Source organism: Cyprinodon tularosa, unplaced genomic scaffold, assembly GCF_016077235.1.
Source record: "Cyprinodon tularosa strain WSP-4 unplaced genomic scaffold, ASM1607723v1 ctg246, whole genome shotgun sequence".
NCBI lineage: Eukaryota > Metazoa > Chordata > Actinopteri > Cyprinodontiformes > Cyprinodontidae > Cyprinodon > Cyprinodon tularosa.
Genome location: NW_024038913.1, coordinates 1,992,324 through 2,136,502, shown reverse-complemented (window position 1 = coordinate 2,136,502; position 144,179 = coordinate 1,992,324). Strand labels below are relative to the sequence as shown.

At 35.9% G+C, this 144,179-nt stretch overlaps 1 protein-coding gene across 1 annotated transcript; it reads right to left on the bottom strand.

The window, feature by feature from the left end:
* Positions 1–39,424: 39,424 nt before the first annotated feature.
* Positions 39,425–143,494, bottom strand: hs3st4 (heparan sulfate (glucosamine) 3-O-sulfotransferase 4). Its single transcript, XM_038287798.1, has 2 exons — positions 142,044–143,494; positions 39,425–41,814 (listed from the first exon to the last, which is right to left on the bottom strand). Exons 1-2 carry the CDS (start codon positions 142,637–142,639, stop codon positions 41,160–41,162), a joined length of 1,251 nt encoding a protein of 416 aa, XP_038143726.1. The 5' UTR covers positions 142,640–143,494; the 3' UTR covers positions 39,425–41,159.
* Between the last annotated feature and the right edge of the window lie 685 nt (positions 143,495–144,179).

Sequence of the window (144,179 nt, the reverse complement as noted above, 5' to 3'; positions counted from 1 at the left end):
AAATAACTGAGGTAAAGTCCAAACTTACTTTCCTACATGGTGTGTTAAGGATGTAAAAACTGTAGCCCAACTTGCTGTTTTAAAGTCTGAACTTAACTGATATAGCTGTTTACACCTACACACTTGCTTGTCCTTGTAGATGGACATATATCCAGACAGCCCCTGAACAGGTAGAGGATGTTCTGTCTAACACCAGAATCATAATTATTTCCTCTGTCAAGGAGGTTACGTTTTTGGGAGAGTTTGTGTGTTTGTCTGTCTGTTTGTGTATGCGATAAATTGAAAAGTTATAGACAGATTTAATGCAATTTTTATCAGAGGAGTCCCTGATGCTAATGAATAATCCATACAATTTCGGTGATGATCCAGATCATAATCTGGATACAGGATTTTTTTAAAAAGATTCTCTAACATTGTGAGACAGGGATATTTGGCGGTTTAGTTTCCCACTAAACCAGAGGGTTGCAGCAGTGACCATTGACAGCCTCAGCATCGGACTCAGAAAGCCTGGACGTATTTTACTGAAGACAAAAAAAAAAACACAAGAAAAGGGAATGTTGGTTTGTTAACAGGATGAATTGAAAACTTATGAACAGATTTTATGGAACTATTTTTTTTTAACAAAAGTGCACCTAATGCCACGGAACAATTTATTAAAATCTAGTTATAATCCAGATCATTTTTGAGTTTTAGCTTCAGGCGTGCATGCCCAAATTGGGGCAAAATTTGCGGCTTGCCGGATGTTTGTGCTCTCCAGGCCCTTTTCTAGTTAATGTTCTGATTCGATCGAACCGGAAATCCTTCAATATTTCAAAATTAACAATATATTACGGAAGCGTATTGCATTCACCAAAGGAAAAAAAAAAAATCTGACAGCTTATCTCATAATTACGAGATACTGATGTCGTAATTATGAGATCTTTTCTCATAATTACGAGATAAGATCTAATAATTACAAGATAAAATCTCATAGTGACGAGATAAAACAATGAATGTGTTGTTGGATTTAATATGATTTTATTTCCTTTTAGGAAAGTTGGCAAGAATTAATAGGATATAAAGCTAACACCATAAGTGAAAACTACCCAAACTTAATTAGCTGGTGGAGAATAAACACCAATACCAGTGAAGTAGAACCTATTTATGATTTAAGGAATACCTATCATGTAATGTGAGAAGTTCCCAAGCTGGAAAGAATATTTCTTATTGTATTGACTTGCTTGTTTCTTTTTGGCATAGCAGATAATAGAACTTGTACTTCTTAACACAACTAAAGTTATTTTTATGGTTAAAAAGGAGGTACTGTTGTATATGTGCTTTGCATCACACCCTCCTGTGGACTTTGAGTGTTTTATTTTTTAATTATCTTAGCACGAATATCCTGAATGTGTAAACAGTTCTTAGAAGGAAGGGTTGGTGGAAATTCCCTGCTTGCACTGTTTTTGCTGAAAATGACTATAAAGTCTCAAGAAAACAATTATCATGATTTTTGTTTTTATGCAGACGTCCATTCCTTTGCCAAAACTAAATAAAAATAGTTGATTAATATATCTTATCAACTAATGGTCAGTGCTTCCTAGAAACTGAGGCTCTTTGGAAGCTACAAAATATATGCTCAATTCCTTTGGAGTTTGAGCTAAAAATGCATATAGCACTTCGTCTGGTGTTCACCAAACCAAGAGGATAAATGCAGAGGTCAAATTCATGTGTGTCGGTTTGCAAAGAAAGCGCTGTTTAATAAAGAATTCCCCTCAGAAAAGTTTGTTCTCATTTTAAACCAAATTTCATGACAGCAGTTTAGAGAATTTAATGGGTTGTGTTGCACTTCATTTAGCATACTGTATAGAGCCTATTATGATTTCCTATTTACAGCTGTGACCTCCGTAACTAAGACAGTGACAAGGTGAGCAGCAAGGTGACAGTGTTCCAAATTTATTCAGGTTTCAGAGCACAGAGCAGAGTCCCTGCAATGTAATTCGTCACCCTCAAAGTAAATCTATTTTTTTCAAATCATCGATAAAAGAGGGTTTCTGGAGAATTTTATTCCTACATGTTTTTTGTCTACTTTCGCATATTAATATTCAGGAGCCCTCTTTTTATTTGACACAATCATTGAAAATACAATCACTAGCAACAGCTTTAGCTTCATCTTTAGATTAGGATTCACATCAGTTTTACTAGATTCCCTTGCCTGATTACAAACAAATCCTGACAAGCAGTGCATCATAATTGTAGTTATGTACTCAGAGTGGATTTGGTGTTCCAGCCTCTGGAGAGCAGACTTTAAGCTTTCTATCAACACAAACTATAAACTATGTTGCCATGATTTTTAATTTAATGCAAAATTGAGGTAGTGTAAAAAAGTAGGTCAGTAGAAGCATGGGGAATTTTGAGTATATAACCTTACATCAGCATAACGGTACAATACTTTAAAATACAATCAAGGCATGTTGTTAGAACAAAGATCTTAGGCTTCATGGTGGGTCCCTGGTGTCAATGATGCACTGCAGCAAGAAGGGGTTTCAATCTGAGCACTGAATTTTCATCTTCTCTCATGCATGCTTGGGTTCCCTCTGGGTACTCTGGCCTAAAACATAACTATTAGGTTTATTGACGTCTTTCAACTTACCTTATGCTATGTTCACACTGGACGTACTTTGGTCAGATGAACATCAAGAACTTCTTTGACACTCGTGAAGCACTTCCAGTAAAGTGTGTCCAGATGCGTCTAATGTCTCTGCTGCGCCTGTGTTCAATGTGAGTGGCTTTGCTATATTTGCTGTGATAAGCTGGTAAAAAGTAGTTTTAATATATTTTCGTTGTCCAGTCACTTCATCAAGATTACAATCCTCTCTTAAAATTTTTTTTTGCTGTGGGAGCCAATTCAGATTCCCCCATACCAGCAGTCCACTGTCACTGGCACCAGAATAATAAAAGTGAACATATTTGCCAGCAAGTTTCAAATTTTTAAGCTAATCTAGGTATTAAAAAATTGTTGCAGAGGAGTGATCATAATGATCTGCATCAGTAGTGCTGTGTCTGTCTCTCTCCCAGCTCCCAGATTAGCTTGTCAGATTGGTTAATACTCAGAAGCTCATGAGGCGCTGCTCTAGCTGCTCAGGTTCATCAAGATGCGCTGCTCCTGCTGCTCTAGATGCAAAGCAAAACCTTTTGATACGCTTTGATGCATGTCAACCATTGACTTTGCATGTAAAATGGCTGCTTCTGCTGCTTAAATCGTGTTAGGTGTGAACGTAACATTAGGCATATGGGCATACAGTAACTGTGTGTCTCATGTGTTCCCCCTTGCTGGACTGGAATACCCAGGACATACTCAGTAAATGTTGCAGTGTCTCAAAGTGTTACTTTAACACTCAAAATGTTACTTTAACACTGCAACATTTACTGTGTACCTCCCTCTCATCAAAAACTCTGCCAAGGATTGGCACTGGCTCCTCTGGAACCCAGTATCGAACGAGCTGGTAAAGAAAAAAAAAAAAAAAAAAAAAAAAAAAAAAAATATATATATATATATATATATATATAAAGAAATAAAACCAAATATTTAAATACTAACTTTCTTTAATTCTATTAATGTTAACTATACAATGAAATGTATGGTACTGATATAAAGAGCATCTAATAAAGATGGGAAGCAAATTAGAGTGTCTTTAACTACAGATAATTTAATCTGAGGAAAAATCATCCCTGCACACAGAGAATGTGCAAGCTCTATCACAGAAAAAACCCTGGCAAAGATTGAATTTGGAGAGCTTCTTGATCTGTGAAAGTGCAACCAATACACCACTGAGCAGCCAACACACAGAATTCATAAACATTAAACATTTCCGACATCCGAAGACAAGGTTAGAATGAGCTCCAGAGAAACACTTACTATATAGGCTGCAGAAGGTTACATTGTAGAACTAAGAGGAATGGAGATTAAACTGTGTTTATGGACTTTTTGGACGGATATTTGATCTTTAAATCATTTCAAGACAACAGCGAACCAGAAGCAGCAGGTAAACATTTTCTGGTGGATATATACAGTTACACTATGATGCTGTAGATCTGTGGTCTATTTAAATATTAATGGGGGAAAAAGCCATAAAAAAATCTCAAAGGGTTAAGCACAGATGTTTCACCACACAATGAATGGGAATTTTGGGAATAGTAATAATACATAAAAAAATATGTCATAGATCCCAGAAAACAGGCATAATTTTTTAAGTTTTGTATTTATTTACATTAATGATTTATAATTTTTTCAGATTACCTCAAGCTTTTGTCAGTACAACATATTAATCATATTTACATTTCATGTTATCTTTCTTCTCCTTAAACAACAAAAGAACAAACAAAAACAACTACAAAAAAAAAACAAAGGTAATCTGTAAGCTGTGTTTGTCTTGCCATATTTTGTAGAAAAAATAAATTTCTTGCCAAAGAATGAGATTAATTAGTTTAACTCAGTTAAGTGGTTGCTCAGTGGAGCACTGTGTAGCACTGCTGCCTTGCAGCAAGAAAGTTCCGGGTTCCATTCCCGGCCCGGGGTCTTGCTGCATGGAGTTTGAATGTTCTCGCTGAGCATGTGTGGACTCTCTCCGGGTACTCCGGCTTCCTCCCACAGTCCAAAAACATCAGGTTAGGTTAATTGGCTCAAAGCTACAGTCTGTAACTTTTAGCGACATCTAGCGGTCAGACTGCAGCAACATGAACATCTCCCCCCCACCGCTTCTCCCCCCCAACAGTACGGCGAGCGTTACGGGACAAAATGTCTTCCACGACGTCCGCATCACCTTCCTTCTCAAGTGATGAGGTTTGTTTACATAGATAATTTTACAGATAGTATTTCATTAGTCTGTGCAGGGTATAGATTTCATGTAGACTTAAGATAATAAATATACCCGTTATTTTTTCTACATCGTTGTGACGTTTTGGCGATCTCGCAATCGCTAGTTTGTTGGCTCTGCGCTGCCGTAGCGCAAAGATGTCTGCCTCCATGGCTGCGAGACCCGCTCCTATGTAATTATAAATAACGAATTCTAAGGCAACGCAAATATTAAGGTTAAGAGGCTGAGCTCGTAGATGATGATAAATAACATAGTTATGTATAATATATTACATTTCTGACTGTATATCCCTGTAATTATTACACACTGTAGCTTTAACCCAACCTAATTTAGATTTCAATAAGCTCATTTTGGTTTCCTTCTGTGAAAGACATTCTTTCTCATAATTAGGTGTGGCTCAACAAATTCATACCACTTTAGCCATATCATTTTACCTAGTACCAGCAATTCCCCAACAAACTGCACAAACTTTGCTAAGAGCACCAAGTACTAAGGAAAGCACCCAACAAATTAATGTTAACATGTAAATGTACAATAATTATTCATCTATTTAAAAGCATTTATCTTTTTTCAAAAGTGTGATTAACACATATTTCCTTATATTTTGGTCCTCATTTGCGCTGCAGTTTGAACTTTATTTTGTGTTTTCCTTTAGCTGTTTTCATTATTTCTTATAAAGTCAGGAGACAGCTTCCAACTCCTGTCCACCTCTGCTTAGTGAGAGGAAGTGAAACAAACAACAACAAAAAAAAAACATTTAGAGTTAGAGAAAATAAATTAAAAAAACAAAAAAAAAACAGAGAAGCATGATTACCCATTTTGTTATCCACTACCAAAGCAACACATATCTTCTTAAAATGAGTTGAAAAATAAACGAATGCAAAAGGAACAAAGACATGATGAATTATCCCATGTTCAGCCTTCACAAAGGAAAAGGCTGAGAAGAGGAAGCACTAATTATTATAACATATTATCGGTCATTTATAAGGGGAGACTTGTTGTAATGTGGGACTGAATTATTGTTTTTAACATGTTTTCTCAAACAAATCATGCTCAAGCCACTTAACAATCTAAATAATAGAAGTGATCTATAGAATAAATCAATATTTTAGTCATGTGATAAGCTGGTTTTCAACGAAACACTAAATAAAAAATGTATGTAATAGAGTAAGGTGTAATACAATTAAAGGGTAGAAAAAAGGCCAAATTCAGTAAAAAAAAAAATTCTAAATGTGTATCTGTATGTATTACTACATGAAACAGTATTCACCTATTTTAATAAACTGGATGTTGTCCCTTAAAACAATACTAAACAGAACTTTTAGTCATTCCTGAACAGAATCGTTTTTTTGGTATTATCTGCCTCTGCAAAGTAACATTGAATAAATAACATTAAGAAAAATAAGTGGTGAAAATAACATCCTAGTTCCACTGTAGAGAATTCCAATAGAGCCTTGACACCCAGCCCATGAAGCAGCACTCTGTTTGTTCTTGTAGCTCGCGCTCATGCTTGAAAAGTTTTTCTTTTTTTACTTTCCTTTTTACCTTATGTGGAGTTGCAGTTGGTGTCTGACTTGAGCTGGGTGCCGGTCGCTTCTGAGTACCCACAAACCTTATCTTGAATATGATTTGTTTGCTAAGTTGGACCCATTTAACATGGACGCACCTGACATACATCCGCAGAGCAGCGCAGGAACTTCTGACCCGGAGTACTCTTTGATCATCATTTAGAATACCCCGTCCGAATCCGAGGAGGGATATTTCTAAGATAGTATACACAAAGAAGGAAACATGTTTAAGCATTAAACAGAATTTATTCCGGTCATGGTTAAGAAAATCATTGATAATAGCACACACTGCAGAGGAATATCTCACCTTCTATTTTAGGCCTTTTTACATCTTGACCATTCAACTGAGGAACCAGCAAAATGGCAGAGAGCCTCTGCATACTTTTCAGTTTATCCCAAAGGTCAGCCAGGAGGTGACTCCCCCAAAGCCCCCAGTCAGCATCCAGCACTTCTTATATAGCGTAAAAGCATTACCATATAAGGTGAATCTGTAGACTATTTAATAGTACTTATATGTTAACATAAGAATGTCCATTTGGCTGACTTACACAGAAAGGGAACAGATACAGAAATGAACATAACTTTTAAAATAAGAAATTCATCTTCAACAATACATTCAGGGAAAAAAGGGTACAGCTTGCATCAGTGCTGAACTGCTGAGGTGTCAGCAGACTGACACCTCAGTAGTTCAGTAGGCCATAAAATAAAAAGGCTATTTAAAAGATATTTTTCAGTAAAAACTGTCAAATTCTCTCCTCAATGTTTACATTTTTCAGGTTACAGAAAAGAAACTGATAATGTTTACTTGATGTGTTGTCAAGCTAAACCTTTCGTTTGTGCTTAGTGGGTTTAGATGACTGTTGTGAGACTGTTTTGTTACTGATTGACTGAAAGAGCTGCATGGGCTGATATATTGCTAATTACTCTGGGAATAACTGTTAGTTTTTATACACATGATAAATGTTAGTGTTTAAATTACAACTACTGCTGTGAATTCAACAAGAATTTATAGGTATTTTTACCTTTGTTGCATGAGTCCTTATAGTAACTAAGGAGAATCTTTTATCTTTTTTTTGCTATCTATTTTCCAACTATTTAGATTTTACTTACAGACAAGAGATGAGAAATTCAGTTTTCCAGAAATTAACCTTATTCTTCTAATCAATATCCTTAAAAGAATTATTTATCCTGGAAAGAACCACATAGAAGATGAGCAACAAATAGAGTTTTATTGAAATGAGAAATATAGCTTTTGGCACTCAGGCCCAGGTGGAAGATGTAAGCATAGAGAATTATGATGCTATGACTGAGCAGATGAATTAGAATATAATTATATATATATACAGTACTTTCCTCCCTAGATGCCTGACACTGGTGGAAGAATGGAGGACGAAGGAAAAGTGGAGCCAGATGAAAGCGAGGATGATGGTGGAGGTGAGATGGAGGAGGGTTGCAGCTTGATGGAGGAGAAACGCCATTGGTGGAAAAGTTCCTCTTTTAACCCTTTAAAGCCCGATCCAAGAATAAAACAAAACAGAAAATTATTTTTTTTTGTTTGAAGTCCTTATTTGGCCTTTTAACAAAATATGTAAAAAGAAAAAAAAGAAATAAATTAATAATTTTTTACTATGCGATAAGTCAAGATTATTTTTTGTGTAGTCCTCTGCCCTCTGTTATCAGGTATATCTAATTGTGTACAATAGGATTTTGAGCAAAGTTTTTACCATTAGATTGTGCAAAAGGTGTCAGACGCAAAACATTTAAGAAACGGTATGTATCAAATATGATACATTTGGCATTACAGGGTTAAAAAAGAGTCCAAGATGATGAATGGCCAAGGCAGAGGATATGGAGGGCTTATTGGCTTGCAGCAGAGCATCAGAGGATGATTGAATGAGAGGTTAGGCTGATCTAAAACTTCCAATCTGAATTTTCATTTAAACTTCAGTTCATGAATAAAATGGCCTTTATTTATTTATTAAATCCCAAGGAAATTACACATTAATCAGTTTTGTGAACAAAATGACTAGAGAAGGAATAAAGATTTGCAACTGTTATGTGGTGTAATCTGTCCTCAGCCAAACTTATCAAGATATCTCCATAGGATGCTGGATGGAAAAACAGGGCTTGTATAGCCCAGAGGGAAATTTACAAAGCATTCAAGTTAATGTTGTATTGCCTATTGTGAACTTGTGAAGCAAAAACATCTTCCTGCTCTCAATATCGATTTGCATGTGCCATGTTAATGTGTCAGGAAATGCCAATTTATCGCTTAATAAAACAAAGTATGTCACTGTCCAGCAGACTTTCTATTCAGGTTTACTTTAAAAAGGAAATGCTGTAGAGACACATTCTGACGCCACCAAAGGCTCTTCTCCATGGTCGCATTGATTATGGTTTGTATACAGATTTTCAAATTTCTTATTGAAAAAATGGGAAGAGAATAAATGGGATTGTGCATAACCTGCACAGACTTTCTGTCTATGTCTTACCTCTGATGTTTCCCTTGGATATCTGCAGTGGCTGAAAAAATGAGTCAATTCATTTTGTGTGGGTCAATATCGAGACAATTTTAGCAAGTGATGTATTCTTTCTGGTGTTACTGAGCATTCCTCAATTGTCGCTGCTCTCCCAGCTCAATAACTTTGAACGATTGTCCTGGACAAGGTCAGTCCTCAGTCACTGTGTCCCACTAGTTTCCGGGTGATCATAAGAAAGCCACAGGCAGCTTAGAAAATATACTTTTGGTGTATCACAGGAAAGGAACTTGAATCAAACAAAAACTTCTCAAAGAAATATATTTTAAACATTTTAAACATATTTTAAGGTAGTTCATGTGAAAGTTATAGCAGCATAAACCTCTAATTATAATGCTCAGATACAGTTCTTTTTGTTCCCCGAAGCTCTGTTTGTTTGACCTAACAGGGAGTTGTTTGCAGAGCTCCTAAAATGGTATGAGATTCTGCTCAGACAAACAAAAGACTCAGTTATTTATTTACTGTTCATACTGCAGCCTGTTCTTATAAACATTCTTTTCTGGGAAAAAAAAAAAAAAAAAAGGATGCTGACAAATTGTCAGTAACTCAAACCAGAAAAGATTTAAGTTACTAATTAGCAAGGCCATACTTACAAAAGACTGGCTATTTAATGGAACCGCTGCTGTTCAGTCTTATAGGTTACCCCTACCAAAGGTAACAAGGCTAAAGAGTAATCTAAAGAAAGCTTAGCGGTCTCAGCCTGGGCTGTTGCATGTACACTGCTATGTCAGGATAATATCCTCTGACAGAAAACAATAGTTGAAAAGTTTATCCCTTAATGTAATTTGATGTTGAAAATAAATTCCTTGTTATTTGTGCATCAAGTCATCAGCTTGCTATCAAGTCTGACAATTTTAATCGCTTTCTACATAACATCCCCAACTATGTGACCCTTCACTCCAACCAACCATCCATTATATAACTAATTTATTCCACAGATGCAACTGTTCACTCATTGATTCATTGTTTAACAATATTGAAATTGGAGCAATAGCAGGAACATTGCAAAAAACAAAAACAAAAGGGAAACAAGGAATAGGGAAAAAAAAGACCAGTTGAGCTCAAAATAACAAACATATTTTGCACCTGAAGAAATGTAGGCTGTATACAAAAAATATCTATCATTAACAAGAATTACAAAATTGAATGCTGCCTACTGTTTTTTTGTTTTTTTTCCCTTTAAAATAACCATATGTGTCATTAAACCTTAAGTCTAATGTTATAACCTAAGATATTTTTGGTAGTCCTATATTTAATGGAGTAAAACATTTAACTCAACAACAAAATAGATTACAAGTTCGGGAACAGTTTTAAACTGATAGGGCAGCAATTACCAGATATAAAATATATTGAAGGGCCAATTCTTATTTAAGTTTTGGTAAATTCTAAACATAGATAAAAAATATGACATTGTGTTTTAGGAATCGGAAACCTCATGACATCTCAGTTCTGAGATCAACTACATTGATTTTGATGAATTTATTTTTCATCAGATGTTTTTAAAAGAGAAATTAGGAACACTGAAGCTGAGGAGATTTATATTTAATGAAGACCATACAATTTAAACAGAAAGGGAGAGGGAGAGTAATACAGACACAGGATTATAAGACCCTTGTGTGCTTAGTTTCTTTACATTTAACAGTAACCTTAGAAGAAACTCACTATGATAAACTTTTTTAATAAACACATTATACCATTTCTGATTTAACAAACTGTTTTTTTCCTCTAGCCTTTAAAACTAGGCAGTTAACAAATAACAAAGGCTGAGCCTGTTTTTACAACTCACAGGTGTTCAAAATGTTACACAAATATTTCTAGGCAGAGAATTGGTTAAACATGCCTTTTATTGTTGGTAAAATTTGATTACTCTAAATTGATCCCACTATCATTTAAGCTTTTAACATTTCTCAATTTGCATAACCCCTGGTGTTTCAATAAAAAAAATAATTAAAAAAAACAACATCCTACTATGACTTTCATTAATTTCTCAAATGAAGGGGAATAAGAGATTTAGAACAATCTCATTTAATAAAAGGGACTGCTATTTTTTAATTCCATTGCTCTGTTTCTCAAAAAATCCTCTAATATGCTGCAAATATCAAAAGGAATATCAAGTTAAAAAAGAAACTTAAAAAAAACTAAAAATGTAAAGTGGCCTCATGAAATGGAATTGCAAGTCAGATGGGACTCCGATCTTCACTAAAAGGCATAAAAATGGGATTCCCAGACGGCAGATAAGAGAAGAAGAAGACACGGTATGTTTTCCTCTATAAATGTTTTAACACAGGCTTAATCTATTGTAATTATACAAAAAAACTTTTTTTTATTGCCAGCGGTGCTATAGTGACATACTATGTCTGTTTTTTTTTTTTTTTACATTGAGATACTACTTTGAAAACTGCAAGCAGCTTAGCAAGAAATTACTTATTTTAACTTTCATACATTAGTATTTAAATGTTTGATATAATCAGAAGTATGCTATAGCTAAACCATGAACATTTATTCTAAACCTTGATAAGAAAAATTTGACTCCATTTTGCCACCCACTACCACCACCAGCTTCACCTCACACACACACACAAACACACACACACATTGATTCAAGTAATTTGCATATTAAAGATCATTGAAGCAAAGTAGAATAGAAATACAGGGTACAGCATAAAAGAATAGCAAGAATATGAGCAATTATGAATCCATTATCGGTGAGATTTTTTGAAAACCCCAACAGCGAAACACAAAACAATCCTGTCAGTCTGCTCTGATATGAACAAACATCAATTATCTACTGTATTTTGTGGAGTAAGTAAATGCAAACCATCAACTACTCAGACTGAAAAGAATTTTTTTTCATTGACAGGAATTAAATCAATGTGAGCTTCAAACATGAATTGCACACTACGCCTCCAGTCCAAAGCAAAACACTCAGGTTCTCAGCAGTGGCTTTTTGTGACTGGTCTGGAGTAGTTACTGTACTAGTGGGTAATGATGGAGCCTTTTACTCTATTAGACAAATCCATGAAGCACTGGTTGCATGCAGGGTTTTTCTTCTCCAAAACATATGTATTTCGCAAAATGTGCTAAGCTGATCTCAAATATAACTTAAAACAGCAGCTGCATGCCCTGTTTTGAAAAATGTATAAACAGAAATTCAATTTACTTTAATTTAATCCAAAAAGGAATTTTAATGTTGTTGTAACTTATCTTTTTTCAATGAGTTGTTGTACATGGTAATAGCTGTAGGCAGGAAGGCTCTTCTATTACGGTTTGTCTTGCACCAGATCTAAAATTCTTTCACTGGAAACACTCTCTTAGTGTTTTACAGTCTTTTGAAGAGGATGCAGTCCATTGTTTTCTTCATTAAATGAAGAATTTTTCTTTGTGAAATAACCTCCAGTATCAACGCTCAAAACAGGGAACCCAGTATTCACACAGACAGTATGATACGTAAATAAATGTTTATTTAAAAACAACATATTTTCAGTGAACAGCAAGGACGTCTAAGGCAGGAAGGAAACACAGGTTAGTGACCATGTACATCTGGCAAAGAAGGATTAAGAGCGAGTGAGTCACTAACCTGGTCCTATAGGATTCTAACAGATGTGCTGTCAGCAAGACACAGCGAATGCTGCCCAGAGATTCCTAGACGTTGTAGCCCTGAAGATGGTATTGTGGAGTTTCACAGGAGTCCAAGCCAGGAGATCAGAGATACGAAGAGGTACAGAAGGGAAACCCTGGACGGTGTCAGGAAGCAGTTCTAGGTTCGGACAGAACCCAGCAGGAGTCCGAAGACAGGACAGGCAAACAGATCAGAAAGGGAACAGCTAGGCTCAGAGCTCCCAAGGCAGAGCAAGTCAGGATAGGCCAATCAGAAAACACAAAAAACTGCTAAAAGACTCTCAACTAGAGCTTGAATAATGTAGCACTAATGACAAGTGTTTAATAGAGATCAGAGCAGGTGACACAGATAAGCGGTAATGAGAAACTGTGCAGAGCTAGACAGGTGAATGGAAAGAACAATCAAGCCAGTCATCTGTGCCAAGATCATAACATCCAGAGGTTCCAAAGGATTTCTAAGAACTTGCATTACTGGCCGCAATCCTTCCTAATTAAAAATCCCCTCTTAAAACTCTTTGTCTTGGCCTAAAGAACAATCAGAGAAGTTTAAAATTGCTTAGTTTGTTTATAGTTATTTTTACATACTTTTTCTTTCGATTTATCTTTGTTATATAGACTATTATTTTAGTATAGTGCTGTTTTATTTATTTTTGGTTTTAATTTAAATATTGGTTTATAGTTTAAAGAGGCCTTACGGGGTTTTCTAATGATATGGCCAAAACGCATAACTACAGAACTCTTCTGTTTGTTCTTGTAGTTCAAGCTCGTACTTGACAAGATTTATATCTTTTCCTTTTTTTTTTTTGTTTTTTTTTTTTTTTTCTACAGTGTCCTGTCTGGCAATGTGGCAATAAGAATAATTGTCTTGATACCAAAAAAGGATTTTGCTTTCACAGGTGGAGCAGTATGGCCTTCACCATAGTGTTCCGCTTGATTAATGCATATAAATAGCTTTAGTATGAACATGCAGGGAATATTACAGATTATATGGACACTGCAATGCAAGTAGAACAGGAAAGGAAAAATAGGAAAAAGGAGAAAAGATGAAAGAAAGAAGAGATGAATGGGAGACAATGATAAAAACGTCTTCAGTCTGCTTCATTACAGGCAAGGAGAGATGTAAAATTATTATACTATAACCAACGGTTATAGTATAAGAGATACAATAAAGTAGCACCTTGATACTATCGCTGAAGTATAAGTAGTAATGTTTAATCTGACATGTATACAGTGGTAGCTGAAGATAAGAATATGGGCTTTCTGTATGAATGTGAATCTCTAAGTACAGTACCTGGAGCCAAGCACCTGTAGTTGTTTGTGAGAATGCAATGGGGTCCACATTTAGCAGAGTCTTGAGATGTTCTTGGAAAAGGGGGCAGTTCAGACCCGAACCTGATAAAAAAAAAAAACCACAGTCTTAATCATGCCTTCTCACCCTTGTGCCCCCACTCGCAACATACAGATTAAAAAAGAAAAAAAAAACACATTCACATTTTTTACTTTACCCAGAGTTGCCGTTGGTGTCTGAGTTGTGTTGGATGCAGGTTGCCTCTGACAGTATCCACAAAATCCATCTTGAATAGAACACTTTGATTGCTTGCTATGTGGGACCCAATTCACATGGACACGTTTGACGTCACATTTCGCAAGCTTCCAACCCAAAGTAAATTCAGTAAACTAGGCTACAGGCTTATAATGCCTCAGCACTGAACTACTGAGGTGTCACTCTGCTCATTGAACAATTTTTGTTAGTCATAAGGGGTCAAACTGAAATGCAAAATCAGTAAAAGCTTACATGATGTCTCTTTTATTTGACTGCTGTTTTTAACGTTGTGTACAGCTCCTTTGTCCTGTAGCTGTTCAAAATTCTCTATAAATAAAGCTACTATTGTATTGTTTGGTTTTAGGGTAAGGGTACAGTATATTCTGCTGAAATAGAAATAAATGCTGAAATACAAAGTTTCTATTTACAGCTGAACATTGTCCAGAACAATGCAAAAAAAAAATAAAGGTGGGATGGTAAAAGGCTAAAAAGGCTGTCTTCACAGACAGGTGCCCAGATGCATTTACTGAAATGCAAACTTTTTAATATTTTAGAAAAGAACCCTTCCCATAGGTGCTTTTTATGGGATAAATTAGTTTATAGAGCTGAGAAGCTGCAATTTCAGGCACGGTACAAACTGTTTTTTCCCCAACATTGACAGTGAAATGCAGGTGAATTCATTATCCTGTAATTACCCTGCTGTTCGTCTTCTGCTATGTTATTCATTACATGCCTTCTCCACACACTGTTGTGACAGGAAAGGTAAATGAACAAGTGCCACAGATAGGATCAACTACACAAACGCTGTGCTCTCATCATTAATACTGTGCTATAGCCAGAGTATAACCTTTTCACAAGGCCATTGCTAAGTCACCACTCTTACAAGCGTACATTAAAACCTTGAGAGTTTCATGTTGAAAGCAGATGAAAGTTTGTTGAGTGTAAAAACTTATTTCTAAAATCTGTTGTTTGCAAATGCTAAAAAGATTAGATTCTAGTCCATCAGCATGGGCACAGGTGGCACTCAATTCTTGGAAATTTTTCATCTTGGTACAGGAAAGTAGCAACAGCTGGAATGTGTTATGTTTCTGTAAATGGTGCCTAGTAGCTTGATGGTGAACAAGATGCTTGTCGACTGATAATGTTTCAGGCGCTTGAAAGCAGGCCAGCTCAGAGGGATTTGGTTGGATGTAGGCAAGTGACAGCACAGTGAATCACTCTGTAGGGATCAGTGCACAGAGGAGAAGCTCACCTGAAGGCAAGCAAAGCTGGGACTTGAACACCAGCTGATCTACTGGTGATTCCAGCAGTGAACAAAAGATGCAGCACCACAGCAACCTTCTGTCTAAAGTGGATACAGAAGACTCTGCTGGAAAATGCAAGAAATGTTATGACTCTGACATATGCTCTAGGCAAGAGTAGCAGTCGATGGTCTACTTTAAATTATTTATATTTATATTCTATAAACTAGAATATTGTTAAAAACTGACTTTTTTACAAATAACATACAACATACTACATATATAAATGACATACAATTTAGAGTGAAATAGAAAATAGATAATTTAAGCACCAACAGCCACATTGGAATCTTTATTTTTGATACTGTAATTATATTTATTTTCCACTTACAGTTAAATATTACAAAACATTATGTATTAGAATATTACAGAATATCAACAAAAAATATTTTTTATAAAGAGGTATGGGCTTTTTGAAAATTGTGTTTATAAACCTAATTAAATGTTACATTCAAAAGCAACCGTTCAATTGAATTTCACACATATCCTCTCAAGACACTCGTTTTCCTCTTAAATAAAAGATCCATAATTACCCAACTTGATCAACTGAGACTATCGGTTTCTACTAGCAACTTAGTTAGGGCCCTGTCATACCCTGTAGATTTATACAGGGTTTGCCTGACGTCCCGGAATCTCCTAAAAGTTGTGTCGGGCGTATACATAGAGTATGTCCAGCGGCAGCCTAACTTATGCTTAACGCACAGCAGCATAATGCCCATGAAATGATGCACAAGCCAGTGTCCTGAGGGGGGCAGCAATGCGCCCAGAGGCGCCTGGCCTGCATAAAAGAGATGTCTTTGATCGCTGGTATTAACCCAGCTGCTGTTTACCGCCCCCCCAAAAAAGAATAAAGAAAAAGAAAAAGAAGAAAAGAAGGTTTGCAGTTACAGCAGATTCAGCGTCATGTCTGCTAGGAAGATTGTTGGTGGTGGGTGTAAACGCAGGGAGGATCCATCACCCTCACCTTCTCGCTCACCTTATGATGCGGATGCAGTCTGGACCTCCTGTGAACCTACTTTTACACCAAAACCCTGCCAGTATGACATTATACAATAACTGTAAGTTAGAAACACGTTCAGTGGAACACGTTAAATATGTTGATATACAGTACATTGTAGATAAGTTCTTGATAAGTTACGTATAACTAATACACATGTTGCTAATAAGTTTTGGACAAGCTGGACACCAACACACATGAGTAACTTACACTTAACGTATGTCAACGATCAGATTACATACTTGTAATTTATGCCCCACGTATGGCATATGCTGGCATGCTTAAAATTTTCCAACATGCTCGCCGTATGTGGACATGTGCCAGCGTGTTTCAGCGTGCTCATAACTTATACAAAACTGACCCATAACTTATCCAATGTATGCCAGTGTTATTGCCAGATTTTCCGTATGTCAGGCCTATGTTATTCTAAATTATCAAGGTGTGACTGGGGGATGAGGGGTTGCTGCACAGTTGTCATCATGAAAACCTGCCTCCATTCATCTATCATGGATGCAGCCACCGAGCTAGCAGTCCACAAGCTAACCCAGAAACAGGACAACAAATTGTGGAGAAGTCCAGGGGGAGGACTGCAGGTATATATTAACAACATCTGGTGCATTGGCACTAAGAGCAGCCAATTTTCTCCATGAGCAGCCACTTTACTCCAAACCTTAAGAACATGATGTGAAATGCAGGCTGATTAATTTGCTAGTTTAATTCCATCTTTATTACAGCTGTTTACGTCCACCAATGCACATGCTGACCAACTTCAGACTGTTACAAAAAGTCGTCAACAGACAGTGGAACCTGCATCCTGAAGCTATCTACATTGTGGCGCGGGAATTTAAATCAAATTTATTTTGCAATAGAGCGAGGACATTATGCAAATATACTGTATATATTGTTGTTCTTAAAAGGCATTATTTTCTGTTCATCTATTTCCACATTGTCTGCGTCTCCTTGGTTCCCATTAATCGCCCTATGGTATGAACTGCACCAGAGTGGCAGTTATAGCACTGAACAGAGTGCCAAGTATGTGGTTCCAGAATTTGGCTGCTGTTTTACTTACTGAAAAAACTTTTACTTCGTTTCATGTAAGTTCCAGAGAACTATTTCTCAGCTTGGCAGATGGGGCCATAAGTGATGTTTTGCCTAAAAAAATTCACCCAGCTTGGAATTACCTTTTTGTGGTTCAGCGTGTTGCATATCTTGGTGATTTCCCCCTGTTTATTACTGCACATCCTAAAATGGACTCAATTGGAAAAACAAAGCTGTAAAAGAAAGCTGCTGTTTGCTGGGCATTAAGTACAGTAGAGTTGTCAAGGAAGAAGGAAGATAAACCCTTCAGGAACAGAAAAAAACAAAGAAAAGCATTTAATTTCCCTACAGAGACAACAATATAGTGACACTATAGTGATACTGACACTAAATTGTTTAATACTGCTGAATATTAAATAAAATTCTGGGGCTTTATCTTTTTGCTAGCTGCCTGGTTCAAGCATACTCGTAATTTTGTGTATTAAAAGTTGACTGCAAAGGAGAAAGTTGTGAGGACTGCCACAAGATTTAACCAACCAATCATAAGCATTCAGTTAAATCCTGCTAAGAAACCAAAAAAAATAATGAGAATACATTTTTCTATGTAGATAAGCCATCACTAGCTTTATTTCCATTACAGATGTAATTAAGTAGATATTCTGCTAATTTCGAAAATACTTATTTTCTCAGTTGAGGTATATCCATTAAAGGTATAGTGGAAGATGTCCTTTTTCTGGGTTGGACATCAAAATAAGTGGTCCTCCTAAATGTCAATCATTCTGGTGATATGTTTATGTAAAGCTGTTCTACATGCTCATCCCCATTTTCTCTTACCTATGGTGAGTTTGGCATAATGGAAAAATAGCTTTTGGAAAGTAAGCTTGTATGAACGATGCAAACTGCAACTTTTAAACAGAGTGTGCACAATGAGGAAAGGGCTTGTGCATGCTCTCGCACACGTTTACTAGGCGTTCCCTCTTGGAAGCAGGTGAAGGGTTGTGCATTTGCATTTTTTTTTAAAGTGGGGAGGCTGGTTCTTTTCAAAAAATTGTGAAAATCCTACCTTTAAATAAGAAATAGAACTAAAATTGAGTGTCAATATGTTTGATTAATCGATAATGAATAAAAACAACATGAAAGCGGCTATTGTAAACAAAAGAGATATATCAGTATTTTAGCCACAACTCAAGTGTTTGTATTCATGAACTAAATATAAAAAAAACACTCAGTCATGGATTAATCCAAATACTCAGTCTACTTCTACTCTTCTTCCTCATCTTTTTACAAGGCAGAATGGGTCCAGTTGCAAATAACGTGACCGGTGTCATGCAAAAGAAGTGGTTGCATTGCACTTTTGCGAAATATATTTTCAGAATATCGATTTGACTGAAAAACCACCTCAACGTAGTGTTTACAAAAGAAATGCTAAACTACAGCACCACAGTTTCCTCTTCAAAAAATTATTTTTTTATTTGAGGTGTATTAGCCATATTCTATCCATCCATTTTTCATCACACTTATCCCAAGCAGGGTCGCGAGGGGTGCTGGTGCCTATCTCCAGCTTTATACGGGTGACAGAGGGGGAACACCCTGGACAGGTCACCGGATCATCACAGGGCAACACAGAGGCAAACAAGACAAACAACCATTCACGCACACACTGACAACTGAGGAGAATTTAGAGAAGCCACTTAACCTAACAATCATGTTTTTGGAGTGTGTGAGGAAGCCTGAGTACCAAGGGAGAACCCACGCATGCATAGGGAAAACATTTAAACTCCATGCAGAAAGACCCCGGGTAGGGAACGAACCTGGAACCTTCTTGCTGTAAAGTAGCAGTGCTATCCACTGCACCACAGAGCAGCCCATGTGTAAGTCATATTATTTTTGTAATTATAGTTAATATAATTTCATGGTTGACAGAAACACAGCCACTGTAAACAAAGTGCTTTCTCCTGTCTGGTGGTGTTTCACATTAAAGGCTTCCAACTTAATAATAATTAAACTGCACTAAAAGTACCGATTTTATGCAGTCTAATAGAGTTTAATGGATCAAGGGTTTAACAGATACATCTACATTTAAAGTTTTGTGTAATCATGAATTTTTTAACAAAGCTTTGAAAACATAGAAAACAAATTTTCAAATTAACTAGATAAGATCTCCATAGATCTCCATAAAATCCAATGACATATTGGCAGACATTTAGGGAAGACATTATGGGCATAACACGTCAGGGCATACTGCAAGGGGTTGTGGTGAAAATGCATTATTAATGCACTGCAACATTCATTTTGCCACTGCATATACAGAATAGTATAGCATATATCCAGGAGATAGTAAAGGATAAAACAAAACAAATTCGGGGCATACTGATTTTAATTGCTTTTTATGCAGCTGATAAAGACATTCTTATTTCGTTACCTAACAACTGAGAGATGTTTTTTGCTTCTATGGCTTTTCCTTGAAGAAAGAGCCACTACTCTTCAGATTTTCCACTACAACTATTTTCTTTGCTTCTCATCAATCATTTTACTATATCATATTTTCACACAGTTTCCCTTATGCAGAGGTCTCTTGTGATCATCCTCTCTGTTGTATTGGTTGAAGTAACTTTGATAGGTTTGACATGAATATATCATAGCTCAAGCAAACTGATGATTTCACTTCCCTTTTCTTTGAAGAAAACATTTGAGATTATATTATATTTTATTGCATTATATTTTTCTGCCCTCATCTAAAATTTGCTGTCCTTCTTTAAACTGCTATAGGTTAATATTGAAGACATTTTCTGTAATTTTCTAAATTTTCTAATGACAAAAACTCTACAACTTAATCTGAAAAATAAAGCTTGTCCAAGAGCCTGCACTGAGTATTTGGTTGGTGGTTTAATGAATAGAAAAAAAGGTACTGCATATCTAGCTTTTCAATGCATTTTTATAAGGTACTGCTGAGAATTTAATATCTTAGTTGGGTGAGATGGAGATCTTTGCAAAACATAATGGAAAATAGAAAAGAAATAAATCACATAACATCCAATTAAATGGTTTGCCTAGTTTGTCATCTCTCTGCGTGTCTCATGATAACATTCAAAATTGATTCTGCTGCAGGCGATTCAGAGCTGGCCAAAGTACTGCTCACCTGTACATTTTTCCTTGAACCAGAATTCCCACTTGGGGCTTGGTTCTGGCCCTGATCTTGTGCCTTGGTCTAGCAGAGTTTTTGCAACATAGCAACATTTATATTTCATCAGCTGAATATGAATTATGCACAATAAGCAGTGAGAAGGAATTTAATGATGCCTCGCTGGTACAGTCTGCCTCGACAAACGAAGAGTGATTCCTCCTGTCTTAGCTGCGGGGATGGAGGTGCTGATTTGAACAAATCTTTGACCTCATCCTTCTTGTTGCTTTAGGTTTGCAGTCAATGCATAGGTTCAGAGAATGAGATGAGAAAGAGCGTACCATACCCTGTCAGAATATTGATCTTCTTCTGACACCTAATGTAATGATTCTTTGTCAGTAAAGAAATGACTGGTCAAGCTGAATTTGGGTCGCATCACCAGCGACTTTTAATTAAGACTTCTTTGCCATCTCCTTTTGACCTTGTCATTTATGGCTCACTGCAGCTACAGAGCTGATCTTTTTTTCCTCGGAAGCAGGCAACACTTCTTCCACTGAAAGTAAATGATGTGTTATGCTGACACAATGTAACCTCAATTTGTTATAGGGATATAACAGATAAAAAAATCTGCCTTGAAATATAACATTTTGTAATATCAATCTAAATATTTTTGCTTGCACTCAATGCTCTTTGTGAAGCTTATTTATTAGTTTTATAAACAACAGATTGACTTTTTGGGCATGCTGCAAAAACACATTCAACTCCAGAAAAAAAATACTTTAAAGCCACAGTGTGTATTTATAAGCGCCAGAAAAGAGTGAAGGATAACGTGAAGAATAAAATAATTAAGACCATGTAAAAATAATGTCAAAAATGTTTTACTCCTTCAGTCTTAGTATATTTTGCACAATTAAGTAAAAAAACAACAGCATGCTAATCACTTATTAAACCAAAACATATATAGGTAAAGTAACAATATGTCAAGCTGTGCTTATGTTCTCACCCTTTAACTTTTGACCTGTTAAATAACCCTTTAACAAACACATTTAGCAAAACTTGAACATATGATAACAACAGGAAACTGACGATTTAAAATTTTTGGGGGGTAAAATAAAACAGGGAAATTTCAATTCAATTCAATTCAGTTTATTTATATAGCACCAAATTCACAACACAAGTCATCTCAAGGCACTTTACAGTTCAACCAGATCATACAGTCAAATTGATACAAAGTTTTCTGTCTAAGGAAAACCAGTTGATATACAATCCCTCACACTAAGCATGCTTGTAGCGACAGTGGAGAGGAAAAACTCCCTTTTAACAGGAAGAAACCTCCAGCAGAACCAGGCTCAGTGTGAGCGGCCATCTGCCGAGGCCGACTGGGGTTCAAGGAGACGGAAGCAGAGACACAAAAAGCAGCTGTAAAAGGCGGCCCCGTCCAGGAAACACACAGCCAGGCAGACGAGCTCCGAGCCAGCTCCCATTCCAGAGGACGAAAAGAGCACATCCACTCAGTCACGGTCAGAGAAACAGGACTACACTGGAAAACAGGCCGATCTCCAACATCTATAAACAAGGGTGTTGATGGAAGCAGCACAGCTGATGTTTCTTTCCAGGATGACGTCACGGCCAAACAGGAACAGACGAGGCAAAGCTACTCTGAGGAAAAGCAGAGAGAGCAGAAGGTTAGAGATTGAACTAACAGATTCTGCAGAATACAGTAGGAGAACAGAGAGAGAATGAAGCAGAATGATGAAATGGGGGTCCCTATGTCCTCCAAAAGTCTAAGCCTATAGCAGCATAACTATAGAGATAGCTCAGGATAACCTGAGCCACTCTAACTATAAGCTTTATCAAAAAGGAAAGTTTTAAGCCTAGCCTTAAAAGTAGACAGGGTGTCTGCCTCACGGACTAAAACTGGTAGTTGGTTCCACAGGAGAGGAGCCTGATAACTAAAAGATCTGCCTCCCATTCTACTTTTAGAAATTCTAGGAACCACTAGTAAACCTGCAGATTGAGAGCGAAGTGCTCTGTTAGGAACATAAGGAACAATCAGATCTCTGATATAAGATGGAGCTTGGCCATTTAAGGCTTTATATGTGAGAAGGAGGATTTTAAATTCTATTCTTGATTTAACAGGAAGCCAATGAAGAGAAGCCAGGATAGGCGAGATTTCAAGGATTTCAAGGATTTAAAGTTTTTTTTTCATGTATATTTCTCTTTTTTCTCTTGTTATATGTTAATATGGTAAATAATTTTCTGTATATTTTCAACTAAAACAAAAAAAATCTATTATCTGGTCTAAAAAGAGTAAAGCTGATCTAAAAGCTTGAATAATATATTTAGTTGATGGTCTAATTAAAAGGAAAATGAGTACCGCACATTAATCAATTTGATTTATTTTCTAAGGTACCACTAACTATTAAATATCATAGTTGGGGGGTGACTGATATCTTCTAAGTTTTGCAGACATTCTCTGTCTACAATCCTTGTCAATTTCTTCTCAAATTTAGCTGCAGGTTTAGTTTACTTGGTACAATAACAATTTTCCTACATCTAAAAAAATAACTCCAACATTTTCTGATACATGAGAACTGACAACTGTTTTCCTGAGAACTGAGGATGTTCTCAAATGCACACTGTATGTGAGAGAAACAGCTCTGTAAAAACTCTGACCAATCCATGCCATTCAGTCTTAATGTGAAAAAACAAAACAAAGCAACAACAATCAGATCCCTTCATGTCTCATAGTGCCCACGCCTATGAAGGTAATTGTAAAACATAAGTTTTTGTGCATTGTTACTTTGAACTTGAGGTTGCAGAGCTGTTCTGGCCCCTCCCTTAACAAAGCTTGATCTGATTGTAAAGCATGTTAAGTCCAAATTAACTTGTGTAATTTTGCCTTTTAGTTCTTTCCCAGAAGGCTGTAGTTCTAATTTGTGTCAGTGTCATACATGTGTGTGGCCGCCATGTTATGATGTCCGTAAGGGTAAAGACTGTCTGCATGGGGAAGAGATAGAAGGATTGAGCAGGAGGAAGAAGCTACAATTTGAGGTATTCAGATTCAGTCTCTGATTTGAAAATGTTTTGCTAAAATAATTGAAGGAGTTATACATTTAGATATGTCCTTTATACCAGCATAAACTTAGTATTTTTGAAATTTATACTTCAAGCACTACATTTTCAGTGTCATCTTTAACAATGGAAAGAACAAACCTTATAAACCTTTGTCATCCTTGTGAGATTTTTATTAACCTTATAGTGTTTTAATTATTCCTGTTGTGAAGGGGAATCTCCCTGTTTATAGTATTTGGAGGTGGTACGAGCAGTTAATACATGCAGAGATGCTAGCATGAGATCCTCTCTACAGTGTTTGAGCAGTTGCTGTAGCTCAATATGAACTGTGATGACAAAAATATGCAAGACCATACTGTGCTTGTGTGCAGAATTCATGGGGTTTGACTCTAAGCCAAATCAAACACTTTAAAATTAGAAGCTCCAGCCTGGGAGCCAGTGTTAAAATAGGAAGGTAAAGTGGTGTGTGTTGTTTTGGAGAGGTGTGCTTTCCTATCCTCTGGAGCCTCCTGCATACCACAAATTCAGTTTAAAACTATGACTCAAAGAAGTATAATAAACACATAATGCTTAAGCTTTTCTCTGTGGTTACTTTTTTAGTGCCTGCACACAATAAGTGCTGTTTTACCCCAACCTTAGGGAGTCATGGACATTAAGTTATTTTGTTTTTCTTCAAAATATGAAAAGAAAGGTTAGTAAAACAAACCACATTTAAAGGTGGAATAGTGAGGAGTTTTAAGGAGATGTAATGGCTTTCAAAATGTTTTAGAGTCAGCATGGCCCCAGGCTTCCGTTGGACTCAAGTCACAATGCAATAAATGCTTTTGGACACTCAGTCATAGTGGTGAGCTACATTCAGGCCTCTACAGACTGAATTACAGCCAAAAGTAACTCACTAAAACAATAATTTACAACCACATAGTGACATATTTTTGGCCAGTCACAAACACTTTTCTTAATCTGAACACTTCATTATGTTAAAGAATAGCAGATTGGTTATGTCATGTTTCAGCAACAATTATTTGGCTGTGTTTTAGTTTTTGCCGGCTATGGATAACTTAATTTGAATTAGTCACATATATAATTCTCGTATTTTGCATTTACATTAACAGTACTCCCAATCTCTCTGTGATTTCAACAGCCAACTGTTTTCAATTAAATGATAAGATTTTTTTTATATTCAAATTAGTGGCAGACGTAACAGTCTTCAGAAAAGGGAGTTATGCTTTAATTTAACTTTCTCCTTCCGAAAATATTTCTTTTTAAATCTTTGTCGGTGACTTTACCTTTGCAAGGCTTTGTGTCTATTTGTTACTCTCAGGAAGAACACTAATCAATAGTTTGCAGAATCTCACTGCATCTGTGGGAATCCACTTCTTTTTCCTTGATTATCAAAACAGCCTTTGTATGCGTGGTCTCTGATGTGAAATTCACAAATTGGTCTTTCCTGCAAATGGGAAATGGTCTTATTTGTTACATATATTAACATTCATGGTGGTTGTTTGAGAGAATGGACAGCGGGCCAAGAATACCTGCTTGCTGTTCTATAATCCCAAGAATGCTCATTATAATAAATCTCCTTAAACCTTATTCCCAACTGAACCAAGAAACATATACATAATGCAGTCCTTTCCTACAGCAACATAACATTGTAAATCACAAGTAAGGTTTCTACTATCTAAAGCAATATATTCTATGGAAAAAAAAAATTTTTGGAGGTGGAGGGGAGCAGATCTAACTAATCTGACTAATGAGAAATGAGTATTTTAGGTTTTTGGGCTTGAACCATTTTCTTTTCCTTCAGTATTGGTTTGCAATGTTTTGCTCAGGAGTTGGATTGCTTCAGGCTAAATCCTGACATGACTTTGACTCCTGCATCATTTATGCATTGTCAGCATTGGCATGCAGTGGTTGCAACAGATTCAGTAGCAGTGAACAAACTTATTGAAATGATGCCTCTCACACTAAATGATTAAATCCCACCTACTGTTTGATTTATGTTAGTTTGGGGAAGACAATGAAATAAAAAAACTGGATTAAATTTGAAGAATTCAGCCTCCTCTTTACATTTAAAAAACTAAGAAATATGTTAAGACCATTAAAGGCAGTAACAACTTACTTTTTAAAAAAAATTTTTAGGCAAAGGACCAGAACATAGTGAAGTGAATTAAACAACATTACTAAATTTCTAAATTATAGAAGATGTAACAAGCCCTGAGGTGGAGGAATAAATTTCATCTTAGATCAAAACTGTAGCCATCTGCTCTGAGGAATGCTTCATTTTAGACTCTGCTCCACTCAGTACCTCATATCACGATTCAGGTCTTATTTGCATTCAAACCCAGGATGCTTTCCTCCACCTTAAGATTTATGGCTGCCACTTATGGGGTCAAGTGTACTCCTTCAAACTTTATCTCCGGGCTGAGAGAAGTACGGCTGGTGCAGAGGTGTGTCATTGTGAGACAATTAGCAGGGAAACCACATTGATGGAGAATGCAAACTCCTGCCATAACCAAATATAACAATAAGCCATCAAACATGAAATGAAAGAGCTGTCTTTTTCCAAATGGTTTAGAACAGTTTGATTTAAGACAAGGCAAACCATATTGACACATTTTTCATTTATATTTTATGGGCCATCCATCTGTGACTGTCTTACTTTTTATGCCGTTTTGAACCCAACAATTGCAGCTCCATGTGCCTATTATTGTTACTTTTTTTTCATGTTATTTTTCTCCTTTACTTTTCAGAAACATAGATATAAAGTTACCTTTTCCTCTTCACAAAGAACTTTCAGCATTTTCTACATGGTTTCAACAGTAACAGAGAAACTATTACTCCCATTTTATCCTCTCTGCCTGTGCGTTTTTAAAGCTCCCTTTAAAACTCTTTTATCTGTTTTTTAGTCTTAAAATAGTCTTCCCCAATAAGCTACTGTAACTTAACTCCCCTTCTTGGTCACTTGGATCAAAGGACCAGCTTCTGATAGATGTTTTAATGACACAACAGAAGCTGAGGGGAGATAGTTACTTTGGTTTTTGAAAAAAAAAAATAGAAAAAAATTTCTTTACAGTCATTCCATTTTTCAACCTGCTTTTAAAACCCACATCTCCTAATTGGCATGAGTTGTTAATATTGTTTCCTTGCTGCTGCTTTTTCTTGGACTTCATGTCTGTTTTATTAATTTAACGTATGTATTTTAATTGTTTTGTTCATTTATTTCAGTCTTTCTTTTTGTCCAGCAGTTTTTGAAGTGCTTTATCAATAAAGTTCTTGTGGCTAGTTTCGAATTTTTTTTTTAGAATAGAATAAAATTGAAATGCCATTAAACTGCCAACTAAAATGCAAGTGCCATTAATTGTCGAAAGTACAAGGCAACGAAATTCACTCTCTGCATTTAAAGCTACAGTGTGTAATTTTCAGCGACATCTAACGTCCAGACTGCAGACTGCAGCAACATGAACGTCTCCCCCCCACCGCTTCTCCCCCCCAACAGTACGGCGAGCGTTACGGGACAAAATGTCTTCCACGACGTCCGCATCACCTACCTTCTCAAGTGATGAGGTTTGTTTACATAGATAATTTTACAGATAGTATTTCATTAGTCTGTGTAGGGTATAGATTTCATGTAGACTTTAGATAATAAATATACCCGTTATTTTTTCTACGTCGTTGTGACGTTTTGGTGAGCTGCTTTGCATGGTGATATAAACAGACGAAGTAATTGTAGTCATTAGTTTAACAGCGAGATTGTGTTCGCTGGAAGAATATATATTCCCCGTTTACAGAGTCCAAGTCTTGTTTGTGGCACGGGGGTTACAAGGCGAGGAAGAGGGAGAGGGCGAGGGCAGAGAGGCCGGGGTGGGCGTGCAGCTAGGGCCAGGCGAGGGAGGGGTGCCAGCGGGGTGACTAGAGAAGAGGTGGAAAGGCTTGAAGATCTCCAAAGGAGCCGGAGAGAAGTAATCGAGGTATATATCCAGAAAATTATTTTACAGAAAATTACTGAATCATTACCTGTGAAACGTCAGGGACGTTGCTGAATAAGTATACTGGAGAGTAACAGCATCATCACGCAGCATGTTATTGTTTTAGACAGGTCTGAGCATCCTGTACTCCAAAAACTGCAGTGATATTAGACAATTGTGTGTGTAGGATTAATTACCTGTCCAAGAGAAAACTGGCAACTTGAGCGTCACTTTGAAAACCTTTTTCCTCCATCAGTGACTTCCATCGTGTAAATGCCGTGCCAATGTTGATCCGTGTTTTTTGTCGTTTCTTGTCACGCTTGCGTTTATTCTCGTCGTGTTTCCGCTTCTTAGATGACGGGGGTTCGGTGTCCGCCGCTTTTCGTTGTGATACAGAGTAGGCATGATCCTCCATTCGTCTGATGTTTGGCCACACAGTGCCAAACAGTTTGCAAAGTCACTCACGCCTGCCGCCTTGTTCACCTTTCTTGTTACTGAGGCGCAGTATACCTGCTTCTTCTTCTTCTTTGGTTTCAGGCAGACTAAACGCTTCTCAGGCATAGTACTGCTATCTACTGTTCAGTACCGTCTCAGTTAATCTCTCTCAACTTGCCGTAGTTATTTTCGAGCGTAATGGGAGATCTCGCAATCGCTAGTTTGTTGCCTCTGCGCTTGCCGTAGCGCAAAGATGTCAGCCTCCATGGCTGCGAGACCCGCTCCTATGTAATTATAAATAACGAATTCTAAGGCAACGCAAATATTATGGTTAATAGGCTGAGCTCATAGGTGATGATAAATAACATAGTTATGTATAATATATTAAATTTCTGACTTTATATCCCTGTAATTATTACACACTGTAGCTTTAACCCATTCCTTTGGGTATCAAAGTGGGCTGCCATTGTGTGGTGCCTGGGGAGCAGTGTGGGAGTTAAGGGCCTTGCTCGGGGAGCCAGAGTGTCAGTCTGTGGGAGTGGGGCTTGAACTCAGAACCTCTGGGATCCGAGCGCAATGCCCTAACCACTAGGTTGTCACACTTTAATTTACCATAATGCAACAGTCTTAATAGTTTTATCATCAGCCCCAAGATCATTACATTTTTTTATAAATTTATCCTAACTTTAAGTTTAAAATATGAAGTTAGTAAGCCTATTCCAATGCAACAGAAAAAAAAAAGGTGGCACTGTCATGATCGCAGTCCCTGTAGCTGATCTGATTACTCACTTTGGGGAGCTCGGGATCTGTCCTTTCTTTGCGAAGCCCACAGGGTTTTGGCTCGGGGTGAGGGAGAGGCCAGTTTTTAGTCCTGTAAGCCTGGCTCCTTGGTGGAGACCAGTTTAAAGTTCTGCAGTATTCCCAGTACCATGTCTTGTCTAAAACCCACTGCTCTCACCAAGCGATAAAAAAAAAAAAAAGAAAAAAAAAAAAGAAAATGAACAAACATTCAGTTCGGGTTTTTTTATAAAATATGTGAACCAGGAAATTGTCTATATACCAAGCTGAAAGATTGTTGTTCTCTACTTCAGAAACACTTTAGATTTTAAAATGGAAAAATGTTCTATCTTTTTTTTTATTTTTTTTTATTTAAAAAATTCAATGTATAACATGAATGCATAAAAACCTAATTTTATTTCAGTGTGAAATTCCGTTTAAAGTAACAGATTATACTCATAAAGGTCTCCAGACCATTACTGGTTGATGATTTTCTTTATTCCGTCCCCTCTGATTTTTAAATGGTTACCCCTGCTTTACTTTATGTAGATCAGAGCTTGTAAGAAACTGATAAGTCTTCCATGGGTTTCTATTTCTCGTGATATCCTGCAAAACTTTTTTGACAAGACCTAAAAAAAAGGTGTACAAAACATGGTTTCCCCCATGTCGTGCTCAAATCTAGTTTAAGTACTGCAAAATCTGCGATATGAGCTGAAAGGCCATAATTTAAGAATTTTACTACCCCCCAACTGTATACTTTCTACACTTATGAAACTGATGATAATTTTTAACAATTGCTAAATACCAGAATATTTTCAATAGAAATCTGATCCCTGTTTGAAAACTGAAAATGGTGTGTCAGTTGTTTTTTTTTTTAAATACAATAAAAAAAAATCTGATAAATGATCTAAATTAATTCAGCAATTTTTATCCAGACACAAAGTCTACCTTTTTCATACTTTTCATTCCACAATTCCAGAAAGCCAGTTAAGAGAGTTGAAGACAACAGCACATGTGAGACAATTCAGGGAGAGAATTTGTAAATGATCTCTTTCTCTAATACTCTAAGAGAAGACTAAGTGCTACACTTTTTGAAAAAAAAAAATGGAGCTGTGCAAAGCACAATTGTTTCTTAAATTAAATTAATTTTTTACCTCTGAAGAAAAGGTTTATATTTCACAGAAATATGAGATTACAGTACTACAAGGACATTGACTTTTTATCGTTCGCTACTCTTCTTTAATAAAGACTTACAAATATTGTGGCCTCCAATGTATTCTAATTTGAAGTAAGACTTGGAGCATACAGTCTTTTATCTCCTTTGCACAATAAAACGTTTTATTCAAAAATGTGCAATCAACGCAGGTCAATCAAAAATCTTAAGTCTGTTTAAACAAAAATAAATTTGAAGCATTAAAAAGTTGAAAGCAGATTAATCACCCAATCAACAGAGCAGAACTCATCTTCAGTCAAATGTATAATGGCACATTATCACTACCAGCCTTATTAATCAATATGTCAAAGTAAATCTAAGTTGATGGTCAGATTTTAGGAGTATGCTCTGCTGCTTTACAACTGCTGGCCCAGGTGGCTTTGTTTTGGGCTATGGTTTATCTAACCATACACTGATTGGAAGCATAATTTTCTAGTGATACATAGAAAAATGTTGGATAAATGTATTAAAAAAGTGGCCTTCAGAAAAAGCCTCTCCATATACTTAATTAGTGACCTGCTTTGTTTTCCTGACAAGTGTGGCTACAGTTTGTAACATTTATGCATGACTGCGAAGCATCCAAGTGTAGCAAAGGGAAATGTTTACAACCCAACTCACAGATAGTAGCCTTGATTTTTTTGTAGTCTTTGTGCATGACTGACATAATACAGGAATGAGGACTAACTAATAGAAAATGATATAAACATTAGACTTACTAAAAATAAGTCCATTAATTCAGTTCGTAACTAAAAAAAGTTTCCCACCTTTTCTTATCTTATCAAGAATCAGTAATAAAGGCATACACACTAATACTCTTTTTTTCAAATTGTGCAAACTTGAGAAAAATCAAAATTGTCTTTGTAATATAGTAATAGGTGAAAAATGTAGGCTACAATTTACTCTAAAACTGTTGGACATGAAGAGATTACCTGTGCCGGTAGTGGCTCAAGAGGTAGGGGTTACTTCTGGAATCTTTGGGTTGCTGGTCCAATTCCCTTTCCATCTAGGATGTTGTGTCCTTGGGCAAACCACTTCACCCGCCTCACCTGCTGTTGATGGTCAGACCGCCCAGTGGTCCAGAGTCTATGAGAGCCTCTCTGTTAGTCTTCCCTAGAGAAGCTGGGCTACAATGCAGTTTACCCACCATCAGTGTTTAAATATTTTCTATAGCTCTAACATATGAAAAAAAACTGTAATGAATGAAGACTCATGAACATATACAATTAGGATGCTTAGACTTATACCGAAACGGAGCAGGAAATGATTCTTCTTCTGACAACAGCAATACTATTAAAAATTATCGTCTTAAGGTTAAAGGCATTCACTTCTAATGTAACAAGTTGCTGTAGTTTAAAACAAATCTTCCTTATCCATGCATAATTTTACATACATTCCTTTTTTTTTGACATTTTTCTTGAGGATAGAAAAGGCAAAGTTTAAATGCAATGAGTTATTGCATACTGCTTTTAATGCAGCGCCCCACCTATTAAAAATTGACGATGCATGATTAGGCTTTGAATACGTTGACCAGGTGGTGCAAGATAAATCCCCAACTACAGAGCTATGAATATTCAGAGCATAATAATTGTCCTGAAAATACACGCATGGCTGGAGGAAGCGGCACAAATGATTTCCCTCATCATTTCTGGGCCAGAACTTGGCTGTGTAAGATGAGTGATGAGCAACTGGGGTGGTTGAAGCATACTACGATCAATAAATCAATCATCTTAGTGTTAGAAGTCAGCTGGACATCAAGAAGGACCTCTTCTGTTGGGATCCTAATAACTGTTTTGTTTATGCAGCTCCAATCACAGCACACCACACCTCTCCCACAGAGAATTAATGATCGCCGGCTAAAGGTTAATATCCACTCAGCTGAAAATGAATCAACAGTGAATTAATGAGATCATTACCTGCATGGATTGATAACAAAATTAGTTGTGTTTCAAAGCAGGACTGTCTGGGATGTGAATATATTGATTAGAGAAATAATGAATCTGTTGGTAGAGCCCTTGACCAGATGGCCTGTGCTCTGCAAGCCATGCTGATGGAGGTCAAAGCCAAAGAAAGACCTGATTGGACTGACATGAAAAATGTGTTCATACACAAATGTTGGCCTCAAACAGATCTCAACAACTGTGTTTTTTATCATTTAGATTTCAAAACCTAGATCACTAAGAATGGGTTAGTAGTTTAGCATTTTCAGCTTTTAGCTGCATTTGTTAATCCCTTAGGATTACATATCTCTGATATTACTACCCAACACTGCTCATAACTAGCAACAATTAGGTCAAACCCTACAGAGCAATACCTTAATTATTAATATGAATCATTTTTACATATTATTGCTTGGTGGCATTTGATGTTTGTGGTGCAAAGTTTAAATTTCAGTTGCTTTTGCTGCTTTTTGTTCGTCCAACAGCTGTTTCTGTTTTATCTTTTTAAATAACAGTTTGTAAATTTAACAGTTTCATTGAGCCATGGTTGATGTTGTGACTGGAGAATAGACAAAGAATCATTTTAAGAACAAGTAATTACGGACACACCACCACGGCCATTTATGAGCATGTTTGTCTGCTTTGTTGTTAGAAATGCACTGAGATACCTCTTTTTTGTAATTTACATTTTGTTTTTTGTCTATCATATGTCTGCATAATATATTGCAAATGTATCCTTCCTGAAATATCATGTGCAAAGGAACATTTTGAGTGCCATATTTATTGACTTATTTTTTCTGAGTGTTTTACATTTGGATGCACCCAGTATTTAGACAGTCTCAAGGTAGCATATGCTCACACTTGACACTAATAGGTCAAAAATGGTTGAAAGCACAGATGAGAAGGAAAGGAGAAAAAAAACCTCTTACCATCAAGGCTATACCACCCAGTCATATTCCCTTTGCAATATTTGCTTATATCTTGTAGCCTTCATTTACCATAAATACACCTATTTTTTACAACTACCCGCGTTTTTCACCATTTATCAAAGTGAATATAATTAGTCTTGAATAAATAATCCATTTGACAACTATTAAAACAATTCTTATTTTCTCAAAAGGATAAGTGAAAAAAAAAATGTCATAATTTTTTCAGCATTTGATAAGATGGTTTGAAATGTTCCTTGTTTACTTTGTTTTCCTCTCTACCATTAGAGACCAGCAAAACTAATTTCAATTGTCTCTGAAGAGGGCTCACTAATATCAGAGTGAAAATTAAAAGTTAGTCATTTAACTAATATTGTGCCCACCAAAATGTGCTGCTGGAGATATTGGAGTAATTAGAACCGGGTCACCAATGTGGTGCCTGCGGGCACCAAGGGGCCCTCAAGGAACACATGAGGTGCCCTCTGTGTCTTCTGAAAATATAAAAAATCTCCAATAAGCTGTTTGAAGTTTTATTTTATTCTTTTGCTTTTTTTTCAACCAGACTTGCATTTATCTAAAATAAAATTATACGTTAAAATAAACATTAAAAATATATTTATCATGCATGACGTATAGGTGAACACCATCTTCTCCAGTGCATAGGTCAGTTTTGGTAGTTCCTTCTATGATTCAGTACCCATGAATTAACACTAAGCCTTAAATAGGGTTTTTTGACCCCTGATTTAGATCTATCTCTTTTCTTTAACTTTTGAATTAAACATATCTTCAGAAATTTTTCAAGATGATTAAATGTTGAACAAGAACACTGTAACTGGGAAATGGCCTCAATTATTCCAAGTGGTCATATTATGCATTTAATTTGAAAAAAATATATTTTATGGTCTGCATGGTGACCAAGAAGGTCATGGGTTCAATTCCTTGCCATGGACTCTGTGTACATGCGTGGATCCCCTCTGGTTACTCCGGCTTCCCCCCATAGTCCAAAAACATTAATATTAGGCTAAAGGGCTCTATGCAAAACTCGACTACTTTGTAAATTTAAGGCAGCTCTTTTGTTTCCTGTCTTTCATTACTGAATGAACTGATTAATCCAGGTTTGCCTGGCCATGGTTACCGAGGTCAGGCACACCTGGATTAATCAATTCGTCCAATAAAAAAAGCTCTTTTATATGCTTCTGGAATTGGTCTCTAAACTCTTGGAACTTTATTTTATTTCCTGCAAACTGTGATGAGATGCTAAGTTTTTATTCTATATCTGCTTCGGTGTTGTGGTAAAGATAGGATATGCAAACTTAATAGTTTGGAAAGCACATGTATTAGCAATAGTTTTTTTTTTATAGAAAATGTTCTGATAAAGATATATGTAGAATTGGTTTACACTGTTTAAAAAAATTCAAGATATTAGATAAATTAAATGATGCGCTGCCCACGCCAGAACATTATTATATATCTATTTTCCATATCTTTTTTATTTATCTATCCATGCACCTTCTATCACTTGCTCATCAGGGACACAGGGAGGCTGGTGCCTATCGCTAGCAGTCTCTGAGGGAAAGGTGGGGTACACCCTGGACATCTTGCCAGTCTTAGATGTATTGCATCTATTCTAAATATCTTTTTCTCACTTATTTAACATTGTAGTTTGGAAGCTGATGCAATATTGTTACAGTTTACTATGTGATACATTAAACCAAACCACAAAAAAAAAAAAAAAAACACTCCAAAACCCAAAACTCTGTTTCAAGGATAAAATGACTTGTTTGAAATGTGCCAGAATGTGGCAAGGTACTTATTTTCAGAAGAAATCTTGTTTCATAAGTGGTCAGACTTAGTTTCCTCTCTATACACTTTAGTCTGTGTAAAGGATTAAATAAAGAATTTCAAACATAAGAAATGTTAGGACTCTAGCTTTTCCCTTGTTTTGGCCCGGAGCCGGCAAACCTCTCCCAGAGGGCCAGTGTCCTCAAAGGTTTTGACCCACCCACTGATCCTTCTGGATGGTTAATGTGCCACAACTTGTGCCAAGCAGATACAGACCAGGTGTGGCTTGTTAACTGTCAGGGAGGATCAAACACCTGTAGGACACTGGCTCCCGATGGATAAGAACTGAGTGCCTGTAGCTGCAAAAATATTTCAGCACTAAAGTGTTTTTTTTTTTGTATTTATTCTCACTCAAAAAATGCTCAAGTAAAAGATAAATTCAAAAATATACACTTTTTATAATCCTTATCGTCATCATGAATCCTATTATTACCTCATAACAAAACCAGTGTTAGCATTCAACAACACCCAGTCTTCAAAATACCATTGAGGCTCTCTACAAATCTCCTGAATTATTTTTTTTTATATATATATAATTTTTGACAAAATTAGTTTTGAGGTGCACTTTTGCTTAAAAACATAATAAGACTCATTTTGTGACAAACTATCTATGTGTATATATATATATATATATATATATATATATATATATATATATATATATATATATATATAAAACAATTGTGCACTTACCTTCATTGGTTAGTGTTGCTGCTGGTGGAAAAAAGCACCTCCTGTGCCCCACCCCTAAAAGCTAGGAAGTTCTTAGGAAGTTCTAGGTCATTGATAAGGCCATAATAATAAATGAAGTTTATTAATCTCACACTTGAGAAATTTACCTCTGCATTTGACCCATCCCCTTGGGGAACCGTGGGCTGCCATTGTGCAGTGCCTAGGCAGCAGTGTGGTGTTAAGGGTCTTGCTCAGGGACCCAGAGTGACAGTCAGTGGGAATGGGGCTTGAACTCAAAACCTCTGGATTCCAAGTGCAATGTCCTAACCACTAGGCCACCCCTTCCCCAAGTAAAGCCCAGGGAAAGTGAATCTATGGTGAATGAGTATGGAAACGGTACAAAGGCAGAAATAAAATGTTAAGTCCCAGGCAAGCCTACAGCAAACTCCAGTACTTTTGGTCACTCAGGCCTATTCATTTTTTGGCTCATCAGTCCAATACACCAGCCAGCAGGCTGTGGGGGGTGGTGTTGTTGGCATGTCTGTCCTTTTAAATTTAAATGCAGTTATTGATAATAATATCAGTTGGATGTCCAGTATTGTCACTTCTGCAAACATTTGAGTGGCATTCTAATTTCTCTTACAAAAAAAAAAAATATATGTTTCACTTTCAGTAGGTCCCGATTACTAGATTGTGGATTGTTGATTTACATTTACCACATAACAGGAAAAGATTTCATTAGGCAGCATGGTCAAATGAGTTTGTGTGCATTGGGGGTTTAAAAAGGAAATGAGAGCTGTAGCTATAATTATGTGAATTAATAAAGTAAAACTATTGGGATGATACTAGGTCAATATCATTCATTTGCAACTTGATTAATCCACAATATCATAGCATCTCCTTGAAGGCCATTACCATTTTTTGCAAATTCATTAAACATACATTAATTGTATACGGCTAATTTATTGGTCTGCATTATCAACATGATTATCTCTTGATGATTATGGTTTAATTGGTTGTTAGATGATAACAATGAGCATTGATGCTGACAGAAAAAAACATATTCATCTATTTGGCTGAATCTGCATCTCAGTACATGTTGCATTAATTTAGTTCACACTCAAAAAACCAATGCTTAAAAGGTGACACACATAAGCTAACACTAAGTAACTATTCAACTTTCACAGCATTTTCATAACTTAAATTTGTGATCATATGTCAATGTACAAATAGTTGAATGATACACTTTTGTCATGGCCTGACAGGGCGTTCAACACTAACACAAATGGACGTACTGCTTTACGGCACATGTCACTTCTCCCTTTTGCTATAAAGACGGAAGTCGATGCGACAAAGTTTTGCTTAGAGAATGTAAATATGTTGAAATGTGCAAGGTTGATATCAGGCAGTTTGTCATCTTCCTACTGGGATTTACAGAGGGTTACTGTGAACCAATTAAAAATAACATTATATCTATATGTTTAAAAATCTTAACTTATTACCCCATCAATTGCTGACGAGTTGGGGGGGAGTGGTGGCGTTGCCGGTATATGGTACCAAAAAAAAGTTAAAAATTACCTATTATCTTCATCGTCATATGACATTGTTTCGCCACTAATTAATTACCTCATCACTATTCATCTTTCACACAGCCGCTGGAAACAGAAGTTAAGTTCAGTCCAACGGCAGGCGGATGGGAGATCAGGGATTTACCACGCTATGTCTTTACCAAGCTGGTCTTTATGATGGGAAATGTTGTCTTCCTTCAGGCAAAACAATACAGCTTTTGTCCACTGGGATGAACAAAAATCTACCAAAACTGAAAGTTGTTTAGTACTACTTTGAACAGAAAAACAGATGTAAAGATTTTTTTTATTGCTTTATTGAAGAACTGACTTATTGGTAAGTCAGTCTGTATTCTTGTAAAATTACTGTGAAAATATGAATTTTCAAACGTATGGGAATTGTTTTAGAGTAACAATTTTGGCTTTACTTCTTTGGAAGTAAAAGTGACTAAAATATCTGCAAGACTATAGTAAATTATTCTGTGTGTAAAAAAAAAACCAACTACAACATCAAAAAAACAACCAGAGAACTCCATCGGGCAACAGAGATGGGAAAATCACCCATCACAGAAGAGAGGAAAGAACCAAGTCAAGATTTATGAGAGGGTCAGTTTCTCTTCTGAGGTGGCTAAAGGGGAAGTTCCTGACTCTGGTAGAAGCATTAGATAAAAATCATTACTTCTAGTACAGACTCTGATCTCTAGAAATGACAGGAACTTCTGATCCAAGGCCACCGAAACCATATGTGATAGAATGTCACAAATAAAATTATTTCAGCCTCTTGGCTTTCTGTCTTTGTAATGATTATTAGGGTTACTTCACTTCTTGTGTCAACATCAGCTTCAGCTATGAAATGCATAGGAAATCATTTCTACTTCAAAAACCAGGGCAGCACTTGAATGAATCTGACATGGAAATATAGAGCCTGGTTAGGAAGGGAAAAAATAAGTGTTTGAGGTTTGAGGTATAGTCTGTTCAATTACACTGGGTTTAATCTTTGTTAATTTCTTTCAGATTATATCCAAGATACTGAAAAAATTAACACATCATCTATCTATCTATCTATCTATCTATCTATCTATCTATCTATCTATCTATCTATCTATCTATCTATCTATCTATCTATCTATCTATCTATCTATCTATCTATCTATCTATCTATCTGTCTGTCTGTCTGTCTGTCTGTCTGTCTGTCTGTCTGTCTGTCTGTCTGTCTGTCTGTCTGTCTGTCTGTCTGTCTGTCTGTCTGTCAGTCAACTGATAGATAATTGATAGATAATTGCCTTTGCCAGTGGGATATTTAAAGGGTTTTAGGTTCAAACCTTTAATAAAAAAGAGAGTTCTGTCGTTTCTCTACTGTTGTTGACTTGGAATTTCTAATTAAACATGCCAGTGACATTAAAAAAAGAAACGAATATAGCGCTGAAACATTGATGAACTTGACGCCATTACTCACCTGCTAATTGATCTTTTACATGAATTCAATAACTAATTAGTTGCCACAAGTATGGACACTTTATTCTAAATTGTATTCACAAAACAAAGTACCACAAGTTCAGCTTATTTTGATCTTTTTTTTTCTTTCAAATATCACCCATTAGCTGTGGCCTTTATGAGAGTGGAAAAGGCTAAACAACTCTTTAGATATTAAAGCCGTTTAACATGTGAACCGGTGCAACATTTAAACAATAAAAACATTTGTCTTTACAACTATTCATATCGAGTGCCTTTAGTGATTTCTATTGTAATTAGATGTAAGTTAAAATTTGGAAATAAGTCCTTTTTAATCACTCCTTTAAAGGTGACACCTGAAAGATTGTTGAACCATGTAACATGGCGTGGCACCCTTTGGGAGCCATACAATAAAGGGCAAATTATGATGTTTTCAGTGTGTCAGAATACTCAATGGATTTTCCTCCAGTGCCTTTTTTAAAAACAAGCCAGAGGTATAAATGAAAAAGGCGCAGTGCATATGCGTTTTTGTTAATGAGAGGTTGAACCCAAATTTCCCTTTGGAGAGAAATTCCCTCAAGCCTGTAATCCTAAAAAATGCAAATGACAGCAAAAGAAAATAATCATAGAAAGAAAATTGAACCCTCGTATATCCTAATAACACGATGGGGGGCCGTTTGTGGATTTCTTTGAGCATATTTAAATTAAGGGGGAACTATCGGGATTGGAAGGTAGTGAATACAGTTCATGTTTTAAACCACAGAGACAGACAATGTCACTGAACAAATTATATTTCTACATACTAATGTATCTATGTGTCATACTTGCAACTCAGTTATTTGTAAAGTGCATACTAAGTTGCTTTCCTCCATGAAAAATAAGCTTGGAGGAGAATGAGTGTTAGCAGAGAGACAGGAAGGAAAAGAGAAATGGGAATGATGTAAATGCAGAGACAGTCAGGAAAAAAAAAAAAACACCAAGGGAGGGCTGCACAGAAAAGCCTCAAAGTGGAAGTTGTAACTCTGCAATGGCGCGACTCTGAGGTGAGTGTTCAGGCTTGGTGCTGTAAAGGGCAGCACAGAGCTTACTTTGATTGAATCAATTGCTCTGTGTAAGTAGCTGCTGGTGTTGGCCTCCCTAGGGTGACACAGGGGTCTGCAGAGAGTGAACTAATCCAGCCGTCCATGGCAAGAGAACAAGAAGAATTAGGAGAGCAATGCATCATAGCTGTAGCAACCAGTGATGTGAAGCAGACTGTATTTATTGATGCTTTGACTGTATTGATTGTCTCAATTGATGTAAAGTCCAGAGACAAAGCACAGACACACAACGAGTTATTCAAAACAGAAAAATAAGATGATTGATCGTGGTGCTTCATTGCTTGAGCAAATGGCTAATTTCACAGCAAAACCCTGTTGATCACATCTTTGCTGATAAACTTCGTGTTACACCACATTTAACCGGACAGAAGCGGTCCCGTTCAAGTTAAGCACATACAGTAATGGCTTGGCAATTTACCTGGGCCTGTATGTGGCTTTACCTTGACAGCAAATTCTGTCTGACATTGACTTTATTCCAGCAGCAGCAGTTTATTTAACACACCATTAATCTCTAATGACAGAGGACCGTGCTGCAGCAGATGTTTAGTAACAAACTCCTGCTTGGACCTGTGGTGTTGTTCTTCCCCTTTGTTGACATGTATTACTGTGACAAAAGGGTCATGAGGAAAATAGAAACATAGCAATTAGATGGTAATTTGGCTATGTTCTTCAGGGCTAAAATTCATGTACATAAGGAGAATTGTTATCACACAAGAAACATAAGGACATATTCATGAAATCAAAACTGGAAAACTGAAATATGCGTAATGTATGGCTCTCTGTATACAAATAATGAGTACTGGTAATAATTTTACTGCGCATTTGTTCAAATTTTGTGTGATGTAAAGCACTTTGAGCTGCCTTGCTGCTAAAATATGCTATACAAATAAATGTTTACTTACTTAGTATACTTATGGTTAGGTTTGCGGTAAAAAAAAAATGCAACAGTTGAATGATAGCCAATGTTCTGTATGTTAGCTATTCAGTTTTTTATTTTTGTGCAATCAGAAATTGCTGAGCAACCGGAGCAGTAACAGATGAACACTTTGGTAACTTAAAAGGATTGTCTCAAATAAGAATATGGACAACATAAAGGATAAACTCATGTTAGAGTATAATAATAATTTATATGTTTGCCTTTCACTCTTCCAAAGGAGCAAGACCACATTGAAAGAAATAATACAGAGCACTCCATGGCCTTGGTAGTTGAAATAGAATATCTTTTTTGTGCTGGATGCTGGTGAGTGGGTGTGAGGGCAACCAACAACAGGAAAGTAAAGGGAGAAGAAATGGGCAGAGTTTACCCTTAGGGCTTATGAGGTAAGGACACTTAACTCATCACATGCATTGCCATTGTCAATGTGATTTTTATGAATTCTATGCTTTGAAATCCATACGAATAAATCATCTCATATTCACAAATATAAATATACTTTATATTTAGTATACACAATAACCATTTGCCATCTTCAAGAAAAAGCATGTCAGTAAACCCTTTTAAATGGATAAACACACAACAAGGAGAGCCATGATTGATTGGGGCGCTCAGTTACTCTCTTAAGATGAAGCTGGAAAAAAGATTGTTTGAGTGAAAAGGCTGGTAGTGTGGCTCAGCACTGCCATGCTAGTCCTGAGAGCTACGGGAAACACTGTCCTCCTCCAGCTCCCATTCAAAGTTCTGGCCAGTCATTTGGTAGAACATCATGTTAAAGGGTTTGTAGAACTTGTGTAGCCGCCGAATCACATCTGGCTCAATTTTCGGGTGAGTTCTTCCTTTGGACTTGCCAAGGCACCTTGGGGTGCTGCTGTCCTCTGGCTTTTTTAGACAAGGAAATCCCTTAGTTTTGTTGAAGTAGAAGTGTTTATCTGTGACAATCCGTTTCAGTCCCAGAAAGTCCTGCACTTTGGCCATTTCTCCAGCAGGGTCCACAATCAGCCTCTCCCCACTTACGAAGTGCATTTGGGAAAGAGGGAAGTACTGCATCCAGCTTTCCAGGTGAAGTGCATATATTCCTATACGCAAAGCGCTCCAGGAAGCATCTATTAGCCCAAGCGTCCGGTTCTTAAAAGCTAGAACCTCAAAGGTGGGAATCTCAGGTTTTTTAGATAAGGTCTGTGTATAGTCTGAAATGGCTCTAGTGACAGGATTACGCACAACAATAATAAGCTTGATGTCCTTGGCCATGGAGTGGATGCGCTTGGGGGCATGGTTAGTCACAAAGTAGCTAGGTGTCTTCTCCATGGTGATCTGCCCCTCCAGCGTAGAAGGCATCAGGTCTCTGGGAACAGGAAGAGAAGAAAAAAAAGCTGCTTAGGATAGCATTATCCCTAGTACCTCTTGCTTTGTAAATGAAACACCCAAGGACATTGTGAAAGCAAATTCGGTACATTTATTAGCAGAGTATTATTTGAAATTACAAGAGAAAATAACTGGTATTATCACTGGACATTATGTTGTAAGGAGAAACACACAGCTAATTACATCCATGGAGTAATATGCCAGAGATAAAAGAAGGAAGATGAAACGGCAGGCAAGCAAGTATGCTCATTGCTTAATTGACTCCATCTGTGTTACTCCAGGAGCTGTTTTGGAACTTTAATAATGAGTTCACTGCATATCATTAATACTGGGGTTCCTGGGGTATTGTTTTGTCATACATTTATTATGCATGCCTGGCTCAAACTCTGTGCAGGCAGTTTTATTTCTTATGCACATGCTCTCCCTTTGCAATAGGTGAAAGCAGTTCTATATTTCCCCCCTGTACTACATCTAAGGTTACATGGAAGGCAGCTTTAATTAATTATCAAATTAAAGGAAATGATTGGTAGTTTGCTGGCAGCGGTCTCAGCGTCAGATATTTATCTTGGGGGTAACGGGAAGCTATTTGCAATTGCCATAAATGTTCTGTTCAGCTTAGTCAGTCTGTAAAAGAATATGTACAACAGGACAGAGCAGGGGCAGGTCTTCTTTCCATGGTTTACATTTTTATATCAATAATAAAGCATAGCAATTGCCTTGGGCAAATCCTTATCAAATGTTTACACTCATGTTCATTTCAATCCGTTTGATTTTCTTTGTTTGTAGGCTATGTGATTTAGTGCTAAATTGGTACACTAAATCCTCTGTGAGACATGCAGATTATTTAACAACTAACACATAGGAGAACAGCCCCTGCTTCCTCATGCGATGTTATGTCAAATGAAGATGTAGCAAAGACTTGGCTTTTTTTTACAACCAGTAAGGCATCCTGAAAGTCTCCAAGAACTTCTCCATCACTCCAGTATTAAAGCTTTTTCCCCTTTTGCAGCAGTATGTTTTTTTCCATTATACTTCCCTGCACTACAAACCCACTGTTGTTGCGATATAGTCACATCAATCATTTGCATCTTGGACATATTCTAAATTAACTGTTCTCCAAGAAAGAATCCAATTTAGTCTGCTAAACATAAGAGCTGTTATGCACATATCGACCCCCCTCACACACATTCATCCATGGACACTGGGCTGAAAGTCTCACAAGTGGCCTGGTAATTGCATCTCAGTAGCAGTATTGCCTTCCTGATGGGTAATTTCCCTCTGGATTATGTTTGTCTCTTGACAGTATAGAACTGTGGTTACTTCTGGGTCTGTAATGGGATATCAAACATATCTACAGATAGGTTGGTGACTAGAAAGAGTATTCGTTTTCATTATATTTCCTCACTCGCCGTCTTCCGCCCCCTACAGTAATGAATGGCTAAAGATTTTTGTAACCTTTCAAGGACTTTAGAGTTGTCCTCAATTGAACTTCAAAGTTCAGTAGGGGGTCTGAGGGTGGAACACCAACATGGAGTGGAAAAATAAAGAAAACCAATATTCCACCTTAAATCACCTTGATGCAACCAATATGAGGTGTGGTATTTCACAAGTAATCTTCAGAGCATATCCAATTGACAGGACAGATGTGTGTTCCAAGGTTATTTTTATAAACATGTACATCACACAGCCATTTCCCTAATCATGCTCAGTGCTTATCATCAAACATTTAATTATACAACAATGGAAATGGCACAAGCAAAGCACTTTGTCATTGTGTTCTTGATTAGGAGTCAGTCATGGATCATGTACGTCTAAAGTTTCAGCAGGACGGTCAGGAAGGATAGAAATCAAAACGCTGATGAACAAACTAATTTCTCCATGCATGGCAAATGTCTCTTCTGGCCTTGCAGTCTTGTGGAACTGAAGTAAACAAGAGCAAACAGTTAACTCTCACTTTTTTCCTCGCTCTGCATCAGCTGCCATGCTCAGCACAGGTCATTCAGGTGGGTAGTTAGATAAAATCCATAGCGCTAAACAGGCCTTCGTGGCCATCTGCTGTTTACAGTTTCACATCGAGAAAATAACACACAACATTTATTTTCTTGCATTTTTAACACATGTCTATATATTTATTTACATAGCAAAAAGAAGTGTAAAGACACACTTATAAAGTGCCGTGCTCTTTTAATGAGTAATACCTAGTGCTATATACCTTCGAAGCCAAACCGATTCATCAAGCATTGCCGACAAAAAGTTAACATTTAACAAAATAATCACTTACTGTAAGAAATATATTAATATTAAATGCCTCTGTTTAACTCTGTTTTCCTGTGTTGCATTAGGATCGTGTACAATAATTTGGCTGGACAATCAATTTCACACCTACTCTATGAGAAGTTCAAATCTGGGGGATGCCCAGTCATTTCCAAAGGCAAATTCATCATTCAGAATATGCATTAACTGCAATTATATGACATTTTTTTTCTTTGTCATGAGAGACACTTTTTCTTGTGTGCAGATAATCAAGGTTCCTAGTTGTCCTACCACCCACAGCAAACAGACTTGTGTAGGATGTCCAAGTCCTTATTTACAAAATGGTGTCGTCACCCTTACACATTAAGCAGAAAAATAGCTTTCTCTAAAAAAATATGACAACTGTGAAAGTTTAATAGTAGCCATACACTTTATGACATAGTAATCAAAAACCTAATTTAGGGTTTTATTACTCATTGATTTAAATGACTTATTTAAAGAATTTGGAGTCATACTTTTCAGTCTGGCTATGTATATTGACAAACCGAAAATACGGTTTCATGCGGTTTCATAGGAGAAAGATGGATACTGAAGAGGATCATTTATTTTAAAGTCTTTAGAGTGTGCGTTTCAGTTTGGATAGTTCATCTAAATTGGGATCAAGAATGTAAAAAATGCAGTATTCAACTTCGTAACGATATTACTTTGCTTTTATGTCTTGTCTTTTTGTTTTTTTACATATCGAAAGACCAACTGACAGCCTACAAATTAGATTTCCTGTGTTTTTTTGAGAGTCAGAACATTAATAACAAATCAGTCCTGCAAAGGAACAAGTCACCAATTTAACTTTTAGTTTTATGAGTTCCAGGATTTGGAGTTAAGATAATCTATACTTGATAGTCTACAACCCAGGCACTTGTTTAAAACATTGCACTTATGTTTGTTTTATTTATCCCTGACAAAAACATGTTATGAGCCCCTAACTCAGCTGCATTATCTCCTGACGAGCAATTACATAACATAAAGTGTCTGCTCTTCAAAATGTTTGCGTGTATCAAAGCTTTACTAAAGAACTTGCAGTTTTGGTCAATTTTGCCTTCCTGACTGAACAAAAACTGCATTGTTTCGCTTGAAGGAGGACAACATTTCCCATGAGGACCAGCGTGGTAAAGACCATAGTGTAGTAAAATCTTGAATCCCAGTAATCTGCGGTTGGATTAAACTACATTTTTGTTTCCTGTGGCTGTGTGAAAGATGAATAGTGTTGCGGTAATGAATCTAACTTTGGTGAAACAATGTCATATGATGATGTTGAAAATAAAAATGTAGAACTTTGTTTTGTACCATATTCCTGGACTGCCCCCCTTCATGAAATGCAGATGAAGAAGTATATAGTATATAATTAGATTGATTAGATGATTAAAGTTTAGAAGATTAAAATACTTAGCACCCTAAAGCTATTTCAAGAACCTGAAAGTTATTGCCATTGAAGTTGTCTTTCTTTAAACACATTTCCACACACATTTTTTGTAGATTGCATGAAAAATGGCCACCTATTGCCTCTTAGTCTTTCATTTTTATCGATTAAATTCTACATGTAGACAATCAGTGTGCAAGACTTTATCCAGCTCATGTCTAAAACATTATAACACAATACAAGTATTATAGAGGAGAATATTCATAAAGTCCCATAGTCTTTGGTGTGCTTCCTCCCAAATAACTCCTAACATGGCTAAAATGATCATGTTTCATGCAAACTTATTATTTAAAAAAAAAAAAAAAACTAATGGTTTGGATGCTGACTCAGTAGCAGGAAGGATATAATATGCAATAATGGAACTATTGCTGGTTGGAATAAAATGAAAAGTTTATGCCAGCCAATTTATAAAAACAAAAAGTTTCATTAATTTTGATATTCAAAATACTCCGCTCTCACAGCAACACTCTTAGTAAATCTTATTTTTTGGTATTCGATTGTATGAAAATCATCAAATGTAATTAATGTGAATATTTGTATGGTATTATGCAATGCATGACTATAATTATCAATCAAGCATTCATTTATAAACAAAAGTCAATGTGTAAATTTGAAGGGATAGGTATGATGGTGTACTTGCAAACAATTACACAATTAATTTTCATAAAGTTTGTGATAAGAGCTGCACAAGTAAATAAAGCAAAGGCTTGGTTTTACAGCAAAGTGGATAAAAAACCCAAAGCCTAGTCAAATGAGTCATGTGTTGCTTAGCCCTACAGTAGATGATAGAAACATGTTCAGAAAAAAAGGCCCACTGGCCAGAGCAATGGGTCTGTTGTGGAGTAGGAGGTATTGTAGTGCAAAGGTGCAACTTTGGGCAGGAAAACAAAAACAGATCCATTTCGAGCAGTCAGAGCAGGCTTAAGTAACAGCAGAGAAGGTTTGTTTTTGTTTTCTTCAACCTAAATCTGACCTCCTCACAGCATTATAAGAGTATTTCTTTGATGGTCATGCCTTCAAGCTACTCAGTAAATATTCTTATGTAATATCTTGAAAGCAGAAGAAAAATTGCTAAACTTTAACTGGTCATTCAGTTAAAAATTCTTGTGGCTCGAGGTATGGGACTTGAAAGAGATGCATGTTTTGTTAGGTCATGTATTTGCAAAAAATAAAAGGCCTTCTACATGCCCTAATTAACATCATACTCTTTTGTCCTTACTATCCATTGGAATCTTTACAAAATTATTTATTTTATATCATTATTTGATATAAAATTAATTTTATATCATTATTTGATGATATTCCCTTTATCTTCTATAAAGCATATTTTGCTTTAGCTGTCAAGTTTTTTAAAATAAAAAATGTATAAAAATAGATTTGAACACAGTTTCTTTTTTCTTTACTTGAAGACATGAAAAGAGGCAATATGATAGAGTATATTAAATATTTTATCAGTCTGCTACAGCTTTTGAGCGGCGGCAAGAACAAGCCAGCAAAATCAGGCCAAGACCACTTATCATCCTTCAGTTAAAGCCACTTTGTTTGGCACTGTATCATCACACACACACGCACACACACTATATATATATATATATATATATATATATATATATATATATATATATATATATATATATATATATATATATATATATATATATATATATATATATAAATATATAAAACAATTATATGCACTGTTATGATTTTATTGACTATATGTTGTTAGAGCTGTATTACGTTTCATGCACAAATAAACCCTCATGGGGGACTTTATCTTTTATTTTGTAAAATGTTCAGTAACTTGTAAGAAAACAGGAAAATGGCAAATTACATGTCAGCAACTCAAGGACTTTGGGCATGTAGAGATAAATAAAATTTATTATTGAAGCTCTAACCAAGAAAAATGGCAATACTGATCGGAACATTTTCAAAACTGATGATCTACTTGAAAGGGGTAGACTCTTTTGAGACTAGAGAAAGGCTAACCTGGCATAAGCCAGGTAAACCATGTTAAATGGGCCGTGAAAAAATGCTGATGTTGCTAATATGACTCAAGTCGTGAAAACTCTCACATTACTTTTTTCTCCTAAAAAATCATTTTCAGAAGGATTGTATAAGGATTGTACCAGGTTATGAATCCTTTAAAGGTGTAGCATTATTATACCAGTTATTCATAGTTTTTTTAGTTGCATTTCCTTGACATGCCTGTTTGCAATGAAATGTGTGCATTTGTCTAAACCTTTATGTAGTTTCTCTCCTTTCATGAGCTGCAAAGTTCTCTGAAAACTGCAGCAACTTATTTTCATATTTACGCAGATTGCTGTTCTCAGTGCTGTCTGGCAAAGCCTTGTGTTAATAGCAGCAAGAATCCTTTTAGCACTGTTATTGCTCTGAAGTTGACGTCATTAGCGCTTTGAACGATGCAGAAGACATGCAGCCACTGTCTGCGCTGAGATATCACTGTACAAATTACAGTTCCGATTGAAACCACATTTAAATCTGTTCATTTTCTTCCTTTTAAATTAAGTTCAGAGACACTTCATGTAAGTCTTTCATTTCTAAGTAAATTTTGTGTAATTCACTGAGATTTGCGGTTGTAATGTGAAAAAAGTATACATTTTAAGAAGTATGATTATGTTTGTAAAAATATTAATTGGTTCTTTACTTTTTTTTTTACAATAGCTGTTAACTTATACGGACATATGCCTTTCAAACCTCTTTGTTAGTGACCTGAGTTAAGTATTATATGTTGTACTGCGACATCAACAATAAAAGAGTTTAACTTATTAAAACATCAAAAACCTTTCTGTCTTTAAATAGGTTTGCTATCTGCTTCTGCAGAACTGTGAACTTGAATAGTTGAGGACAGCAGGGACAGCTGGTCCTGATCAAAACTTTATTTAAAACCTACTCTGTTCCTGAGTTCCCCCAAAGACCTTCCTCCTTCCAACAGTGGATAAGCCAGATACTTCTCTGATCGCATTACTAGACTGAAGTGCTCTGATCTGAAGCTATGCTCAGATGGCCATTGGAGGTAGAAGACTGAACTAAATTAAGGCAATGAAGGAAATAGAGAGAAGTTTTCAAAAAGCAATTCATATTTATCTTTCAGTTTCTTGCAGTAAAAGATTTTTTTGAGCTACAAGGCAATCCAGACAGGGAACAGAAGCAGTCTTCTTTACATTATAGACCCTAGGATGATTTTTCTAATCCTTTTATGACTGCCTATACAGAGCTTTTCTCTATCTTAATTTAAAAAATAAGTATAAAACACATATCTGTATAAGATAGTTCATCCGTGCAGTGGAAAAACTCAAGAATGTGTCTCTTCTTTCAGAGCATAATCTTCTTTTTTGTTCTTTACTAGCTGGCCACACATTTTATCCTATAATAGGCTAATAGAAGTACTTGCGGATGAAAACCCCTGAACTTGATCTGTATTGACCTTGGGACTCAACCAGTGATATTTACAGCTAAACGGAAGCTGTCATGACATTCTAGTCCCTTTGAGGGAGGATTAGCAAACAACAGTACTTTCTAATTTGATGGTCAGACCAAAAACAGAGGCATTCTACAAACACAGTTTAAAGGCAGCACAGGGCATGTTGCGGTTAACAAACAAATCAATATGAAATACATTTTTCTGTCTTTTTTTGGAGGTTCTAAGAGCTTTTTTTTAATATAAAAGACAGACTTTTTTGCATCTTTAAATGATATTCACTTAAAGCCTCAAAATCGTATTTAAATGCATATTAGTTATTTTGGGTTTTATTTTTTTTTTAGCACAAAAAGCAACTTTAATTGAAAGTTACACCTGAGTACATTAAATATTGCAGATCCTGTTCAGTTGAGCAGAACCAATTAATATGACAGTTTGAACATGATGTATTTGCTAGCTTGAGAAAACTGGCTGGATCCAATCATTTAAGTCAACCGCTGACAAAACTCTGCACCTGTTTGCAGCATATGGGGTAGCAGTTTCAATGAATAGCCATTAATTTGCAGTATTTTGCCTAGATTAGTTAGCAGCCCTAACCAAGTAACTGCTGTAACATGTGGATATGGAACTCTGCTGTCATATATGAGAAAACTGCATAAATGCAGTATTTCATATAAAGCTGAAGCTGACCGGTAATTGCTATGAAGACGAATAGGAAGGCCAACAAAAGCACTCCACAAGTCTGAATTCTTAAAAAAAAGTAGAAGAAATTTAAGTTGATTATTACATTGATGGAATTATACTTCTTTTTTTTTCTTTTTTTTTTTTTTTTACCTCTTCTTGCTTTCTTTCCCAGGTGGTTAATTTCAAGCCCTTTTAATGACATGGTTTGTAAAGTATCCGACCCTGTCAACATGTAGCCCATATTTAAGGCATAGAATATTGAAAAACTCTTAGAATTTAAAGAATGATAGAGATATAACAATAGGCACTATTCTTCCTTTCCTTTTTCTGTTTCATTATAAAGCTGTAGGTCAGTCTGACACCAAAAAGAAGAACGCCACAGGAAAATTTGTGAACAATAAGTGAAAATGACTGGAAAGACAGATGGAAGGATTTTAGCTGTCTTTGCCATAACAAGAAGTGAGAGCTGTAGCTCACAATAATAGCAAGATCTCCTTTACCCTGCCTTCTATGGTTTCTTAGAGCTTTTTCATTCAACTTTTAACCAATTGTGGGGTTTTAACAATTAAAAGTGATCATTCTAATACATTTTTTGGATTGGATTTTATGTGATGGATGTTTTTTATTCATTTCATTGGTTTTTAACAAGGAAGCTTCAGTACAGCAAATAAAGCATCAACTGCAGTCTTCTTTTGTACTTGGCCCCCATTGGTGAATACTTTGTAGAACCAGTTTCAAGTATAGGCCTAACTGTAGTTTGTAAATGTTTTGGTATTGGAGAATATCAGCAATTTATTTAAAGTTTGATATCTAACCTGATGTTCTTAGTGAAATACCCTAAATCTAGCTACATGTGATTGGATTGGATCACTGAAGAGCAATGTTTCAAACTCGCATCAGATTCCTAACTAGATTCAGTTCTGGTTTGTTTTTATAGAAATATTATACTTATTCAATTCAATTCAGTTTATTTATATAGCGCCAAATTCACAACACATGTCATCTCAAGGCACTTTACAGTTCAACCAGATCATACAGTCAAATTGATACAAAGTTTTCTATCTAAGGAAAACCAGTTGATTGCATTGACTCATTGACTCAAATACAATCCCCCACACTAAGCATGCTTGTAGCGACAGTGGAGAGGAAAAACTCCCTTTTAACAGGAAGAAACCTCCAGCAGAACCAGGCTCAGTGTGAGCGGCCATCTGCCGAGGCCGACTGGGGTTCAAGGAGACAGAAGCAGAGATACAAAAAGCAGCTGTAAAAGGCGGCCCCGTCCAGGAAACACACAGCCAGGCAGACGAGCTCCAAGGCAGCTCCCATGCCAGAGGACGAAGAGAGCACATCCACTCAGTCACGGTCAGAGAAACAGGACCACACTGGAAAACAGGCCGATCTCCAACATCTATTAACAAGGGTGTTGATAGAAGCAGCACAGCTGATGTTTTTTTCCAGGATGACGTCACAGCCAAACAGGAACAGACGAGGCAAAGCTACTCTGAGAAAAAGCAGAGAGAGCAGAAGGTTAGAGATTGAACTAACAGATTCTGCAGAATAGGAGAACAGAGAGAGAATGAAGCAGAATGATGAAATGGGGGTCCCTATGTCCTCCAAAAGTCTAAGCCTATAGCAGCATAACTATAGAGATAGCTCAGGATAACCTGAGCCACCCTAACTATAAGCTTTATCAAAAATGAAAGTTTTAAGCCTAGCCTTAAAAGTAGACAGGGTGTCTGCCTCACGGACTAAAACTGGTAGTTGGTTCCACAGGAGAGGACCCTGATAACTAAAAGATCTGCCTCCCATTCTACTTTTAGAAATTCTAGGAACCACTAGTAAACCTGCAGATTGAGAGCGAAGTGCTCTGTTAGGAACATAAGGAACAATCAGATCTCTGATATAAGATGGAGCTTGGCCATTTAAGGCTTTATATGTGAGAAGGAGGATTTTAAATTCTATTCTTGATTTAACAGGAAGCCAATGAAGAGAAGCCAGGATAGGCGAGATATGATCTCTCTTTTTAATTTTCATTAGAACTCTGGCTGCAGCATTTTGGATCAGCTGAAGGCTTTTAACTACAGTTTGTGGACTTCCTGATAGTAAAGAATTACAATAGTCCAGCCTTGAAGTAACAAATGCATGGACTAGTTTCTCAGCATCACCCCTGGACAGGATATTTCTAATTTTTGCAATGTTCCTCAGATGAAAGAAGGAAATTCTAGAAACCTCTTTGATATGGGATTTAAATGACAGGTCCTGATCAAAAATAACACCAAGATTTTTTACTTTATTATCTGAAATCAGTTTAATCCCATCCAAATGAAGTGACTGGCTAATCAGTTTCTTTTTCAGAGACTCTGGTCCAAAGACTATAACTTCTGTTTTGTCTGCATTCAGAAGCAGAAAATTAAGAGTCATCCAGGTTTTTATGTCTTCAAGACATGCCTGTAATCTATGTAATGGGTTAGCTTCATCTGGATTTATAGACAGATATAGCTGGGTATCATCAGCATAACAGTGGAAATTAATCCCATGCTGTCTAATAATTCTACCAATTGGGAGCATGTATAAAGTAAAGAGAATTGGTCCTAGCACTGATCCCTGTGGTACTCCACAGGTAACCTTTGAGCGTGTTGAAGATCTATCATTAACATGAACAAACTGAATTCGATCAGATAGATAAGATTTAAACCAGTCTAGTGCTGTTCCTTTAATTCCAACAAAATATTCAAGTCTTTCTAAAAGAATATTATGGTCAACTGTATCAAATGCAGCACTAAGATCCAACAGGACGAGCACAGATACAAGTCCATTATCTGAGGCCATGAGAATATCATTAGTGACTTTCACCAGAGCTGTTTCAGTGCTATGATGAGCTCTAAAGCCAGACTGAAACTCTTCAAAAAGTTCATTATGGTGGAAGTGATCGCAAACTTGTTTGGCAACTACTTTCTCAAGAATTTTGGATAAGAAAGGAAGATTGGATATAGGTCTATAATTGACCAAGTCATCTGGGTCAAGAGACGGTTTCTTAAGCAGAGGTTTAATTACAGCAATCTTAAAAGCTTTAGGTACATATCCCTGTAACAGAGATAGATTAATCACATCTAAAATGGAGGAGGAGATCAAAGGGAATACCTCCTTAAATAACCTGGTTGGAACTGGATCTAACATACAAGTTGAAGGCTTAGATGAAGACAATAATTTTGCTAATTCAGAGAGTTCAACTGGATCAAAGCAGTCTAAACCCGGTTCAGATTCCATGACTACCTCAGGTACAATCGCGGATAGAGGAGTGCTTATGATCTTATTTTTAATAAGATCAATCTTATTTATAAAGAATCCCATAAAATCATTGCTGCTAAGAGCAGGTGGAATGGACGGTTCAACAGAGCTATGGCTCTGGGTGAGTTTGGCAACTGTATTAAAAAGAAATCTAGGATTATTCTTATTCTCCTCTATTAATGAGGAGAAGTATGCTGCTCTTGCTTTACAAAGGGTCCTCTTATACAACAGTAAACCATTTTTCCAGACTAGGAAGGACTCTCGCAGGCCTGTGGAGCGATATTTTCTCTCCAGTTTCCTAGCATTTTGCTTCAAAGTACGCAGCTCTGCATTAAACCAAGGAGCAAGCTTTCTATTTTTAACGGTTTTCATTTTCAAAGGAGCTGCGTTGTCTAAGGCAATACGCAGAGAACTAGCAACCCCCTCAACAAAATCATCAACCTGTGAAGGGGAATAAGCTAAGCTTTTGCACTCTGCAGCACTGCTCAGTGACACAGAGCAGAGAGAAAGTGAAGCAGATTCTTTAAAATTTATAACTGCACTATCTGATAAAGATCTACTAAAATTGAACCTTCTTTTGGGGGAGGAGAACTCTGTTAAAGTACTCCTGAAGGTTATTAGAAAGTGGTCAGAGAGGACAGGGTTGTGTGGAAATACTGTTATTTCTTCACATTCTATGCCGTATGTCAGCACAAGATCCAAAGTATGAAGATGAGAATGCGTGGGACTATTCACATTTTGAACAAAGCCAATAGTGTCTAAGATAGCATTAAAGGCTGCTCTTAAGCTATCGCCTTCAATGTCAGCATGGATGTTAAAATCTCCCACTATGATGACCCTGTCAGTATTTAATACCAAATCAGAAAGGAACTCTGAAAACTCATCTAAAAATTCAGAGTAAGGACCTGGTGGACGATACAAAGTTACAAAAAGAAGAGGTTTTCTTGCCTTGAAATTTGGATCAGGGAAATTAAGGGTTAAATGTTCAAAAGAGTTGTAGGAATTAATTGTTTTGGGAGTAATCAGAAAGTCAGACTCGAAGATTGTTGCTACTCCTCCTCCTCGCCCAGAACTTCTGGGGATGTGAAAATTTAAATAGCTTGAAGGAGTTGCCTCATTTATGCTCACATAATCCTCTTGCTGCAGCCAGGTTTCTGTAAGGCAAAACAAGTCAATGTGATTATCACAAATCAAGTCATTAACTAGTAGACTTTTAGAGGAAAGCGATCTTATGTTAAACAGACCGCATTTAATTGTTTTAACTTTTTCCCCAATTGGAGTTATTTTGATTTTAATTAGATTATCATGATTTACTCCTTTGGGAATCTTTGCTAATTTATTAGATTTTGGTCGTGGGCAAGACACTGTCTGGATGGAGTAAAGAGTGGGTAACAGTAGAGAAGCTGCAGAGATGTGTGTTAAACTACAACTCTGCTTCCTGGTCTGCACCCTGGGTGGTCAGGGTTTTGGAGGACTAATAAATGTGGCCAGATTCCTAGAAAGAAGAGCTGCACCATCCAAAGTGGGATGGATGCCGTCTCTCCGAATCAGACCAGGCTTTCCCCAAAAGGATTGCCAATTATTAATGTAGCCCACGTTGTTTTCAGGGCACCACCTAGACAACCAGCGATTGAATGACGACATGCGGCTAAACATGTCATCACTGGTCAGATCAGGGAGGGGACCAGAGAAAATTACGGAGTCCGACATTTTTTTGGCAAACTTACACACCGAAGCAACACTAATTTTAGTGACCTCCGATCGGCGTAACCGGGTGTCATTACCACCAGCGTGAATAACAATCTTACTGTATTTAACCTTATCCTTAGCCAGTAGTTTCAGGTAGGATTTGATGTCGCCCGTTCTGGCCCCCGGCAAACATTTGACTATGGTCCCTGGTGTCTCTAATGCCACGTTTCTGACTATGGAGCTGCCAATCACCAGAGTGGGCTTCTCAGTGGGTGTGTCACTGAGTGGGGAAAACCGGTTAGAAACGTGAACGGGTTGGTGGTGACCAGTGGGCAGAGATCCACGACTACGCTTTCTGCGTACAGTTACCCAATCGCCTGGCTGCTCAGGCACTTTTGGAGGACAGCTACGTGGGGGGCCTACTTCAACAGCCTGAAGCCTGGATTCTAACTCTGACACCCTCGCCTCCAAAGCTACAAAAATACTACACTTATTACACATCCCATTATCACTAAAGGAGGCAGAGGAATAACTGAACATCTGACACAGAGAGCAGGAGAGAGGAGAGGAAGAAGGAAGAGTTGGAAAAGAGTCAAGGGAGGGAGAGAGAGAAGCCATAGCAATGCTAAGCTAGCGCTAGCCTAGGCTAGCTACTTCTTGCTATCAGAAATAAAACCGTGTGAAACTGACAAGTGCTCAGTAGAAAAGTGCAGCAGAAGGTGCTATGTTTTAAAGTAGTCAGTTAGAGTTACTTAGATACAGAGATATCACAGAGAAAATAACTTAACTTCAGATGGAGATCCTCTGAACAGCTGCACACTCAGTTGCACACTCAGTTAATCCAAACAGCATCTTATTCGCTGGAAGATTACTTCAAAGCAGTTTCATGTGTTTTTGATATCCCCAACAGGTTTCTTTTTAGTTACATTGCCCTGTATTTAACTTATTTCTTCTTTCCTTCAACTATGACCACCCTCCCTTTCCCTACAGAAGAAAAACATACCGACAGTATGATGCTGCCATCGCTGAGTTTCCCCTGCAGTGTTAAGTAAGTGTTAAGTAGTTTGGCTGTTAGAAATGTATTTTGCTGTTGCTGTACGATCCTGTGTGTTTAAACATAATGGCAAAGATGACCAATTCAAAACAGGGACAGATTCTGAAAATTTTTTGAAAAATAATGATTCATCACACATGATAAACTACCTTATGTAAGTATTTTGTTATACATTAAATAACCAAATATCAAATCATGATCAGTTTTATTGTTGAAAGTGCTACAAATCTCTCTCAAATTGTCTATGGAGGGAGGGTTGTGCATCGATTTTGGCTTTTTAAGTTAGGTTACAGATCATAGAAATCTGAAATATGATGTAAAAAAGCCAAGTGAGATGCTTTCTCAGGGATTTTTAGCTGTTAACTGGTCAGCAACTAAATGTGACAAACAGAAATGATTTTCTCTCTTGAGGAGGGGAGCCAGTCACTCCATCTGGCAGATTGCAGGTGTGTGGTGTTGGATTTTGATCATATTCATGAGACTCTCTGATAGTCCTTTGTAAACAGAATATTTCATTTTAAATATGGTGGAACCTGAGTGATAAGTTATAGTGTCATGCCGAGGCTGTTCTAAATTTTTGCTATTGTATGGTCACTTTGCACTATTGTGTGTAATGCTTTGAATATTATTTAGGATCATGGCTTTATGTTACATAAGGAAGATGTCTCATAAGAGTACTTGAGAAGATCTTTGACGTTTGTGTTTATATTTAAAAAGTCTGATAATTTTTGCATCTAGCAAAGAATAAATTAATAACACCAGGAAAATTAATATTGAGAGTATTTAAGATGAACTCACTTCCTGTTTTTTTTTTTATTACAAATATGCAGCATAGTATAAAACTTAATGTGTGCCAAGGAATATTCAGAGAGGTCGAAATTTTGGCTCAAGTCTAATCCTGTTTTTTTCTTCTTTTTTATGCAGCCTATCTATCTACAGTATTCACTGTTAAATACTTATGTCTGTTTCTTAAAGTGGAAAAAGCTATGGTAATTTCTCCAATGATAAAGTACAGCACAATTGATGCTTGCAAGAAACCAGGTGTTAGTGTTTAGTTTGGGATAATCAGCGGCTTTATTAAATTCTGATCTCTCTTCGTAAACACTGTAGATCATTGTCGACTATTAGATTTGTATTAGCAGACTTGATTGTTGACTCATTTCAGTAAGCCTTACACATTAGTGGTAGCATGAGTATTACAAGCTTTTACAATGTTTGCAAATAGAACCACAACTCGCACAACCTCTTTCTAAACACTTTTAAATACAAAGAAAATGTTTTTTACCTTTTGATATGCTGTACATTTCTAAACTCCTAAAGATTGTCAGTTTTATCCATCTAACCATTTTACATCACACTTATCCCAGCTGGGATCGCAAGGGGTGCTGGTGCCTATCTCCAGCTTTCTACGGGCGAGAGGTGGGGTACACCCTGGACAGGCCACCGGTCCATCGCAGGGCAACACAGAGACAAACAGGACAAACAACTATTCACACACAGGCTCACACCTAAGGAGAATTTAGAGAACCCAATTCATCTAACAAGCATGTTTTTGGACTGTGGGAGGAAGCCAGAGTACCCGGAGAGTATTGATGCATGCACAGGGAGAACATGTAAAACTCTATGCAGAAAGCCGGCAGGATGGGAATTAAACCTCTTACCTCCTTGATGAAAGGCAGCAGTGCTACCCACTGCCCCACTGTGCAGCATTTGTTAGTTTCAAGCTACCCTTTATCCTTTCCTTATATTAGATTCAAAAGTTCACAAAGTCTAGAGGGTAGGTATAGTTAACTGAACCCAAACTGTGTCCACAGTGGGATATATTCATCACATATTGTTTCACAATCTGCAAGAAGGGGGTCCAGATTATTCAGATAAAATAATAATACTGGATAATCCCAGTATTCTGATCCAAAAGAATTAGACAGGGCATTCAAAAGCACAATATTTATCTCTCTGCCGCCTGCTTTCACAAAGCTCTTGGCTGCCCCATAGCAGCCAGTTTGAAGGGATTGTTGTTTGTTTGTGCTGCCCATGTGCTCAATAAGCAGCCAAACTGTTTTCTCCTGGCACATGAACCCACAAGGTAAAGGTTTACTATGTGAAAGAAAAATGTAAATGAAAAAGAAAACAGTGAATTCATTAAAAACACCTAATAAAAGCGTTTTTTTTTTTTTTTTTTTTTTTCACAAAATGGTTATGAAAAGTATTTGGGGTCATAGTTTTACTAAAGAGAAAAAGCGTCTTTAAAAACAACTAAAACACAAAAACTTTGCATAAACATTGAGACTATCAGGTGCAAGAGTAAACCATTGATTTTTTTTAAGTGATCTTATTTTCAACTTATTTCCATTATTGACAGCACAATTTATGAACCTTTAAAACCTGTAAACCACTGCTGACCTGTTGTCCTGTCTTATTGATTGTAGGTACTCACATTCTGCTCAGAAGAGAACCACGCTCAATTATATCTAGAAATACACCTTAGAATGAAGATAATTTTATTAAAGCCCTCCAAATCAATGGACATGCATGTACACAAAGAGTGTTAAAAACAACTTTATGAAAAAAGGTGTGATAAATATCTTGTTTTTCAAGCCAAATCTATACTTCTAAAAAAAGTGTTTAAAATCCATTTATGGTGATTTGATTTTAGATTATTAAAATACAAAAAAGGGTCAGTTTCAGGGTCAATTTTACTTTTTGTGAAATTCCATGTGACAATATGTTCTGTTAATTTTATGTTAATCTGAACTGAATTTATTTTGCTGGGATGTTTGGGCTCTAACATCTGGATGTGAGGAAATAGGCTGCTAAGAATGTTCTAATCACGCAGACAAGGCCTAAGCTGCTCCATTAGGAGCTAAGCTGACCTATCAGTAGGGCTTTTGCTAATCCAAATTGTGCTTTAGCCCACAGAGATTGCTCAGTTCAGACAGACTGTTGGGAGGGGTGAAAAAGATGAAACAGTTCACCTGCCATGTGAGCTGTTATCACGGATGAGATATTTATCTTCCAGCATTATGCAAGCACATGAGCAGGGGGTATTTTCCCCCACTTAGAAAAGCTCATTTTAATGAAGGATATTACACTTGCTCTGCGTGTAAACACCAGTTTTGACCAGTTCAAAGGGCACTAAGCCTCCTTGTCCACTGATGCAAATTTAACAGCCCTAGCTGTTGTTCTAACATCATTCTTAAACCAGATGACTGACAGCTTTATTTACAAACACAGAAAGAATACTATTTTAATGAATGAATAAAAGCGTGCTAATCCCTTTCAGTTGTTTTGGCTAATTGAAGAGAGACATTTCTAAAAAGGAAATATTTAATTTTTAGTTATTTTTTTGGTGGGGTTACGGGGTCATTTCTCTTGGATTCTTAAATTGGGGCCCTATGTCCTGTGCGTGTGTGATTTCTCTTTTAGCATTATAATGTATATATATATATATATATATATATATATATATATATATATATATATATATATATATATATATATATATATATATATATTTTTTTTTTTTTTTTTTTTTTATATAACTTTTAATGTCACATAAATATATCTCTCTCAGATTTAAAGTTTCTCAAAATGTTTCTACGATTGACAGACACAAAAGCAGGGTTTTTAGATTAGGCATTTATCAAAAGTCTGTAAAGTATGACTATATCTAATATTAGATCAGAGTTTATTCCATACATGAAATGTGTTACCCGAGCTGACATGGCACTGGGGAAATTAATTTGCTACAGTCATATAATGGCCGGTTATTCAATCACTGTTAGATTTAATCTAACACTATAATCTCTTCGGGCCGCTCCTCCTCTCGGAGCGTCGTAGCTGTAAAGACTAAGGGGATAAAGGAATGGATTAGACAGGGAGTCCACTTTGAACAGGAATAACTCCACAGCATAAGTGTTGGGTTGCTGTCAGAGAGAAAACATGAAAATAGCTCTCAAACAACCACTCCACTAAATGTCTCTCTTAATAGCAAAAAATATTTCATATCATGACTTCTGAGCTTTCTGGTTTCTGTCATGTATATTTAATAATTTTCAAGATCAATGCTAGGAAATCTCGTAACACCTCTTTTTCCTTAGTAAAAACTCCATAGTGTTTTATTAGCTAAAAAACATCCAAAGCTGTCACTCTATAGAAACCCTCTGCAAGACCTCTGACCTATTTATTGTGGTGCTTCTGCTTTAATTCAGGTGCTTGCTGCTGTGGCCAAAAAGAAAGATATTCTTTATCATCGAGGGAACGGACAGAAAACACCTCAGCTGTGAAATGGCTGTTATAAGTCATTGAACATCTCACTTGTTTTTAATACTCAAGATGGTAGGTGATATGAGGATGTAATCCTTCAATGGTTCCCGGTATAGCCTTCAGCCCTTCGAGCAGCTTGTTTGAGCACTTTCAGTTACCCTGGTACACACCCTTAATCTGACTAGCAGAGGTAGTTTGACACAGCAACTGCTAAAAGCATATATAACAAATGGAGGATAATGTTTTAGAGATATACAGATTAGCTTCTGTAATCCAGGCTGCCAAAGGGAGAGCTTAGAGAGAAAAGTGTTGAATGTTTATAGCTAGAATAAAACCCAATGTTAAACCTTAATCTCTGAAGGCTCTATTCTGTTGTCCTCTTTGCTTCATTCTAATATGTCGAGGATCATATTCCTTTGTTAAAATCTATGACACATTAAGCAACCCAGAGTTTTTATCTATTTAATAGAGATCTGTAACTTTATTTACCCTACTAAGACAAAGGTATTTTTTATTCAGGTAATCGAACATAAATTGAAAATATCCGAGTTGAAATTACTGCAGCTAAAAAGCGCACTTGTTTGTTGCACAGCCACATGTTCTTTTAGGAGCCACTGAACTGTTGGACAAGTACATGTGATAAATCAGGGAGTGTAAAAAAAAAACACAAAACTGTATTTCCAACTACACTCTACTTGTCAAAGAAACCCTGACAAAATAGGTTGGTGTGTTGGTGATGAATTTTAAAATCGGGTGTGTGATTAACTCCATCATCATCACAAACTGCTTTGATAAAGATCTTAATTATTTGATCCAGAAAAGATAAAGTCAGGTGCAGCAAAGATGCTCTTAGTTTTTAGCACATTTGGCACACATAAAATGATTTGCTCCATTAGAGATGATGGGCATTTTGAGCCCTGCATATTTATGCAGTCAAACACCCCTGTTCCTAAAGGTTTCTGTGTAAAAAGTCATGCACTTTGAGGAGCAGGGGCATTCTGCACCATTGGAACTTGTTATTTCATATACAGGTGCTGGTCATAAAATTAGAATATCATGAAAAAGTAGATTGATTTCAGTAATTCCATTTAAAAAGTGAAACTTGTATATTATATTCATACATTACATACAAACTCATATATTTCAGATGTTTATTTTGTTTAATTTTGATGATTACAAATGACAACAAATGAAAATCTCAAATTCATCATATCAGAAAATTAGAATATTGTGAAAAGGTTCAAAATTGATGGCCCCTGGTGCCACACTCTAATCAGCTAATTAACTCAAACCACCTGCAAAAGCCTTTAAATGGTCTTTCAGTCTAGTTCTATAGGCTACACAATCATGGGGAAGACTGCTGACTTGACAGTTGTCCAAAAGACGACCATCGACACCTTGCACAAGGAGGGCAAGACACAAAAGGTCATCGCTAAAGAGGCTGGCTGTTCACAGAGCTCAGTGTCCAAGCACATTAATAGAGAGGCGAAGGGAAGGAAAAGATGTGGTCGAAAAAAGTGTACAAGCAAGAGAGATAACCGCACCCTGGAGAGGATTGTGAAACAAAACCCATTCAAAAATGTGGGGGAGATTCACAAAGAGTGGACTGCAGCTGGAGTGAGTGCTTCAAGAACCACCACACACAGACGTATGAAAGACATGGGTTTCTGCTGTCGCATTCCTTGTGTCAAGCCACTCTTGAACCACAGACAGCGTCAGAAGCGTCTTGCCTGGGCTAAAGAGAAACAGGACTGGACTGCTGGTGAGTGGTCCAAAGTCATGTTCTCTGATGAAAGTAAATTTTGCATTTCCTTTGGAAATCAAGGTCCCAGAGTCTGGAGGAAAAGAAGAGAGGCACTTCATCCACGTTGCTTGAAGTCCAGTGTAAAGTTTCCACAGTCAGTGATGGTTTGGGGTGCCATGTCATCTGCTGGTGTTGGTCCATTGTGTTTTCTGAGGTCCAGGGTCAACGCAGCCACATACCAGGAAGTTTTAGAGCACTTCATGCTTCCTGCAGCTGACCAACTTTTTGGAGATGCAGATTTCATTTTCCAACAGGACTTGGCACCTGCACACAGTGCCAAAGCTACCAGTACCTGGTTGAAGGACCATGGTATCCCTGTTCTTAATTGGCCAGCAAACTCTCCTGACCTTAACCCCATAGAAAATCTATGGGGTATTGTGAAGAAGAAGATGCAATACACCAGACCCAACAATTCAGAAGAGCTAAAAGCCACTATTAGAGCAACCTGGGCTATCATAACACCTGAGCAGTGCCACAGACTGATCGACTCCATGCCACGCCGCATTGCTGCAGTAATACAGGCCAAAGGAGGCCCAACTAAATACTGAGTGCTGTACATGCTCATACTTTTCATGTTCATACTTTTCAGTTGGCCAACATTTCTATAAATCCTTTGTTTTTATTGGTCTTCAGTAATATTCTAATTTTCTGATATGATGAATTTGAGATTTTCATTTGTTGTCATTTGTAATCATCAAAATTAAACAAAATAAACATCTGAAATATATGAGTTTGTATGTAATGTATGAATATAATATACAAGTTTCACTTTTTAAATGGAATTACTGAAATCAATCAACTTTTTCATGATATTCTAATTTTATGACCAGCACCTGTACTTTGGAACCTATGGATATGAAATAAAAAAAAAAAATATTTGGCTGCTCTTATTTTTATGATTGGAACCCAACTTTATTACTAAGACTAGAACTTTGCTTTGTGAGCAGATCATTTCTGTTTGTAATCATCGCAATTGCAAATTACTGAATGAGAAAGCAACAGTAACAGCTGCAGACATATAGAAAAAAAATGTGTCCCAATTTTTTTAATTAAGGTGGATTATTAAAAATGCTTCGTCATTTCCAAAATAAAGCTACATTTGGTAACTTTCAGTTTTCTTTAATTTACTTCTTCAAGGCCACTCAGTTTGCACATTAATTAAGATTATAAATAAATTAACATTTTATATTAAATTTTGTCCCAGCAAATGTGACTAAAATTAATTTCCATCCTGGAAAAAAAGAGGGGTGGTGGATTTTGATGTCCCCCCCCCCTTCGTCCCCCCTCAAGTTGAGTACTGCTAATTGATAATATTACAAATGAATCATCCAAATTGTGTTTTTTATTTTCTTCTTCAAGACATCTCATTCCGTTGCTTTACCAAGATGATTAAGAAATAGATGCTTATTATATAGCTTTTAACGAACCCCCCCCCCCCCCCAAAAAAAAAGTTTCAAAAATTATTTTAAGATATCAAATTGGTACATTAAAATGCATTAGAAGAAATACTTTCCATTTCAAAGTCAAAGCAGCGTTTTATGACTCATATGTAAAAGAATCAACAGAAAATCCAATCTGCATTTCATTTTCTTCCCCAAAGCTGCTCATTTTGTCACTTAATTTAAATGAGAAATAAAATAAAGTTTAGCATTTCATTTCCAAATGATGTCCCAGCAAAACAAAACAAAAGTAAATTTTTAAATGTCCAATAAAAAAAAAAGGATTAACGGCAATGTTGTTTTTTTTTTTTTTTTTTTACTCTTTACTCTCTACTTTCTTATAGATTATCTAGAGTTAATTTTCATTTTTGTCTTTATCGTTGCTTATTGTCTGACTGAATTAATGAAAAAACAAAAAAAAAATGCTTTTCCATTTTTATGTCCACCCAAAAAAAGTGTTTGATAAATCGTTACCGTAGAAGTAATTATAATGGACATTCACAGTTAATAGATTTGGAAAATAGATACTTCCAATTCTCATTGTAAAACTGGACTCTCAGTTTGGTCTCATATCCCTACCAACAACATTCTCCCATCTCTTCTCCCTGTCTTCAGATTTGTTATGATGTGTAGAAATGCTGCAACCATGTGTTTGTCTGTTGTTGCACAGATGGATGGTGTATGCTGATGTTGTGAACGATGACGACGTTACTCATTGCCATATGTTGTAACTGATTTAGTAGTAGTTGATGTCTCACCAAAGTTTATTAGATCCATGTCACAGTTTGTCATAGAATATCCTTAAAACCTTACAGAGTAAGAAGTCTAGACTTGCAACTAAAATACTTTTAATTTGACAAAAAGTTGTGAGTCAAAAAAAGCCACTTTATCACCTCCAGACAGGACTTATCCACAGGTAGCAGAATTTCAAAATAATAAATTTTTATGTGGCTATGCCTCCCATCCAAACTAAAGTTTTAAATCCCTTAAAATTTATGCTTCAGTTTTGAGCCTCCGTGTGTATATGCAAATGGCTAATTCAATCTCAAAAACTCACATGGAAAGAAAAAACAATTTGATTGATTCAAAATTATTTTAGTCTTTGGTGCTCAGACCTCGGCAGGAAACATTAGCACTGAATTTTGCTTTGATATGCATAAACAGGAGTAAAGTGCAAGCTGACACTAGTGCTTCACTTGGGGACCTGGAAGATGGAAGTCCAGCTTTGATAACACCGGTTGCATGAACCTGTCCATGAAGAGGAAGCACAAAGTGACAGTGGAGAGGAAAAACTCCCCTTTGGGAAGAAACCTCTGGCAGAACAAGGCTCAACATGGCGGTCTTCTGCCAAACCAGTTGAGATGAGACAGGGAACGCAGTAAGAGTCTGGAAGGAAGGACATTCTGATGAAGCTTTAGCTACGATGGTGGAGGAGCGGCTGGAGGTGGGTTGAATAGGGGTCATCTGAATTGAAGTCTGACCTAGCGCAACCACTGCCTACACTTTTGGTAGCAGACTGAGGGGTGGATTTGGAGACCTTTTAAGATGAACTATGGATGCTAATTGGGTTTTGGTGGAGGTGTGGTTCAAAGCTGATTGACTTGTGTCGGAGGCGGTTAAGGGTAAGCAATCGTTTCCTCAGTTGAACTTCCGCCTAGGCTCCATTAATGTTCAACACATCATGGTCTGCAATTAATTTTTCTTTGCTGCATCTCAACAAAATGCATTATTTGCACTTTATTGTGTGAAAATTATTTTTAAACACGTGTTAGCTGTTTTGTTTATTATTTTTTTTTTGTTGTTGCCTGTGCAGCAATTTGGTCCATTGTAGTTTATACAATATACAATGTATACACGGTATACAATGGAGTTATATAGCTTCAGACACTTTCTCTTCTTTTATTTGATTCATGATGCATGATTTTAATCCATGATTCGTTCCTAACAGGAAGTTGCGGCAGTTTCTTTTCTTTGGTGTGGATGAAAACTTTTCTACAAAACAAAAACTCCCATGTTTACAAATTTATTTTTAAAATTGGTGTATTGGAGATCTATAAATATATATATATATTTTAAACAATTCTATGTGTGAACTAGACCTTACTTACTTTGCTGTTATGCTCTTATATATGCACAGATTGTCCTGCATCAAATAGTATTCTCAGAAAAATAAAAAAAGAGTTGCACATTTACCTTTGGTTTATTCAGAGTTGTGGTAGAACTTTTGGCACAACAGAAAGAGAACACTTTTGGCTTGTTATTCATTGTCGTAAATATATGTTTGGTCCCTATCTCTGCCAAAGACAGCTTGCTGACTGGATAATGCAAAGAGGTGTACTGTGCTCCACAGCACCTCAGCGCATGCACATATTAGCTGAATGTATATTAGCAAATAGATGTTGTGTGTCAAGCTGAAGTAAGTGTTTTCATCCAACCATGTCTGTCAACACTATCTGTCCTAAAATGCAAATCAACAATACTTGGTTGAATCCTAATTACTTAGAAAGCAAAACAACTACAGTTTTATTAAACAGTTGACTGAATGTTAATTTTCTGCAAAGCAAACAAACTGCTGACATAAAAATCCCATATAAATAACCACCTCTTCAGGTACACATCCAAGATAGCAAATAAATGAGTTAAAGCAATTTAACCTTATAGGCTCAGTAGCATGTTTTAATTACTTGTGAAACCTGAGTTGCTATCTCCAACCTTCTGCATTTCACATCAGTATTCAATTAAGCCTTGTGATCAGATGATTTCGCAGAGCAAACTGCGCTGCAGCTATTCTAAGCTTCTTCCTCTCTTATGCAGGGACTCTTCTATTGAAAATATCCCTAACCAAAGATATTTTCTTCTAACGTGCCCCAGCAAATGAAGATAAAAACAAACAAAAAGTGTTTTAGATAACCCCTTTACATAAAAATATGACATGTCAAATATTGGGATCACTTTGAATTCAACACCATGTTCTGAAACTGTAATAAAAAAAAAAAAAACTGTAAGATTGCAGTGTTGATATTCAGCTTTCCTTCAGTTCACTGATTTTTGTGCCTCCATACATCATTAAACGCTGCGAGCTGTTTACCGATTTATCATCCGCATAAAACAGTCGTGGTATAAACACCAGTCTGACCAATCCTTGAACTCTTCATGTTATGCTTCAATAAATATGGATTCTCTTTTCATAAAATAAAAGCTCAGCTCATTTAAAGAATCTAATTTCACAATCATTCTAAGCTCATAAATTGAATGGGACACTGGGGAGTGTAATGTTACACAATAAATTAATTTCCTAACGACTCTTGTACATACAAGCAATATATTCTCATAAAAGCAGTGATGAAACAGAGGGCCTCATGCTTTATTTGAGTGCTTACAGAAGCAGGGAACAAAAGCTCTTTGTAGCAGGCGTTTATTGCGATCTTCAGTTATCACTCATAACACAATATATTGCATTTCTCCAGATTCTTCAGTAAAAACCTACTTAAGCCATAAGTGGTACGGGGAAAGAGAAAACGCTTCATTAGAGGTGAAATATAAAAAAATGTTTTAAAGAAAATTCTATATACATCTGTTTTAAGCAATATTTGGGGTAAACTGAGAATAGATAATACTGACTTGAAGAAAGTTGCATCACTGGTGCCATTATATTTGGCATCCTACTTAAGGAGTATTTCCTGTCTGTATTACTATAGGCCTTAGTTCTTTTATATAATGATGAGATTTATTATTTGTTGCAATTTTATGTTATTATTAAGGTTGGGCTATGCATTTTACACATCCATTTAGCCCCTTACACCCACTGGGTGCATTTTGGGGGTTGTGCTTTGGGACCCAGAGTGAAAGACAATTTCTGAGCCTCTACAGGACCAAATGACGTGAGCTCTAACTATAGCTCACCACTCCTCCATAAGAGCTGGGATTAAATGCCACTAGACTATATGGGAAGCACCTCCAAAAATCTTCCTGATTAGTTTAGCATTATGTTGTGCTCTTCACTATATTGAACTTTTTTTTATACTAGAATCTTGCAGGTATGAAAAAGCAGGAAGCAGTGAGATGCACCGACCACACAATACGTTTCAAACAACTTTGGGATGTTTAAAATTGTTGCTAAGGTTTTTGGTAAATCGTTGCAAGGGAAGATACTTTAAAGTGATCTTTTTTAAAAGTCTTCTTATAAGGAATATGTTCTGTGACTCCAATAATTATCCCTGAGCAGCAGGTTGTTTATTACATTCAGAAATTAGAATGTAAGATGGAGTCTTCAGAATAATAAAAGAAAAAAAGATTAAATTAAGATTTGAGCATTGTTCCTCTTTCTCATTATCTATTAAATTAAGAGAAAAAGTAGACCTATACACAAGAAAACAATGTCGGAAAGGAAATTCAGGAAAGCGATGAAAAATGATATAACAATGCTTCCTTTTTTTTTCTTTTTTACATTTGTATTTTTGACATTTGTAATATAATTACGGATAATATTAAGACACAATCTTGTGAATTAAGGCAGTTTGGTTAAACATTTCATTTCAACTTTAAAGCTAAGAAATCATGATAAAAGCATATGATCTAGCATATTAGTCAATCCAGTGCAACTTTTTGTAGCTACTGTCTTATTTTTACTTTAGATAAATCCTAGTTTTCCTCACAAATGCATTCATGTTCTATGTCTTAATATAGTTGTACAGATTTCCATAATGTTACACAATCTTACTGGGCTTGGATTTTGCATCCTCATTTCAAAGTGCAAATGTTTGCTGATGGTCCACCAACTACTTGGAAGTTGAAGAAATGTTGAAACTATGGATGCTTTCAACAGGGATAATCTCAGATAAAGTGAAACGGCCACAGGATTATACATGTTTTTGGTGGACACTTTCAGTGTCTGAGCTGTTTAAAACCTGTCAGGATTAATTTTCTCCATTAATCCTCTCCATAGCCACATCGTGTTAAAAATGTCTGCAATTTAGATGATTTATCTTAATAATCACCAGCTGCCTTGGAATGAAATGCGTTTTTTTTTTCTTTTCGTTTTAACAAGCCGAGGAAGAGACACAACTCTGTTTTAGGGCATAAGGTTTCTAAGCCGGGAGAATTTCAGAATTTATTATGAGAAAAAATATTATTGCAGACCCACCTGATGATTGCCTCATTATAAATGGTCTATAAATGATGACTTTACCTCATGGAGAAAGAAGGCTATTAGACAATGCTTTATTTCTCTCTGCACAGGATCATTATTTGTTGCCACTCAAATAAAAACTTGGAGTCAGCCTTAGACCCATAAGGGGAATTTTATATAAGGCTCATACGCATATATTTTTCCTTATTTTTATTTATTGTAAATGTCCAAAACTAATGATGCAAAAATCATAATGACTTTTTGCAGACAAACATAGGTCCTTTTTACACTTCATTGCTTAAACAGAGTTGAATTAAAGGAAGGGAAACAAGGGTTCTGTTTCAACTGCCTGAGACATTTCTAGGACAGAATGATTAAGTCTTTTAGAGATCTATATAATTAATAAAGATAAAATGCTAAATCTATTTGGACAGCTCCATATTCATGACAATTTAATGTGTAGTTTGCGACAGGGACCAATCTCATGACCACAGTGTTGGACATTTCTAATGCAACTTGTAATTATTCATGTGCCTTAAGTGCCTAGAGGGGAAGTAAAGTATGGTTAACTGGCGTTAAAAAGATCGCCTTGAAAGGTATTAAGTTTGTTTTGCCAGATTTAAATACAGCTGTGACATACAAAGCAAATACTTTTTCTCTGCTGGTGCCTGAATAAGTAAATGTCTAACTTGAGTTTTTGTAGATCGTAAAGGTTGATTCTCCTCAAGATCAGGTTTTTTTCATGTCCCTGACATGTAACTAATCATCTCAGACAATTATTATGGTAATTTGATTGCTGCATTGCAACATAGTATGCCCTTGATACTTCCCTCTTATGTTCCTAACAGCTGTTCAGTGGAAAATATGAAGAATGATATGGAAAAAAACTCAAACAAAAAAATTACAAACTGAACATTTACTGATACAAACTCAAACATATATCATTAATTGTTATACTATTAACAGTAATAAAAAAAATAGCTGACAAATGATTTCGCTCTCAGTGATCCAGTTTTCTTTCAAACCTAAAACCCATTCTACTGAGTCATTCATGAGCGAGAGCTCAAACATATGATTTGGTTTATAGAGAAATCAGATAGATCATATCTCTCAGTGCATAAACACCATTGTCCAAACAGTACAGTATGAAAGTTAATAAAAAAATAGCTTTAGAGATATTAAATGTTTAAAGGGGTGTAATCATGAGCAGATTTTACTTTTTGATGTGTGTCATGAAATCATGTATTATATTTCAATTTGCTTCGCACATATGTAATGCATATCGCCTTAAAGACCAGAAAAGTTTTGGAAAATAATTGTTACATTGGAAATTTCTCAAAATCCTGGTGTTTTGAGTAGAGCTTTTGATTTTTAATGTAGCACCGATAGATTAAAATCTATGATACCAATAAAACTAAAAGCATCTATTTGGAGTCGAGTTCAGGATGACTCCATGTCAATTTCTCATTGTTTTTTGTTTTTGTTACTTATTTTCTAAGTTGTCCGGAATATCAGTTAGACAATATACTATTCTATCTAACTCTGCAAGTGGCACCAAGATCTACTTTGTGCTTGGACTGTATAAAGACTAAACAACATCAGAAGAGAAAACCAACTGAATAGTTTTCTTTTCCTGTTTCTGTAACATGTTTGGATGATATTATCCTCGATTTAAGGTTTAACACAATTTTTAATAAATAATAAAGTTTTGAGCAAATAATATTCAATTTATACATTAATGTGTGCTGTCCTGCATAGTAGCTGAATAGTTTGTATATATCTTCTTTAAAGCAGGGCAGCATGATGGCAAAGTTGTTGCACTGTTTCCTTGCAGAAAGAAGATTCTGGGTTTGGTTCCTGGCGCAGGATCTTTCTGTATGGAATTTGAATGTTCTTCCTCTGCATGCTTGGATTCTCTCTGGCTACTCTGGCTTTCTCCCACAGTTCAAAAACATGACTAATAAGTTGATTGGATCTCAAAATTGTTCTTAGGTGTGAGCGCATGGCTCTGTGTGTCTCTGTGTTGCTGCCAACCTGGATTATTTTGTTTTTTGCTTAAAATGTTGCTTTACTTTGACAACTTCTACTGCTTCTACTGCTAAGGCTACATGTTGGATTAAATATTTTCTTTTAGTTGTAGCTCATATGGGAAATGTGATGGAACCATTGGACAGTCAGTCAGTAATGTATTGTTGTTTTGAATGCATTTACAAAGGAATAAAAAAAGAAGACCTGCAGTTTGTTTCTCACTTGTCTGTTTTAAGGTTTGTGTTCCACAGAAACTAAAAGGAAAAGTTAAATAAATCTTATTTCAAAGCATACCCACATGTTTCATTTAGACCATGAAACATTTCATTTAACTATATATACTATACACCACACTATATACACCTCACTTCCTTGTTTGAATGATATGACACTCTGTTGCTGTGTTTTTAAGTGCGTGTTTATTGGCCCCAGACAATCCTTCCCCTCCTGCTGCAAGCTGATGTGAGAGAGAGTCCCGTCTGGCTGTCATTTGCCCTGACCGTGACAGAGGAGCACACGGCTGTGAGCTGCATACACATCACCATGCACTGTATCTGCATAAAACATTGACACTTTATCTCAGCCGGAATGAGAAGTTTGCAAACTGCAAAAGCAAACACCACTGTCTGTAACAGAGGTAGTTTTGAAGTGGCTCTGAATACCTGTCAAGCACCATTATTGTTGTTCCTTATGGCCATTTTAGCTAAAGCAGCAGCGACACACTCACAGTGAAAGCTAATACAGCTGAGCTAAACTCCGTGACCCACAGCTGACAGGCTCATCTGCTGCTACGCTTGTGTACAATTAAATAACGAAACAGTAATATCTACATAATAACAGACCTAAGATTACTTCCCAGGTCTATATTTTCTAATTAAGCATTAAGCCATGGACTTAATCGCTTTTGCTGTGGTATTTGCTTCGTTTTATCTAAACATACCTTTAAAATCCTCTAAATATGATTTAACTCCAGTGCTTTATTTAACAACACAGCTTTAAGAAGTCACACTTCACTAAGTTAGTTGTCTGCATAGTTATTAGTCCCTTCATGAGAAAAATATTAACAGCTTTAAATATTGGGTTCTTCTGTACGGTCGGAAGTGGAGAAATCTTTTAACCAACAAACAACAGGAAATAATTGTTGTATTTTTTTATATTTAAATACCATGTAGGTATTTAATATGGTTTAGATTATGATCATGACCAGTCCTATTTCTAGAAATTAGCAGTTATTATGCAGCAAAATTACAAAATGATCTTTTCAGTGGAAAAATTATATTGCTACCGGTACTCTTAGTTGTTTTAGACCACTTATTTTATCCAGTCTTCATCTCAGTTAAAAATTTCAATATTTTCTTTAATTTCATTCTCTTTTTTTCATTTTTTATTATTAGATTTTACAAAATGTTTTTCAGGGTTTTTATCACATTTTCTGTAATTTCTGTCTTTTTCAAGTTATGAATGCATTTAGTGAAAAACAAAAGTAAAAAAAAAAGTTTTTGTAGCTTAGAACATTTGTTGTTCCTCATCCAAAGGGCTTTTCAGATCAAAGCAGTTGAGCAAGAACATCTCTAGTCAATCTATTGGTGTCCATTCCCTCAATTTCTATAGAAATAGGTTTGTGATCGTACGTCAAACAACAAAAATACTGAAACTGTTTTAAATGATTGCAAAAGATTAAATACTCAGGATGGAGCTTTTAACCACCTTAACTTAACTGTTCATGTCATATATTCAGACTTTTAATTTAACACATTCTTGTTTCATTTATATCAGGGATGTCAAACTAGTTCCAGAAAGAGCTGTGTGGCTGCAGGTTTTCTTTCCAACCAAGCAATAGCACACCAGACTCCATTCATCTCATCAAGTCATCATGGAGTCTGATGTGCTATTGCTTGGTTGGAAAGAAAACCTGCAGCCACACGGCCCTTTCTGGAACCAGTTTGACATCCCTGATTTATATAGTTAAGAAAAATTTGAATGAAACAGTTAAAAACAGTTGGCCTCATGCATTTCCGTATTCTTGTTTTTTCTCCTACCGTAAGGTCTTACGAGTGACCCACCTCAGATTCAACAAATGTTTTTAACTTCAGTAAATTATCGTAAATTATATTCCTAAAACTAATGTAGTCCACCTGTGTTTGAGTGAGACTGCATTCTCAAGAAATATACATTTGCATAATTACTTCCCCAATATTGCCATATAAGGGTACGAATTTCCACACTTGTCGGAAGGTGTTAATTCACAGAAAAGACGTCAAAAATAAATTAATTCTTCTTTTTAAAGAAGAATTAAAAGTTCGGAAATTGAGGTCCTGTTGACTGAGAGCTGGGCTGCAGAAATAAAGGACCACTAAAAGTCAAGCAGTGGGAAATAAATCAGATGAGGTATTGAAATGCTGGTTGCATTGTTACAGAAATAACTATATTATAAAAAGAAAAAGAAAAATCTTTGGATCTGGAAATAAACAATGATAACTACTAGAGGACAAAAGAGCAGCAACATATGATGTAAATGCTTACCATGAATTCACCATCAACCAACACAACACAAGAGCTGTATAACATTTAATGATTTCAGGTAATAAAAAGGACAATTGTAATAAAAAGGAAATATAAAAGTTTGTGCATAGAGCTTTGTTAGCAAGCTGTATGCAAGGATATATATCTGAAGGTTAGTGCTTTCTTATCCCTGCTATTTGTATTTTTCTTGGCATTTAACACAAAGAGCTCCAGTGTTCTTTTCTTGCCTTTTCAGATCGGGTGGTATTTATGTTGACAATTTTTCTGTGAATCTAACCACCAGCGCTCCACTGGAGACACTTTCTTTACCATCACAATTGCTGACTTCAACCTTCATCCTTTGTCATCTGAGTTTGTGAGATGCACCCTTTTTCTTGTTGAACATGCTATATGTGTAAGGAATGCCATGCCAAGACCAGTTTTTCACACTACTTCTCCTCATTGCACAAGTTACCTCAGTGGTTCGACTGCACGTCATGGAGATTCATTGTCATTTAGAACAACAGTCAGCTGAGACTGATCAACTCACTGAGGATTTCTGCAGAGAATAGTGCTCTGAAATATCATCCATGTTCTGCTACCTATAAACAAAATCTGAATATTTTTTAGATTTGTCAAGACATGGTACAGAGATGAAAATACAAGTATTTGTGTGTTTCACTCATATCAAGGACTTCAGAGTATTTTGATTCGGTCTTTATCCCCCTCACTGCTGGGTTATTCTGCCTTTTCTTCCATGCACCTGCATGATCTGCTGTTGTACTTTTAACACTGGAATACATTTTGAATAAATCTTGTCTAAACGGCTGTCATTCTGCCAAAGTACAGCTCTTTCAAAGTGCACAAAGGAAGACGGTGAGGCTATTGCCCTCATAGGCAGGAGTGTTTTGATAGCTTTCTTGATAGGCTGGCCTTGTGATATGTTGTGAAGGAAAATAGGAAGCAAATGTCAGTCAATGTAGTTAAATGCCATCGAACATACAGCACGGATCAAGGCCTAAAACCTCTCTGCAGCCAATTAAAGATAACTATGCCACAGACTGATTTAAGAGATGTTAGGTTATCAGGTCACTCCTATTTCCAAGCAATTAGTCTGCTGTGCCGTCAAAGTGCTTGCAAAAGCTGAGTTTCTCAGTGCAACATTAGGAGCTCAAGACTGAGTGCATTAAATCAGTTAGCTCAATTCAAAGAGTTTGACCTTTACTGCGTCAAAGACTATCATGTTTTCTGCTTAGTGCTTTTTACAGTTAAGGGGTTGTACATATCAGAGTCAGACCTGATCAGTCATGACCCCAATGGGTGGATGGGGTGGGGTGGGAATGGGGGGTCTTCTTAATGAGGCCCTTACAGTATTAAAGGTTGTCTATTTTATTGACATAAAATAGAAGAGAGAAGATATTAAGGGTTTCACTTTTTTTTGTAGGAATGAATGACTTGTTATGTTAGATTTCCTCAATGATACCCACCAAGCCTAGGTTAGTTGAAAAGACATTGAAAAGTCGATTTACGTACAAACAATATCTATATTTGGTTGAAACATAAGGTGAAAAGCCTTAATTTTCAGATCGTTAGAAACATCTATCTTTTCAACATCTATTGTTGGTTTTAAGTGGGACAAAATCAGACCGACCAAACACAGCCAAATTCAACAACTATTTCTGGACTAAATCAAGACTGTGATGGACCGAGCACATTTAGCCTAAAGACCAACATCTAAATGATGTTTTAGGGGTAATAATATTAATAATAATATTGATGATCTTAATTGAAATATTAATTAAAACACATTGATGGAAAGCTTGGGTTTTGCTTACAGTTCACCTAAAGAAGCAAAGCATCAACTTCTTGAATGCAGCCTTCATTTTATATGTTTTAATTCTCCTTTTTAAGTTTGTTAAAGGATGCCTATACATTTCTATTATATTTACTCCAAAAGTCAAAAAGTTAGATTAATTAAAACATATCAGTTAAACAACCAAAACCCGACTAGACAGTAGTAACTTGGGGCATGCACCTAAAAAAAGACAATTGAAGAAATTGGCTTATAAGCAGAAAACTAATGGCTGGAGGACCAATATCAATAAAACTAATGAACCCTGACTGATAGAACAGGAAGTGATGATCATTTAAATATCAATGTGTGGATTTAGATGGCAGTTTTGCTTAAAGATATAAACAGAAGAAAAATTTAAGGCTCTTATAGCCTGCTCCAAGATTAAATGTAATCTGTTAAAGTTTCATTGACACAAATTGTAATAAAAGAAAACAGATAAATTTATATAAAAGAACTTTATGCTTTATTCAAGAGCTGTTTTTCCTTTGCTACTGGATTACCATCTAGTAGCTCAGAAGATGATTTGTTGTAAAGTTTAATGTTCCTTAAACCATATAAATCAGAGTTTATGTACTATAACTATATAACTAAGTAAAGAATGCCACAATTCTTCAGCTTTTGGCTTGTAGCTCCCCAGCACTTGAATTATTGATGTTTTTATGTCAGTAATGTGAGGCAGCCATCCAGCTTTGTGTGGAGTTTAACGGGTTAATCAGTCTGCAGCATTAAAGAACAGATTTTAACACATCATCACATAAAAAATAAATTTGAACTGGGATGATTCAATTCTACCCTTGTAACTCAAAAGCCAGGATGGCACTCACAAGAGAGAAAACAACAGAATCAGATACAAACAATATCATTAAATATGGATGTTTGTCTTCTCTCCTAAAACATTGCATTTGACCAAGTAATGGATTGTTCACACAGCAAGTGAAGCATAAAGAAAAAGACTATTCAAGCAAAACAATGCAGCCCTTAGAGACTATATGATCACAGCACAGCAAAAATGTTAATAAAATAAAATAAAATAGCAGTATTTAGTTAAATGTCCCACAAGGACCATATATTTTATACAGCTTTTAAAATGTTGATATACAGTTTGTTAGTTTACTTATCATGCTATCTAGTACCAGTCGTTCACACTGTTAACATCCTTCTGCAAAAAATGTTCTTTGACTGACAAGAACCATTAATATATTTCCTCTTAGAGGATATAAAACAACTGGAAAGTATTTAGATGGATTAACATGTTTGTCTATGTCACCTTTTTACTTTACAAATGGGGTGAAAATGTTCAGATTCCAGAAATAACATTTTTAGTTACACACCATGAGCAGTTTCTGTTAATTTCTTCCATCTAGGACAAAACCTGTGTGTGGTTTGGAATTAACTCTGCAGAATTAGACAGGTGAGAAAAGGTCACGGTAGGAAAGCACAATTTGTTAGCGTATATTCAAGACTGGATTATGAAGAGTGAAATTATCTGTCTGGATATGTGTAGCAATTTGTTGACAGTTATGGATGGATTTTATTTCATAGCTGAATGAAGTAATCATCTTTATGCCAATAGTCCTGCAGATTTAGAAACTCAGTTTGCTGGTCTGACAATAACTTGTCACTTTTATGATTTAGCTTATCATTGTGTTCTTGAACTGCTGAAAGACAGATGTAAAACAACTTACCTAAAATGTTTTACTGTAATTAATATCCATACATTTCTCAGTGCAGGAAGCCTTATGGACCTATGATTCAGCTTCATGGCCCACAATCATTGAGAAATTCTGAATATTTCTGCTAAATCTCTCTGACTTGTTGTTGTAGTCACAGGTTCTTATTAGTAAATCCTTATCTTTCATGCCCTCATCTTTTATTTTGAACAGAAAATGAACTTTTTAAACTTTTTACCTTTTGCCTTAGTTACCAGCTAGTTAATAACCGCTGCTTAAATTACATGTCAAAATCCAGAGAGGTTGCATTGCAAAAGATGATTTGAAACAGAGACAGCCTTTCCGATTACTGATGCTTAAGCATGATTGTGCAGCTCAGAGTTTCGGCAAGGACAGCGAGCACAGTTTTCCATGCAGAATGAACCACATGCAGACTTTACACAAAAAAAAAAAAATCAATTATTATTTTAAAAATGAAAGAAAAGATGAACAAAAACTAACAAACAAAACAAGTTAAGATAAACTTAAATGTCAGTTATAAAGTTACACTGTACACTTTAACAAGAGTCTGAACGTTTACAGCTTTATATACTTTACAAACTTTGCAAAAAAAGAGAATAAGGTTGATAGGAAATTATTCTTTCAAAAGCGAGCAATGATTATTTTGGTGTGTGTGAAGCATTCCCTTCACTCTCTCACTTCAGCGCTTTTTCTGCGCTGTCTGCAGAAACCTGCACAGCACCCCAAATTGCGACTAAAATTCAACCTTTAGCTCCAAAATATCCCCCAGCAGCTGCAAAAAGAACCCTGTTCCCTGTTCACCGAGGGATGGATTGAATGCAGGGGAAAAATTGTTGGAATATACAACTTCTATGAAAATGAAAGGTAAATATTGCAATACATAAATAATGTCCCTAAGATTTAAAAGTCTCTGAAGGTCGACATGTTACAGTTTAAAAAAAAATCCCCGGCAGATTTGTATTTAAAGTAGACTTTTAATTTACCAATATTTCTTTAAAATTTGTGTAACTTCATCTGGGCAGACCACCTTTGAAATGTTTATGTGAAAGGTGGTCTGGTGAAAGGTGGACAATGGAAAACACCAGAGCAAGCCAAAGAGTTTCCACACTAAACAACATCCCAAGTGCAAACTGTGCCAGGAGAACTGAAAAACAATCCAGAATCTCCCAGCAGGGTAGAAGATACTGTCAGGTTAGGAATTCATGAAACAGCATATCCAAGTAGCTGGTATAGTGTACAGAAACGTCAGTGCAGAATATGAAATGAAGACCCCCAGCTCAAAGTAGAAATAACCTCCCAAGGTAGTGGAAAATAACAGCTAAGATCCTGTGAGGTTTTCAGTTCTAAACCAGCAAAAATTGTTTTGAACAGAAATTACAAATGTGTCTTATGTATGATGTGTACTTGTTGTAGAGAAGAGACGTCATTGCTGTTTACTGACAAGTTTATATACAACTGCTGTTCTCTAACCTCTACTAGGTATGCAGCTTTCACACTCAATAGGACTTATATCCATCAGTGTTATTGGGCATACTGCTGAACGAGTGACACATGTGAGTAATTAGATTTCACAGTTGTGATGAGAACGAAAGGTGTAAACATGGACATCTGCTCAGCATGAAATGATATGATTTTCATGTTGTAAAATAAAGCAAAACAACAGCCTAAGAGGTTTCTTAAGGACTACTGTAAATAGCATTGATGTTTTTTTTTGTTTGTTTGTATCAAGCCAGCGTAAGTGGATTTTTTTTTTTTTTTTGTTGTCTAAAATGTGTTTACTTACAGTATAACACCTGTCCCATATCCCGTAAATGTTGACCATCTTCCTGTCTCCTTTGCATAATCTTTGATTGAAAAAACCTAAGGGTTCTTTATGTGAAGACGAAGAAATTAAAGGGAAAGTGGGGAAATGACAAGCTAATGACAGCTACAAACGTGACAGTAAAATGTGTTTAAAAAAGGGAGGCATCCCTAATCTTTTTTTTTTTCTTAAGAAAGAGCAGTTTATGTCACATGATTTATATAAACACCTTCTCAAACCTTATACATACTAAGACCTGGATGAGAGATAAGCTAGCTCATTCAATGTGTTGTTGCCATGGGAACAATAAGCAAGGATTATACTAAGGGCCATTTTTTTTATTAAAGAAAAAAGGCTGGGGGGGAAAAAAAGGACCCAAAAATATCCCATGAAATTTTTTGAAAAACTTTGTACAGGCTTAGGGAAAGGACCAGCTTTTTCCCAAAACTTTTTAAAAAAATTAAATAAATGCCAAAAATTTAAAATAAAAATAAAAATTTTTTGGGGGTGTGAGAATTAATTTTTTTTACCAAATTTCCCTTCAAAAACCCTTTTAAATTACACCCCTTTTTTAGAGTGTACCCTTACCATGCCCGGGCGGGTTTTGCTTTTTTCTTTTTATGCTTAAAAAAAAAAATGTTTTTTTCCAAAACAATGAACTCTTGATAGGGTGCTCATTTCCCATATCATTTCCCATTCACTCTAAAGCTAGTTTAGTAAAATCAAATTTTTTGTAAAAATCTTTTTATGTTGTTTTGAAAAATTTGGAAAAAAAATTTTAAAAACACAGCAACAGTTTTCCAAAAAAAGGGCCCTTAAGAAAGATCACTTATTAAAACCCAAGCAAAACCCGGGAAATTTTTTACTGCAGATTAAGCCACATATCCCCCTTTGTAATCCTTTAAAAACCCCCAAAAAATTTTCGGGGAAATTTGGAAAACAAAATTTTCATGTTTTTGACCTCCCCCTCACAAACTCTGTGCGTTTTTTAATTTTTTAAAAAATATAGAAGCCAGTTTCCCGAGGTCTGAACCCCCAGTTTTTTTGGAAAGATTTTGGAATGAAAACGGATTCCCAATTAAATTGGTAACTGGTTTGGCCAGGGGGGATTACGAGCAGTCTTTTGGGCCCTCCCCGAATCAATGTGCGGGGTTTAAATCAGAATTATAAAGTGTAAAAAAATTAAAAAAGAAAAAAAAAATGAAATTTTTAAAATAAAACAGAATGATGAAAAAACACACTATATTTAAATTGGGGAGTGTTTAATTTTCCCTTAAATCAAAAGGGGGTAAGCCTAAATCCCACCTAAAAAAAAAATTTATACTCCCTTTTGGTTTTAATTTTTTGCCAAAAACCCGATTAAAAATGCTTTGTTTTTCAAACTTCCATCAAGTTTCTTTAATAAATTTATGATGCAGGGGCCCTAAAACGGGTTTTTTAAAATCAAAATTTTTTTTCCTACAAAATACACCCTTCCTTTGTACTTTCTGTTATTTTTTTGGTTTTTCCTTGGGTGAAAAATGAATGACTGTAAAAAGGAAAAAATAGACAATGATCAAAGGCACATCTGGGACTGGTGAGAAGAAAAAGAATTTATCAAAAGTTTGGAGAAATGGGCCCCTGGCAGTCATACCGCCCCAAAAAAGCAAAAGCAGAAACTGCGATTTGTTCCTCACCCCCATCCCCTCTGAGACCCCAGGTGCTCAAAATCCCCTTTGGAGGCCCAACCAACGCCCCTCCCAAAAGGGAAATTTTTGGGTGCCCTTTTGCAGGCACTATAAATTTTTTAAAAAACTTTGAAAAGCGTTTTTAAGAAAAACTAGAGGCAAGAGGAGGTTTTTTTTTAAAATAAAACACTAAAAAAAGCGGGGAAAAAAAAACACGGGGAAAAGAGTGACAATCAGGAGAAGAGAGTCCCTTTTTTTTTGGGGAAAGGAAAAGCTGAAAAAAGGGGAGGGGGTCAGTTTTTTTTTTGTTCACTTTCCAACCACTATCTTTAAAACCTTCTATCGCAAAAAACCCCAAAGTGGACCATTCAATTTAGTCAGTTTGTCTCTCAGAAATCGGCTAATTCCAATCCCTAGTTGACAGCAGAGCAAAGCACAAGTATGAAAAATTGATGGGAGACAAAACAGACTGCATCGGAAATGCCAGATAAATCTGTGGGATCTTAAACACAGAAAATAGAAAATAGCACCCCTTTTGGGCAAAAAAAATTCAATAAAAAACAGTTTTTAATTTTTTTTGAAATTTTAAGAAATCTCCCCTGTGACTCAAAAGGCTGATAAAAAAAAATACCAAGTACAACAAAATGCACAGATTTAATTTTTTTCCCCCAAAGTTTTTTCCAGAAAAAAAAACCCAAAGAGGGTTTTTTTTTCAGTGATGTGACCTTTTAGGAAAAAATGCTCAGCTTTGGTAGCCACCAAAGCACCAGTTTTTTAAGCCCCAAATAGAAACTCTGAGTGAGGGGGGCCCCCTGTTGCACATGCATCCCACGGGAAAATTTTTCCTCCCATGACTGACATTTAGAATCCTCCCCTTTAAATAATTATAATTTAACCCTGACCCCACACCAAAAGGGGCTTTTAAAAAAACCCGAGAAAAAACCACCTTATCTTTTGCACGGGGTTTTTTATTTGGGGGTTTGCAAACGGGCATACAGTACGTGTGAAAACGATCCCCCCGTTTTTTAAAAAGAAACATGTATTTTAAGTGTATGGGGTTAGACAAAAAAAAGGTCTTTTTTTCCTTTCACAAAGGGTCTAAATCTTTCCCAGTTTTTTTTTCCCCGTTTCGGGAAATTTGGGATCCCACTAAAAACTTTTTTTGACAATCGGGGTAAACTAAAAAAAGGAGGCACAAATTTGCGCAAACCAGATAGGGCCCAAGGGACAAACTTGCTTTTTTAACTTGGTTTTTCCCTGGGTTTTTTTTTTTTTTTTTTTTTGGGCGGGTTTTTTATTTTTTTTTTCAATTGAAACAGTTTTAAACCAAAACCCTGAAAAAAAAGGGAAACCACGCAGGAAATTTAAATTAAAAAAAAATTCACCCCCGTTTTTAAGGGGTTTTTCTGTTTAAATTTTTTGGTTTAAAAAAGGGTTTTTGGGAAATTGGGAAAGACCAAAGGGATTTGTACATGAAAGTTTGGGGCAAAGAAAAAAAACACAGCTCAGAAAAAACCCAAACCCCCCAAAAATTAAAAAAAATGCGGGAGCCCTTTAATAAGAAAACATTACTCGCCTTGAAAAAAAATTAAAGAAGGAACCTCAAAAACTTTAAAACCCAAAATCCAAAATACCCCCGATTACCTTTAAAAGGCCTTTACAGCACTTTTTTTAAAGGAGAAAGAACAGAATCAGCCCGGGGACGTAAAAAATTTTAAAAAAAGGTTTTCTTTAGTTTTTTTCAAATAATGTTTTTCTCTTTCCCTGTTTTTATTTAGTTTGGTTTTTTTTTTTCCCCCAAATTTTTTTTTAAACAAAAACAGGAAAAAAATAAAAATGGTTTCCCAAATTTTTCTTTTTAATGATGAAAACCATTAACCTGATAAAAAATAGTAGAAAAATTTTTTTATGCCCCCTGGGGGAAATGTGGGAAAAAAATTTAATTTGGCAATCTCTAAAAAAACTTAAGCCTTCACCCAAAAATACAGATACCTAAAAAAAACCCCCTTTTTAAATTCCTTTTTTTTTTAAACCCAAAATTTTTTAAAACCCTGTGTTGTACCCCTCACTTTCCCAAGGGATTTTTAAGCAGGGTTTTTCCATAAAACACTCCCCTCATTAAGGGGAAAACATCTTTTAGGCTAAAAAGGGGTAAGGCCAAGGGGCAGTCAGGAAATGGCCCAACCCGCTTTTCGGGAAAAACTGAGGAGTACGAAAACTTAATAAAAAATTTGGGAAATCTCAAAAGAAATTTTTTTATTTCAGGGGGAAAAGGATGGAACCCCCAATTTCTTTTTTTGGGTTTTAGGTGTCCCTTCAAGCAGCCCCAACTGTTGGCCAGGTCCCCAATCCTGAGCAGCACCGTAAAAAAACCCCACCCGCTGTGCTGTAAACCAAATGAGATGTTTCCCCTTTTTGAGGGGGGGTTTGTGTGATCGGCCTCTTTTTGGGGTGACTTTGACCTTCTAAAAAATCAGCCTTTGTTTCCCCGGAAATGGAAAAACTTGCCCCAAAAAAATTGCAAACTAAACATCAAAGGCAAGGGAAAGGAAAAAAGGAAAGCTAAGCCCCTACACCCTCACTACAAGCTATTTAACAGTGCCTTGGGAAAGTGATAGCAAACCTGCTTCAGATTAAAGAGGTAACTGCCCACCTATGTGATTAATTGAGAAGCTGCAAGGGCCCAGATTTTTAAAAAACCCCCCAAATTTCCCTTTGATTGGCATTTGTCTTTTTAAAAAGAGGAAAAAACAGTCCTAGCCCAAGCAAACCCCCAAAAAAACTGAAATTAAAGCAATCCGGGTGGGTTAGAGAGGGGGAAATGGATAAAAAAATTTAAAAAGGGACTTGAGAAACCCCAAAACATTTTTTAGCTGCTTCCTGTTTCTGCTTAAAAAAAAAACATTCCGCCCAAAAAAAATAAATAGCTTTTTTCCTAAACCCAATTGACTCTATAACAGAGACTGAAATTTAAAGGGAGGCACCTCCCAATTTAAAAGGGGGTTTTTCCCGTCAATAGGGCACGAAAGTTTGGGCGTTGAATTTTCGGGTTACGGCATTTTTCCCGCCCTTTTTTGAAAAGGTTTTTTCGCCAAAAACCCCCCCGGGTAAATTGCCCAAAAAATTGACGTGGACTCTCTTGGGCAGTTTTTCCCCCCAAACCCCTTTCCCCCCCATTGGAATTTTCAAAGGGGAAGTTTTTAAAAACATGTACATGAACATGCTGTGACTATACAAATGCAAAAACCAGGGTTTTCGGGGGGGGGTTTTTTTACCCCAAGTGCATTTTTTCGGGGAAAGAAATTCCCCTGATAAAAAAGAGATGGGGTTTTAAAATAGCCCCTTTACATTTTAGCTTAAATTTTTGGTTTTAAATTTTAATTAAAGTATAGAGCCCAAAAAACAATCTTCCCTTTGAAAAAGAGCAATACTTTTTAGAGCAAAAATTAAAAAAAAAAAAAATTGGGCCAAATTTAAGAAAAAAAATAAAAGGGGTTTTGTCTGTCAAAAATGCTCAATTCAAAATTTAACTTAAGTGGAAAAGTTTCAAAAAATTTGAGCCCTGAAAATGATTTATTTTAAAATAAGGGGGCCCCGCTTTAAATCCGGTTGGAATTTAAGCCATGAGAAGTTTGGTAAAAAACTGGGGGGCAAAAGGGTTTCCGGCCAGGCCCAAGTTTCCGAAATTTTGCAATCCGCACCAAACAGGAAAAAAACATGAAAATTTTTCCCGGGTTTTTCCCGTCAAATTAAAATATAGAAAGCCCCCAGTTTCGTACTGGGAAATTATACCCAAAATTTTCTTATATAAAAAAAATATAAATATTTTATATATATAAAAAATAGGGATTTATATTATATAATATAAATATAATATTTATTTATATATAAAAACAAAAAATTTTTTAAAATTTAAATGTTTGGGAAACCCAAAAACTTTTTTGGTTTTTTTCCCACCAACGAGGAAGAAGTTTTTCCAAACTCCATCAAAAAAATTTTTTTTTAATACCGGGGGGACTTAAACTTTAATAAAAACCCATTAAAAAGGGAAACTTCTTATTACGGGAATGAAAAGAGATCTGATTTTTTTGGAAGTAGTGAACAATTTTCATTAAAAAAAAAGCCTTTTTTAAATTTAATCCTTTCCCCGTTAAAAAAATCTCCCATATATTTTTGGGGCAGAAACGGAACATAGGGTGGTTTGATGGTGGGATTTTTTTTAATTTTCATTTTAAAATTAAGCACCACGGGTTTTCATACAGGAATAAAGGGGACTCAAAACCTTTAATGCTTTTTTTAAAAATGTTTTTTTTGAAATGTTTTTTTAAGGGCCCATAACAAAAACCCCATGTACACAATTTTTAAGTGTACAGGGAAAAATGAAGGAGCTGCAAGCAGAGTTTTCCATAAACCCCTTTTGAAAGTAAACACACACCCCCCACAAAAAATAAGTTTATATATATCCTCTAGCTTTTTTTTTTTTCCGCCTGGGGCGATATAATTATCCCAGGAAATTTTTTTTCATAAGCATTTTTTTTTTTAAAGAATTAAAAAAATACTTCGATAAAAAAAAATTTTTTAAAAAATTTTAGTCCCAAATTTAAAGGGCCCTTTAATTTAAAAAAAAAAAAAAAAATGATTTTTTAATTAAATTTTTAAAGGAAACCCCCGGACACCCCCGGGGTTTAAAACTTGACAGGGTCCCTACATCTCCAAGAACTCCCCCGAACGGCGTGTGCAGGGCCCCCAGTGGAAGGGATGTATGCTTTGCTTTGTTTTCAGCGGGCCCGGGGCTTCCGGAAATTTTGGGGAAAAAATCCTCTTGGGCCATGGGGCCCCACTCTGCAAACGAACAAAAACGAACTCAAAGAAAAAGATTTTTAGCGGTAAAATATAAATTTTGATTACCCGCCCGCTTTAAACTAAAACCCGCCCCACCCCAAACTTTCCGGGTTTAAAAAGCGGGTTAAAAGTAGCCTCCCCTAGAAAAAAGCTTTTTTTTAAAGTTTTTATTTTTTTGTGTTTTTCAGGAAAGGGAGTACCCCCTCCCCTTTACAAATCCCGGGGACTAATTTCAAGGGGCTATGAAACCCGGGGCAAAAGGGGAAAATTTAAAGAATATGCTTTTCCCCTTCTGCGGGAAAAGGCAATGGATAACGGATGGATACCGTTTTATTTTTCTTTTTTTTAATTTTTTTTTCCCCAGACCTCCCCCTCTCGGGAAGTCCAATTTTTTCACGATGTTGATAAAGAAAGGCCCTTTTTGTGGTTTAAGGTTTACTTTTTTTAATGTTTTTTTTCCCCCCTTCCTTGTTTTTCTTTTGACTTTTTCGTTTGATTTTTTTATTTTTTACCCTCTTCATTTAATTGTTTTTTCCAGCTGCCTGTAAAAACGTATTTTCAGAAACCCGGGAGCAGGAGCTTCAGAAAATACGCAGAGCCCCCAAAAACCCGCTGCGGAGGGCCCACTGCTCGGGAGTCGGCCCGAAAAAGAGGGTAAAAAAAATTTTTTTGGGGGACAAATTTTTTTAGGTGCATTAATTTGATTTGTTTGTTTTTATAAAGCGGTCGCTGATTCATTGTTTTTTTTTTTAGCGCTGAAAAGGGGGGCAGAGTTGGGGGGCTAGCAGATGAGGAAATGGAACTTCCCCGGAAGTCCGCCTTCCCTCGGCGTTTTTCCCCTGGATGGGTTTGTTAAAAATCCCCCGCCCTTTTCGTAGGGTGGGTTTCACTGAACTTTTGGTTAAAGCCCGCAGTCCCCGGTTTTGAAGCGTTCCGAAGTACAAAGGGCCAAAGCACACTAGGGGTCTGCACATCGGGGCCTGCCTCGGAGGGAAAAAGCCCGCCATTTTTCCTCCAACCCCGAGGAAGCAAACGGGCCGTTCAAAGGGGTTTAAATTTTTAGAAACGCATGTGTTTGGGTACGCCCTTGTATATAGTTGTGTTTCAAAAAAAGCTCTTTTTTGCAAAAAACAGCTTCCGGGAAATTTAAATTTTCCCGTATAAATTTTATTCATGCCCCTTTATGGTAGCATAATAATTGTGTTTGTAATGTTTGGAAAACAAAAAAACACACCATTTTTGAATGAAAAAAATAAATGAAAATTAATAAATTTTATTTAAGAAAAAAAATATTAATGAATAAATATATATATATATATATTAAATATTATATATGTAAAATTTTAAAAATGTTAAATATAATATATGCCAAAAACCAACCCCGAGTGACTTTACTTGTTTAAAAAGAAGTGGTTTTTCCCCCTCCAATACTCCCGTTTAAAAAAATTAAACCTGGGGTGGGGCCCCGTGTGGGTTTTTTTTTCCCGCCCCAAACCCCGAGCGATTTTAATTTTTGAGAAAAAGGGGTTTCAGCCAATTTCGAGAAGGTTTTTCCCAAACCCCGACTTTTGGGGCCCCCGGCGGGTTTTGCTGAAATTTATATGCTAAAATTTGGGCCCCTTAGTACAGCGATTTTCCTCTCCACATACGTCACGGTTACGTTTTTTTCCCACAATTTTTTGGGGCCCAAAAAACGCGGACCCAAACAACGGTTTTGCAAAAAGGGCCCGGGAAAATTTACGAAAAAACCCGGCAGATCCCGGGGGGAGTTTTTCCGGGGGGTTTTCGGGGAAAGAAAATCTCACTTTTCCCTCCAGTTGGGGGTTTTAAAAAATTGGGGAAAAGGAAAGCAGAATTTTTTGGCTGGGAAATTTGCCTTTTTACTCCCCAAAACCTTACAAAAATTTCACCATCACAAACATAAACATAGAATTCCATGTTTTATTTTACAAGTGTTGGGAGCTGGAGTAGTACCATCTTTCTCCACAGAGTTCCCCCCCGTTTGGAAACCTCCTGAAACCGAGCCTCCTGCACAGCCTTTCTCTCTTACCTTCATCAGAGGGGCCCCCTAAAATAAACTTTTCTTCAAACCTTGCCCCAAAAGCCCCAGTATTTATCCAGTTGGTCACGCCTAAGCCTAAAACCCCTCCTGAGTAACTTTTTTGACCTAAAAATCCCGCCCCGGGAAATTTTAAAACCCTTGTCCCCCCCATCTTCCAGGGAAAACCTTTTGGGCTCCCCCCTTTGAAGCTCTGGAAAGGGGCTAACCGCCCCAGCCAACCCCCCCTGGCCAAACCTGTGGAACCATTTTAGAAAAATTCTAGCCTCAGGACAAAATTGGGGAAACCCAAAAAGGGCCCAAAATCTGTTTTATTTTCTAGACTGAGAACCCCTGAACACAAGGGACTCCTTGGGGATCAACTCCTCCCAAACCAAAAAAGTGGGCCTTTTCCCCAAAAACTAAAACCCCCAAGAACCCTCAAGGTACAAACCAGAAAAACCCCCAAAAATCAAGGGTCCCCCCCGATTCTTCGCCCCAAATAAACTGTCCCCCCCCCACGCAGACTCCAGTAACCAAATTTTTTTTAGGCCCCGAACCTGGGAAACCCGTACATTCGGGGTGTTTGTGCAAAAAAAACTCTGTTAAATCTTTTTTCTCCTGTTTTCCGCCTCAGTGGTGATCCCGCACAAAATTTTGGGTCCCCTTTGAAAAACCCAACATGAAAACAAGAAATGTAAAAAAGGGCAGTTTTTTACAAATTTTCTAATAAAGTTTACCCAAACCCCCAAAATTCACCCAAAATTTCCCACAAACCATCAATGGAAAAACACAAACCCCGGGAAAAGGCAAATTGGATAAAAATGCCATCCAAGGGTAGACATCAACATACAACAGCGGGAGAAATGGAAAACACAAACCCCTTTTTTCAACTTAAATGATGGAACCCGCTCTTTTTCCCCAAAAAAAGGTTTCCCACACCCCGTATAAAAAATTTTAAAAATAAGCCCAAACATCACTTTTTTAAAAAAAAATTAAACATTAAATAATGTATCATTTTGTGTCTGAAAAAGGGTTTTGAAAATATTCTAGAAATCTGTAAGATGAGACTTATATATTTATAAAACAACACCATCCTTACTCTATTTGCAATCAGGTCATGTTTTTTAATGGTCCTTTAGAATACATGCTTATTCATTGATCTGAGGCCTCTGCAGAACTTGTGTAATGGCTGAAGGGGGTAACCAGAATTTAAATTTAGGGCCCCCTAATTAATCTTTATAGGAAACTGAAGTAAAATTTAGTTTTTTAACCAGGATTTTTTGTTTTTCCAGAAGGTGAAACTCTGGGAAAAAAACTCAGTTGCATTGTAGCCCTTTTTTAAGGGATTCAAACTCAGCTTGTTCTTGCTTAAAACCCTTTCCTTTTTTTGATTTTTTTTTACAGTTTTTTAACAAAATTTTTGATTAAAAAAAGCAATACAAATTTTTTTTCAAAATTTTATTTGGTTTTCAATAAAAGGGCAAAATGTTGGGAAATTTTTTACCTTTTTTGCAAGGGGATTGTTTTTTTAATTTTTCAAAAGTTTTTTAAAATTTGGGGTTCAATGAAAACATTTCTTAAAAGCCTCTGAAATCCCTTCTAAGTATAAAAGATTTTTTTTTGTTTTTTGTAATTAAAAATTTCCTTGGATAAAAAGGTTTTTTAAAAACTTTAGTTTTTTTGTTTTGGTCTGGGTAAAGAAAACTTTTCCATTCTTTAAAGTATGGGTTTTAAAACCAAACACTTAAAAAGCCAAAGTAATTTGGTTTTTTTTAAAAAGGTTGAAAAAACTTTAAAACCTTAAAAAGGTTAAATAAAATTTTTGAGGGCCCTAAAATGAATTTCCCGCACCCACAAACCCAAATTTGTACCATTTGAAAAAAAAAATTCAAATGACTTCCCCGTACATAAAAAAACGATGGGCAATTTTTTTTCCCCTATTATATATGTCCCCAGCAAGTTGGGTTTAAAAAGGGGTTTCCCATTTTTTAAAGAATAAAAGGGAAAAAGGGGAGTGAAACGGGAAAATTTTAATCTGAAAAAAATTCCCCAAGGAAAAGGGAAAAGAACAATTAAAAATATTTTTTTTGGATCAAATTTCTTGGTCCTTTGGTGCTCAAAACACCTCGCCAGGGAAAAAAAGTAAAAGCTGAATTTTGGGCTGATAAACCCTGAAAGGAGTAAAGAAGAGGTAAAGAAAGGGGGCCTGAAACTGGTTTTTTGGAAAATTTTTGATAATAAGTTGGTCCCGTTCCCAAACTGCTTTGGGTTTGGGGGGAAGTTTTGGGTTGAGGGTGTAAAGGGGGAAAATCCAGGGGGACTGAGTAAACTGATACTATTTCTTTACTCAGGGGCGGGAAATTCCCCGCTTGGATAACAAAAGGTTTTTCCAAAGAACCTGTCCATGAAAGAGCAAGCCCTGAACACAGTGGAAAAAAAGGGGAAAAAATTCCCATTGGGGGAAAAAACCCGGCAGAACCAGGGTTAAAAAGGGGGTGTTCTCAGGGCCCCTTGAAAATGAACGGGGAACACAGCAATAGTCCGGGATGAATGATACTGAAACTAAGTCCGACATAGCGCAACCACTGCCTGCTTTGGGGGAGAAAACGGGGTTTTTGGAAATTTGGGGGAAACCTTTTTAAAATTAACCAAAAGGAAGCTGTTTGGGGTTTTTGGGGGAGGTTTTGATTTTAAAAACAAATTAGCTTGTTTGGGGGGCGGATGAGGGAAAATAAAATTTAGTTTATTTTCTGTTGAACTTCCCCCCCTAGGGCCCCCATTTTTAAAAAGAGAAAATTTCTCATATTTTGGGTTTTAATTTAAAATATCTTTCCCCTTTTTAAAACAACTTTAGGTTTTTTAAATTAAAAGCTCACCTCCTAGAAAGGATTACTTTTTTTTTAATTCCCCCCTGGACTGGGTTTAAAAAAAAATAATATATATATATAAAATTTTCCTTGGGTGAAAAAGGTTTTTTAAGTCCCTTTCCAAAAAAATTTGGGTTTTTTATGATGGGTTCCCTTTAAAAAAAAAAAAAAAAAAAGAAAGAAAGGGAAATTTTACACCACCTTTAAAAAAGAACCCCCTTCATAACCCCCTTGCAATTTTATCTTCCCCCGGGTCAGGGTCCCCGTTCCCCCTGAATTAAAAAAAAATTTTATTGGGGCTCCTGGGCAAAATATTTTTAAAAAAAAATCCCCCTAAAAATATGAACTGAAATATTATGAAGGGAAGGGTTTTTTCTTTTTTTAAAACTTGGGGATCTTTTAGTCTTTCTGACATGCCTTTTACGTTACAGTTTCCCTGGACTACCTTTTAATCTCACTTGACATAATTTTTCTTATTTTTTTCTCTTGTTTGCTTACATGTTTATTCCTAATTTTCATTAGAAAAAAATGATGCTCTAGCATCCAAGCTCAAAATCATTGGGCTATTCAGTGGCATTTCTAACATTAAAAAATTGCATACAAATCCTTCTAGTTTCCAAACAGTTTTTTAAAAAGTAATTTGTTTTAAAACAGTTTGGCTCCTAACATTGTCTTTCTTCTGCAGTAAACAACAACTTAAAAGCCTCAATAAATCTGTGATTTTCAGAAACTGAAACAAAATGTGTCCAAGGAGAGACAAAGAACAGAACCGCTCTCAGTTAATTTACCGCAGAGACTAGGAACAAAAACTTGAAAGACACAAGTTTTCCGAAGTGAAGTGAAGCCTTGTACTTTAGCACACAATAAATTCTATATTTCTCTTTGAAAAGTTGAGGCAAACCTAAAACCTGGGGGAAGGATGGGCATCTGTTCAAAATATATACTGTATCTATTATATTCATATAAGAATGACTGTTTACATGCCAAGACCTTCATTCAGAGTAATTCAAATTCCCATTAAAAGCATATATTACAGTGTGAAATGGCAAAGTTCATATTCTTTAACATTTTGATGTGCAATGATCCCTTCAAAAGGTTTACACTATAATACTATGACATTTCAGCTGCCATTTGCGTGTAAGCAACTATTCAAATCACATTGACTAATTATAGCTTAGCAACACTAATTTGCGACCATTTTTTCATTTTTGCAAGATATAACTTTTAAATATACACTCTAATGAATCACGTCCTCTCTTCTTTGGCTAATAAAGTACTGCAAAGCCTACCAAGGATGAGGTTTGATTTCTCCAAAGACTGCACAGGACATGACATGGCTAAATACAGTATTACCATTGTTTAAAAACTGTTATTTACGTGACTTCTAATATAGTAAAAGGCATTTTATAAGATCAATGTATAGTAATGCTACATTTAAAGACAGATACAGTATGTGCATATCTACAGCCTTTCTACTGAACGCCAATATTTTGTGCATTTTTACTCCAAAAATCATAGAAAATAAGGACAACGTTTCTTTTAATAAAGTAGATAAAAAATGCATGTTTTCTAGTTACCCATATATTATTATATACAATGCATGAAGGGATTTTTCCATACTGTAAAACAGATAAAGTAAGTAAATAAGATCAAAAGCTGTATTTATGCTGATAGACTATTAGGCAGAATTTTATGTATATTCTGGCAAAAACAATTGTTCGGATATATCAATTACAGCCACTCAAAACTAATACACTAATCTTACAGAAACAACATATAAAAAGCCAAGTCATCTGTAGAGTGCTAAGGATTCCTCATCCAAGTATAAAGAAAAACTATATCCCTCTAATGTATTGTTTCATCCACTTTTGACCTGGGCTTCGATATTGCACTTTTCAGTACTCTGTCTTTTAAAGGTTAAAGGAGCAATAAGAGAAATTGCATCATCTGCAGACCAAAACAACTATACAACTCAATGCAACCTTCTATCAATAACGTAACACAAAGAGTAACTTGACTGTACCAAATTATAATAATAGTATGATATATTTCCCCTGTGAAATTAAGACTGACTATACATTATGACACTTGTAAAATACTCCCTTCATTGCATTATCTTTTTAGATGTATTTTTAAATATACAATATGAGTTTCCCTTTTCCCGTCATTTTGATTTACAATAAAAACAATCAATACTACAGCTGATGAAGAGAGTAGAGATAACTACCAGGTCATGCTACTGACTCAAATAAAAAAAGCAGTAAATCTTAACACCAGTTATGCATTTCAGTTTTAGATTATTTCTCAAAAAGAGAATGCCATAAATGTATATGAGGATCACAGTGGGTGAATACTAACTGCAGTTGGGCTACCGGCTACTCACCTAACATAACAGTAACATCAGGCCAATCACTGGTCCATTGAATCAACATAGCAAGACAAATCTAAAGGTGCATTCTGACCAAATATGGTGTCTAGTCATTTCCACGGGGAGTTCCCCGCTGTGTTTTCACACTGGATCGTGTCATTAAATAGGAGGAGCTTGAGCTCCGTGAGGCTGATTCCCCACCCATGTGAAAAAACTCAGTAAATAGACTAAAAGCTTAGGGCTACAGATTTGTATTGAAATGTTAAAACTGTCATTTGGGCTGCTTTTGTTTTTAATAATTGTTTTTAATTTTGGCAGATGACATCATCTGACCAGACCTTATTGCTTGACTCATTTAAAAATATAAAGTTATTGTATAACATAAAATGGCATTAAATACAATAATGGGCATCTTTACCTTGTTTAGTCGATGGAAGCAGAATGGAACGATGTTATCACAATATTTAGTAGTTCATTAGCCATCAGCATCTTTTTTAAAAACCACCAAAGAACCTCCTATGAGTCTTCCTTATTTAATCCTTTGCCGGCATTATTTTCCCTATCTTTCACCTTAACTGAAAAAGCTTTGTTTCAGCTGCACTTCTTTAACTTCAGCCACAACCAGTCCCTGATTGGTTGCCACAATATCACAGAAAGGTTCAGATTTCTCAACTAAAGCGACCACTGCTCCACTCTCACCGCATGGAATCAACCACTGGCTGTTTACCCGCACTTGCCCACATGGTTTGTATAGTGATAAAATCCACTGCTCTTGATGTGGACGTTTGGTGTAAATGTACCTTTCAACAAACAGTGTTACACCAATAAAAACAAACATGACTCATGGTGTTACTCTAGAATGAGGAGAGCTAGCTCTGGGTCAAACTGGAGCTGCTCCTGCTCTTGAAGTGCTCTCCACCTTGGAAACATAAGACTAGCGTAAATCTTCTTTTGCCCCTTTCCTCATCTGACAACTTCTTTTTATTTGGCATTAATAAGTTTTTATTGTTCTCAGTTCAAAATTTTGGTCCACTGGTTGCACGTTTGTGCCATTTTGTTTCTGTGCTATGCTGGTAAGCCCTGATGTGTTAGATGTTTACATTCATGTGAAGGCATTCATGTGCACATATAAGCATATACAGGTGGCCCGGCTGTGCAAGCAAGACACTGAAGAACAACACAGGGAGTTTGTGTGTGATGTCTTACTCTAATAATTCTAAAATATACCATTAGTTCTTTATAAAACACCTTTTTTTGTTCCCTTTCTTTAAAATAATAAATTTGTGATTATTACTCATTTAAGCTTGTAAAGGCCATTGCTGAAAAAGAAGGTGGATGTTCAAAAAGTGATGTATCTAAACATAACAAAATAAAATTTATTGGAAGGAAAATGGGTGGTAGGAAAGGGTCCACAAGCAACAGGGATAATTTCTAGCTTCAGATGGCCACAATGCAAAATTCAATCAATAATTTCCAGATTCTTAACAAGGAGTGAGGCTGGAATCAATCCATAAAAAACAAGCATTTACTGAATAAACCTACATGTGGAATTAGGAGAAGTAGAACTAGATTACTGTATAGTGGGAAAAAGCTATTTTTTAGGTAAAGGTGTAGTTGTCAATTCATTTTGAGATAAAGGAAAGTCACAAAATCCATTCTCGTCTAACATAAACCCCACAGAGAATCCGTGGCCTATTGACACGAAGATGATGACAGATACCACACCAAACAATGACCTAATGGCCACTATCAAAACAACCTAAACTTCTATTAACCCAAAGCAATGCAGTAGGCTCATCTACTCCATTCAATGTCATATTGATGTACTAATTCGTGCAAAATGAGGGCCAACCATGAGTATCTAATATTGAATCTTTATGATATATGAGTGCAATTCTCTGAAAAGAATGGCAAAATATATGAATAATATTTTCTTTATGGGTAACCATTATATTCATATATACATTTACTGTACAATGGTCAAATCCCAGCCCACCCAGGATTGAACTTATTAACCACCACAATGCAGCAAGTTTCAGGTCTTGAGTTCTGTTTTAAACACAATAAGATATTCATAAATGTATTCTGCACACAATAAAGGCTCAGACAGATAACTCAGATTTTAGCTGATGGAAATAGGTGCATAACAGATCCCCTGATTACTGTGCTGCAGTTCTATAATTATTATTTAGATTTGGTTAAAAGCCCCTGCTTCACCAATTTCCTTCCTTAATGTGCAAATGTAAGTGTGATTTACTAAGTGCCTGTAAGTAAATGACACCGAGTGCATTAAGAGAGACACTGACAGCGATAAGGGTGTTAACTGTGATCTTAGGATTTACCAGATGTAATAGAAAAAAGAGACTACGTAAGCTGCTAGAGTAATCAGAAAATTCTGAAGCAACCTATTTTACTTTACTCCATTATCCCAACTCAATGGTAACTATTAGTTTTTTCTTTCATTAATCTCCAATACATTTGCATTCGATTTGATAGAATGTCGCCTTTGCAAAAAGAAGCTCAAGAAATGTGTCATTCCAGAGAGCAATAATTGTCAGTCAGTATAGCAATTGTAACCAGGAAGAGTGAGACAGAGGATGTGTAAACAGCATAAAGATGTATTATAAACAGCTCATCTTTTCTGTTGTGTAAGGGTGTAATTAATTGTCACAAAAAACCATCTTGTGCGCCTTCGCCCCTGAATAGGGGGAAAACAACAAAGGCATAACAGAGCTAGTTGTCTCAGATATTGGATATTACTTGCCATGCTCACAGAATCACTAATGAACTTCATCCTATTTCATGCTAATGGTTATCAGGGTGAATTCATTCCCTCGGCCTTTGTATGTAATTATTGATTTTCCCAAGAAGGTGGGGTGTATAAAGCCCAGTAAACAGCAGGTAATTAGTATTTCTGGACCTTTGGCAGGATAATGTCCTGTGTTACTTCTATTTGTATGCATGAGGAAAGAGAATGTAAGAATTCTTTTCACACCCCAAGATAACTGCGCCACAAAGAGCTGCTACCTGAAGGTTCATTTTATCTCTGCTCTTACAATTTGAATTTACAGCTGGACATTAGTCCTATTTTCAGTTTTAAAAAAAGGAAAAGAAACACAAGAAACAAAACAATCTTTCACAAGAATGGCGGCACTGCAAGATAGACGACTTATTTTATTCCTTGGTGGCGCTGAATGTGAGAAGGAATATTATTTCATCTTTTTCCCAACATACCGACATTATTCTAATGATTCATCAGAAGCTTTTAGAGAAATACAATGTCTGAGTCCCTCCATCCCCTAGGATAAATGGTACAAATTAAATGTAATCTAGCAAGTAGGCTCTCATATTCATGCAGCTTCTTACAGTTTCAAGATCCAATGTTGGTACGTTGTATAAGTACTGCAGAGGAAAGGATGGAAAAAGAAACCCTTTGCATTTACAGCTTTCTTTTAGGATAACATCTGAATACATGGAATGATACAAATAGTCCTGTAATGAGTGTATTTTTGCAGACATTAAAAGATAAAAACATCAGAAGGCTGTCACTGAGACAAAGAGAATGTCCATTCATTTGAATTACAAAGCATTTGGCAATTGAGAGGAAAGGTTTTGTCTCATACTTTGCCGAACATTTGTATAAGTTCTGTTCCTTATCATAAGTAATTCACTCATAGGGTACTTTAATAGAAGATTAATCCAATCATTAATTAGTCTGTGTTAATCAAGCATGATCTTAATCAATTAAGCAATTTTTTTTTTCATGCATGTATGACACCATAAGGAATGCAATTATTTTTCAAGTAATCCACAAATAATTTCTCAAAGCTTAATCAATCTTAAACAAAAGGTTTGTCCATTTCTTATTTTCCCATTCTTCTGTTTATGGTTTCTTGTTGCATAGGCTTTTATGAATGACAAAAGTTTAATCTAAATCTTCAATTCCTTATTTTAATCAAATATATAAATTTATAGGAATTATATTATGATACACTTATCTGGAAATAGCTGAGACTCAAGTGAAGCTCCAAGACCACAGAAGAGCTCAAAACAACATGTATGCACTGATGCTTCTTTGCTTCCATTAAAGGATCTTTGCTAATCTTTGAAAATATCCTTTTCTTTTTAAAGGGCAGCTTAAAAAAAAACACATGCACAACCCTATATCTGCTTACGAGAGGGAACATCTATTAAACTTGCGCAAGACCATGCATGAGCCCATTTCTCCTTGTTCACGCTCTGTAAAATATTATATAATTAACATAATGAAATGATAATTTTGATGGACATTTATTAATCAATGACATCTATCAATTAGTTTACAACCTGAAACCCCAGTGACTTTGGGTTGGTTTGTACAGCAGGACAATGGAAATAATAAATTATTACAATAAAGTATTTATTGTTCCAAAGTGAAAATTGCAAGCATGCATATAGATTTTATATTTGTAAGGAACAGAAATTCTAAATGCTACTGGGTGGGAGAAAACATCTCCACTTCTGTAACAGCTCTTGCGTGGGGGTGGGAAGAATTATTTAATAGTGAGGCTATTTTTCTTAAAGTCCTTCTGTCACCTATTACCTGCAATAGGTTGTGGAGAATCATGGGACACTGCACTCCAATGTTAGTCTCGTTTGGTAGTAGAGTCTGGTCTTACCATAGTTGAATGGCTATGAACAGCTTCACCACTGAATATAGTAGCCTAGACAAAGTCTAGAATGACTGACATAGTTTGGTGCAACCTTAGAGAGACTGCTCCTTTTAAATAACATTCTTTTTTTTTCCAAGAAGATTGGGCATAAGTCCTCTAAAATCCCTACAGTGATATAAAATACTCATCACCAGGTATAAAAGAGTTTTTCGACAAGTGGTTGTTTACAAATAGGACTTTTTTTTCCCGCTGGGAAGATTGGTTTTAATAGTCTGTTTCTGTAATAAAGAAAAATCATCATATACTTTTATTTAAGAAGTGCTGAAGGAAAGGTAAACATTTTCTGAATTTATAACAGCATAATAATCTCTTTAAATAGTTACTTTTTTTGGTTTTATATCTTTAGAAAACTGGTGAGCCACTTCCTTTCCATTCGGTTATGCTGTTTTTTTATTCTTTTCATTTACTATGTTGGGCACAACATTTACTATGTTGGGCACAACAGATTTAAACCGTTTCTCTTTCTCTTTCGTGAGTCAGGTTAATTTCATTGTATTAAATGTTGTGCTATGTATTTATGGTTCCTTGCTACCTTATAGTAGTGTGTGTGAGTAATTCTAGACTCTCTGTTTTTAATTGGTCATTGGAGATATAATCTACGAGAAATGCGTAATTTGGAAAAGCCTTTGTTGCGTTTCCATTTTAGATTTAAAGTATTACAAGACAAAGTTGCAGCTAAAAACTAGTTCCTCTTGTTGACTTGTATATTAGCCCTAATTTTCTAGTGGAATGCAGGGAGAGTAATAATCTTGTTTCTTATATATCAACTCTAATGACATGAATTACTTTCAGTCCTGAACACTGATTACAAAACACTCTGTAGGTGGGAAGCACACTCACTGCGCACAGCAAAGTAAGGCGAATGCATGGGGAAGTGTCCCTTGCATTTCTATGTGAGACACAGGTACTTACAAGTCAAAGTCTGATTTTAAACAGCATTTCATGCAAAGTGAAACAGGAAACTGATTTATGCAGCTTAGTGAAGCATGGCTTCTAAAGACAGAGTCGGACCAGTGTCACGCTGAAAGACTACAGCAGACTTCCATGAAATAGAACACTCCATTAATGGATATTTGTTGTGGATCACTCACTCCAAAATGTCACAACACACTTCTAGGCGGTCACTTTTTTTTCTTCTTTTCTTTCTCCCTTCCAGTCCTGGGAGTGAAGCAACACAGGGTCACTGTTTGAGAGCCCCTGCAGCTCTGCATGTGTATGCATCATTCATGGACTAGTGACAACACATACACACAAAGAATAATAAAAAAATCCTGAAGGCAGAAACGGTAAGGCAGCATGTGAAAGCTGGCTTAGATTTACCAGCATGAATGTAGGTCCTTGTGATAAAACAGCTAAATAAGATTATTTTATTAGATAAACCGAGCAGTCTGTCTGATCTCCTCTGTGAATGCTTTATTTGAAAATCCACACAATCTAAACTGATTTTCTGACACAGTTTCTAAAAAGGAAAAAGGCTGCATTTTCAATTTTATTTATTAAAATACTCAGGTTTTGCTTGAAGCATTGGAATCCTTATAATGTATAACAATTTAAGATAAATATTGTTTTAGATTTAAACAGACCACTTTCTGGGTTTATTCCAGCTTGAAGGTATAGAATAAAAGCATAAAAACAAATTATGTTTGCTTTTACTTTAGGTTGCATTTGCTCGATGCTGAATATTGAATAGTAAATTGAGTGGCAATGAGTTTTATAGACCTGTTGTGGGACAACACCTGCACCAGCATATGCTGCTTCCATTCTGCTCCTTTGAGAATAAACCAACTGCAGTAATCTCGAAATGGAGCCAACAGGAAAGCCTATGTAGCCAATATTTGACTAAATAAATGTACTGAAGTATTATACAGTAATATTCTCAGAAAATGTGGAGATGTTTCTGTTTTTTTGTTGTGTTGTGGCCTTTGTTGAAAAACTGAGAACATATAACATTTCAACCTGCAGAGACTCACACAGACAAAAGCTGCAATTAGAAAATATTATTTTTTTATACAGGTAACACAATTATATTCTTCAAAATATTTGTATCTAAGGAAAGCCAGCTGAATGCAAAGACTTATTCACTCTCTGCAATCCCTTACACTAAGCATGCATGTAGCAACAGTGGAGAGAAACAATCTCTAAAACATGAAGAAACCTCCTGCAGAACCAGGCTCAGTGTGAGCGGCCATCTGCCGAGGCTGACTGGGGTTCGAGAAGACAGAAGAAGATAAAGGCATAAACGAAATACGTTTTTTGGTGCTCAGACTCTGACAGAAGACTTCGATGCTGTGAATCAACGTACGCTTGAATGAGTAACCTAGAGAGGGATTAGAGTGGTCTTCCCCTGGGGCCTGGACACTGGTGGTGGAATAAGCCAGAGGGTGAGTGGGACTAAGAATAGTCTGAGAATGAGGGAGGAGATGGGATTGAGGTGGGTAAAAGTTTGCTTGTGTGCAGGACAGAGAAGTTGGGCCAGGAGCTAAACGAAGGGAATCTTGCAAGATGATTGGCTTCGGAGAAGGTACAGCCCCTGAGTTAATTGGTTGGAGCTGAACAAGGGACATTGCAGGTGCTTCAGGTGAAACTTATAAGAGTCTTCCAGATTGAATTTATGCTTAAGCTTAATTTCTCCAAACATTAGTGATCATCTAGCAATAACTAAGGACCATTTCAAGTCAGTAAGCAAAGATAATAAGTTGAAAAATTTTGTGATATCTTTCAGAGTTTTTAGGGTTCCACAGTACCATGTTTTTTTTTTTTTTTTTTGTACATCCAGCAGCTTAGAATAAAAAAGTGCAAGTAAATAGGAATTTCAAACAAGGTTCTTATTACTTCATTCAAGATATTAAATAATTTTCAAAAGAAAAAAAAATATTACTGTTTCACTTAATAAAACAAACTTCTTCACAAAGTTCCTTTTACATTGTCTGAACCTATTCTGGTGTAAAACGCTTCTATCCTGGAAATATTTCATCTCTTAATCTTATAGTTTCTGAGTAAGACTCTATAGCCCTCCACTATTTCTGCACATAATACATAATTTAAGCAACATCGGTGAACAGGTTTCAAAGTGGCTAATTTAAACACCCCATTTGTTTGCACTTGTGTTCTCTAAGTGCTTCAGGTGCCTCATTCAGTAGCCTGGGATGTCTCCCTCACTCCTGGGAAATAGACTGCCTCTGGTCTCGTCTGTCTTCTTCTGACAACAGGTGACCCGATTGATTCCAGTCTCTATCAGTTTCTTTGAGTACTATCAATATTTAGTGTATCACCAAAATAAGGCATCAATTAAAACTTAGCTGCAGTTTTACCACATCAGTAGTCTAAATTTCACTTGCGGTAGGATTCACCATTTTCTTGAAATTTGTCTCTTTAAGAAGATTAAAGCTAAAGCAGCTTTGATGAAGCTTTAGGTGCACATAGAAGAGAACCAGATTGATGGAAATATAATGACAGAGAGAGACAGCCATAGAATTCAAGTAAAAAAAAATGTTCAGCTTTGCAAGACATAAGATAATTATACCACTGAAGTAGAAAACATTTCTGAAAAAGGAAAGCTGGAAGCCATTACTGTCTTGATTCATCTGAGAGCCGTATGAAGGTAAAATTAAAAAGACAAATGCTGAGAGTTGTAAATTAAGACCAGGGGTGTATATCAAGACAACACATCAGTTTTTTGATTAAACAGCTTTTTTTCTCATGTGTAATGTAATTGGGTGCTAAAAGTTAGACAATTATGTCTATATTCTCCCTCCACACTAACAGCTTTATAATCATATGCAAATTAGTTTTGATGGTTGTTATCACTTACACATCCGAATGGCATGTGTAAATCACTGAGAATTAAATTTTCAAATTACTTATTCCTCCATTTGAGATAGCAAACAGGATTTATGCACAGGGAACAATTATGATCTGAATGTTGAATACAGGAAATGAAAACAACCTCTGAGGTTAAACTGGATTAGAAGAGTTCTAAAAACGCGTTACATATAACTCAATGAAGATCTAGAATGAAAGTACTCTTTATATTGTCTCACATCTTTAGTCTAACTCGAAGTAATATTTGTATTTTACAGCTGCCAAGATACAGTGATAGATAATCTGTTGAGGGAGTTAAAGATTGAACCTTAAAGCTTTTGTCTTCTTTACAAAAGACAGACAAAATATGCAAATCGCCTTCCAGCTATTATAAAATCATGTATTTTTTTTATTTTAAATTCCCAAAACTGTTTTTTCAGCTTAACAAATTCTTGAAAAATCTAATTATCCTTTTAAACTAGCAAGAAAAAGCATACGTGGTAGAAATGATCGAAATTATCAGGCTGAATCCATTTAAGTCACTTAATAAATTTTAACTAATATCTTAAGGCAAGATCATAATGTTGATGAACTGACTGTACAATGTTTTGAGGTAAATGATCTTGCTTAAAAACATATTAAAACTACTTTTTACCGACATATCACAGCAAATGCAGCCTAACAAAGCTACTGCTATTGAACACAAGAGCAGTACAAGCATCAGATGAATCTGTACCAGTTTGACGTGCGTCAGAACTTAATGTGGAGAAGTATCAAAGATGAAGCAGTAGAAACTTCTTTGATGCTCAAATCACATTTTGTGTAAAAGTAGCATTACTAGGGTAATTAAAAAAAGAAAAAAACAGAATAGGAAAACACAAAGGGAAAAGTAGACTTTAGTGACATAGAGGTTATTAAATAATTTGAGTAAAAGAATAATTTAAGAGAATAAAAATAAATCATTAAAATTACATAATTATATAAAATAATAAATATTTTGATACTGAATATAAATGAGTAGACTGGACAAATACTTAAACTAAAAATATTTTGATAGCACTGTAAAAGTCAACTATAAACATTTATGTTTTTATCTCTTTTTTTGTGTGTGCTATTTTGCCAATATAGCTATAGAATAATTGTCCCAGAGCTAGATAATAACCCAACAGCTTTGCTTTCACAAGTAGATCATTATGACTTTTGCCAAAAAGCTTACACTTGGTACTTGTATATGAAAATGATTTAGGGAGTAAAATCATATACAACAGACACAAAGACGGAAAGGGAGTTGAGAAAGAAAGAAGGGTTAAAAACTAAGGGGAGAGACAGGAAAGAGCGTATGGAAAGAGAGATATACAGTAACTCCTAGAAGTCTGCTTCCACACCTGTAGGAGACAAGAGGAACAGAAAACAGGGAACATAACAACAGCAAAAAGAAAACAACAGTCAACCAAAGTAAACATCAAAAAAGCCTCCAGAGCAGCAGGTATCCCTTAGATATCCATGTGTGTTGAAGGTAAAACCTACAGTGAATACACAATATTATTCAGGGTGGTGTATATCTGTAGCTGCAGTGCAGTATTAGTGTGTATCCATGAAAACTTGGATCCAAACTCCTGTGGTATGTATGCATGTGCAAGCTTGTGTATAAAAGGATTTTTATCTCCTTCCAAGCAACTTAGGGTTTCAGCACCTTTACATTTTTCTGGGAGTTTTTTCCAAATTAGTACGGCAAGAGAACTAAATGTTGCTTCTCCATCTTTGGTTCAGGGAAAGGAGAGGAAATTTGACCTAAGAAGTCTGAGCAGTTGAAATACTAACAATTCTGTAATGCATTCCAGACCTTTTCTCTAACATACAGGGAGCAAGTGCAAGGAATTTAGTACTGGGCCTATGTGCTCCACTTTCTTGGTTTTGGTTAGTATCCGGGCAGAGGCTTCCTGGATTAACTGCAGCTGTCTATTCAACTTCTTAGTCTGACCTGTGAAGACACAGTCGCGTTAATCAATTCAACTAATTACTAATGACGTATTATAGATTACCTATTGACACAAAAAAGGGACTTTCCCTTATGTAGGATTTAAACCTGGGGAGTTAACCAGAAAGTTTGAATTGGTTTGAAATGAGAAATCACCTGTTAAAAGGGAAGCAATGATTCTTCGAGTAAATTCAGATTTTATGACTGGTAGAGCTTTTTATGGAGGGCTGTAGGTAAAACAATGACGCAGAAGAAAAGCTTTGTTTCTTTTTGCCACGTTTGGTTTCCTCAACACTTCAGTGCTAAACCTACGGGAAGATATTCAAGTAGGTATGCATGTTTTGGGTTTTTTCCAAAGCGCAGGAAAGCAGAGGGGATCCTAGCAAAAGAAATACTTTCTTTTCACTTGTTTTTTTGCATCTCCCGAGTATCAGTTATCAGCAGGCAAATCAGCTTAGTCATTGACCCCATGCCCTCTGGCACTCATTAGTGCAGCATGTGACAGTGATTGAAAGTTGGGCATCTCCTGCAATACACTATTCACACAGGGAATACATGGTTCACAACTAGTGGGTGGCCAGATTAGTGTGCGCCAGAGAGAGCTCTGGTTTGCTTAGCCCCGGGCAAGCTTTTCCTCTCTTTGCCAAAACCCCCATTCTACCTTTTTCTCCTCCAGTTATTTTATTCTTGTTACCCTGGAAGTCGAAGGAGAAACTAGAACTGGAGAATGGCTGCACTGAGCGAAGTCATGAACTCAGGCGAGCACTCAAGGCATTATGGGTCCAATGTGCTGAGTGCACTGAAATGAGAGAGGATCAGCTGTGGCTTTCTAACTCTTTCTATAGCATCATGGGATTGCACAGTGTGCCATCTTTGGAAACCCCGCCTAGGGCGTATGTGGTAGTGCATTCATGATGTAGTTGTTGCAAGACTGGCATCCACCCCTATTTACCTTTAAATCTGACAACAGATCTGAGAGACTTACAGCATAATGTCAAATGTGTAATACAGTATAAAAATATTGTAAATGTATTGTATGTCATATCTTGTATGACACATTAATGTTTGTTTAATCTGTGTTAACATTAAGTACTCAATTCCTTTTGTAATATGAACTTAAAAAGTATTAAACACTAAGAAACTTATACATGTTTGGATTTGATCAAATATACAAAAAATATGATCTGCTTCTGAAGCAGTTCAGAAGCTGCCAGCTGTAGGAAACCTTATCATGAGGCCTTACTGCCACCAAAAGCCTTTAGACAAGGTGGTGGACATTGAAGTTAAAGTGCACTAAAGCAGCTGATAAGCAAATCCACCTTAAGTATTGTTAAAGGAAAGCTCTGTGTTTACACCTTGAAGCTTTTTCTCTATGGTTCTTTTTTCCCTGAAAAGTGATCAATCGGAACAAAAACACACTTCATAATGTATATGTATTAAATAACAGTAACACATTGTAATCTTACTCAAATCAGAGAAGTTGCTTTGAGTTATATAGATTTTTTTTTTATAGATTTCCAGTATGCCACATCATCACATCATTACATCATACACGTTTGCAGATGAAGAGACATCCACAGCTCCAGGATTATCAAAATATTAAACTTTGTTCTTAGCTGAAGGACACGGCTGTCATTCCATTCCCAAATCTTTGCCACGTGCAGAGTAAAGATAACTGTATATCCGGACAGAGGAACTGTCCTAATTAGATAAACTACTGGGGAAAACATTATTTCTGAAACAAAACAGGTAATATTAGGATATAATAAACTCACACACCATCAATGATTATTATCCTAACAGTATGAATTGTGTTTAAAAAAAATAAAATGAATGGCTGCTCTAAAGTGACCATATTGTTCGTTATAAATTACAAAGACAGTGTTCCCTGAATGGCTCTCGGATTTGGAACAAGGAGATAAAGTAATGCGTGTCTTCATAATAAGAAATTTCTATTTTCTTAGCTGAATTATGATGGGCTCTATATGTTTTTATTTTGTCCCCCTATACTAGTCCACCTATACTAATGTATTTATGATGCAGAAGTTAACCTTATAAAAAAAAAAAAAGCTATTTAAACTATTCTTATTTTTGTAGGTATTCCAAATTTCCATGCCTTCAGAAACAGCGCTGCCTGCCTAAACTTTCAGACTGACTGTCCTTCCTTGGGGGAACAACTGCTATTAAGAATTTACCATAACAAGGAAACAGTCTATATAGGAGTGGTGGCCTAGTGGTTAGTTACAAGAGTTTTAAAGAAAGCAGCAATATGTAATTAAATCCCAAAAGACTGACTTATCCTCTAGACTGCTAGTTGCACTGCTGCCCACTGTTTCTTATGGCGTGGGTTAGAAACAGAAGATAAAATGTTGTTTTCATGTACATTTTCAATTACCAACAAAGTAGATCTGCTTTATATCTCTTAACAGCAAATTTGCTTCACTCTTCTTGACAGAAACATGTTTTATTCACTTGGCTGGTTTTCAAGCATGAAAGTTCTTTCAAAGGTCAGTAGTTCCAAGACATATGATTGTATTTTAGCCCAGACATTAAAAATTACTCTCTAAAACTTTTCTTTTGTTATTACAAGACAAAAGGATTCCACTTGCTTGTGAGACAAACCTTTAGAACGTTTTAAATCTCCAGGTCAAGTGTAAACCCCACCTTGTATTTGTCAGGCTTTTTGAACCTTAATATCAACACTACATGGCACTGCTCCAAAAAGAAAAAAAAAAGGTGTGATTAATGATGACTTTCAAATTAAAGCTCCCCTTATTTAAGAATAGATTGAATCCCCGATTAAGCAGCCCAGGATCTCACACACAAATCTTGACATCACTTTTCTCTGCCAAGAGAATAGTTTCCAAATTTGCATGACAAGGTACTGATAGCTAAGAGAAGCCACTGCAAGTAGCAGGAAGGTACTCTGGAAGGGATTAAGCTGTGCAACTAGAATCAGACTAAATTAAAATAAATGGTGAAAGGAGCACTTCAGTTTTAGGGCATGAATACTATTGGAGTTTTTGAATGAGTTTACATTTGGATTTGCTGCCTGGTCTAGAATTAAGGTAAAATGTTAATTTTAAAGAAGAATTACTGCCATGGATGAAATTGCAACATAAAATGCAAATATAACATTGGAGAGAAAGGAGAGACTTGAGGCTGTGGGATGTGTGGCTTTTATATTTTTTTGGTAAAGGCGGGTGTGAACACTTTGGAACATTGTGCTCCCACTTACTATATGTCCTGATTAAACCGGTTGGACAGCTGCTCCCATGATATTTAATCAGCTTCCACAGACCGAAACCCCAAAAATGGGAGAGAGCAAACACTCAGTATTGTCTTTTCTTTAGCTCAGAACTATTTCTTATTCAACCAGCATGACAAGATAGGATCAGCAGTGGTGATGCTGATGGTGTGTGAATTTGTGTGAGTGTGACTGCAAAGAACTGCTTTTATGAAAGGCTGCAGTGAAAGGCAAGAACATGGAACTCCTTGGAGAGAGGATACATAAAGGAATATCGCAACCTCTAACAAGGATTTTAATTAGCAATTCAGAGATATAATTACAGAGAGTGAGTAGCAATTTCTACAAATACATGACCTTTGTGTCTGTTAATGGTATTTAAATTGACATTGCAACTATCCAGTTAGGGTGTCCTAATTATTCAGTAATGAAATTAAGCTATATCATGAAAAGAAAAGCATCTTAAAGGAAAAAAATTGAAGATTAGCATCCCTTTAATTTAGTTCGAGCCTGCTTGTTAAATGCTTACAGCTCAAAGTGAATAAGTTGTAAGTAAAAGACATGTTTTAGGTGTTTTTAGATACATTTAAAGGGAAGAATCTAGAGAGTATCAACTGCCTTTAAATTTTAACACAGAAAAATCCCTTTGATATCAATTTTAATTACCTCATTAAAATGGAAAACATCATCCAAATTGAATCATCCTTTCACTCTCTAACTGGAAAGTCATCACTATTTAAATTTAAATTACAATGAGCAACAGTATAAAAAATGAGTTGGCAGATCAAACTACCATCAAAACGAAGATGAAGTGACAAACTTCCCCAAACTTGCCTACAGCAGTCGTCAAGCCTTTGAGCTATTCTTTGGTTCTTTGTAAAACAGGCACACATCCGAGGTGCACAGAAGACTCAGGAGGAAAAAAGTCTGAAGCAGTTAAGATGTTCTGGCAGAGCTCACTCTACAGATCAAAGTGTGAGGCTTTGTCCAGAGTGAGATCAGTCGGTGAAAATGGGAGCATGGACTGGCAGACTCAGCTCTTTTCCACGGTAATGGGTTAATGCAGTTTTGTCACTAAACCTGTCAGAGCCTCTAGCAGTAGCGAAGATGTACAGCCAGTTGCTCATATATGCTTTTAGTAACGGTTCTGTAAATGGCCACAAAAATATTGTTGCAAACAAACTGATTTAAAAAAATGTGAGCACTTAGAATAGCTCTCTGTAAAATTCCCTTGTGTGTTTTAGCATTACTCAGAGCTGCTGGTGTGTGACATCCTGCTTTAAAGCACAGTGTTCCCCATCAATGAGATGTTACTCTCTTACAAAAGTTACATCCTGCCAGAATCGGCACCCAGGGTGTCAAAAGGAAATGAGACAAGACAGTCCCCATTATTCCCAATACACGTCAGTACATCACCTGATTATTTAGAATTTTTCATAAAAAAATAAAAAGCTATCACATGGATCCATTTTAAATGCAATTCAACCCGGATTGCAGTATTCCTTAACCGTTATTTTCAGTGAGAGAGATTACACTTATACTGCCCCTGCTTGTGATTGTTTATCTCTTCTGATTGGTTGTAATTCCTCTAATGAGAACTAAGTACTACATGAAACTTTTTAATAGCTTTACCATACAGCTACCCCCAATTTCAACTCTATAAACTTATTCATTGTCGGCTGATGTAAAACACATGTCTACCTTGAAAAGGTTACCACAGTAACAAGATTGACAAATAGAAAAAGAATGATTTCTTTCCTGGTAAAAGGCATGGTATAAAGTCTGAACATATATGCCAAGGACTTCAATTTAATAAAGATGAAAGTGCCTCTCATCAGCTTTAGAAAATACTGTATGAAAATCATAATAATGTTTAGACTATGATTCAAAGGCTGATATTGTTTAAAAAGTTAGCATTAAGAAAACTAGACTAATGAATTTAAAGTTGAAGTTGAAAGGTTTGAGACGGGAAATTACTGTCTTAGTAAAAAAGCTTTAGTAGAATCAGAATCAGCTTTATTCGCCAACTCTTAATGTATTCCCAAATTTTTGTGCATATAAAAAAGGAATTTGTCTTTCGGAACCCTTCAGGGAAGAAAGTTTGGTTACAAATACACAATATATATATATATATATATATATATATATATATATATATATATATATATATATATATATACATGTTTCTATAAAAGAATAAGACATGGGTGGATATGTGTAAATAAGGATGGTACAATCTGGGTTCTCTGATTCTTCAGTGTTGATTAGGTTGATGCCCTGGGGGAAGAGACTGTTTTTGCGGCTGCTGATTTTCATAAATGGCACTCTGAGGTGCTGCCCCGAAGGTAAAAGTCTAAACACTTTGTGTGCAGGTTGTGTGGAGTCTGCAGATAAGCTGATGAATCTTCCGAATGACTTGGAAAGTCCTGTCTCTACAAAAGATCAGCTACAGTAGATGATCCTTCTTGCAGACCTAGTTGTTCATCACTGAACCATTTCCTTAATAATCAATGGTCAATATGAGTGAAAATCCAATAACATAAATTGATAATCAATTGCACAAGCACAATCTCACACTAAAAACTTTTCAGAAAATACACAAATTCTGTTAAACAGTGGAACAGGCAAACAACACAGGATAAGCATTCAGGTTTATCTTGCAACCGAGCACAGCGAGGAGGAGGGTAAGGGATGTTAATAAAATCTCAGAAGCTTACTTTTAAAGATATAAGAGCAAGGAGCAATAAAAAGAAATATATTATATTGTATAAACATCTAAATCAAAACTGCCGGGTATTGTGGAAGGCCCTCTATAAAAACTGTCAGTTTTATGACATATTTTTGTTATATACAGCATACTCTCTACAAAAAGAGCTCCATATTTTTAAATGTAATACAGGCAATAGAAAAAACAGAAGCAAAAAAAAAAAATAAAAAAAAATAAAAAAAACAGATCCAGAGCAATGCAATTTCTTTCTGTAATCATTATGTTCACATTCAGAAACTCTCAAAGGAGAAAATAAAGAAGATTTGCTTTGTTCAGTGGAATGTAGGCTGTAAGCCTTATAGCAAGGGTCAAGCCCCAAAGAGAATTATCTGACCAGCCCTGGAAGAGAATCAGAGAAAACCACTAAACCTAGATTCGACTAGTGGGATTTTGTACACTCTACTGGTATTACATACAGTGGTAAAACAAACAAATCCATGACTGAACACAAATAATTACATTATTTTGTTATATAAGACATGAGGATTGTTCCTTTTTTTATTTCTCCTCAATTTTGTTAAACTGTAACTTGTTTAAAATAAAATGGTTTGTTCCTGCATTTGCAGTGAAAATATGACTTTATTTCTATATAGTGGGCAATCAAATAAACACAACAATGTAAACTACCTATTCTTTTACATGGTCATATGTTAATTTTGAACACTACAGTGTTTCACATGGTAAGTCTTTCGCACCAGTTGAAAAACCCATTTGAACTACAGAACAAATGGTTCTCCCAGGTCAAAAAATTTGGCAAATGACCCGTGTTAAAATCGCCTCTGCTCTTATCGCAATGCTGTGGGAAAACACAGAGTATACCCCTGCTTATTTATATGATACCACTGAACGCAATGTATGGACATCAACACACTGCGCCACCCACGTTTAATCTAACAAGGCAAAAGAACTCTGTCTACATTTCATAAACATGGTGCAGCACTGGTAAGAGGCACTCGGACAGATAAATAGGCACACTCACGACACCGTGGTTTCCTTACATGCTCTCCATTGTTTACTTTCCTGCTTTCTGTCACACTGGTGACATCATCAACAGAGGCCACACAGCTTGCCTGTGGAGAGTAAGACCAGGGGGCCAAAGGAGTAAGGAGCCAAATGGAGATTATTAGCCGGTCGACCAATGTTTAAAAAAACCTGGGATAACCCGCTAATTTCAGTTGGAAAGAGGCTGTAGATTAAAAGTTTTTTGGGAATTCATTTTTTACAAGAAACCGCGGCAGACCAAACCAGATGAAAGTGCGCATTCAGCGTCTGCTCTGCCGATAATGCAAGCGTAGAAGAAGAAATGTGCTGTTTACCTGTGCAAAGAAAGAAACAACGAAAGAAAAATGTCTGAGGACTTCATTGTTGAGGAAGAGCATGAGTTCTTTGCCGAGCTGAATGCGCACTTTCATCTGGTTTGGTCTGCCGCGGTTTCCGTAGACTCGTGAACTCGCATGCGCGCGCGTTTAGGAAGTCCTATACACTACTGTTTATGCTCTAAAAACATTCTAAATGACTTAGTTTCGAGTAAATTATGGACGCTACCCACTCAGGACACTTGGAATACATTGGACGAGCAGTATGGAGGAATATTGACACGTTATTTGTGGACTTTTATGGACCTTTCTGCCTCGGGCACCATAGACATCCATTATTTGAATGTCAGCAGACAGCAAGAAGCCTCCCAGATCTCCAGATGCATTTGAGATATCAAAAAAGTACTCCAAAGTGTTGTTCAGCATGGGGGTGAGTAGAAAATGAAGGCTAATCATGTTTTGGGTGTACTATTCCTTTAAAAAATACAGTAAAAACCAAAATCATTACCTTTTTTTTCCTAACTCATTTAAGTTATTTCTGATGTCGATAAAGGAGGGGCTCAATACAATTGACTAGAAAGGTGTAGTTACTGTCCTGGAAATGTTTGTATACTGTGATTTCTGAAACACTATTTTTCTGCCAGTATGCACCATAAGATTCACCCCAAAACTCTCAAAGAAGGTTTCCATCACAGTGTTTTCAAAGCTGTGGTTTTTATTCATTGTAGTACATCTTTATTTACTAACTGTTCCCTTCTACTCAAATTACCATTAATATGATAGGAACCACCAATTTCTTTAGCAATGACTCGTTAAAACTAACCTTAACTATGTGTCTTTAAGTATTTAATGGATGAGTATCAAATCAGTAATCTTCCCTTCAATTATGTTGCCCATTAATCATTTTTATGAGCTAGGCAAAAACTAACAAAAACATTTTAATTGCTGTTATGCAATAAAAAAAAAAAAATTAAGGACCTACATTTTTTCATTCTTTTGATAGCTTTAAACTTTTTGAACAAAATATATATAGTAAATAAACACTTGAAGATATTCTCTTTAATTAGATGCAAAAATAATGATAAATAATCATTTATATTTTTATAAGCTAAAAATATCTGACCATATAAAAAAGATGCTGCCGTTAAGTTATGATTACTTTGGCTTGTTACATGCATATCTAAAAGGAGCACATAACCAAAAGCTATATGTGCTCACAGAGAGGTTTTAGCCTAACAGGAATTCTGCTATGCACGTACGGTAGTGGAAATAAACACAGACAGGTATCATCAGAGCTAGCATAAATGAGAACAAGAATAAAGGTGGATATTAACATATTATCTCATCACAATATGAACTATGTTGATGATTCCACCAATTCAATTATGGCTAACTTTCAAGGTCAAAATAGGTAACAATCAAAATCCAAATAGCTTGCAGTTCATGGTTTTTTTGCTTTTATAAGAGCAGTCTATCTTGTCCTTTTTCTTTCTGACAATAGCTGGGTTTGTTTTACTTATAGAGTAGACCTCAGCATAAAGATTGTTAATATTTATTAGTTAATCCATTGAAATTAAACATTTAAAAATAATCAAAATGTACTTCACTTTAGGTGCATGTGGCAGAATTTAACAATGGAGATGAGATTACATTTTCAATGTTGCATATGAAAAGAGGAGTCAGTTTGATGTACCAAGTAAGATGCTATAGGTAAGTATGCTATTCTTCATTGTCTGGACAGCAGTCCACCAATAAATAGGCAAACTTATTTTCTTTCACAATACCATAATCCAATATAGAGCTGCATGATTTACACAATATCTAACAAAGAATTTTGAATCACATACTTCAACTTAACTAATGCATGTTTTGAAAATTACAGATGGCAACGTATGCAGACAGCACACTTTAATCAGCCTCTTATATGATATATAAATAGGACTTGAGTTTTAGATAGAAGCCATGATAAAAGCTGCTGTCCAGTTAATTGCCTGAAATGACATATGTGATCACAGTTAAACAGCAATATTGTGTCAGCTCTATCAAACATTCAGTAAACATATTTCTTTTATACCAAACAAATAAATAATGATTGGCTAAATCAAACATAAAAGCTGTGCAGTAGATGGCAATACTATGCAAATTAGCATAAGCAAATTTGCTAATGACATTCGGCTGAGTTCCCTATAGATGTCTATTTCTAAAAAGCTTTACAATTAAAAGCAAACCTGTTTCAAAGCATTTAATAAGATACTGCCACCAGTTATTAAGGGGTAAAATGTTGTATTGATGCAACATGTTTTTTTCAGGTTGCCTAATGAAAATTTTGCAGTGAATATACGGTTGTGCTTGAAAGTTTACATACCTTGCCATTAAAGAAAATTATAAATTCACACTAGTAATCTAAATAACATAAAACTGAAAAAGTAATAATAAAAAATATACTAAATGATAGTTTAGTAAAATAAAGTATAGATTTTGAACTTTATTGTTTTTTTTTTTGTTTTTTTAAACTTTACCAGACAAATGAAAGTACTTTGTTCATGAACAGTGGACCAATATACCTTTCAACAGCTAAAGTTTTAATTTTTATTCATTACTTTGGTCAATTTCAATTTATTTTCCTGGCATCTGATATTTATCTGTCTCTAATGGAAAGGTATGTAAACTTTTAAGCACAACCTTACTATTTAACCTGAGAGGCATTAGATTATTTAAATTGGAGTTCTGTGGTTTTAAAGTAAGTCACTATTCTATTTGAACAGCATCAATTTGGAGTGGGGAAATGTCTAACAGTAGTTATACCTGTACTGATTTCAGTCTGACGGTTGATGTAAACACTACTTAAAAACCTTTAAACACAATAAATTATAAAAAGCTTTAATTTGTCCACCTAACCACCAATTCATTGTAACCCTTTTAATTATTCAACACAAGCTTCATTGTCCATGTAGACTGCAATGTTCAGTGCAATGTGAATTTCTGTTTTGTAAGATGTTTTTAATTAGTTTTTACAAATTCAGTTTACTCTTGGATTAAATGGAGGTACTGTACATCTCTGGATGTAATTACAGACACAGTTCAAGCATACGGCTTCCTGGTGTGGTATCACTGAGACAAGAAGGATTCTGCCAAGGGGAACTGTGGATCTACAAAAGTCTGGATCATCACTGGGAATTTTTTACAGATGACTAAAGGAGCCACAATTATCTATTCAAATAATTGGTTATATGAAAAATGGTTTATGAAAAAGATGAATCCTGTGTCCCAGATATGCAATATGTGTGAATCAACATAGAATAAAGAGGTACTCTTAGAGAAAGGAGCCATGGCTGTGAAAGCACATTGAATAGCTACATTACAATCAGTCAATAACCTTAATTGTTAAATATATGTGGTCAGATAAAAGTATGATGAATAGCTCATATTTTTATATATATATAAAAAAACAGGAAAGCTTTCCGTCCTCTGCACCCTATCCGAGCTTTAAATAATACATTACATTATGTGTTCCGATAAGGCTAGTTTGTTAGATTCATTGTAAAACCAGATCCTTTTTATTTCTCTAATCTTAGTTTTCATCAGCTGTATAGGAAAATCATTATTGTTAAAATTACCTGTTTGAGTCCACCCTGTCTACTTTTAAGGCAAGGCTTAAAACTTTCCTTTTTATTGAAGCTTTTAGTTAAACTGGCTTTATCTTGAGCTCTCTCAATAGTTATGCTGCTATAGGATTAGACAGCTGGAAAAAACAGGCATCCATTTTTCATCATTCTTTCATGATTCTATCTCTATTCTCCCACTCTGCAGAATATGTTAGTTCAATCTCTAATGCCATGCTCTCACTGCCTTTTCTCAATAGCCCGATTTACACTACCCCTCTGAAATTGATCCGTGCCAAGTTCGAACCGAGCTTGGATCAGTTAACCGTGCCAAGCTTGTTTCCCTACGACCCTTTACACATCATGCAAGCATTGTTCCTCCCCTCCTAGTGACATCTACGTTACTAATGCTCTCTAGAGGTTATCAAGCAAATCAACATGACAGCAGCCGTAATATTCAGGCAGTTTGGTTATAATTGTGATATTTCGTTGTTTGCAGGGAGTCAGGCAGAATTTACATGATAGAATCCGCTTTTGGGAATTGGATACGACAAACAATAATCGAATTGGGGCTTACAGACAGGAAATAACGACAAAAGTTGTGGTTCATCACACTGCTAAGCAGAATCATCACTGGAAATTGTGTAGCAAAGTAGGGAAGCTAGTAAGCTAGTATGTAAGGAGATGACACAATCTGCGCATGCACTCTTTGTTATGAGAGAACCAAGCCTGAACTGACCACGCAAGCCTTACTGTTGAACTGGTACCAGTTTTGTGCAGTTCGGTTGTGTCTGGCACGGTCCAGTTCAGCGTGCCCTTTATGCTCAACAGTTATCTCGGTTAGCATGCTCGGTCCGCTCTCGGCATGGTTTCAAAAAGGTAGTGTAAATGGGGCCATAGTAGCTTCATCTGGTCTGTCTGAAATATAAGCTGTGCTGCTGCCATCAACACCTTTGTTTATAGATTTTTGAGCATGGCCTGTTTTTCAGTGTAGTCTTGTTTCTCTGACTGCGACTGGCTGGATGTGCTCTATTTGTATTAGATATTCTGAATTGCCCTTACTGTAGGTTTAAGCTTCCTTATAAAAACCTAATAAAGATATGCAACCTAAAAGCTGGAACACACTGCTTGCATTTGACTCTATAACTTCCAATCTGTTTTTTTTTTTTTCTTTTTTGTCATACTGGCTGCATTGAGGGTCCCTTTACAGACAACCAGCTGCTTGAATTGGAGTATTTAAAGGAGCATTTGTAAGAGTACTTCCCCCAGCATAAAGAAGCTGGGCAGGGATAAATAAAGCTGCACTTGCAGCTGGAACAAGCTCAAAGATGATGCTGTTTTACTTTTTCTGTTATCTGTAATCCTGAGCTCCTAGAGATAGGTAAGTGCTGTATTTATTGGATTGTTTTATTGATTTTGTACATCCAAGTCTGCTACACTTCCAACATACGCACAAAGTTTGCTATATGGTGATGAACTTGGCTAATTTGACTTACAATTCAGAAATCTATATTGGTATTCCCCCCAAAGCAAATATGGTTTTCTTTGCCAGCAGGTTTCTCTTTCTGTCAGATTCATGACATTTCCATCAAATTGCTGCATAGGTCTAACTAAGATGGACACCAACCACCGGTTGGAAAAGCAGGCACAGTTGAAGAAAGTTGCAAGTGGTCTGGCTATTCTTTCTTTTCATATATTATTCAGATGACTTCTTATGATTGATTAATACGATCAGAACCTAAATCAGATTTGTTGTGTTTTGGCCTTAACCCTTCATAATGAGCTATTACTATGGTTGGTTGGATCTTTTTAATGTTTCTCTGCTTAATCAGACCTTGTTAACATGGTTGGTTGGTTGGTTGGTTGGTTGGTTGGTTGGTTGGTTGGTTGGTTGGTTGGTTGGATGGATGGATGGATGGATGGATGGATGGATGGATGGATGGATGGATGGATGGATGGATGGATGGATGGATGGATGGATGGATGGATGGATGGATGGATGGATGGATGGATGGATGGATGGATGGATGGATGGAAGAAAATGTTTGTGATTTATTGAAAAAAAGACAATCTCCATCATCGGTTTTCTGTTTCTACTTTTACAAAATACAAATATTTCTCAAATTTAATTTTTTGCCTCATATGTTCAAAGAAATTACACTTTTATTGATGCACCCCTATGACTGATTGTCAGTTTGAGCAATGGCTCATCATAGTCATGCCCATAGGCTATGAGAATTGAGTTGCACAGCTGGAGTTATGTTAAACGTAAGGCGAAGTGACAGAAATGCTAATCAAGTATCAAAACTGACACTGCATTTCCATCGATGCACATCAGACCATCAATGATTTATTAGTCAAAGAAAATGCATATGTCAGTGTACAGAGTGGCTCAGTGGTAAACAGCTCCCACCAAGGTGCAGCATTTAGCAACTCTCCCCTCACATGAATGAAAAGCACTTTGCACTAGGGCCAGAGATAATTAAAGATTACTTTCAGAACATGTGAGACACATGCAATATATCTGAGGAAGTCACTTAGCAACTATACTGAAAGGCTGTTTTATGAGCACAAGGGTGTGTGTGTGTGTGTGTGTGTGTGTTTGTGTGTGTGTGTGTGTGTGTGTTTGTGCCCTTGCTTCAAATAGTTTCTTCTGCTGAGTAAGCCCAGCTGCTTTACTCCTCCATGAATCGTATTCCTTTCCTGTCCCCAGATCAGAGAGAGGATGGAGAGCAGGAGCAGACCCCAATTATCAGACCGTCACTCGCAATCCTTCATTTGCCTTCTCGATTGGCGCTCTCTATTCTGCATTAATTTTATCCAGGAAATTCCAGCTGGAACCTTTGTGAAGTATTGGTTGAGAGGTAAAATACTCCACAGACCAACTATGTTTTGGCTTTAGAACCAAGGGGATAAGACATAAAACACGGCAAGCTCTGCTTTTTCCTATTCTGAATATCATTAGCATCACGGAGGGAGGAAGAAAGTTGTCTGTTTGCTGTGACTCTGCTTTGGTGTTGCCAATTAATTTTGAATTTCTTTGTGAGTGGATTGCTGGAAGAAGGCCTAGTTTGATGGATAAACAATGCCTCAGTGCATAATTTGGCTAAGCATGGAACAGGAAAACATGAGATTGCTTCAATCTTACTTTAACCAGTCGCTTTCTTGTAATCCACTTAAATGAACTGCAGACTTCTATTAAGAATGCTCTAATTGAAAACTGAAAGGTAGATAATTATCAGTGCTTCTGACATTAAATTCTTTGTATTCACCTGTTACCTCAAGATCTAAACATGTGATGTCATGCCAGCCACCTCCTACACAATAAGGGATACACAGTTGTGATAAATATTGGAATAGCAGCATGATGAATAATTCATACATCTTAACATCTAAGAGAATGCCCACACACTCTAAGACATTTTAGTGGCTGCTTTGCAAATCAAGACAAAGTCCCGAATGCCATGTTTTTGCAGCTATGGTGGCTTTGTACATTTTTAATAGCAAGTTGAGGAAAAATGGAACAGCTAATGATCTCATTGCTCAGAATGTCTGTTTTTTGCCTCCGATATGCACATATTCATCATCATTGTTATCATGTGTGGCCTTTAAATCACGCATGTCCTATTGTCAACATGCATATAAAAGACACTTTCACAGCTCTTCTCCAAGGACCCTATTTGCATTAACTTTCCTCCGTAACTTTGATGGTGTTTATCTTCAGCAACAAGATTCCTTTGTTCATTTATGTAATTAATGCAGAGTCTTTGATTACCGCAGCTTCATTTTCATCAGAGCTTGATACTAATAACTTGCTTAAGCAAAAGCCATTAAAAACACAATTATAATAATGTATGAAGAAAATGCCTTCAACAATATTGTCCACTGTTTTTTACATGTTTAATTTAGTATTGTTTTAAATTTAGTATTTGTTTTATTCCAGAGTGTTTTGTGAATGTCTTTGTAGCAGCTTAGACTCATACAAGCTGCTGTTCGATAAGAGTAGCCTAAGGCAATTTATGCTTTCATCTGAAAAGTGAGGGGGAGAATACTGTGTGAGCTTGGCGGTACATAAACAATATAGATGCCTCTATAACCATAGAACTGGTGTCCTGCCTTTTTAGAGGTTTTTTTTTCTCACATATGTATGCATGTATTCAATTACACAGTCTCAGTCAATTCAAACATAAACATATGTTTACATCCTAAATGTATTTATGCATTTATAAAAGCACAAACTCACTAAAATGGGATATGCTGTAATTATAAACAGCTAAACACATATGCCAAGCACACATACTGTGATAATACAGTTTTCAACCACAGGTAAGTCTCAATGCTCACATAATGATTTATATCGCTTTGGACTTCTCCATGAATAATAAAACAAAGATCTCAAACTGATTATCATGCAACATTTGGATATGAAAATTACAGCTGATGTATTCTAGTCAACATGGTATCATAATTATATACAATCATAAAAGTAAGTCAGAGTGTAACTTGTGTTTTTTGTTCTCCTTTTTTGGAAAGCTGATTTCCCAAATTGACTAGCATTATTCATGTATGTCTCCATCACATAATGTCATAAGGAAGGGTAAAAGCTGTGTCTGAACATTAAAGCAGCATTCCTATTCATGATAGAGTTCTCACTGTTGCTTTCTTGAAATATGATGAAACAGAAGCCCAGTGCTATAATTGGAATTTAGACGCAGCTTAAAAATTCCATTAACGAGTTCCATCCCAGCCTTCTATTGGCTCCCTCAAACATACTTCAAATTCAAGTTTATTCAAATGTGAAAAAAATTCAACTTATGCCATGCATTATCCATCCACGTTCTTTATTTATTTTCTTTACATGGTCATACATTAATATGAACAGGAGATGGTGAAAAGGAGCATGATGAAGACCTTGTCTTATTGTCTATGCCCCTTTGTGATTGTTACAAAAAAATCAATGACCCGTTATGTGCATTGGGCACAATTATTTTCAATTATTTTTTCTATATAGTTAAATATTGACTTTTAGTCTAATTAATTTTTGTTTCCTATGTTTTGGAGTTACTTTTTTTCCCCGGTTAATTAGTGGTTGTTGGACTGCCTATAAAGGGGCTGGGTTTTGATCTTGGAGGCCGTTCTTTGCTCGCTCATTCATCTCCACCACGGAGAAGGTGCACCTGTCTCCAGCTGCTGTAGGCCGCAGCCGACACCTCCGACCTGCCATGCGGTATTTTTGTTAGCTTTGCTTGGAAGCTGTTTTCATTTTGATGTTGGCCTGGTGGGACCGGTTGTCCTGTTTTCGATTCTTTATTGTGCTTAGTAGTTGCTGTCCAGTACGAGTAGGGGCTTCGATGGCCCTGTATAGGGTTGGCCCCCTGCTGTACTGTTTTTTTTGTTTTTGATCGGCTCACCAGGTCCAACTTTCTGTTAATATTTTGTTTGGTTCTTTTTTCTTTTTTCCTTTATTTTTGTACACAGAAGCTGAGGATATTTAATTCTGTTTTTTCTCTTTTTTTTCTCTCTCTACAGAACATCCCTACAGCTGTCTTGAGAAAGAGTGTTTTTTTGGAAAGAGAATGAACTACAGAATAAATAAATTATTTTGTACCCTCAGTTTTGTCTGTGTCCTCAAATATGTTGTGCCCTTGTGGACGTAACAAGGGCAACAACAGTGATCTATTCGACACAATTGCGACCCGCTATTAAGTTTTTCTAAAACAATAGTTTAAGTAATTTTAAAAAATTTAAGAATTTTTTCCCACTTCAACATGAAAATTATATTTTTTTATATATTCCTCTTGTCTCCAGGAACATAATTTTAAATATGTCTATTGTTTGGGCACATTTGATATTATTCTTTAACAAATTCCGTAATCTTACCCCAGCAACCATGAACCCCCTCTTTCTTAAAGAGTTTCGGGAGAAGGTACACAAAAGTGTCCTTTCCGTCTTCTGTCATTTGTGATCAAAGTCAAGTTCTTATACATGTGTGTTCAGGTAATAACTTGTGCTTCATTTTCCACATGGTTAGTGAAGTTTTAAGATTAGCCAGGTCTTTAAATTTTAGCAATTACAGCTTTACAAAAAGGTTATTTTGGTGACATACTTATCATTTTGGTCAAATGATTCAAACATTTACTTTTCTGGCACTAAAACTTTTTACAGGATATTTGGATTTTCAATGTGAGCATCTTAATTAAATAATGCAAGCTAACATCAAGCCTCCGAAATTGCCTTTCCAAAGTTCTAGCATCAATCCTATCTAACCTTTGTACTTATAGGCCTGGTCGCTGTCAGAAAGCTGATCTACAGTATTCAAATTAACAAAATAAAGTCTGCGAATAATCAACAAGGTTACATAAAAAGTATGAGGAAAAACCTTTTAACAAATATTTTAGGGTATACTTTAACCTGTATGGTTAATTTACTGTAGACCATACATAATTTCAGTTATTTGCCCCTCTTTGTTGTTATGAATTTTTAATTAAAGCTACAGTGTGTAATTTTCAGCGACATCTAACGTCCAGACTGCAGACCGCAGCAACATGAACATCTCCCCCCCACCGCTTCTCCCCCCCAACAGTACGGCGAGCGTTACGGGACAAAATGTCTTCCACGACATCCGCATCACCTACCTTCTCAAGTGATGAGGTTTGTTTACATAGATAATTTTACAGATAGTATTTCATTAGTCTGTGTAGGGTATAGATTTCATGTAGACTTAAACCACTTGCCGTAGTTACTTTCGAGCGTAATGGGCGATCTAGCAATCGCTAGTTTGTTGGCTCTGCGCTGCCGTAGTGCAAAGATGTCTGCCTCCATGGCTGCGAGACCTGCTCCTATGTAATTATAAATAACGAATTCTAAGGCAACGCAAATATTAAGGTTAAGAGGCTGAGCTCGTAGATGATGATAAAATAACATAGTTATGTATAATATATTACATTTCTGACTGTATATCCCTGTAATTATTACACACTGTAGCTTTAATTTAAATCCTTTGTTTTCCAAGGTTTTCAATTATTCCTTAAAGACAGAAATACGTTTGTCAGACAGGTTAATATGAGTTCAAAATCATTCTCAAGGAGCAAACATTTTGATAGCAAATTTGCTGATAAATAAAATCAAAGATCTTTTCTGGGTTAATTTATATACAGGCTCATCAATACACAAACATTTTTTCACATCAGTAAGTTAATTTTGGCAAAACTGACATGTATATTGGAGGGAAAGCTAAATTGGATAAGGAGCATATGTGATTAAGAAAAAAATCCTGAAACTGAAGAAAAATAACTAAGGCTATTCAATTATACCGCAGGAACAACTCAACAAGTTTATTTTAAGTGGAAAACCTTTAACAAGACCTTGTAGAGCTTCTTAACTTATTACTAACCAATTAATCAGGAACCTTAAAGGATTTGTAATTAAATGGAGACAAAGGTATACAATAATTAAATATACAGTTGAGTAGTAGAACTGGGGGATTGAATATCTGTATTAAAATTATTTCATGAAATTCTTCCTAGGTCCTGGTATATCTGCAGTTATTAACAGAATTGTTAAAGCAAGTGGCCTGTTTTTGCTGAAACAATATCTGACCTATGTGAGGTCATTAAATTAAGGTGTTAGTATCTGAATGTACTATCTGAGAAGAGAGAGAAATACTCTCTCTAATACCCTACAAATGAAAGCAGCATGATAATTAACTAGCTCATTGCCAATGCTGAAAAAAGGTTCCTGGAGATGACTAACTTGAATGATAAATCATCTTCTTTTAAATTATTCCTTACCTCTAATAAGAATTTTATTTATGTATTTGTCACTACAGATTGTCAACAACAGAGATAATCTTGAACATTTGTGTCTAAACTGTATTTATTTATGATTGCAGAGGGAAAAAAAATACCATGGCCACCATATTCAAGAATCAATTCCATCATTAAGACCTGATGTCTTAGGCTAGTGACCAAAATATAATGTGTCATTGGTATTTAGAGCCAGATAATACATTTAATGTTTGTTTTGATGTCCTTTAGGCTAAAATGGTTGATTTTCTATAAAAAAAAAAATATATATATATATATATATATATATATATATATATATCATTTTATGATATATACATATATATATATCATTATATATATACATATATATATCATTATATATATATATATATATATATATATATATATATATATATATATATATATATATATATATATATATATATATATATATATATATATATATATATATATATATACTGCAGTAGTTTTGGAAAACTAAATCTTAAAGTTTAGAGTACATTATAAGAGTTATGGAGTATGGAGTATAGTTCCACTTGGCTAGATTGGCTTTCTAAAGACTGATTTAGAAATGTCAATGTATGCGTAATAAAGTTTTAGGAGGAGCTTGCAAACAAACAGGTAATCAACTCAGATGCAGATGAATATAAACAGGAGCACAATCATCAACAGCATTTTATCCATGCCATGCAATCTAAGGTAAAAGTTTCACTGACATTTATCATATTATATATATATATATATATATATATATATATATATATATATATATATATATATATATACATATATATATATATAATGATATATATATGTATATATATAATGATATATATATATGTATATATCATAAAATGATATATATATATATATATATATATATATATATATATATATATATATATATATATATATATATATATATATAATATGTTTTTGAAAAAATAACATGGTTCAGTTTGGGTGAAGAGAAACATAGCAAGACCTTCCTGTTAAGCTCAATTTAGATTCAGTTTTAGATGCCATTCCAAAAAAAAAAAAAAATTAACATTAAACTTCCCTACTGAGTGATAATTTTTTATGCAATTAATCAGACTTAGAGATTTATATGATGCCTCTTTTTTAAATCGCAATAAAGCCTTAGCTGTATTTTATAAGAAAACAACAAAGAAAAAAAAAACTTTCATACCCTTCTGACACTTTAATGTAAGTATCCTACCACTCGATGAGCTATGTATTTATATGTTTGATCAGAACTGTGGACATTATTTCTTTACAAGTTGTAAGTTAATTGTAAATGTGCTAGATTTCAGCAAAACTGCAAATTTAATCCCAAAGTAGATATAACACATACAAAAAATACATACATCAAACATAAATGTATTTAACTTGCACAGATAAAGTTGTTTTTACTGCAACCTCCGCCAAGTAGCTAATTTCCCCCGACATATTGCTATTCCACCCTAAGTATATTCTGTATTCACAGCATCTTTCAACAAAATTCCTGGATCCAGATGGCGATCATCACCAAAATGAAACCATTTGTTGCCAGTCATAATACGCACCTTATCTGATATTTTCAGCAAAATCCATCCATTACTTAGGTTGTAATTTTAAAAACGGACAGACAAGCAAACAGACAAACTTATGTAGATGAAAACATAACTCCCGCTGAGGTAAAAAATACAACAGGACTGATTTACTTCAAGAAATTTTTTTTTTTTTTTTACCGAAATAAAAATGTACTTATATTTGTTAGCACACTGTTCCAAATCTTACCTCCTCTAATGGACAGAACAGTTTGTCCGAATGTTGTTCTTCTCATTAGGATCTTAAAATCTCCTTAACAGGAGGCTATGGTGATGAGAGCACTGACTGGTCAAGATTCAATAAATTTGGAATTGGGGAGGGGGGAAAAAAAAGGAAGAATTTTGCATCGCAGATAGGGAGCACTTTTCAAATTCAATGAGGTTATGAAAAATGGGTGTTTTTTAATTTCTCAAGGACATTGTAGTGATGATTTGACAAAGGCTTCTGATCTAAGATTTTGATAAAAGATTTCTATAGACTTTCAGTTTGCTTCTCAAGTGAGTGACCAAAATTTAATACTGTAATCAAAATGGGAAAATATCAGTACATGTAAAAACACATTTGAAGATTTTTTTTTTTTTTTTATCATAAATGGCCTTATTTTTTTATGTTCTATAAAGTGACCTTGATAAAATCAGTGGTGAGTTTAACATGTTTTTGAAATGAAAGTGGTCCGAAGTCTACAAAGTTATATTTTACTAATATTATTTACTATAAAGTGGTATTGGCAAAAGTCAAATTATATGGGGTGCAGGCTAGCCTATTAAACTAGCCCCACCCATTTTTGCCTGCAAGTTGGTGTAGCCACGATCAATGACCCAGCCCCTAAATCTGGCGGGACAATCACAAAGCAGAGATGTGTTTTGAATGACTGGATACAAAGCGGGCAGGGTTTTGAGGGCGTGACGAAAACACTGCAAGACGCTGGAGAAAGCACAAGAGTAGCATGCACTGCGGCAGCAGCAGTTTTCAATGAAGCACTACATTGAAAGCATGTGTACAGACATGTTCCTAATGGCACATGTCTGTACATTGAAAAACAATTAGTTGTTTTGATCAACAATCTTCCGATGTCTCATTCATTGGGGCCAGACTAAATAACCCCTTTCATCTCCCATTTAGTCTGGTTTATCAGGCTAGGTGCAGGCGGGATTGGCCATAGCTAAGATGTTGGTTGAGCAGCTCAGCTACCCACTTTCTGTCACTTTTGACACTACTGATAATATTCTAATAGGGAGATAATTTGATGTAAGAGTCTTGTTTCCTTATTTAAAAAGTTGTTAGAATGTAACCACCTTCCAGTCTGATGAGCCCACTTCCTCACTGGATGATAAATAAATCAAGTGAGTTAGTGCAACAGAGTGTCAGTGTGTGTTCTACAGTAAAATGATATGCATGAAGTCCATACGCATCTTTTGCTTTTAAACATTTCATTGATTCGGCTACTTCTGTATAAGTGACTTGTTTAGGTTTTAGTAATCTAAGGATCAATTGGACAATAAGACATTTGTCATGGGATAAAAAATCAAATGCAGTAGCCACTTGATTGGGATCATTTATTTAAGTGTTGTCAACACTTAATGCTAATACGTGATTATCTGATTTGCTTGCATTCTAATAAATTTACCAATTGCCAGATTAATTTGATACTTCTATTTGCACTTTGGATTGTGTTAATGAAAAAAGAAAGCCTTTGCTTTCTTTAAGTCACAAAGAAAAATGCTTATTCTATTCATCTAATAATATAATAAAAGCAAATTGATGTCCACTTAAGGTATACTATCAAATGTATTTTAATGTGGAGACAGCAGCTTCTGGTTACATTCAAAATGTAGATGCATGCTCAATTTAGATTTCTTTTTTTTAAACTATGATGCAAACAAGCCTCTACTAGTTTTCACCGTAAAATGTCCAAACTCCTGAAATACGTTAAATGAGCAGAAGACATGACCTTACACACAGCAATCTTTAATATGGATGCAGCTCATATGTGTGTATCAGTGTTAAAATTGTTCAGTTTACCTTTTCCAAATATACCAGATTTTAGATTTTAATAGGGTCTATCTAAATACACATGCTGCATACAAAACAAGCAGGTTTCATAAGCACCTTCAAAAATCATAGGCATGATAAAGCATGTTGTGACCCAGATATTTTTAACGTATCAAAATAGAACGAATCATGAGAGAAGATAAGAAACCTTTTGCTAAAGTAATGAATGAAAATAGATTGCTTTCTTGACACACTGCAATGTAATAATGTGCTTAAGACTAGTTATCAATTATATATTGGTAGGAAAATGTAATTTCTTTATTAAGATCTTTAAGCAACAGAGTATCACTACCACTTGTTAAGAATGTGTGTAGAAATAAGTCAAATTAAATAATGATGTTAAAGTAGAGGAAAAAAGGAGAACTGCAGGCTTTCATGTAAATAACATCAAATTAAAAGTTTCTACGCATTAATATAGAAACAGAAGACATTGGTGTATATACTAACCTAGCAAAGCTCAAAAGCTACAAAAAGTAATGGTTAATTAAAGTTAAAATGTTTATTCTTTTTCATTACTTTTTAAGCTGTTATGGAACTGGCTTAGATTTGTTTGTCTTTGGCTTTTGAACCTCATCTTTCAGAAGTCATGTTTGGCATCTCCTTTAGTCTCTCTTAACTACTATATTTGCAATAATATAATCTTATTATTCATATTTTTAATAGATTATAAAGAATGCAAAAAACTTTCATTTACTTCTTTGTAATTGTGTCAGAACAATGGGTGGCTGGTGATTTTGTTCATTTGCACTGCATGAGTTTTCTGGCAACTTTTAAGAACGACAGAACATGTGGTGGACATTGTTGTGCTTTTCAGACATTGAGTTTGAATGAAAACTAAAGAAAAGAGAAACAGGGTCTGAGGAAACAAAAACCAATGGATTCATGGAGGAAAAAGAACCACATCTGACTCTGTGGGTTAGCACTTATGCAGGGCAGGAGGCATAGCCTGTCTGATGTCAAAGAGCCTGAGCAACCCACTCTCTCATTATACTTCAGAATATTTTGCTTCTGCACCTCTACAGACATCCCTCTGTGAGGTAAAGACTGTCAGGCCTAAAATAATCTAAAATATTATTTTTTTCCCTCCCCAACATTGTTCAGACACCAGTTTTGTCATAAAGTATAAATGTCTTTCTTTTTAAGACAAAACTTACAGATATAAAAGAAAATAACCATTTAAAATGTGTAATCAGAAGTCAGTTCACATCTGGGATGTCAGGTGAAAGAAATTACCTGCAATCAACAGAGAAGTGAAAGAAAAAGCTGTATTCTGGGTCCTTAGAGCTGTATTCATTGTTGTTAGAGCCGCAGGAAATGGTTTATACTGTGAACATGGAGCACCGACTCCACTATCATAGGCGATGCTGTTACAGATTCTGTATAGCAACATAATTTCATTTGGTTAAACATATTGGCAAAAAGGATACTTCTATGCATTAGAAATATTTCTGCATGTAGCATCTAATCCCCTCATGCAGATTGCTTAAAATAAAAATATGCCATTGCACCAGCAGCCTGTGTTGATTAAACATCAAGGCTGTAAAAACGTTACAAAGGAAACATATGTACATTACAACCTAAAAAAAAAATCACACCGTGCATTATTTGAACTCAAGGTGTGAAATTCCTTCCTTCAACACTGCTCCATTACTTGACTAATTATCATGGTGCATTACATTTCTAAACCCCCAAGACGTATTGGAGTTAACCTGATATGCACAGAGAGCATGTTTATTCCTGTGAAGAAAAGGTTTAGAACTTTAAGAGAAAGCTGTTTTCTTTGAGCTAGGACAACATGGTTCCAGCAGCTGCTTCATTTGTATTCTAGAGATTTGATCTGAAATTTAGAAAATGTTAATTGGGGAAAATGTGCCCAATGTGTAAGGAGGGAGATATAGGTTGACATGAATCCAACTTAATAATGTTAGGGATTAATTAATTATCCTAGTATGCTTAAAGCAGAAATAAAATGCCACTCTTGATCCATGGAGATAAATAATAGATGAAAAAGATAGCGATGAATGTTAAACATGTGCTAAATAAAAAAAAAATAAAATGTGCTGGAGTACTTTCAGCTGACACACGGAAATCAAAAGACTCTGCCTTCCAGCATCCAATAGTGGACACGTTGACAAAGCCCTCATTTATTACAGATTCCCAGCCCTGTGAGCATAGCAACAGCATGATGCTGATCAGAGGGCTTGTCCAAAATAAGCCTTAAAGTCGAAATTTTACCAGAAAATCTGTATTCACTTAGTTCTGCAGATTTACATCCGGCTTTGTGGGCAACAAAATCTAGCATGTAAGGAGACTATATTCTCCCCTTTGAAAAAGGAGGGTAATCTCTCTTTCAATTATGAAACCTCAATCCTACAGTGACCAGCATGTTTCATACGGTGCAGCAGTGGTAATAAATTGAATTAAATAAACCAATTAGTTGCAGCAGTCACCTTCTCACCTCAGCCAAGTTGCACTTTCATGGTAAGGTGGTCCTTTATAAAAACCAAAGGACACTGTTTAAGTCTGCGATGGCAAAATGACCTTGAGTCACAAGAAGAATGTATGTTGTTTCTTAAATCTGCTAAGACAGTAAGGGTGCTGTACTGCATAAATGATTTATGCAGACATTTTAAAGTAAATGTATGCTCATCCAAAAATCAATTCATAGTTAGGATTCTGCCTCCTTCCTACTTGTGGAGAAGAAACAAACTAGAGGTCGACTCGAGTAGAAAGCAACTTTTGGTCAGTTCACCATGGTCTACTTAAGATGCAAGAAATGAAAAACCAAGCTCACTTCACATCTCATATAAAATATAACCAAAGGAATAGTCAATGATCCAAATGCAAATTATCCTAATAGAGGGCTTACATTTTCCTGCTTTGCTGTTTTAACTGACATGCACAGGGTTCTTGCCAGCATTTTTATTACTCTGTAGTAAGGTATTTGATTTGCTTCACTCGTATATCCTGCTTGAAGTTATGAAAATCTATCTGTTTGGATGAGAATTAAAGTTTAACATGCAGCTTACATCATCACTAAGAACAGTGCGACAAAGATTTTGTTAAATAGACTAGCTTGTGTACTAAATGTCTTACCAAACATACTTTAGAGGACATAGATGCAACATTTTCAGAAAAGGGGTTGCTAATTAATGTTTAGTTCCTGTAAGCTTTGTAAGATGTTACATATGTGAGCATAAATATCTTATATAAGCTCTCAGCAGTGAAGGTGATGTTGAATTTGTGATGATGTTAGCTGTTTTCATGAGCTTTATATCACTGTAAATACAGCATTTGTACATTGTTGCTCCACCTTTCAAAAACATCATTTTCTGGTATAACAATGTGACACCCTCCCCCCTTTCTCTAATTAGAGATATGTATATGAATATTACAAGAAAAACGTACATATTATCCAAATTGTTTTTTTCCACCTCTTCTTGAAATTCTTATTCCTTTGAGGAATATAGCCATTCACATATTAGAATATTGAAGCATGGCTTATAGTGTCTTGTCCTGGGACAGCTTGACACATTGCTATATCAAAATAAATCTGAAATTGTAAGGATCTGCTCTTCCAGACTTCAAAAGCTACTCACAGAAACTAGAACCATGTGAGATTGACAACAAATATAAATCCAAACTCAGCAGAGAAACATCTACAGTATGCTTTCAGCTTGCCAGGAGACCAATGTAAGATACTGCATGAGGCAAAAAAAGGGTAGTAAATCCAGCTTGGCAGAGATAAAAAGTGCATTTTTCTCAAAAACATCTTGGTGATGGCAAATGTAGAAATATTATGTTTGTTCAAGAAAGTAACATATCTACTAGCTAGCAGGCCACAAGTTGATTTTTGGCTTATTTTTCCTGTAGAGTAGTGTTGTCTGTAGTTTAAACTAAGGTTGCATAAGTGAAATATTTTTATTTATGTTACTGGCTTGAAAACTACGTAGCTCTAAGGTGCAGCAATAGCCTACATCCTCTGCAATAGTACTGTTTTTGTGTTTCCACATTCACTGAACATTCTGTGATATTCTAGAACAGACCGCAAAGGCCTCTTTAGAAACTGAGAAATGTATTGATCCAAATGACAGTAATTACAATTAATGTTGCCTGACACAGTGTTTAATAAATAGCTGCCTTGCTCTTGATGATATTTTGATGCTGTAAATGCTGGTAGAGGTTCTCACCAGTATTCTTTACACTTTGATGTGGCATATTTTGGTGAATTGTTAGGCTAACACCCAGATCGTACCTCCCTGCTTGATTGATAATTTTACATTCAACTTGTTTGGATAAAGTTCCATTTATAAACTCCTGTTTGAAAAGACAACAACACAATAAATTGTCTACTGCTTCATATATTTAGCAGTTGGCTCAGAGCATCATGGTAACTGATTAGTAGTATTTTAGCAAGCTGAGATGTCATGTAACACAAACAGAATACAAAAGCTCCAATAGAGGATTTTTCTCACTGTTAACATCATGGTAGAATGAAAAAAACTCTTTGTCACAGAAAACTCAGATTTAGTTGATCAACAACATAATAAGCACAGTTGTTTGTTTAGCAAGCCATGCCCTATAATCACTCACTGACCCAATATACTGCATGGCCTCAAATTTTGACCATACAGCTTACAGGTCTTTAGAAATTATATCAGGGACTCTAATATTGTTCATTTAAAAATGACTTGATAAAAATGTTGAGTTTGGGATCAGTTTTGTAAATTTCCAACATAACATTAAACTAATTTACCTGAAAATCAGCAAAGCAATTCGATATTAGGGCATGTAAATTAATTTCTCTCCGAAGAGTATGGTATGTAATGGACTTTTAATTAAAGATGTGATATTGTGTGTTTAATCATCGTACACTTTCCTCCTGTAGGTATAGTTAATACCAATTGTCCTTTAAAATTATTACGTTAAGTCTTTAGTTAACAATTAGAGCATTTCGAGACTGGTTTCAGATACTCTCCTAATTGTATAACAGTAGAAACAGATGTGGTGAAAATAAAGGCGCTTTTAAAGAGTGAGCACAATTTCTATACTGTATGCACTCAAATCATTTTCAAAACATGCACAAAATTGATTTATCCCAGATCTTTTTTAGTGAGTGAAAATTCTTAATTTACAACTTGAAACTTTGGAATTATTTATCATATTTTTATTTGAACAAATAGTAACACTGTCTGGTTGAGGATATGAAGTTAAATAATTGTCAATCATTCATTAAACTTAAATAATGTCAAAAGAAAAATACATATAATATTTTTAAGCTAGGCTGAAGGTTCATAAGAGTGAAGCAGTTTTTTAGGAAGACTAACATCAATTAGTTTATAAGTTCAGTGGTCTAAAATGTTCATTGTAACTTTTAAGTAAGTGGAACAGAAATGTTGCATATTACCTCTTTGGGGAAAAAAGTGATTTCTAAAAGGTACAGCTACTTGGTGAGAAGGTTGAACATTTCAACTTGATGGAATATGCAGTGCTGTTATGCAGCATTTTACTTTTTAGAATAATAAAAACAAACTGTGAAACACATTTGATGAATATTGATTATGAGAAGAGGCGGAACAAGCCAAAATAAATTTTCCACATTAACCTCAGGGTAGAGCTTATGTTATACGAGCTCTAATTTAAACTAAAAGTGTTTTCAATTTGTCTGCAGCATATTTCATTCTTCATTTCATTATGTGTGATTGTGTTGTCAACTGTGCGTGCAAAGGCACGCTCACAATATTTCACTTGTGTAAAAGGCCCCACAAGGGAAGAGTTTGCTTCATGGTTGAGAGCAGGTAACAACATTATTAGAGAGGCACAACACGTCAACTTTCTTCTGAATCTCTAATCCCAATAATCCAAATTACCCAGAAAAAACAATCACCCTCTGATACAGCAATTAGCAATTAGCATAATCCTTAAAAGCATCCTTTTGCATTTCAGCGGATTAATCCAAAGTCTCAGGGGAGTTTGGCAAATGCCAGAGCTTGTGTTAATGACTTCCAAGTTACCAAATACTGTGTCTGTCTGTGGAAAAGATGACAGCAATATGTTTAGCTGCAGAGCTGAAAGACCAGGCTTGCTCTGAGAAGATTCTTTCTTCAAAGCATCAGCACAGCCCATCTCAGCTGCATGTTAGAACTGGGGTTCATGCACATAATAGCTCATACAAATTCTCACACTGTTCTAAAATTATATAAAGTACCACATGGTGGTTTGCAAGAAAAAGCATTAATGAGTAAGCAACAAAAAGCGATGAAAAACTTCAAAGATTGTAGGACAGACGAACACATAAGATCTAGAAAGCCAATGAATGTGTGCGTCTTTGTGACAGTGACTAAGGGGTGTAAACAGAAGAATTAGTTCACACCTCTAGAGTCTCAACACATTACAAAGCTATAATTGAATCTGTCTTTTTTTATTTTACTAAATTATAGCTGTTAAGAAATAAAATGCATTTTTGTAAAAACAAAGATCAAGAAATCTATCTCTTTTAAAATTAATAATTGTTTTTTTTCCATGATAAGAAAGAAAAAAATATTTATGCAGCATATTGGTGCATATATCCAGTGCCTAATGATCATACTCACATGATATTGCTTCTTGTAGCAGAGGGAGACGCAAACAATTTTCTTCCACCATCCTTCAGCAAATACATACTACAGAAGCACCTATCAGCTCCTGGAAACACATTTTAAACACACTCCCAGAGGCCCCTGTATCTTGGCTCCATGACCATTCCTGTCAGGGTTTTCCCTTTGACTGAACAAATGCATCAGCTTGTGTCATGAGACCAGATCCCTCCCAGCCAATAAGGAGCACAGGCAGCTCCAGGAGATGTGGAATGGAAATTGGAATCTTGACAAGTATGATTGACATGCACATTTTTCCCAAGGTAGCCTTATTTGCAGAGATTTAAAGACGTCTGTAGACCAAGATTCTGCCGGGCAGTCATTGTTTCTCCAGACTGAAAGCAGAACACTCCAATTCTGCCACATGCAAATTATCTTTTGGGACAAATGAATCCTTTTGAGAATAAAATAGCTTTAGCCTATACTTCATTGTGTGCCTAAAATAAATAATTTAACAGACAAAGCAATGTCATTTTATTTTAGATGGTCTGGCCATGTTATGGATAGAAAATTTGTCTTAGACCTTCCCACTAACCCAGGAGCGTTAGAGGAATATGAAGCTTTAAATTTGATCATACTCTTTTGATGAATACAAAAAAGTGGATGTGAGACTTGATAGAAAACTGTAACTCTCAGCTATTTCAAAGACACAAAAAAGGGGGGGGAAATTGTGAATTAAATTCTAAGCGTAAGTGAAATAGACTTTTACTTTAAGGATTTGAGTGTAGCTGCGGCAGACTTGGAGAAAAGGACAAATGTGTGTGAGAGAAAAGGAGGAGCAAATACATAGATTTCAAAGGCAGGATGAAATTGACTATGCCAATTAACTTCTCCAGAGGATTGTTTTTTTCTTCTTATGCAAATGGACACATAGAATGGTGTGTTAGCGCTTCTTCCATTGATCTCCATAAAAAAGATCAAACTTATCTCGGATTCTGAAAGGAGGGGTACTTTAATTTAGGAACAATCGAAAAGTGGTTAAAAATAAAAACTTTCTGAAAGGAAATGTGACACTCTATTCTGCCCACTTTGAATACCGTAGATACATTTCTGATACATCCTTCAGATTAAAACTTTGTAAGCTTTTTAATATTGTTCTATTTGAAATTCCAACTAAATCAAACTTAGCCTAATTAAGCTTTATATCACCTTATGGTCAAATACAAATCACAGCTATACTAACAGTTTAGACAGAATTCCATCCATGTAAAATTCACTTCTTGCTACTTAAAGGCCAGGACACATTGGGCAGGATTAATGTCCAATCTGACAGAAAATGCATGAAGTTAAGGCAATTATATCTCATTGAAGCGCATTGGGCTGGACAGACCGCATAAGATTATTTGCAACTGTGCTTGTGTAGCAAAGAATGAGGTGGACCCCTGGTCTATTTAAGTCGGACCTACGCAGGAAATTGGTGGCACTATCATGAGTTAGAGATGAAGAAGGTACAGAGACAAAGTAAGAGGATATCCACTTTTGTGAAAATACAAAGTAAAATTTCTGAACCTCAAGGTAAACCATAACCCATATAGGTTTGCCTGGAAACACACTGTGCTTACATATTAAGTTGGGCAGTCTTAGACATACACAATCAATAAAACATAAAAAAAAAAAGTGTAGATACCCATGGTAGAAACTCAGGAGAAAAGAAAAACAGATAAAGTGGAAAGATACAATTTTAAGCCCAACCTACTGAGGATGGCCAGGTACCACATGTACAAGCCAGTCGGCTTTGTTCCCTCCTTGCACCATTGTTTGTAATGATGTGTGTGCTAAATAAATAAATCAAATCAAGGGGGCTTATAAGGGACAATGCGGGACAACTAAGGCTTTTCAGGATGTGCATTTTTTGAGCAACTCACTTTTACAGTGTTGTTTTACACTGTGTTCCCCTCCATACAAAAGTGAAAATAATTTTGGCAAACTTTACAAAAAAACTGTCTGAGAATCACTTTTCACTGGCATCACTCAGTCATAAACCATGGGAGCTGGCTTCATTTAAACATCTTTAAACATTGCTTCCATTATATTTTTTATCAAAATGATTTAAGTTTTCTGTTTAATTTAAGAGCATTACGCACAGACAACGACACTCATGACACTGGCTGCTGTTTTGTATTTTGTTTGACTAAAGAGAAATTAGTTACATTTATTTTCATAATTTTATCCAGTCAAATGTGGGATTTTGGTTTAAAATGTACATCTAGGTTATTTATGCATTAAATGTTGAATTTAGGTCATGAAGGATATCAAGTGTTTGAACATATGTGCAGAAAATCAGATTGGTTGCCCATGAAAGTGTTGAATCATTTCTTAGATGTATGTGTGCCAGCCCAGTTTGTACACTAAAGAAACCCCAGAGCCTCCCCCTCTCGCTGTTACAGTGTTTTTGTTTTCTGTGAGGATACATTCCAGGTCTGTTAGATTGGCCTGTCCGGTCTAGTTCTGGTTACTAAAAAAACGTTTTGTCCAATTGTTTACCCAAACTGTTATGAGGGAAACCTTTAGCTGATGTAGGAAACTATAAGGAGTTAGAAACATCACTCTCTTAGTTAGAACTGCGCAGAGCAAGACACTGATTTGACTGTCCTTCTGCCTGTTTTCATTCGAACAAGTATTTAATTGAAGTGCCATTTCAACTGATTATTACTGATCTCATTTGTTAACTAAAGTCCCCCTGCTCTTAGCAGTAATGTTTTATGTAACTCTTTATAAATGAGATTAATTCTGTTAAAAATAAGATCAGTGGACCACTCTAAACATGATTGGTTCATCTCAGGAAGGTGAGGCAGCATCGTAGGTAACTACAAAACCTGAACTATGTTTCCACTCTTCATCCAGTTGAACTTTTATTAAATTATTATCTTCATCTACAGTAAGCCTTCAACTTGTATGTTAGATCCAGTTCCAACCAAATCATTTAAGGAAGTTCCCTCTGATTTTGACAGATTTCAGTTTCATGTTGATGTTAGTGATAAATCTGTTCCAGGTTTACCTGTGTAGGACTACAGGAATCGGTGCCAGGGCCAATTCTACTTACTATACATAAATATATATATATGATTAAATTAAATTGGTAGAATTATCACACAGCACAAGATTAATTTAAACGGTTATGCTGATGACGCTCAGCTATATGACCATCCTGATGAAACACTTTACATAGACTATAGGCATATCTTGAAGACATAACAAAACTGAATGACTCTACAATTTCTATTTACTCTACTTACATATAACTCAGGTTCTGCACCTGAATAAAATGGCTGAATTACCTGCTCAGCATGCAGTCAAGCTCTCCAGAGTCCCGCCAATGACCTGATCATTTGATTGAGGAGTGTTAATGCTCCTTAAAAAAGACACCACTAAAAAATGCAGGACCCCAGACCTTAAGACCTGGATTTAAAGACTACAAGTAAATATATATATTTTTTTTTTCCTTTGACAATATCGATATTCATGTGGCTTTACGCAAAGAGGATTCCTTGTGGCAGTCTTTCTCACAGCAAACCAGGAGAAGACTCAGACTGAAGGCACTGTTGCTGTATATCAGTTTAATGAAAATGATGATCAGGGTTGTTTTGTTACTTCATAAAATTCAATATGTGAAATAATCTCAAAGGAGACTGTCGAGGTTTCCCTGAACAGAGCTAGGCTTCTTTATTAGCTTATATCAGGTTTTTGAGTCAATTACTCTGATACTTCTATCCCTAGAGATGATTGCAGAAGATATAACACTCTCCACAATAGACTCATAGGATAGGCAGCTTCTTGCAGCAAACACTGAATCCATAAGCTTCCACAAGAAATATAGCCTGCTGTCCTTCCTTTTAGACAGCCATACAGTTGTTGATGTCTTCACAAATATTATTATTCCAAGGTTGTCACAACTTGCTATTAAGCTGGGAGGGCACAATTCACCTTTTTTTGTTTTTAATCATAGTTTTAAAGCTACATTTTGTCTTAACTCTGGCTCATTTTTTATAACATATACTTTTGATGATCCAAAATAAAAAAATCAAACCCTGAAGAAATCTCTAGGAGGGTAATTATGTCTTAACAACACTGTATACTTGGCACTTTTACCTTTTAGATTGCAAAAGCACTTGTTGGTACTCTACTACACTTTGCAATCAGCTGAATGTTTGACAATCACCAACCAGTGGCCTTTTTTTCCCACGAAAAGTAAATTCTTACTTGAAGTACATGACTTCATCATAATATTGATCTAATGAGATGGGGAAAAAAAATATTGTGGTAGAGTGGCCGCCCAGTACATTATTTCATAGGCAACGTGTGTGTATGTACTGTATGTGTGCAAGTAGAAGACATACTGAAAAGCCTACTGGTTTTTTTAAATAATTAGTAAACTTTGCTAAATTTTAATAGACTGTCAAATAGGACATAAACACGATTGCTTCTGTTGTAACTAAAGTCTCACAGCTCTGTGATGTTTGTTGGTTGAATCAAATGAAAAGGGGATGGGCACTGAGAAAAACCTGAGAGACGGTCCACTCTCCTGAGAGTTCAGGGGTGTTGTGCTAATTAAAAAGTTTAATTCCACCACAGCAACACCAGCATTGGAGCACTGAGAGGTGCGTCCTTATGAGTCTTGGCGCTTCCTTATCAGGCGTCAGCAGATTCTGCCACGTCGGGGAGCTGTGGGACAGGGAGGCACTGCAGCGGCTCATAGGCCCAGCAGGAGGGATGGCATCTTGCCTGCTTGGGGATCTGGCCCACCTTGCACAGTCTCATCTTCTTAGTGAGTGGAGTCCTCGGCTACCAATCAGGTGGAAGGAGTCAGAAGCTAAGCTGCCCCATGAAGCGAACTGAGAGAGGCAAAGAAGGGCTAAACAAGGGATAAAAGCTGGATTTGAACTATCTGCTGCTCGCCTTGCCCATGGATACACATCTCTATTAAACACCTCCTGTCACTAAGTCCTTTCTCATGACCTAAGAATGACTCATTAAATCTAATGCTCCATCACATTTTTTTCTTTGAAAGCCCACATCTGCTTATTTAATACACACAGGTTTTACTCAAAACACTCAAGTCTCTGCAATGAATGGGCTTTTATGTTTTAAAAAATATGTTTTGTGATTGTATGCAAATGATAAGGTAAACGTGGAATGAATAAACACTGAATAACCTTGGTCAAGCCAAACATTTTAGCTATGAATGATCTATAACAATACACAATTCATACAAAGCAGAAACGAAAACCTTGAAAATGACAACACCGTGACATCTATTTACAAAAGCCATGTTTGATCATGAATAATAGATAACTGAAAAAAGAATGGCAGAAAAAACAAAAAGATATAGAAATCTGTTGAACAGAATTTGCTGAAGCAAAACCAGGGTCTGTTGTAACTGAATTCCACTGGGTTTAAGACTATTGCTCACTCCTGTCTGAGTGCAGGGATGCAGCAGGGAAAGGGAGGGAAGATATCTTGCAAAAGATTTATGGGGACATCCTTTTGGCTTTTATTGCAAAGGGGTTAAAGTGTCATTTTAATAACATCGAGATATTAAAGCTTACAAACCCCAGTAAGACTCTGGCTCTGCTTAGCAGGATGCTGATTTATTTTGAGTTTTTTTTTGTTTTTTTGTATGGAATTATTTGATTTCTTCAAGTGGGCACATACAAGCCTTTGAGCCTTTTGTAACTGCATCTGCTTGCATGTTCACAACAAAATTTGAGTCTATATATACAACCAGCTTGCTTTACAGTTTATTTTTCTTTTTTCTATTAAGTCATAATTTAACAAAATCTTATAAAGCTTCATATCTGTTTTAATTTTCTACCACATCTTTTCTTTTAGCTTAGATTCGTAGATTCATTTAGCTTCATCTTGAATGGTGTTATTATGCAAAATGCTTCAAATCATCAAGGCCACTCTTTTCCTGACCTCCTCTAGTTTCTTTATGTTGGATTTATTTATTTTTGGATTTTGCTTCAGTTGCCGCCTTTTAATATCAAATCTGCAAGAAAACACTTCAGCTTACGATAAAAACTCAATTTCAGTGTTGTATTGGTTTCTAAATATATGCTAACATCCACTGATAAGGTTTTTAGATATTTGGATTCATTTGCACAGCTGACAGGACAGTCTGTACACAAGCACCATTTCAAAGACAAAAGTAAGCCAATGGACATCTACTTTAAGCAGATGCTGCACTTTAAAGTGCATTTAACATTTTTTTTTTTTTTTTACCTTTTTATGCTTTTTGAATTTTGCAGTTGCATGCATAAAATTGCATTTGCCGTTTCAATAAGAATTTATGATGTTTAGTACAGTTGATGACATCTCCACTAATATTATTATTCCAAGGTTGTCACAACTTGCTATCAGGCTGGGAGTTGGCAATTAAGAAGACAACTTGTAGCACGATTCAGTAAGCATTTATGATGTCCGGTACAGTAGTTTTGAAGGTAAAATACAAATATGCTTTAAGGAGCAATTTAATGCTTTGAAGGACTTACAATTTTCCATCCATAGTTTTATGGTTAATAATTAGAAAATCTATTTTTCATCAAGTGTATCAAGTAGGAGAAAATTAATTCTTACACATTTGGAGCAGCCTAATAAAATCTTACCGAATTTTGCTGACTGACATCAGTGTGAAGTAGAAGAGAATCTCTGAAGATGAGATGTCACCTGTTGTACTGCGTGGTCATGGTCACATTTGCTTTTCATCCTATCCCTCTAAAATGAAAGCATATTATGTGTGGCAGAGTGTACAGAAACTATCATATATCAGTTCATTTTTCAGGTGCATTAATATTTTTTTATATGATTTTGTTTTTGTTGAATTATTAATACATTCTAACCAAAGACTATGGGGTTCTACCCTTGCATTCACCTGTTTAGTGAATACTTTAGTAAACACCATTGTTTGACATTTAGCCAAAGTGAAAATACCAAAAGAGTCAAAGTATCTAATGCATTACATCCTTATTAAATAAGTTTAAGCAGAGCACCTTCCTACTTTTAGTGTTCACCCTGAGCGGGCGCACATCTTCATGTATGACTGATAATCGATGGCATTCTTAGTGCAATTTATGAGATACATTATCTTTCTACTAAAGCTTGAACAGCAAAGACTTGAGAACTGGTGATAAAAATTGCCGTATTGATTATCACGCATCAAGAACTTTCGATTGCGGAGCGAGTGAGTATATCCCCCGGTTTGAGAAAAAAATAAAGAGACAAGATGAAATCCTTGCCATAATGACTCCTTCTCTTTATTCAGACATAAAGGCAGATTTTTTGATTGGCTATTGGAAGTCCTCTGTGGGTGGTAATGAAGGCACTGAATTTTAAATTACTTTATGTTAAAAAAACAGTAGATAAGCTGTCCCAAAGGAATTAAAAATATAAATCTTTTTTTTTTTTTTTTTTTGGACACCTAATGCAGACTAGAGTTATACTATTCAGATTTCTACTTGAAATATGTCAATAACTATAGCCCTGCCCACAATTAGTAGTACTCACCTAAAACTTGGTAAAGATAAATTCCTCATTCATTTCAATAGCATAGATCTTTTTAGAGCAACCACATAAACAAAAGATTGGTACCTCAAATAATCTGTATAACTTTACTTTACTGTTTTTTATACAAAGCATACCTCACTCCTATTTTGAATGTGATGTAGGGTTTAAATACAATTGGACGTAGAAGCCCTTTTTTTTGGCTACCAGCCAATGGGCATGATGAAGACCCACCTTCATTCTGTCTCCATGCACTATGAAGAGGATAGGCAAGGATATTCAAGTTTCCCCAACAATGGAAGTAAGATTTTTTATTTTTTGCATGCCAGAAGAAATAAATAAACAAAAAACTAAAGTTTACCTTCCTACCACCACAAATGTAAAGGTAGAGAGTTTTAAAAATGGCACTGGGACTTTCAAGTGAAACCATGTGCTGTGGTCACATGAGACCTATGCAAGTGACATTTTTACATGTGCTACTTTTTTCAAGCAACAGACAACCAGATGTTTACTCCCTCTCAGTAGTTAACACTGTTAACTACATCAATCAAAGAGGTTCTGTAGAACTCACCAAAGAAAATGGTAAGAGTGTGAAACAAATGATTTTGATATTTGTTCAGTTTCAGTGTTTCTTCATGTTAGATTCTTTGTTTCGATCTGAGATATCTTCATTTATGAGTATGCTTTTTATTATTATTTTGGTACTTGTAGATTGCAGTGTGGGTACAAGTGAAATAGACAGATTCTGTATGCACTGCTTTTCTCATAACTGAATCTTTAAAATCTGGTGTTATATGGTGTTTAACCTACTGTATTTGACAGGACAATTATCCACTTAAATAAAATGTCACAAAACAGGTACCTAACTCTTAGGATGGATATAGAATAATATATAGTGATTTGATAAAATATTAAATAAAGATATTCAATTTCAAGTAGGTTAAAAAGATTGAAAAAAATCTTAATTTTAATGAGGAAAAATGTCAAAATGTTGAATAATACATTCTTTAGGGATGTCTTGTTAACAGTTCCATATGTAAGTTCTTCTCATTCATTTTTTATCATCTTTTAAAGTCTTGTTGTAGCACTGTTCAAGAGAAATCCCATGTATATAAAAAAAATAAAATAAAATACAAATACTACAAATAGATATGTCTAAGAACATGTAATGGAAAAAAGTAACTGTGTTAAATAAGATTAGGATATTGGGGAAAATACCAACCTATTAATGAAAAGTTAGAGTCATATTCCCAGTAGTTTATCCATCATCTCCATCAAGATGTGGAGCAGGTGTTACTTAGACAGTCCCAAATTTATGAATCACACTTCATGAGATCACCGGTCTCATTTAACTACGCTGATGTTTCAAACATCTGTAAGTGATCATAATTTCACTTCCATTAAGTGCACATTAGCTAGAGAATTACCAGCTGAGGAGAAAGATGTCATGTAATGCATCATTCGGAGGCGTGCTTTAGTTGAATTAATTTCTTTATTGATGAAAAAGAAAAGTGGCTTGCTACTTTTTAACCATTTAACCATTCTCCTTGGGCATTGAACTTAGAACATAAATCTTGATTTATCCAGAGTGTCCCATTAAATTGTGAAGCATGGAGTTTTACTTTGTTTTTGTCTTTTCTGAAAGGGAAATTATTTAGAGGATGTCCTAAATCTGGCAATGTTTGATATAAAAAGAGTCCTTCTTCACAAACTTTTAGAGCTCAGGGACCCCAGAAGTAACAAGCACATTTGTTATTATTTATGTAAGCATGTTGTCCTCCCGTCTAATGAGCCTTTCACCGAAAGCATAATGAAACAGCTTGCATTAGCTCAGGCTAAATGAGGAGCTGAGAGTTCCCGTGTCTATGCAGCAGGATGAAAGCAGATGTTCCACAAGCCAAACATAACAAACCAAGTTCTACAAAGGAGCAGAAGGGACTTTGAGTCAGCATCGTTCTTATCAGCTCATTGAATCCATTTGAAAATGTGTATACAGCCAAAAACTAGTGAGAACAACACCTAAATGAGCCATGGCCAACAAACCATGAACAAGGCCTCAAACAATTATTTTTTCCCCTCCATGAAAACATTAGGGATGCAGAGATAATAAACCTGGAGTGAAAGTGGATGTGGATGTGATTTAAAAAGGTTTGAGTACTAGATCCAAACCTGAGAGGTCTTTAGACATTCAAGTATTAGCTTACATTATAGAAATTTATGGATATCGTGAAAGTACATATACATAGCCTATTAAAGTGAAGAGAATGTAAACTATTTACTTTTGCATATTATATAACAGGAAAAATGAATAAAGATAAGTGGTTTTGATTATTTATATATAGAACACATTTGGATCTACACTATTAATTTCCTGCAGAGCTCTAGTCATTTATTAAAATCACAAAGAAATATAAAGGTGGTCAATGTTACCCATAGATAATGATTGAAAAGTTTTAAGCTACATTGAAAGTCATCTATAATTATGTTTTAAAGGAACATTAAACTAGAAACAGAAATCAGTAAGGCTTTCAAATCCTTTCAATTTATAATATCTCTCCAAAGTACCACTGACACTTCCGACATTTATCTCAATTTGAGGAGTTGTATAAGCCCTGAGCTAAAAGCAATTTCTAAATAATTTTTTTTATTGAAAAAACTCAAGTTCCGAGTGAAATTAATTGTATTTGAATTTACAAAAAAAAAAAAAGAGAGAACTGTGACATAATATAATACATCACTGAGAAAAACAGGTAGAGACAACTTAATGTTTACATTTTTATTGAGGATGTAACATTGAAGGGATGTTATTTTTTGTAATAGAGTGGCCAAATAATAAGTAAAAATTATTTCACCTTTGCTTGTGTTTGTTACTTTAATACAATAAATGCAGCCGACATTGCTCACCAGATTTGTTTGATCGGTATTGATAACTGATTTTTGAATTAGAGTTTTTGGTCTAAATCAATCATAAAAGGTAGAATGAGATGTTTTAACTTGTCTGGTTTAAAGGCTCACCTGTACCAGTCCAATCCTTTCTCGTAGTTCCTGTCAAAGAAATGTGGCTCATTTCCAACGGCTCTCACGTCTGGGTGCACCCTGAGAGCCTCCAGCAGGGCTCGGGTCCCCCCTTTCTTCACCCCGATTATAATGGCTTGAGGAAGTTTCTTCTCCCCGTAATCCGAGGTGCAGTTCACCCTGAGTTCGCTGTCCGTGGTGCTGATCTCCTGATGCACCTTCTCCGGCGCTGTGGGGCGAAACGCCGCCGCAGATTTAGTTGGAGACGCCTGCGTCCTGGTCCACTCCACAGTCCTTTGTTCGGCCTCATTGTGCTTTCCAACAGTTGGAGCCGAGGTTGTTACCTCAGCCGGTGTGAATTCCGTGAAGCCCGGAGAAGCCGAGTAAAGTTTCTCCCTCAGTGTCACAAAAGTTGTATCCTCTGTCACCAGCCTGCCTTGAAACACATAGTTCTCCTGCAGCGGGAACTGCAGCGAGTTGTAGCAGCTCATCAAGCTGTAGAACAAGTAGGTGACAGAAAGGGAGAGGGTGAACATGAATAAGATTTTCCGGGGCACTTTAGACTTGAAAACCGAAGTGCTGGACCAAAATGCCATCTCTGATAGCAGCGATCCTCTCAGAGAAGTGGCCAGACATGTTTCCACCCCGAGTCTTGCATGGACAAAATCAGCAGTAAGAATCAGTTCCCATCAGCGCAGCTCCAGCTAAAAAAGCCCCGAGCTGGACCAATCCATCCTAATTCAACCAAAGTGCATATTTACCAGGATGGCTGAGGGGGTGAATGCTCGCTGGAAGTGCCAGGGGATATCTTGCCTCTTTTCTTGAGTATTGATTTCTTACTCCACAGATGACAGTCAATGTCACAATTTATTGGTCGGAACTTGCATATTTGAAAGACTGAAGGTCTGGCGCTCTTCCAAACGAACAGCACGGCTTTAAATGGACAGAGTATGATGGAATCCTGGCATTTTTTGAAGAAGGGAAAAAGAAGAAGAAGAAAAAAAACAACGAACAGCAGAGTGTTGAAAGTAGGCTACAGGTTTCTTCTAATAAGCCTCGGAGTCGGAATTCCAGTCCGATCTGCGATGAAAAGAGTGCATTCTCATTCATAGAGAAAACCTGCAAATCCACCGAGTCTCTCCAACGTAATGCAAATAAACACAAGATTATAAGTCCTTCTCCCTGACTACTTAGTGCTGAGGGAAGTCGACAGTCTTTGCGCAAAAGCTTACACACTTCCCACTGACTATCAGGCTGCCGCTCGGTGTCCTTACGCCTTCTCACGTTGGTAGTATCCTGTGTTCATCGGCTGTGTGAGCTCATCTGAGCTGAGGCAAAGCCACACAGCACAACTAGTGTGTACACCCACTTCCTCGTGTCCGCTGAGAAAACAGAGCTGTAAACGTCAGATTTGCTAATCTGAGAGAGTTGTGTGATGGAGAAGCTTTCGCTCACTCCTGCGGCTGCTGGCAAAGATTAGGCTCCTGCTGCTGGAATATCAAAGAGTTTATCATAAGGTAAATGAATTTGTACAGTTAGGAGTTCTTCTATCAGATCCGTTTAAAAGACATTATTTAGATTATTATTTTTTTGTTTTTACAGAAAGCTAATGTCTGCACCCTGCTGGTTTTTTGTGGCACATTGCATTAGTTAACTTAAAAAAAAAGTTTTCTTCACTGTGATTTCAAACACATAATGAGCCGTATATCACTTTATTTATATTTTACTCATTAATTTTTATACAGAATCTAGTTTATTCTAATATTCTGACCTAGATGGTAACAGTTAATTAAATCATATATATATATGACAAATCTCTACTTATATGAGCAAAAATAAACTGATTTAAATGACTTTTTCAGCAGTCTGTTCACATAGAATACTTAAACGAAATATGATATAAAAGAAATGTGATCATGTTGCTTACTTGTTGAGATCAATTATTTTAAATGTAGTCATTTATTAACTACAGATATTACAAATTTATATGATTGAGGGATGGAATATTTATCTTTTTTGCTTCAGCACTGTAGCTTATGAACACTTTGTAAAGTCATGAAGACAGGGTATTAGAAAAAAAATTAGGTAACCTGCTGCACAATTTTGGGAAAACTTAAAACTTTAAATGTAATTAAT

Coding starts and splice junctions, on each gene's coding strand:
- hs3st4 (XM_038287798.1), bottom strand. CDS start 142,639: ATGGCATTTTGGTCCAGCACTTCGGTTTTCAAGTCTAAAGTGCCCCGG. Junction 41,815..142,043: donor AAAGGATTGGACTGGTACAG/GTGAGCCTTTAA, acceptor TCCTGTTCCCAG/AGACCTGATGCCTTCTACGC.